This window comes from Dama dama, chromosome 5, assembly GCF_033118175.1.
Source record: "Dama dama isolate Ldn47 chromosome 5, ASM3311817v1, whole genome shotgun sequence".
Taxonomy (NCBI): domain Eukaryota; kingdom Metazoa; phylum Chordata; class Mammalia; order Artiodactyla; family Cervidae; genus Dama; species Dama dama.
Window position 1 is genome coordinate 101,852,884 of NC_083685.1, and position 136,150 is coordinate 101,989,033.

General features: G+C 45.4%; 1 protein-coding gene and 1 long non-coding RNA gene across 3 annotated transcripts; both read left to right on the plus strand.

The window, feature by feature from the left end:
- Nucleotides 1–12,110: 12,110 nt before the first annotated feature.
- Nucleotides 12,111–120,303, plus strand: LOC133057242 (protoheme IX farnesyltransferase, mitochondrial). 2 transcript variants are annotated; one of them, XM_061143519.1, is made up of 8 exons: nucleotides 12,111–12,236; nucleotides 16,946–17,079; nucleotides 18,828–19,149; nucleotides 35,159–35,283; nucleotides 92,864–92,934; nucleotides 106,472–106,704; nucleotides 107,969–108,059; nucleotides 118,449–120,303. In XM_061143519.1, exons 1-8 carry the CDS (start codon nucleotides 12,194–12,196, stop codon nucleotides 118,939–118,941), a joined length of 1,512 nt encoding a protein of 503 aa, XP_060999502.1. In that variant the 5' UTR covers nucleotides 12,111–12,193; the 3' UTR covers nucleotides 118,942–120,303. The 2 variants fall into 2 exon arrangements, with proteins under 2 accessions (XP_060999502.1, XP_060999503.1); XM_061143520.1 differs by lacking the exon at nucleotides 107,969–108,059 and having other exon boundaries at nucleotides 12,114–12,236.
- A 6,812-nt stretch (nucleotides 120,304–127,115) lies between these two features.
- On the plus strand, nucleotides 127,116–132,262 carry LOC133055995 (uncharacterized). The gene is made up of 3 exons (XR_009692718.1): nucleotides 127,116–127,233; nucleotides 129,075–129,166; nucleotides 129,556–132,262. It is a non-coding gene; the product is annotated as an uncharacterized LOC133055995 (long non-coding RNA).
- Nucleotides 132,263–136,150: the final 3,888 nt, after the last annotated feature.

Below are 136,150 nucleotides of genomic sequence, written 5' to 3' on the forward strand. Positions count from 1 at the left end.
GTACACTGTTACGTTCTTAGTTTTGATGAATGTATCACCGTTATTTAAGATGCAATTGGTAGTGTATGAGCTATAGAAAAGCAATCTTTGTCGCTTTATAACACATTTTTATTTTTTTCTAGACATTAAAATACACTAGATAAGACTAAAATTAAAAGTAAAACATTCAAGAAATTGGTTGCTGTGTGACAGACATGCAGTGCGTTTTTCTCCAATAAAAATGGTTAGTTAGTGTTAGTTGCTCAGTTATGTCTGACTCTTTGCGACCCCATGGACTGTAGCCCACCAGGCTCCTTTATCCATGAAATTATCCAGGCAAGACTACTGGAGCAGGTAGCCATTCCCTTCTCCAGGTGATCTTCCCAATCCAGGGATCAAACCCTGGTCTCCTGCACTGCAGGCAGATTCTTTACCGTCAGAGCTACCAAGGAAGCTCAAAAATGCAGAATGTTTATTGCCTGTGGGATCTGATACCAGCTATGCTGAAGAAATTCAGGGGATTCATTGGGCTAGTTGAAGATAAATATGATGTCCTGTGCTGGGCTATCTGCTCCTTGTCTCTTCAAGGGCATGAGGAGAAAATTCAAGTATGTCCCTGGAGACACTGTTACTCATAACCCACTTTCTGCACGGCAGTTTATTTACCCGCAGTGTTTTGAGCCAGAACTAGAGTTCTGGGGAAGTCAAGCGGCAGGGTGGGCTTCCATGTGGCCCTCGTGGTGAAGAACCTGCCTGCCACTGCAGGAGAGAAAAGAGACGCAGGTTCCATCCCTGGGTCGGGAACATCCCCTGGAGGAGGAAATGGCAACTCACTCCAGCATTCTTGCCTGGGAAATCCCATGGACAGAGGAGCCTGGCGGGCCACAGTTCCTGGAGTTGCAAAGAGTCGGACACGACCAGCAACTAAACAGCAGCAGCAAGGGGCAGGGCGTGGAGGTTCCAAGGAAGCCCATCCAGAGAGGTCAGAGGCCTTCCGTGCGCGCTGTGAGTTCTTGTCCTGGAGTTCTAGAACTCACTGAACTTTTTCTTTAAGTCACTATGAAAAAAGGGCAGTGAATCCTCAATTGGCTAAGCTACCCCAATCTTGGTAGAATAGAAGCTTGGATTAGGAGATAAGTGGTTATGAAAAAAAAAAAAAAGGCGTAAAATACACCAAAGAAAGATAACATTTCTTGCTTGCCTGTCTCTGTGGCTTGAGAGACACACCTGCTATACTTTCTGCTGTGTACCGTTACTTACTTTTGAGACAGATTTCTAACACCATGAAAGCTTGTTATTGTTATTTGGTCGCTCAGTCATGTCTGACTCTTGTGGCCCTGTGGACTATAGCTCACCAGGTTCCTCTGTCCATGGGAATTCCTAGGCAAGGATACGGGAGTGGGTTGCCACTTCCTTCTTCAGGGGATCTTCCTGACTCTGGGATCCAATCCGCATCTCCTGCACTGGTCGGTGGATTCTTTACCACTGGGCCACCTGCGAAATCCTTTAAGTCAGCAGTAAGTGCATATTTCCGTTTTTCTTAACTTGGCAAATGAAGTGCTTTATTAAAAAAGAAAGGTGGAGGTTTTGGTTTGTCTTTTGTTTTTTTTTTAATGGCAGAATTCTCAACAACAACCTTGAAGGAGTTCTTAAGCAAATTCAAGCTTTCCTGACACTCAATAATGGATATATACCGAAGTCGTATATTTTGGACAAAGTTTTCTAACAATATAAATATTTCATAATTTCTTGATAAAATAATAATCAGTATTAAATACAATTTTTCTGTGAATTTTTAAAACACCTTAAGGTACCTAAGTTCAGTGTGTTCATCTTCTTGTTTTTAAGGAACAAATTAGTTTCAGTTCAAATGGAATAGGACAAAATTAAAACAAAACAGGACATTTGACCCATTTTACAAGCAAAAGCCCAGTAAATAAATGCAGGCATGGTAAATAAAGGTGTCCAGCTACCTTCTCTATAAAGCAATGGTTGGAAGCAATGAATCAAAAAATTTGTTTAATACAGTAGTTTTCCTATTTGGTTCTTTTTCTAAACTCTCTTCAGCTCCATCATTTGCACCAAATTTGCCCTAGTTATAATTTGAAGGGGACAGTCATGGAAAAGTTCTGAGAAGTTATTTCCTAAGACACATTTTTTTTTCTAGTATGGATTTTCTCCTTCTGTTTTCTGTGCTTAAAAACCTCTGGGGACATCTCTGGTGGGCCAGTGGCTAAGACTCTGTTCTCCCAGTGCAGGGGGCCCGGGTTCAATTCCTGGTCAGGGAATCAGAGCCCACATGTGCCAACTAAAGGATACTGCATGCCACAACTAAGACCCAGTGCAGCCAAATAAATACATAAATAAATAAAAGTAAATACTTCTCAAAAAGCCTCTGGTATGCAAAAGAACCTTTCTGATTTACAAGTAAAAAACAAGGAAAAATACACATCATTAAAATTTCTCTTTCACAAAGATGTACATCTTGTAGATGCACAGATTCAAACATATACCCTGGAATCTAAAGTATCCAACTCAGATAATAGCATAATCTATTTTAAATCAGAAATGTTTTGCTTTTGCTTTCTTAGTTCTCCCACCCTGCACTCAGGAATATGAGTAACGACCTCAGCAAATGGGCAACGGTTATTTATCAGCCTGTTTGACAATTCTGATGTTACGGAGGACTTTCTCTGCTTTAGGTTATCTCTTTCTTTGCTCTAGATAGAAGAGAAACAGTAATAAAATGACAACTGAGGACCTCCTAGACACAGAGAATGGTGCTTGGTACTTTAACTGGACCACGTATTTAATGTATTTAGTTGCTTTGTAAGTTGTGTACTGTTCCCATTTCACAGATGAAGATCAGAAAGGTTAAGTGGCCTAAGACCGACCAGGCAGGAAACTGTCATGGTCAAGCCTGCTTCAGGTCAGGTCTGTCTGGCTCCCTCATCTTTCGCTTTATTCTCTCTCACCCCGCAATTCGCAGTTCTGTAGCTTCTAACTTGAACTCCACAGCTGCAGTCATTGTGGTGTCTAGTAGTTGGGATGGGAGAGTGGTGGGATTAGAAAGAGAATAAGATTGGCTGTGCGCTGATGGTTGCTGAAGCAGTTACACCTGCCCCTGTTTGGGTAGGGTCAGATCGCTCTGCTTTTCATATATTTGAAAATTTTCATAATAAACTGAGGTGTATAGGAATGTTCATGTTCTATAAAGACATTCAATGGATATAAATGGCTCATCCCTGGGTCGGGAAGATCCCCTGGAGGAGGAAATGGCAACCCACTCCAGTATTCTTGCCTGGAAAATTCCACGCACAGAGGACCTTGGTGGGCTTCAGTCCATGGAGTCGCAAGAGTCAGACACGACTGAACAACTAAACAACAACAACAAAAGCAAAAGCAGGACAGATGTAAGTCCTCAAGGTACAAAGCAGGAGTCTGGAGACCTTCATGTCTCCAACGAGGATCATGTAAGCACAACACTCAGCCCCACTCAGCGTCTCAGCTCCTCTCCGTTTGCTCAAGCCCAGCCAAACCCAAACAGGGATCACCAGCGGAGAGAACTGCAAATGTTTGCAAACTGTGAGCAAATTAGGAGAAAGCCCTCGATTTAGCTGTGAATGATGGCATGCAGATATAAATAAACATTGTTCCCAGCACAGATTCTGTCAACACCTCAGCGCCCTGGACGGACTCCTCCAGAGGTAAAAGAGAGAGTGTTCCTCAGCTCTGCCGAGCTCCAAAAACCACCTGAGGGGGCACACGCTGTACTTGGCTGAGCTTGTCTGCAGACTTCAGCCCTTGGAATAAAAAGCTACCACAAAGTATGTGGCCAGCTCTGAAATATGTGTGTGTTTTCAGGCAGCCATGAGGGCAGAACAGGCATTCATTTTTGATCCACACGTCAGAGTCTACCAGTGGCCACTCCGGGAGTCTCACTATTTTTTTTCCCTCCACCTTCTCCATTTTTTCAGTGATACATATTTAATGGACACGAATTTGAGCAAACTCTGGGAGATAGTGAAGGACAGGGGAGCCTGTCGTGCTGCAGTCCATGGGGCCTCTAAGAGTCAGACACATGGCTGAGCAACTGAACAACAAAACAAACACTTGTTGCAGAATATATGTATTTTTTAAATACAGAGAATTAAAAAGAAGATTTTAGATTGCCTTAATTATATGTATTTTTTAAATACAGGGAATTAAAAAAGAAGATTTTAGATTGTCTTAATTCTACGAGCCAGAGATGACTGCTGCTCATTTTGAACAAGTGTTTCTAGAAATTCTAGGGCATATATAAACTCCCTGAAATTAAAACAGGAACATACTGTAGGTAGCTTGCTTTATTCATTCAGATATAGCCTATGAATATTTTAGTGCCTATAAACAAACTTTACAACCGTATTTACAATCTCTGTGCACATGGACTTAAAACAACTTATTCAGTCAAGACATGTTGGTTATTTACCAAGAATTATTACTGGAACTTTTCAAACTTTTGCTCCTGAAACTGAGATTGGATGATGATTTTAATAAATAATTATTTCTACAAATGTATTATTACTTCCTCAGGATAAATTCCTAGAAGTAGACTACCCAGTAGGAACTTATTGAGACATTTAACAAACTATCCTCCAGAGAGAGTGCAGTCGTCAGTATTCCTGGAGATTGATTCCAGAACCTCTCTTTTCTAAAGTCAATGGATGCTCAAGTCCCTTATATAATATGGTGTAGTATTTCCATAGGACCTATGCACATCCTCCTGTACACTTTAAATCATTTCTAGATTACCTAAAATGTGTAATACAAGGTAAGGGCTTTTCAGATGGCTCCGTGGGTAAAGAGCCCTCCTGCCGATGCAGGAGACATGAAGAGACCCAGGTTCAATCTCTGGGTTAGGAAGACCCTCTGGAGAAGGGCATGGCAACCCACTCCAGTATTCTTGCCTGGGAAATCCCATGGACAGAGGAGCCTGGAGGGCTACAGTCCATAGAGTAACAAAGAGTCAGACACGACTGAGCGACCGACACTTATTTACTTGGCTGCCCCGGGGTCTCAGTTGTGGCACACAGGATCTTCCGTCTTCATTGCGGCATGCAGGACCTTTAGTTGCAGCCTGCGTATGGGATCTAGTTCCCTGACCCGGGATCTAACCCAGGCCCCCCCACCCCCGACCCCGCATGGCGAGTGTGGAGTCTTAGCCACTGGACCACCAGGGAAGTTCCAGGAAATCATGCTTTGATTTATCACCAGATTACTTTGTACCAGCTAGGAGGTCCACTTGCCTGAAGGTGAGGAAGGGAACACAGACGGGGTGGGATCGTCACCGCGGTGCCTGGAAGCCTCCATATCTGACTGTCATTCCAGTTCATACTCAGCGAGGGTCTTGGGCAACACTCCAGGGCAGTATTTCCCGACTCAGACCCATTTCCTCAGTTTGAAGCCAGCTTCACGGCTGGCCTTCTTTCCTTAGAGCAGGAGCTCATTCCAAGTGTAAATGCGACTGAACCCTTGAAGCAGCCTCTCTGTCTGTACCTGATATGCTGGCTTCCAGGTTCTGTTTGTCCTGGCTCCCGGCCCCTCTGGCTGTTGGCTTGGGGAGGGAGGTCCTGGTAGAATTTTGCTTGGCGGCTCCTCCTTTCTCCATGCGTGAGTTTCGCCCTTCACGTGCTATGAATCGCAGATTGATGGGCTCTTTTCTCACCTGGACTCGAATTTGCAGAAATGATAGCCAAATGGGCAGACCCTCAATTTGAAAGGCAGATGTGTTCTTTTACAGAGGATTGGGGAGGGAGAAGTCATTAAATGGGCGAATGCAGATCATTATTTTAAACCAGTGATCCTTTCATGGCTGTTTTCACAAGAGCTTGAAAAAGATTGAGTGGAAATCCAGATGTCAGCCGAGGGAACCAGCTATCTCCTCCTCGCTGCTCTCTGTATGTGGAAGGGAGTAGCACTGCGAAGATTTACTTTCCCACTGCAATTTTCCTTAGGAGATGGAAATGATTATGGTCAGTTTCAAACCATATTTTCCCCCCAGTGGCAAGAATCCTGAGCACTAGCCAGAACCCACTTTCACTTGTCCTTCTTTATGTTCGCTCCCGTGATGTCCTGGTTCTCAAACACCCATTCGTGGGTGAGATCTTATCTTCAGAAATAAGTTCTTCACTCCTCTGGGGTAAAATATATTAAATACAAATATTTTTTTCATAAAGCTAAACTATTCCATTGAAGTAGCTATCAGATTATACCCTTTTTAATATTTTTGGCATTAAAATGGTCAATTTTTTATGAAGCCATTATGTGGACACGAGATGGTAGTTTGATTTGTTATAAATGCCTTTATAAAGTTAAAAGCTGGCAATCCCTATGTTGGTTTCTAAATTATTTTTGAGATTTTTTTCCTAGTCTATATAATCCCAAACCCTCTGAACCACTGGAATGTATCTTCAAATAGTTTTTCAACACGTGGAATATTTTCTGAGCCCTAGAATTTCTTGAAAATGCCTGCTTGGCCCACTGGAAGACAAATTGCTGGGTATAAGGGTCTTAGCTCATAACATTTCCCCCCTCAAAATGCTGTGTGGAGTCACTTGGCATCTAACTGTTACAGAGGAAGTGTCTGAGACTTGCCTGAAGCTTTGTGCTCTTGTAAATAAATTGTTACTAAATGGTTGCAAGAATTTTCTCCCCACTTATCCCTTCTCCTCCTGCTTGAGGCAAAATGTTCCGAGTAGCCTCCTCCAGACCTCCTCCAGACGGGATATGTGGTGGCTGGTGGCCACAGGGCTAGATTCTGCCATCACCCAAGTTCAAATCTAGCCCTGCACCCATTGTATCCTTAAGTGTTATGGGTTGAACTATGTCCCCCAGAAAGATATGCTGAAGTCCTGTACCCCACGACCTAGGAGCGTCACCTTCTTTGGAAATAGGATCTTTGCAAATATAATCAAATCGGGATGAGGTCATTAGGGTGGGCCCTCATCCAATTAGACTCATGTCCTTATAAGAGGGAAATGTGGACAGAGACCCACACAGAGCCAAGAATGCCTTGTGAAGACAGACACACGGAAGGAAGATCACCAGGTGAAGACAGAGGCAGGAAGGATGCTCCAGAGAGGCTTCAGTTGGAGCATGGCCCTGCTGACACCTTGATTTCAGACTTTCAGCCTTCATAACTGGGGGATGGTACACAACTGCTGTATTAACCACCAGTTTGTGGTACTTTGTCATGGTAGTCCTAGTACCAACAGATTTCTCAGACTGTGAGCTCCAATGTATAAATGTGCATAATCCTGTGTTAGCTGCAAGATTGTTGCAAAAAAGGTAAAATGTTATTAGATGAGACAAGGTATGTAAATTCTGGGACACGGGAAGAACCTAAGAGGGGTTGTCTGTGGTGTTATCATCTTCATCATCACTACAACCACCACCCTGACCAGCATCACCACCACCCTCCTTGAGGGCCCTTTCTCCTGAGAAGTCTTGCTTTCTCTTTCTGTACTCCTGACATTTTTATACAAAGCTTATGTGATTTTTAAAATAACAATAAAGTCATTTTGCTTAACTGTGGATGTACAGGCCCACCCTCAAAGGTTTTTGATTCAGCAGGTCTCTGGAATGAGCTTTATTTGAAGGTGTCCAGACATGAACTGTCATTAAGTTTGGAAAGCGCAACAGAATTGATGTGGTGGACCCGGTATTGGTATTCCTGTTCTATAAACACAGAAACTGAGGTCAGAGGAAATTGAACCCGAGTCAGAAAATGCAAAATCGAATAATTTTGGGGGGCTAGACTTCAATAACTTCACTTGTTTGATGAAATGTGAAACTCAACTAGTAGGGAAAAGGCCAGATAATGACTCTATAATACATAAAATATGGGAGACAGCCCAGAATTAGGATTAAGAACACATGCCTTGGAAATCAGGCAGGTTTAAGTTCTAGTTGTGGTACATACTTTCTAGCTATGTGAACTTGGAAAAATTATTTCTTTTAAAATCTTTTAAGATCTCAAGCTCATCTTCTGAAAATGAGATGACACAGATCTGGGTTCCTGTGAAAGGTAAATGTCATGTTGAGGACGGTAATACGGAGTAAGTGCTAAAGAAATGGTGTACTTTTGCAAACATGCATCAATACTTCAGAAAAATCAACATCTTCATCTTTTGCTATTGTTTTAAAGGTACAAATGTAGGGGGAAAGAAGGTCCATAGATGAGAACTAGTAACCAACTTTAGAAAAGATGTAATTGTTTATGTTTTCCTAGTAGCTTGCTAATTTTTTTTTTTTCCTGAGAATAACCTTTCTGGGATCCTTCTTATTTATATTTTAGCGAATGTCCTTGTACCTTGTTATTCTCCAGTTTAACATCAACAGGTCACTTACCAGAACATGTGAGAACAGTTTTTAAGAGCTCCTGGTAGCTAACAAAAACCTACGTGTTTATGGATGCTCTTTATGCGTTAGGATTTTCCCAACCAGTAGTGCCTAACAGGATTTGTTCCCTGCGACACTTGGAATATCTTACCATTTTCTTCACCAGGCTTCAAGATTCTGAGCAGGAGGAAACCCGGAAAGGAATGCTTTCCTGATGTGGACATTCTGACATCAGCAAAGGAACTGGGCACACATTCAACAGCCAAGAAACAAGACAGGAAGCCAGTCTGCACAAAATTGCCTCTTTTATTTGCGTGTCATTTAAACCACTGAGGACTGACATCCTAGGGGAAACAGCCACCCTACTGAGTCTGTGATACTTTTCTGAGACGTGATATGTGTCTCAGCCATCTGGAACAATCTAGGCTGTTTCTCCACATCATCTTCCTCACCAAGCTCTGGGGCAGGACCCTTGGCTCCCGGGTCCCACTCGTGACTATATCATCTGGGATGCAATGAACGGGAAACCCAGGAAGCGACTTGAGCAGAACAGTCCACTTGCAGCAAAGTCTGCAGACTCAAGCTCCAGTGGTGCCCGAGCAATTTCATCCAGAACCTGGGCTCTCTCTTTTCCCACCCCGCCTCCCTCAGCAGCTTGTTTCATCACTTCACAACTGCGAGGCTGCCTCAGTGCAGGGAATCTCACTTTCAGCCCTGCTTCCTGGGGAGGAAAGGCAGGGGGAAGGCCCAGAGCCCTGCCCCACGCACGCCCAGCTTCATCGGTAAGAGATTATTCCCAGCCACCCTGCCCGAGAGAGAGCTTTCTCTTTCTCTCTCTGGGACCAGAACTGGGTCACAGGGCCTCCCTGGCGGTCAGAAACTCAAGGCAAGTATGACTGAGATTTTCTGGCGGACTGGAGGGAGGCACTCGTGACTTATCTCCTGGGCTGCCCGTACTGCTTCCCTGAAACTCAGAGTCTGCTGATTAAAGAGGTGGACGGCCACAGCAGGGAACGGAGTTAACTCTAGTGCATTCCCCTGCTGCTGTTTCCTTTTCCTGCATTCCTGAACTTCTCTTTTCCACTTCTGATATCCCCAAGCTCCTGGATAGAATCAGCCCTGGGGTGGAGAGCTGGAAAAGGTCACAGCTGAGGGGTAATGTCTGACTGGAGTGACCTTGCACCAGGATCCCTACTGGTCACCTTGGAGGAATTAAATGAAACGAGGAGCCAATCTAGGTTATTCGAACTTGGAGGAGGTGGATTTGTATAGACTTCCCAGGTGGCTCAGCAGTAAAGAACCCGCCTGCCAATGCAGGAGACATGGGTTATCCCTAGGAAGGGAAGATGCCCTAGAGAAGGAAATGGCAACCTACTCCAGAATCCTCGCCTGGGAAATCTCATGGACACAGGAGCCTGCATGGGGTCACAAGTCCAACACAACTTAGCGACTAAGTAGCAACAACCGGTACACCAGGAACAGATGTTCACCTCAGAACTCACAGAGCTTCTCTGTCCTGGCTCCAAACTTACCCTGATCCTGGGCCTGTGGTGCTATCATTGGGAGTCTGCAAACCAAAGTAGCAGGCTCGCCATGCCCACTGCTCTGCTCTGCCAAGAAGGGAGTGATGCCTGAGGATGGAGGGGAGGGGCTCCCGGGCTCCTTCCTTCCTCCCACATGCGGCTTCAGGGAGTCTCCCTCTGCTGCTCCTTCACCCCATTAGCCGTGGCAGAAGCCACATGCAGCTTTCCTACCACCTGAAGTTCCTGAATTGAGACCAGAGCACTGGTAGAACAGCAGTTCCTCTTGGTTTCTATACTGTGATAATCCGGAACTCGTTCCCGTCCCCCAGGCACAGAGGCTGGAGCGCTTCCGGAAGATACTACCTGGGTGACACTTAAAGAGTTCTTTTTTTGCCCTTTCTATGACCTGGGTAACAACTCTGTATGTGTTCAACTCTACGTTAAATTATACTGGTACGATTTCCATCTCTGACCTGACCTGACTCAGGGGCATTGCCGTGAAGCCACGGGCAAAGAAAAGGTCCTGAAATATCCTCGGTTCCCAACACTAGAGCTGCCTACTGTGGCAACAGTCAACTTTACTAAGCCTCCAGAGAGGGCAGGTGAAGCCACTGCTTATCATCACATTGAGGCCCTGAACACACACACAAACCCACACACCCACACCCACACCCCACCCCCCCCAGGAGCCCTGAGGCCGTGAGCAGTGCCTCCCCCGGCCTCCTACAGGGAGCCCAGCTCCCGAAGGACCTGAGCATCCACCTTTTCCCGGGGCCGCTTTCTAAGCAGGAGGCCTCCCTCAAACAAGAAGCAAACAAGGCCTGTCTTGTCACCACCTATTCTATTGGTGAGTTAGTATGTCTTCATTTCTCCATTTAGGAGTGGAATGGCTGAGTCATGTGACAGTCCCTTAACTTTCTGCAAACCTGCCAGACTGTTTGCAAAGACAGCTCCACCATTTTCCATTCCCATCCGTGGCATACTGGGCTTCCAGTTTCCCCGCGCTCTCACTTTGGTGTTATCTCTTATCTGTACTTTTGACTGGAGCCACCTCAGGGAGCATGAAGTGATATCTAAAGGAGATTTTACATCATATTTCTCTTACTGCTAATGATGTACACCATCTTCTCGTGTACTTACTGGCCACTTGTGTATTTTCTTTGGAAAAACTCTATTCATATCCTTAGGCTTTGATATCTCTTTTGCTTCTAGAAAGATAGCTCTGTGTCCACTGAGTGTATCCTGCATTTTAGGTTAGGATTTTGTCTACAGAAAGCTAGGTCTTTATCTATTGTAGTAAGCTCATCAAGGCTTTGAAAGAGTTCCGGCCACCTACAACCTTATCAATGAAGACAGAGAAACTACCCTCCTAGAACCAAGTTACCTATTTCTCGCTCCTCTTTCAGAAACTGAATCTCTTTTCTTCGGTGCACTGTTACTTGCAGAAATCCAACTCCAAAACCAGACGAAGCGAGAGCTGCTGACCACTGCCTTCCTAACCAGGGCACAGATGCTAACTTAGTTCTTAGCCGTGGTAGGCTTCCGGCTGGCTACCTACTACAGAGACAACATTTAATTCTCTCAACCATCCTAAATAATATATACTATTAGGATCTGCGTCGTGCAGCGACAAAGCCGAGGTTCAGGGAACTTGGGCCATTTGTTTAACAGTCAGAAGGCCAGAAGGTGCAGCCAGGGATATAGAGGTCACTCCAGGGCCCGAAATCTTAAACTCTGCACGCACCTTCCTTATCCCGAGACGCTGAGACGATTCCTCGGGGTGGCTCGGGGCCCACGAGCCCGAGTTCATCGTTTCCCGTTTTAACGGCGACTATGGTAACGCTGTAACTGACGGCGCGGGAAGGTGGAGGCACCGTCCCCAGAACCATTTCCTGCTGGCAGTCCAGAAGGACCAGGAGGTAACTGCAAGCGGCCCGCGAGCAGCCCCCGGCCGGCCCAGCCCAGCACTAGGCCTCTCGGGTCCCGCCAGGGATGCCGGCCTCGGGGCAGGAGGCGGGGGCTCGCCGTCGCGCGCCGCCTTTCCTCGGAAGCCTCTGTCACCCCCGGGTACCTCGCGTCCCCACGAAAGCACCTCAGATCGCGGCCCCTCTGCCCACGGCGCTCCCCTCTGCTCTGCAGTCTCCCCAACCCCAGCCGCAGCTCTCCGCTTCCGCCTCGTGCCCGCCGGAAGTGACGAACCGGACGCGTCACTCTTCCCACAGTGGGGCGGGGAAAGAAGATGGCGGCGCCCAGCAGCCGGTGAGGAGAGAGGACACGGGGCTCCCAGGGGGCGGCTGGATTTTTGCGTGATGGCCGCATCCCCGCATACTCTCTCCTCACGCCTCCTGACAGGTACTGCACCCCACCTCGGGCACGGGTTTGGGGGAATTCTCTTCTCGTTGCCACGTGCTACACCGTGGTTCCGCCTGTCTGCAACCTTGGGAGCCCTTGGTGAGGTCGGCTGGGGCATCGGTGAGGGAAGTGACCTTCGGGGCGGCCTGAAGTGAAGGGGCCTCGGAGCTAGGGCCTAGTCTTGCATGGGGGTTCCGGTGGTCCGCACACCGCGTCCATCTCCTAGTCCCCGGAGGTGGGTAGGGGACGCGATGTCTGGTGCTTCTTTCAGTTTTCAGAGGCTGGAGGCTCAGGACAGAGGAACCTGGGGGCTCCCCGAGCCTCTCGGCTTCTCAAGGCCTTAGGTTCTAGCGATGTGTAAGTTACTCGTACGGTGCACTTGTGAGGACCTGGCAAGTGCTTTGCTTCCCCGCCCCCACTCCCCCCCCAACCCGGAAGCCTTGTTCCAATATAAAGGGTCATGATGACAATAATAAAAACGGCGATCACCTCGGACTGCGGGCCATAACCATCCCCCGCCCCCCAGGCTTTTGTCTTTCTACCATTAGCGTGGTCCCTGATATAATCCCACCAGGCCAAGGACCTGTCACAATTACATGTTTAATGTAGATGTGATTTCTTGCCTTTTGCCTGGGTCTCAGCTCAAATGTTTCCTGTTAAGAGAGAGTCCTGAACACACTATCTAGGTAGAACCCCGCCCCTCTCTTATCACATCACCCCGTTTCCTTCATCATGGTTAGAACAGCCTTTGATTGCTTACATATAACCGATTTACCATGTGTTTCTCCCAACTGCAAGATTGAATCTTGTAAAGGCTGGGACGGCTTCTCTCTGGTTCATCTCTGTGTCCCCAGTGCCTGAAACAATACCCTGTGTGCATTGTTGGTGCTGAGTAATTATTTATGAATGAATGAAATTTGTCCTGATGGAGACATTAAAGTGGAGGTTGGGCATTCTTTTGTCCCCAGTAGTTTAGGGTGATAACTGATGTGTGAGAAATGTGTCACTGGTTGTCCATATTCCAGATGGACTCCCTTTGGAAATCCCAGAAACTTTTTTTATTGGCTGAGCCACGGGACTTATGGGGTCTTAGTTGCCCAACCAGGGATCAAACTGAGGCCCATGGCAGTAAAAGAATGGAGTCCTAAACACTGGACCTTCAGGGATTCCCATCTGGCAATGTTGATCACAATTACTCTGAAATTCCTTTCTCTTCTTTTCTCCTAATATTGTTATTCTGTGTGTCTCTTTTGACTGTGTGATCTCAGGGTATAGCAACTGTATTATCTGGAATTGAGTTTACTCGTCTATAAACTGGGGCTGTTCAGCTAGATGCTCTCAAAGGTCTCTTCTGGTTCAAAGGTCGCGAGGAGGGTGAGAAGTGGGAGTGTGTATAGATGATGAAAACAAGATTGGCCAAGATTTGAGCATTGTTGAACCTGGGGGATCAGTAATGGGGGCTCATTGAATTCTTCTGCTGTTGCATATGATTGGAATTTTCTACAATGAAACATTTTATTTGAAAGGTCTGTGGTTCTTTTTGAATTTGTTACCTTCTCCCATCCCTCACTGTGAATGTACTATTCTGACCCTAGACGTCAGTCTCAGACCTTCTCCCATCCCTGACTGTGAGTGTTCGATACTGACCTTAGATAGTCATTCTCAGAGAGCTCATCCATTCTTAGTGCTGGAATTATCTCCTCTGTAGGGAGGTTTTTTCCCAGCATGCATTGCTCAAGCTGGGTGCTTTTCTGCTTTCATTTCTGTATTTTCAGCTTCCTATAGGATAGATCTACCTCACTACTCAGAATTCCCCAGTTCAGGAAGTGGGCTGCTTATGGTTCAAATGGCTTGTTGCTCGATCTGTCTTTTTGATGCTGGTGTGGGAGGAATTAATAGACAGCTTGGCTTCCTTGAAGCTATGAACCAAAAGATCACCAAAAGATCTGCTATTAAGTGGTCTGTGCAGCCTGCTATGATACACTTGGAAGATTACTCTAAGCGCTTGGTATGGAAGCTGCACGGTGGGAAGCGGGCAGAAAGGTACACTGGGACTGTATCAGGTGTCTACATGCCCTCCTGGGTTTGGTCATGCCCGACTGTTCTTCCAAAGCTTAGCAGTGTTTTATAGCCATTGAAAACTTTCAGAACCTTTCTGTCTCATATCCGCGCACTTCATTTTTAAAGCCCTACAATCTTGGCTCAGTGTTGATGGTGGATAGTGGATGTGATCGTTTGTGTCCAGATTTTTAATGCATTTGTTATAAGCCATGTATCTTCAAACCTATATTTCTTGACACGTGGCCAAAATGTCTTTAAATTTCTGGACACTGATTGTTTTGACTAAATGAAGTGTTTTCATCATATAAAAATGCTGTTTCCAAGCTGGTTTTGTTTCCATAAAGTCTAATTTTTAATCCACACAATCTCTAGAGAGATTTTCCAAGATGGTTCTTTTCCTCCCAGGAGCATACATTTCTCATTGGACCAGTGGAATTCACAACTGGTTTTGAAATTAAGGCATAGAATGATAAAACTTGGTGTATTCTTGTCATAATCTTTTAATATTGAAATCCTTTTATCCCAAAGAACAATGTCAAGGCAAGAAAGGAAAAATATATACCATCAAAAAAAAGATAGACTATCAGAGGACTAAATTCAAAGGAAATTTCAATCAGTGGACTGATTTCAACACTACTGTTCTTTCTTATACATGTATACAGACACCACGTATTCACGGATGTGGAAAATAAGCATGTCGTATTTACCTGAGTGCTGAGGATATGATTTCAGTGAAGAGGGGACTTATCTCCAGTCTAAGATAATTGCCATGGTTACCATAGGGTGGTGATAGCTCTCCTAACCCCCTGTCCAGGTGAGCGATGTGGGCGACCCAGTCATCAGCCCTCATCTCATTCTTATATGGAAGACAGTCTGCTTGCTGTTGTAGCAGAGGTCAGGACAGAGTCCCCGCTTTCAATGAACTAAAAAAAAAAAAAAAAAATGATGTAGAAACAGTCTGCATTAAGAAGTGCTACAAAAAAAGAGTATAAAATGATAGAGTGCTTGAAAGAAACTTTGACATTTGACAGGCAGAGTGGAAATAGGACGGTGCAAGCAAGGAGATGCATAGACAAAGATGAACAAACTGAAATCGTGGGGGCGGGGCAGTGAGTCACATGTACGTGTTTGGGCAAATGATGTGTATTCTGGGCTTCAGAAAGAAACCCTCTGGTTCTGTGGGACTGGGATTGGAGAGGAAAGAAGTTAACCAAAGTCAGGACGAGTGGTTTGTATCCCAGAACTCTACAGTATCCAAGTGTGAGATGATAAGGGTCTGTATCTCTCAGCGGCAGGGAAAGAAGTGGACAGATTTGACCAGTGTTTCCGAGTTGACTGGAGCTGATGGTTATTAGATGATGAAGGAAGAGTTCAAGGTGGTCTTGGAATCTCAAGTAGGCGATGGTTTTATCTGCAGTAGAGGACAGAGTAGAGATAAGGGTGGGACTAAAGTGTTCTGAGAGACATATTACAAGCCATCCACGTGGAGATCCTCAGCAGATGGAAACAGGCATAGCAACTCTAGAAATGGCTTGAAGATTAAAAATTACCCTAGGGTTTCAGGACTGGAGAAGTGATGGGTGGCTGAGAACCAGGACTCCTTAGGGTCACGGAAGTCACAGGAGAAAAGACTTAAAAGAAGGGATGATGGGGGGGGTGGCTGTCTGTGCTGTGTTCCTGTTGGAGGCTTTCCCAGGATGGGGCTTTACACAGAAGCATTGGGTTTGTTGATATTTGAGAGAAGGTTTAGAGATGAAGGACTAAAAGCCACGTTTGGATACACTGAAAATAGCTTCTTCCTAACCAGCTTTGATAGAGTCATACTTTAGTGAGAGCAGTTTCCTCTGTCTTTTAGTTGACTTACCCAATATGGCCAAAATATTAATCTGAAATTTATCTTCCAGTTTACTCTTATTACCTGGAGGAGGAAATGGCAACCCACTCCAGTATTCTTGCCTGGAGAATCCCATGGACGGAGAAGCCTGGTGGGTTACAGTCCATGGGGTCGCAAAGAGTCGGACATGGCTGAGCGACACTTCACTCAGTTTACTCACTCACTTTACTTATTGAGAAAAATTGGGCTTCTCATTTTATCCTCTTTAGAAAGTGACCAAGCTGATTGTTTTACATTTTATTCTCTAAGAGATTGATGGTTTGGTCATTTCAACGTTTGATGTAATAAAAGCATAATTATCCTGAGGGCTTCCCTGCTGGCTCAGACAGTGAAGAATCTGCCTGCAATGCAGGAGAGCTAGGTTTAATCCCTGGGTCAGAAAGATTCCCTAGAGGAGAGAATGGCTACCCACTCCAGTATTCTTGCCTGGAGAATCCCTTGGACAGAGGAGCTTGGCAAGCTACAGTTCATGGTGTCGCAAAGAGTTGGACATGACTGAGTGACTAACAGTGAAAGCACTTTTAATGATCCTGAGATGAACAAGTTCCCTAACTCTGCTGGAGAATTATACTCGGACAGTGAGCAGGGCCAATTGATAACCGTTCATTCATGAGTCTGGATCAGATCATTTCCGAGTTCTGACCCATCGCACATGCACTGCCCACCATGTTGCTGGCTCTGCTTCTGGGTAGGTCCACACATCGCTTGGTGAGACGTAATGGCTGTTTTAATTTTTTTCTTCTTTCTTTGATAGGCTGGGGAGGAGGATGCATCTGGTATCTAGAAAGAAGAGCCGCGCGGGAGTCCCCTCGGAGGTTCCTGCATCTTCTCAGGAACGTCAATCAGCAGTGGGTCACATTTCAACACTTTAACTTCCTCCGGCGCATGGTAGGTTCGGAAGACCATGCTCACTGGGCTCTCTGCCTTCACTTTCCCTGTACGAGGGGATTTCAGAAATTCCTGTTGTCAGAAGAGCTACAACAAGTACTCTATGAAAAAGACTTTTATTTCCTGCCCTCTTAAGTTTTTCCACAACGTTAATCCCTTGTTTTGATTATGCTTAACTGAAACCAGAATAACTGGTGTCTTGAGTTTTAAAGTATGATCTCGACCTTATTGATTAAGTCTGGAGAAAGATGGAAAGCTGCCGGCATGTTTTGAGTAGGCCACAGTTAGGAAAAGCTGAACTGTTATAATTCATCTTTTTATATTCTTTAAAGTTCTGTGAATACATCAGTAATACAGAAATAATTGCTTCAAGAGTAGGACCTCCCTGTTATCTTACATCAGCAGTGAGAGTCAAACATGCACTTCTGAACAAATTCAAACAAATTGAGTCCTTGTGATTTTCTGGGCATTTTACAGTGGGCATTCATAATATAGCTCAATCTGTTTGTAGACCTTGGACCAGGTTGACTCCATGTTGTCATCAGCATGGTAACTTACATTTGCCGCTTTCTCAGATCATAAAGTATTGTAAAATGAAGAAACCACAGCTAAAAACTCATAATTTCAGTGCATGAAAGAATAGCAAATTCATAATCTGAAGCCCTATTTGACATTTCTTTTATCTTTTTTTTTTTAACCTTACAATGTCCATTTTAGCTTTTAAAATCTTTTAACTTAATAAAACTCATTTTGATGAGAGATTTTAGTTTCCAATAATAATCAGACTTGTAAAGTTGGGGCTGGAGGATAATGGATATTTAGAAGACAAACTCAAATACATAGGATGCTTTTTTTTTTTTTATGTAAACAGAACTCTGAATTCATTCCTGAGTTTGTAACTCCTTCCTCAGACAAGTGTATGTAATTTCAAGCCTTCGCAATGTAATTGGAAAAAGTCACTTAGCTAGTTATCAGGAAAGGACTTTAGTCCTAGGAGCATCTGTAACTAACTAGTTTTCTATTCTTGGCTCTGTCAGATTGTTTCCAAGCCTTGGTTTCCTCATTTGAAAATTAAAGCACAAGATACTAGTAACGATCTGTCTTCTTTCACAGTTTTTGAGAGGGCTGAATGAGATGTGTCTCCTATAAACTCTAACAGTATATATTGTTTAAAACTGTAAAGTGCCTCATGGATGTTAGCCACAGTTACTCCTTTTTGCTAGTAAATAACAGAGGTTTTCTGAGTCTTCAGCCCAATTCTGTCCACACACCCACTGCCCTGATGGTCCTGAGCCCTGAGTTGTGGCCCCCTTGGAGCCTCTCTCTGCACTGCTCGCTGGGCAACAAGGAAAGTCAGCAGGTTGACTTGGGCTTTTGAGTCTAGAAAATGTTTGCACTGTATTTGGAATTTTAAACCTGCAACTTCTGAGTCTATGTTGGGGCAAACCCTGGGGGAGATGAATAAGAAATCAATTTATCTTTCTTTCAGGGAACTTAAACCCCTAGGAAGTTTTCTAAGTCATGGAATCTGAAAACCAGTTAATTGTCCTCTCCATATCTTAGTAGAGTGACCCCCACGTAACATACTCTAGTACGAGTTATTTCAGCAAGTATTTATAAAGGTGTAGGAAAATCTTTCTAAGTACTGTAGAAGTCGGACTGATGTAAAGTGTTACTGAACAACCACTTAAGAGCATTTTGGGTCGCAGTTTCATAAGTTATGTGTACTTTTTTTTTTTTTAATTCAGTATGTCACACAACTAAACAGAAGCCTCAAGCAGCAAATAAAACCGAAGCCAGAACCAGCAGAATCTCCTTTCCTTGAAAAAACTTCCTTGGATGAGGCCAAAGCCGAAATATGCGAGATGAGACCTCTTGTACCCCCCAGCCTGCCTCTATCCAGAAAGCCAAGTGAAAAAGCGTTGATAGGACTAGAACCCGCCTCAGTAACTGAGGGCTCTGTAGCTCTGGGGAGAGAGACGAAAGAGGAGAAGCAGTGGAAAGAGATGAAACTGCATGCGGATGATCTGCCAGGAATCCTGGCCCGGCTGTCCAAAATCAAACTCACAGGTACTTGGGGATTTCTTTTGGTCTCGTCAGTCTTACTTGAAATTCTTCTTTTAGTTAAACAAACTACTAATTTTATTACTGCCCCCAAAGGAATATTTTAAACTGTGGGTCCTCTTTTAGTATTTTTTCCTCTCTTCAACTTAATTGGGATTTGAAATCAAATTTTTGGAATTTTGTTTATGCAGAATTGTAAATAGTATTACCCTGAATATATTGTGGGCTTCCTTGGTGGCTCAGTGGTAGAGAATATGCCTGCCAGTGCAGGAAACCTGGGTTCGATCCCTGGATGCAGTGGATCCCCTGGAGAAGGGAATGGCAACCCGCTCCCAGCATTCTTGCCTGGAGAATTCCTGCGGACAGAGGAGCCTGATGAGCTACAGTTCATGGGGTCGCAAAAAAGTCAGACACAACTGGGAGACTAAACAACAACAAAACATTGTCCTAAAAAGAGTCTCTCTTTTACTTGCAGTTAAACGGAATGTCTGTCCTGTTTGTTTCCTTGTGTTTTGTGTGTTTACACCTGCTGTCCTGTAAAGACACAGTAAGAGAATGCATCCCGATTCAGTTCTGAAACCAAGAAGGGCCGCATTGCTGGGCTTGATGGGCTGTGAACCCTCAGGCACTGGGACCCCCAGCTCACTGCTGTGGTTGCTTTTCATAGGGCCTCTGGGATTGTCCCACATACCCAGGGATGTAGATTGCTTCTCTGCAAAGAGGTTTGGTACCGAATGTTTTTGCCGAAGCCTAGCAGACTGCACCAAATTTTATTGTATCTGCTTGGGTATTAACCCATGAGTCACATCGTTTGGTTGTTACAGCCACCCTGGGAGTCTGGCCGAGCTTTATTGTCACCTCATCTCATAGCTCAGCCTCAAAATGGCTTATTCTGTGCTAATCCTGTTAGAAGGCATGTTCTGGCCCACCCTGCAGACTGAACGCCTGGTCTCTCCTTTCCTTCTTGGGTAAGAATGGTGGTGGTTCAATCGCTCAGTCGTCTCTGACTCTGCGACCCCATGGACTACAGCCCACCAGGCTCCTCTGTCCATGGGAGTTCCCAGGCAGGAATACTGGAGTGGGTTGCCATTTCCCTTCTCCAGGGGCTCTTCCTGATCCAGGGATCAAACCTGCGTCTCCTGCATTACAGGTGATTCTTTATCGCCAGAGCCACCAGAGAAGCCCTTGGATGAGAATAAGGTGGAGAATACAGGTGGGGAATGGGTGCCTAATATAGTAAAACTACGTTATTCTTCGAGGACAGAAAGTGGTCAGTAATGTTACTCAGGCAGAATTGGGAAAGGAACAGATGAGACAGAACATTTCCGGAGTAGAGAAAATCAGGGAGAAAGTAGTGCTTGTTTGTTTTTCAAGAGAGTTGAGCCTGAAATTCAGGGTAGAAGGAGGTAAAGAGATGACTTCTTTCCTCAGCCACCAAGCTCACTTTAAGTCTTTTTAGGGGGATGACAAATAGACACAGGAATTTGACAAAGTTGCTGAGGAATCACAGTAAGACTTGCACAGTGTAACTAACAGTGAGCCTTATCGCAGGTGCTGTCTCTGTCTCACGATGGCTGAGCAGTCATCACATTCCTGCAGAAGTTATCTTGTGTCACTTACACAAGCAGTGTGCAAACCATGTGTTGACATGTTAAGAATGACCCCAGATAGGATCGTAAGGATGTCACCCCCAAGATGAGACTGCTCTGTCTGCAGGTGTTGGAAGCGAGTTCCCCCAGCAGCAGGACCATCTTTCTCTGTGTGCACTGTAGTATCTCCCTCCCGCCCAGCACATTACTTCTCTTATCACCCCACTTTTGTCAGTAATACCAGCATTCTTCACTTCCCACAGACAGGAAACCCTGGAGTCAGGCTTAATTCTTTGCTCTCCATTGAGAGCATCATCTCCAGTCTCACCTCCTCTGTTAGCCCTGCGAGGTTCCGCACCCCCTCTCCGCAGGCTGAGGTCCAGAACCCCTGAGGCATTTGGTCCTAACTACCCTCTCTGTCCCATCTTCCTGCTGTACTGACTTTTCTCATCTACTCATAACCCACTCAAGAGTACCTTCCCTTCACGGTGCCTCCTGCCTGGACTCTGTGCGAGTTTAAGGGAACGTGGTAACCTGGAATGATTAAGCTCCTCCCCAGAAAAAGGCTTTTTCCCTTTCCCCTGTCTCCCATTCCCACCCCTGTCCTAGCAGCTGGGCAGGCCCCTCCTCCCCACTGTGCTCTGTCCTCGTGCCTCCTTGGGGACCAGTCTGCCCCATATCCAGTCAGGTCCTTTCAAGGGTTTTCCTTAGTCCTGCCCTGGCCTGCTCTTGGCAGTCAATAAAGAACATCAGCATTTCATCCATCATATGCATGAAAATATTTCTGTCACATTTTGCTTTTCCTGTTTATGATGTTTGCTTGGTGATGCTTTGTTCTGTTTTATTTTGCCCCATTGGAATTTTTAACTTTCATGTATTAAGCCTCACTAGTTTTTTTAATGCTTAGAAATATTTTCACCACCCTGAGGTTATAGAAGCCTTCACTTGTGTTTTTTTCAGGCACTTCTGCATTTTTACTATATTCTTTTAAGATTTGGGGACCATGTCAAAGGTATTTCACTCTAAGGTGTAGGGGTGATTGAGAAAACTGGTGATAGCACTGTTGATTGAGGCTTGCCTCTTTTTGTAAAAAAAGTTTTATTGGAACATAGCCACAGCTGTTGGCTCTGTGCTTGTGGCACACTACCTCGGCAGACTTGAGTCATTGCCTCAGAAAAGTCATGGCCTGGAAAGTGAGTGTAGTGACCTCTGGGCCAGAGTCCCTGCTCTCAAGTCATTGCTCTTATTAGTTCAGTGACCTTGAGCAAGTTCCATACATCTGTGCCTTAGTTTACCCATCTGTAAAGTGGGATTAGTAATGATAACTTACTTCCTAGGGCTGTACTGAGTGTTAAATGGAATGACATCTGGAAACTGCATAGAATCGACCATTTTAAAACCTATACACGCATTTCTTAAATAAAAAATAAATTCATCACCCGGGTGATGTAACTTGCAGGCCCTTGAGTTTGCTGCTCTGCCCTTGGAGAACTTCCAGCCCTCTGCTTGGAAGACTGGATGGATGGTTGTGTTGAGACTTAAGAATGTCAATACTGAAGGGAGAAGAACCAGGTGTGAGGGGAGCGCAGCACTGGACACACGGAATTGGAGTTGCCCAGGGAGCGCTAGCTGTGAAGGATGGGACCCCCAGGCGGGAAGAGCCTGGGGTCTTCAGCACAGGGTTGACCTGAAGCCATGGCGGTGGGCAGGTCAGGTGTGAAGTGGCCAGAGCAGAAAGCCAAGGACAAGACTTTGGGGCCAGTCTGCTTTTAAGGACTGGGCAGAGTGTGTAATGGGGCCTGCAAGGGAATATGTGGTCAGAGGAAGGGAAACAGGAGAGGGCTTCATCATGGAAAGGGCCCATAAAGGAAGTGATCAACACTTAGATGCTAGAGGTCTCCTAAGAAGCCTGGCCATGGAGTTGTTTTATCTGGCAGTTAGGAAGTCAGCATTGACAGGCTGCTAAATCAGGAACTAATTATCTGTGTTTCTTCTTCTTAGAGTTTCAAATGAGGTACTTTTAAATATTTAATTTAAAATGACGTCTTAAAGTTTGTTTTCATAATGCTTAGTTCTTTAAGGGTGTACGGGAAAGGGTGCCAGTTGGTTTAGGATCAATTTGGGGGGCTAGCGGGGGAGCATCTTCCTTCCTTTCGTGTCAGCTGTTATATTGCTTTTTCTGTTCTGTACCTTTAGAGTGTTGTGAATCCAAGCAGGGCTTCATCCTTAGAACATGGTCTGAAATCTCCAGCCATGACTCAATTGCTCTTTTAGCGGCGGTTGTGCTGCATGTAGGGTGTGTGTTGACTCATCAGTCTGCTGAGAAGCACGCATGGCATCTCATGTGTGTGTTCCCATGGTGCTTCCTGGACACCATCCCCAGGGGTCAGATCCCGGAGCCCAGGGACGGGACCCAGAGCTCTGCACCTTGGCACAGGTGCAGATGATCGCATGCAGGTGGTCCTGGGCCACCCTTCGGGAAAGTGAGGGAGGCGCCACGCTGGCAGAGGGCCGGCCCAGACCCCTGTGGTCTGGCGGGAGTGGGGGGCTCGCCGCCTCCTTCCCGTGAGAGCCTGAGCAACCCTGGCCGGGATTGGCATGGGGCAGCTGCGGGGGGTGGGGGGGTGAGCGGGGGTGGGGTCTGGACCACACAGGAGAGGTGTGCAGGGGTGAGATGCACACGTGGGTCGGGGAGCAGCCTCCCCTGCAGCCACAGATGGAAAAGTCCCGGCAGTAAACGTCTCTCGTATCATTTTATATATTCCCTGCCCCCGGTTTCTTGGATGAGCTAATTGAATTCAAGTCATTTCCTTCTGCTTATTCCATTTAAAGAGGCAACACCCTTCGAGTGACCCCAACTCTCTTATTTGACCTCTTACTGCCCTGTTTATTTTATGACTTGAATTCATACATGTCTTGGAGTCAGCAGGATTTTTTTTTTTTTTTTTTTTAAAGAAAATCCCTGATGTTTATCAATTGGTTTCTTTTGGACTCTTTACATCTTGGGCAATTCATTTATAGCTCTTGATAGCCAAGGCAGACATACCTGGGAGGCAGCGATCACTTTGCTAGAACCTGTCTTTCTTCCTTTGCCTCGCTGTAACACACCGAGGATAATAAGCTGTAGACTAAGGAAGAGCCACGTGGTGACCGTGTGTCCTGTTCATTTGTAGGACAGCAGAGTAGCAGCAGGATGGGGCTTTTGCGTTTATACCAGGATCTGGGCCAAAGTCTGCAGGAGCTAATGCCGTTTAAAGATTTGTTTTTTTCCTATGAAAGGAAGTAAGACTGAGTTTATAAAGAAGTTATAGTGTGTCTCCCTTGAGTTTCTCTTGCCAGCTGAGCTATTTACAATATGTTTTTGGAGTTTGTTGCAAGGACCACACTGGGGTGAAGAAATTTTATTTGGATTAGGATCATAAGACACTTTGGTGACTCAACCAAGTTAACACTTAATATGGGTCAATAAAAAGCAGAAATTTTTTCCTGAATAATGTCTGTGCTGAAAAGCTGCAGCACGTTTTTTTCTGAAACCAGAACATTAAAATAGTTTGTTTATTGAAGCCAATAGATTAGGCTGTTGACAGAACTGATGTGAACTGTAGCCTGCCAGTTTTTGGACTTCTTTCTCCAGAACCTAGAATGCTGCTTTTTATTAAAAGGAAAAAAAATAAAAACCCCAAGAATAAAGGATGCAGTTTTATTTTAGGTTGCTTATAGTTTTTAAAGGTCAATGTACTGTAATTATCAGCTCTCAGATACCGCATAAAGGATTTTTCGTATTTTCCTAAAATTATTGTATTATAGTTTCTTAAATTTTAATACATATTTTTAAATAATTACCTTAATATTTGTATGCTTGATAAATGTTAAGGCAGCATTTTCATTACCGAGCTTTACTTTTAGAACAAATAGAAAATACAGAGAAGCCAAAATGGGAAGGATGGGACTCTCCTTATAATTCTAAATATAATCATCCAAGTGATACCTGTTTTGATGATTTTGGTGTATTCTAAAATGTTTTTCTGGGGCTTCCCTGGTGGCTCAGGAGACCTGGGTTCGACCCCTGGGTTGGAAAGGTCTCCTGGAGAAGGGAATGGCTACCCACTCCAGTATTCTTGCATGGAGAATCAATCCCATGGACAGAGGAACCTGGCGGGCTACAGTCCATGGGTTTCGCAGAGTCGGATACAACTGAACGACTAACACGCACACACAGAATGTTTTTCTATACATGCCATTCAAATACTTTTGCTTTTTAAACGAAAATAAGATCATAATGTAAATGTTTTCTACAGTTAAAAAAAAAATCCTAATTCTGTGAATATCTTTTTGTGCCACTGTTTTTGGTGGCCTTTCCTTTTAATCAGTGGTGTTTTGTGAAAATACAAAAGCGCATGGTAACACCCCTCCCTGTGTGACGTGGCATCCCCGGGTGCCTCTTTTGTGTTTTCAGCTCGAGGACGGAGACTGTCAGTCTGTTACTGGTAAAACATTCCTGTGGCCTGAAGGAGATGCAGGGGGAGCTACCAGCAAGGGAACTGCTGCTCTAAAGCGGTTTTTCCAGTGTGGTTTTGAAACCACCGTGCCAGCGCCCTGCTTCCCAAGTCTGGTTTCTCTCATGGCCTGCCTCCACTCTCAGCACACAGGGTGTCTGCGCTCAGTGTTTTCTCCAGCGCCCCTGCCAGGCGTACCCGCTGTGGGGGGCCGTGTGGGTGGGGGCCTGCCCGTCGGGTTGAGGTCCTCCGGGTCATCTCCGCCTCGTCTCGGTGAGAACGACATCAAGGAAGGCTCTGCATCCTCTCTGTTCTGGCCCCAGCACAGTCCTGCTGTTGGATAAAGTGGGTCCCGGTCACCACGGTTCATCCTGGCCTCTGCTCCTCACTCCTCACCGTCCACAGCAGCCAGAAAGACAGCGTCCCCTCAGATAGCCTTTATTCCCCTCCCAGGCAGCGTTAGTGGTAAAGGACCCACCTATCAATGCAAGAGGCATAAGAGACTCAGGTTCAATCCCTGGGTCGGGAAGATCCCCTGGCAAAGGGCACGGCAACCCACTCCAGTGTCCTTGCCTGGAGAATCCCATGCACAGAGGAGCCCGCTGGCCTACAGCCCATAGGGTCACAAAGAGTCGGACACAGCTGAAGCAACTCAGCACGCACACACATCCATTTTCTCACCACTTGGTCATTTTCTGCTATTCAAATAGTGAAAGGCACAAGTCATCCCTCAGCATCTGTCTTCAGTTTCATCTCATCTGCACTGTATTTAACAAACATTTCTTGAGGGTTTTAGTATCCACTCTTTACCTAATTTATTGCTGATGTAGGGTTTTTCTCTTAATTTTCATTTTTATTCCATCATTTCAGTTGGTTTCTGGTGGGAGTGGGCCATGTAGATGCTTCAGCCAGTGTTCCAAGTTAGATGAAAACTATTTTTATCTGGGCTATTCTGTTTTCTGATGATGTCATTGCTTTAAATGCAGTTTGAGATTGATTCTTTCCCAGCTGAGCTACCAGAGAAAGAGCCCAAGATTAATTGGATTGATTTTAAGTATAGGATGGGTGGTAGATGCTAGAGGAATGTAGAGCTAAATTTCATGAGGATGATAATCATTCTCAAAAATGCATTGACAACTTTTATGAAGAGAAGGAGAAAAAGCTATGAGTTGAGAATGGGCTCAGCTGCATGTAATTGAAAACTTGAAGAACAGTGACTTAAGCCGATGAAGGGTTTATATACTCTCTTGTATCAAGGAGTCTGAGATTAGGAGTTGAGAGCTAGTGCTTAGGGATTTTGTTAACATGGTTGGCCCCTGCTCTTTGCTCTGTTATTAGCTTTTGTCCTCAGGACCACAAGGTGGCTGCCACTCCCCCGTAATCATGTATTCCAGGCAGAAAGAATGAAGAAAGGGGATGATGTGGAAAGGCAGAAACCTCCTTAACAAGACTTGGCCTTTTTAGGGAATTCGCTGGTGGTCCAGTGGCTAGGATTCTGTGCTTTCACTGCCAAGGGTGCGGGTTCAATCCCTGTTCCAGGAATTAAGATCGAGCAAGCCAGGGCAGGCTTTTCACTTGAGAGGGGAAGGTTCTGATAGGAGTATCTCTTTACATTTCACTGCCCAGGGCTGTACAGCAAGCATGGTTTCTCCAGCTAAAAGGGATGGGGTAAAAAATACCTCTGTCATTTATAAAAAACCAGAGCATCTAAGTTCAGCCTGGTCAAAGCTGCCTGTAGCCAGCTTCCCTATGTCCTCACAGCGCCCACCAGGCCGTCTTTTTATGCAGCACATCCCCTCCCAGGAAGAGGATGTGGGCTGCCCGGCTTTCCACCCCCAGTTTTCCAAAGACAGTAGAACCGCACCTCTAGATCTGCTGTGGGACCACACCACACACGCGCTTCCCGTGCCGCTTGTTTAAATAAAGCTGCTTTGCTGCCTCGACATATACTTTCCCAGGGGTGGTTGTGGGTGTGGGCCTGTCTGTCGGCAGTCTTCCCCTGCCGTCTTGATCATCAGGTACATGTTTGAGACTCCTCCTGTGTGCTGGGGAATTGTCTGCCCTGGACTGTGCCATGGAGGAAGACCAGCTGGCCCAAGACTGCACTGAGGAGTTCAGGTTGATGGCGAAACTTCACCAGAGCAAAGAAGCGAGCCAGGCGGCCCCTCTCTCCCTCCTTTGTTACACTTAGAAGTCACTGAGGACCTGGCATCCTGTTAAGGCATCTTCTTTGCCCCAGATTCCATTATCAGCCTGGAGAACTCCACTCCTTTTAGTGGTTCTGAATCGCCACGTGTGGTCCGAGCTTCTTGGAGTGCTTGTTAAAATGCAGATTCCTGTGCCTCGTCTCCATAAACTCTCTCACACTAGGTCTGCGGGGGCCTAGGAATCTGTATTTTAGCGAAGGGCCCTGGTTGGCATGGTCCCCAGAACCTACTCTGAGAAACTGTTATCCAGAGAACTCACTCAACACCCTCTCCACCACCTCGGCTTCATTTTCGGCAAACCACCTTGCTCCCCATTTCAAACAAAAATAGAGATTTGGTTTTTATCAAGTGGGAACTCTTGGTTTATCTGGATTCTCACAGGTCATTGCCTTTTCTCGTCTCTGCCTGTCTCTTCTCCCTGCCCCAGCTCCTGTCAGCGGCCAGCCGCATCTCTGTGGACCCGGGGAGTTCTCTTAGGTTCTGCACGCATGCAGGCCTCCCCTCTCCCTGGCGGCTGTGTTAGCTGCATCTCTGGAGGGGACCGGACGATGGCTCCCCAGCCCTGCAGGTGCCTGATTATCATTCTGGGGTGTCCTCTAGGGCTTAGTTTCTAGTTCAAAGTGAAATATGGTAGCATATTCTCACTTATTAAGGTTAAGGAATAAGAAACTCACAGAAGTGAATTTAAAGAATGCTGCCAGGTTATCTCTTTAAGTGCTAAAAAGTTTTCGCATAGTAGCATTATTTTTTTTTATATCTTAAGCAGGGGATGGTAAATTTGGAAGTTAAGAATGAAAAGAGGAGTGCTAACATAGCAGTGTTTTGTTAAAACACAAGGCATGTTTTTTTATCTGTATTCACATGGGTGGTGCTCTCTTCAGAGGAGGTGGGCAGGCCATCTGGTGCTCCCTCACCCCGTGGCCCTGTGTCACTGTTTCTTCTGCCTCTAGCACTCACACCTAACCCTCCTCCCCATTCCCAGGCCAGCTCCTCCTCATCCTTCATCTTCACCTTTGACCTCAGTTTGAGCAGGTGTCTAGGTCGGGAGCCTTATCTGTCACAGCGTCCAAAAGTTCACCCTCTGACATGTTTTTGCACTGTGTTGTTGTGCCTGTTGGCTTGTCTGAATCTCCACCAGCCTGTGGGCACCACGAGGCAGGGACCACATCCATCTCCTTGGCTTGTTTCTTTCCCAGGGCCTCACTCCTGCCATGCACATAATAGATGCTCAAAAAATAGAAGCTTATGGGGGAAAAAAGCTGTAATGAACTCTCTTGCGAAAATTTGTAGAATTTAAAACAGCTTAGCTTTTTAAGTACATATAATCATTTTCCTGTGATGTAATAATTGAATACTTTGTTGTTCAGTCGCTAAGTTGTATCCAACTCTCTGCAACCCCATGAACCATGGCATGCCAGGGTCCTCTGTCCTCCACCATCTCCCAGAGTTAGCTCAAATTCATGTCCACTGAGTTGGTGATGCCATCCAACCATCTCATCCTCTCGTCTCCCCCTTCCCCTCCTGCCCTCAATCTTTCCCAGCATCAGGGTCTTTTCCAATGAGTCGGCTCTTCCCTTCAGGTGGCCAACGTATTGGAGCTTCGGCTTCAGCATCAGTCCTTCCAATGAATATTTAGTGGCAGCTGTAAAGTATTGTACCTGCAACAGGTGACCTTGGGCCACTGTGTTTCATATTTCTGTCTGCTTTTCACGTCACCTTCACCTGTTGTCATTGATATGAAACTGAGAAAAATCTTCATTATTTTAGTAAAAACTGCTCCACTAACTCTTTCTTCTTGCCAAACTGATTTTTCAAAAGGACTGTTTTTACTTTTTAAAAGTTTAATAAGCATCAGTTTTATGGAAACTTTTTTTAGTTAATTGCAAAGATCATGAAGTGTTGGTTATTGAATATACTGAGAAGAAATGTTTTTTTGTTGAAAAGGAAAACTAAAAATAGGATGACAAAGTAGAAAAGCTTCGATGGTTCAAGGAAAAACTGTGATTGAAAGAACAATCTTAGGTTCTCACTCAGTGTTGCCTAATTAACTTGGATGCAAACAGCTTTTCTGGATGTGTTTTTTTATATAGACCCGATAGCTATTTCATTTCCTTCTTCTGAATGCCGTGGATGCAAACCAAGTGCTCCCTGGCAAATTTCCTGGGGACTGAACTTAGTGCTTCATTTTGCTAATAGTGATGCTCAGTAAATTTGAAGTTAGGAGTTTCAGTGTGGTTCTGGATTTTTAAGACCACCTCTGGTCACTGAGTATGAAAAAAATAAAGAGGAAAACTGGAAGGCCCTGCAAGTTCCTAGTTTTGCAGCTGTGTTATTAAAATCTCCATTAGAAGTCTTTATCTTTTAACCCGACGTGGTCACAGTTTGTAGTCAGTTACTCTCTGATTGATTGTGTTTAATGTAGCTGAGGAAGAAAGTACCCTGTCTCTCATCAGTTGACTTTTCATCTGAACGGAACAATAAGCATAAGAATTACCACCTTCCTCCATACGTCTGTGGGTAACAGAATTGTCAGAAGGTTCACGGAACGCAGCCAAGCCGTGAAGCCTACGAGACTCACTTAAATTAGAAATTGAGTCATTTGAAGCTTATGGTGTTAACAGAAATGAAAAGAGAGGAAGAAGTCATAAGTACAGCTATCAAGTAAAAAATACATGTTCGTTTGAAAATCAGAAAAGACCTAACTCCCGCCTTTTAATTAAGTTGTATAGTTTTGAACTTTGAGATCCGTTAACGAAAACATTCCATTGCTTGGAGCCACCGGTGAACAAAGCCACACACAAATTCATTAACTGTCTGTTCTCTGGCTGCTTTGTACATAAAAGAGATTTGAAGAGAATACACCTCAGGTCTGTAGGATTTGGGTTATAATATTGCATAGTCCCTGCTCTCAAGGATAATGAGATATAATAGATCACAAGGATAATTTGAAATCTATAGAGAATCTCAAGCTCTCATTTAGTCAGCGGTTTCCATCTTTCAAGCAGATCTTTTATCAGAGTTGATAATTATCTGAATTGATTTATTGGAGTTTTGTTTTTCACTCTAATTCTTTTTGGGGCCAGAGCTGAAAAATAGCGAGGCAGTGAAAGAGAGACATGAAGCAGAATGTAGATGACCAGTTTTTTAAGATCATCTTTATAGTTATTTTTAATAGATGATATCAGAAAAGAGATAAAGTTCTTTTTAATGGATGATCTCAGAAGGTGCATGAGCACCTTCATTATGCTTGTGCTCAGAGACCAGCAGTTGTCAAAGTATTGAGCCTTTATCAAAAAAAAAAAAAAGAAAAATCATTCTTGATTAAGCCACTGCTTCAAGAAACCCTCTTGTGTACTGGAAAAGGGAAAACCTTTCAGCGGTTGCTTGCTGCTCTGGAAGCAGACCGTGAGCTAGAGCTGGGGCACCAGGACCCACAGAGCCGCCGTCTGCAGGGACAGAGCCCCCTAGGTGCAGAAGCAGGGGCATGTGCCCAGTGGGTGGGGCGAGGGGAACTTCTCCCCTCAGTGTGGGCTCCCTGCTCGGGGACTTGTGGCCATTCCCCTTAGGATCTCTGCTGTAGGAGCATCATGGCTCATGTGCAAGGATGTCCTGAAAGCACAGCTGGCCTGCTGGTGGTGATGTGATCAGCTGGGTGGTGTGTATGTGTGTTTGCTCAGGTGGCTCAGTGGTAAAGAACCCGCCTGCCAGTGCAGGAGAAGCAGGTTCGATCCCTGGCTCGGGAAGATCTCCTGGAGAAGAGAATAGCAACCCACTCCAGTATTGCCTGGAGAATGCCATGGACAGAGGAGCCTGGCAGGCTACAGTCCATAGGGTCACAAAGTGTTGGACACGACTGACCGGCTGAGCACAGCTGGTCTTCACTTCCTTCAGTGGAATTTTATTCTGAACATGTCTTTCTTTGCAGGACTTGTTACAGTATAACCCATATAGCAGAGAGCCATATATCATGTGTAACTCACATAATCCTTGGTCAAGCCGAGGGTTGAGTTCACCGCCCTTGGCTGGCTCTCCTGGATCTCCACATATAAAATCGGACATGCTACCCACCAGTGCTTGCCTTGCTGCTTATTTTAGAGCAGGCCTCTCCAAAGTTTGTTAGTCCTGTATTTTATAAGTAAAAAAATTTTAAGTGCATGTGCATATATTTATAAAGTATTTATGCTATTGTATATAAATGCCATATGTAACAAAAATGTATAGTTACTTGTAAATAAAATTCATGTGCTCTCACCCCAATGTATTGTATTCATTTTATGATGTGCAAAATATGTGTTTTTGAAGAAAGAGTTAAAAAGTGAACTATAAATGAAAGTTCTCATGTTTTCTTCCCATAACCCTGAAGTATCCACACCCTGCTTTGAAGTGCAGTGTTTCTGGAGTTTAAATAAATGTAAAAGCACTTTGGCATTGCAGAGTGCTTCCCAAATGTATGTTTTGTTTTTGTCATCATCATAGTTAGTCCACAGTTATTAAGGACTGAGCTGTGGTCCCTCCCCTGGATGTTGTAAAACTGGGGCACGTGGAGCTTGTGTGAAGTGTTTTGTTGCTTGTCGAAGTTCCTTAAGGCACTGCTTTGAAACACTAAGTCTAAGCATGGTGGCTGGAAAAATAGATCATCTCGAACCACATTTTACCAGTTACCAAGAGCACCACTTTTTAGGCCCCGAGGATTTGCCAGGCACTGGCCTGAGTGCTCTTGTTGTGGTAGAAACTAGTGCGTCTCTGAAAGGTGTCACTCGGTGTGGACAGGAGCGTGGAGGTCCCATGCGGCTGGTCCCTGTGGATGCTGTGCCTGGAGAGACAGGGGCTGGGGGTGGTGGCCTTTGCATGCCTGAAGGTTGTGCAGTGTTGCTCCAGAGATAGGAGTTACACCCAGAGCTGGGTGTGTCTTGACTTGGTCTGGAACAGAGGGACAGAGAGACTTGAGACCCGTCCCACAGGAGGCTTCCCCTGGTGAAGCGTCCATCCCTCCATCAGGACAGAGATTAGGCTAGCTGACCCCAAGTTCCCTTTGACCTTTTGCGGTCCTTTTGTTCTCTGAGTTCCTGAATTGTTTGGCTCCTTTTGTTTAGCTGTGATCACTTAGGTTTATTCCCTGTTGAAGGCCTGTGCCTCCAGCTGATTTGCTCTACCTCCATCTGCACCGTTAGGCCCTTGTCCCTTCCCTGGGGCCCTGCAGGCCTCTCCCTGGTCCCTGAGTGATCTTCCCTCCACTCCAACCCGTCCTCTGTGTCCTCAAGTCTCGTCTTCCTCAAATGCCACCCTCCTTACAGTATTATTAGTTTTCTCTTACTGCAGAACAGGTGAGCCCAAGCTTTGCAGGTTAATACAGCGCAAAGCTATTATTTCATAGTTTCTGAAGGTCAGAAGTCCAGGCACGACCTGGCAGGTTCCTGCTTAGGGCGCCTCCAGGCTGAAGTCACTGTGTGGGTCGGGGCCTTGCTTGTCATGTGGGGCGCAGGGCCACTTCTGGGCCCACGGTTGTTGGCAGAGTCCATCTCTGTGCGTCTCTGGGACTGAGGTCCCTGGACTGCTCTGCTCCTGGGGGCCGCCTGGGCTTCTCTACCACATGGCCCCCAGGCTGCCCACTTCAAGAAGGTTTGCTTTCTTCTGGGCCAGCCAGGGCGTGCCTGCTTGTGACTGTGTGAAATTTAAAAAAAATTTTTTTTAATTATAGAGAACATAAGAGCTTCTCCCAGAGAAGGCAGGCAGAACAGAGACCATATCTGGAGGCTCCTCGTCAGTGATGCTGGCCAGTGGGAGGAGGCGGTGCGGCCAGTCTTAATGTCGGAGCCGGTGTCGGTTCCGAGCAGAGTAGAGGGCAGGGCTGCCCTGTGCTGGGCGTCCGGGCTGCCTTCTCACCCCGCATCTCCCCAGGTGCCTGCGGGGTCTGTGTGGGGTAGACACCCACCCACGAGCAGGGTTGCTGTGGGGGAGTTCATCGGAGTAGGGGTATCCATCTTCCTTGGGTCTCCGGAGTGCCCCCTTGGGACTACAGGACAGCACTCCTGGGCCTCTACTGGATGGGTCAAGCTTCATCGGCCACATTGATTTTCTGTTTATTTGTGAAGGGACAGAATACAAGATTACCAAATAAAATATAATTTCCAGTGTTATTAATGAAAGACTATATTACATTCACTTTTAATGAGATCCTGGTGTTGCAAAATGATTCCATATAATGAATCCCCCGGAAATCAATGAAAAGTTTAATTACTGTCATGGCAGTGCTGTGCGAGAATATTGCTTCGGTCAATTTTACAATTTATCAATTTTCTTTCCCTTTTTCTTTCTTTAATTGCTTTGATGAAGTGAAAATACATTCTTTGTTAGCTTTTGATCTTTTTTGGAAATGTGTTACAAAATTCAGATTTCTTCCTCTCTAGTAATAATGGCCCCTATCATTTTTTAATCTATGTTGCTATTTACAATTTGTATATTTTTAAATGAAGCAGTATTTCCATTTTGTAGATTTAATCATTGTTAAGTCTTACTAAAGCATTGTCCTTTTCTCTCTGTCACTTTTTTTGCAAACTACTTACTATCTCTTCTCAGCTCAAGAGTTGACCCATTAGTCAAGAATTCAATGTTCTGTGTTTATTGCTCATCACCCAGTCAAGCTCTGGGGGCAAATAAAAAGAAAAACCATTGGTTTTGTGCAACTACATACCCTTTTTGATTTCAAAAAAAGTGAATTTTCTTCTTAAAGTATTTTTGGTTTGACATTTCACTGATTATAGTACTGTCTTTTCCACCATGATGGTAATTGATTTTTTAAACCTATTTACAAAGCAGAATGCAGAATGTCAACCTGGAGTTTTGGAAAGATCTAAGGTTATTTTTTATATTGGTAACTCTAGATTTTGCTGACGGTATACTGAGAAAGTCATCCCTTCTGTGTGTCTGGTTCCCCATGGCGCTGCCCTCGTTCCCCGTGGATTGATATTTGAGCCTCTCAGATGGTCCCTCTGTGTATTGTAAGTCAGGGTGCCCACTGCTACCCGTTAAACAGCCAGTGATAGATGGCTTCTCGACCAGATGAGTGCAGACTCCTCAACTTGCCATTCTGCAGTCTGACAGCCACCACCCTGCCTCCTCGGCCCCCAGTGGTGCAGTGGGATCCCCAAAAGAGGCAGCAAGCTAGACAGTCAGGGCGCCTGCCTCCATGGAGCTTATATTCCAGGTGGAAGCCAGAGAGTGACAAGCGCAAGAAAGGAAGCGCAAGGGCACTGTCAGCCTAGAGGGCTTCCTGCTCATGAGATGATGGGGCAGTTCTCCCTAAGACATGATCTCTAAGACAGGACCTGGAAGATGAGGAGGATCCAGCCATGGGAAGAGGCAGAGGGAATAAAAAGTACAAGGATCTCGAGGCAGAATAGAGCCTAACCTGCTCAGCATGAGGCCTCACGTCCAGCACGGTACTGATTGTGGACTAGGTTCTCGGTGAGTGAGTGTTGAATGAATAAGTGACTGACTGGATCTGAAACACCCGTCTTAGTTTTTACTCTTGAGTGTAATGGCATTTTTCTGTAATAGAGTTTTTATCATCGGAGTGGTGTTCTGTAAAGCTTAATTTTCCAATGAAAGGTCGGCCTGCAGGCTGCGCTGTTGCCGTGGGGATTGGTCGGCCTGGAGGCGGGCCTGCGAGGCCGGGACCCCCGCCCTGCCTGGTGACAACCCCTCCTCTGTTTCTGTCTTGCAGCCCTGGTCGTCAGCACCACCTCGGCCGGCTTCGCCCTGGCTCCAGCGCCTTTCGACTGGTCCTGCTTCCTGCTTACGTTTGTTGGAACAGGCCTGGCTTCCTGCGCTGCCAACTCCATCAATCAGGTCAGTGTAGCACCTTTCAGCCGGCTCAGGCTATTGTCTCTTCTCCTGAGATTGTCATATTGTGGCATTTAAAAAGAAAAAGAACCCTCCCAAATCACACCCATAGCTGGGAAGGTCCTGTGAGCCTGGAACACTGTGTATCCTGCAAGGTCTGGCCCAGAACCAGTCTGTCTTTTCCTTTTCGGGTGAAAGGTTTTCAGGTATATTCAGAAGCGAGAGCAATAGAGTATCTTTCTCAAGTGACCAGGGTTTGGGGTTGGAACGTGTTTTAGAGGGACTTCCCTGACAGTCCAGGGGTTAGGACTCTGTGCTCCCAGTTCACAGGGTGCAGGTTCGATCCCTGATTGGGGAACTAAGATCCCGCTTGCCACATGGCACAGCTGAAAGAATAAACTAATTAATTCAATTCAATTAAAATACTTTATTTTTTAAAAAGCGCTTCAGAGCTGTCAGACTCTCCTCTTTCCCACTTCAGGCACATTCCCCCAAGCTTACATTATGATGTGTTGTTCTTCCTTTGGTCTGACTCGTTTGCATTTTAAAACCTCCGCTATGCAAAAGAGTGTATTTTAAACAAGCCACATCCACCTTTAAAAAAAAATTCTTTAATTCAGTCCTCCGTAAACTTGGCCTGTGGAATCAGAATATAATATATCAAAAAATTAATTAGCACATTATTTTTAATGCTTCTTCCCCTCCCTATTGTTTTAAATGTCAAAATAATTCTCTAAAATGCCTCCCCTCCCCTGCCCCGCCCCCTCCCCAGCCTGGTCACTGCAGTGTGTGCCCCAGCCTTGTGGCTTTCTCATAAGATATTGTGGTGGAAAAGTCTTGGCTAAAATGTAAAGAAAGTCATTCTCCTCACCAGAACACCCAAGAGGAATTGGCACGGTTTTAAAACAGGAATTGAAGTTACCAGCAGGAAAACAGCTTGGCCAAGTGGATGCATGGGCTGGTAGTCTGCAGAGCAGGAGCCTTTTCATTCGGGAATACCTAGAATCAGTGTGCTTTTATCATGTGTTATCAGCTGCTTGGAGAGGGGTCAATCCATTTCAAATAAACTTAATTTTCTGTTCCGATTTTACGTCAAAACAGCGCTACAGGAGGTTCAAGCAACCCTACCCCCTCCCCCGCCCCGCCCCTCCTGTAAACCACAAGCCTTCTCTTCCTGTTGCACCCTCCCATGTTCCCCAGCCAAGAGATTGATGATGGTTTCACAATGAACACGTTTTTAATGACGATTTGAATAAAAAGCAGTATGAGCAAATTGGGTTTATGTGACTATTTGTGGGTCTATTTTTCAAAATATTTTTTAAATTATCACTTGTATGTATGCAGTAGTTATAAATCCGGGTCATAAGATTAAGCCAGGGAAGCATTCTGGTTTTCAGGCTCGTTTTGAAAAATTGAAGAGCTGTGTTTATCCTTGATAATATCAATTGCTATCTCCTGTTCCACTTACATAGATTTTAAATAGAGGCTTCGAACAAAAGTGTGGAGACTCAGAAAATAGCCACACAAGCTCATAAACATCAGCTGGTTCCTAGATATTATAAAAGATGACGCAGTGGGGGACTTCCCTGGCAGTCCAGTGGTTAGGACTTTGCCTTCCAAGACGGGGGTACGAGTTCGATCCCTAGTCAGGGAGCTAACATCCCACATGCCTTGGGGCCCAAAAACCAAAACATAAAACAGATGTAATAGAGTCAATAAACACTTTAAAAATGATCTACATCATCCAAAAAAAAAAAAAAAAGATCTACATCAAAAAGTCTTTTAAAAAAAATACAGACTGGCCTTGAGTTGGAGCTGCCTGTCCCCCCTACCCCCCCCACCACAAAAAGGAATAAAAAGGTAGTCAAAGATTCATGATGGAGTAAAACCATTCAGTTGTAGCAAAGAAATATCTGGAGGAAATAAAGTAGAATGATTTACGTTAGGCAGAAGTTTATTATGGAAGCTGAACATAAACCAGGGTTTTAGAAATGTTTTAAGTTAAAATGCATTTAGATGGCCATGTTATTTCACAGTTGGTAGGAAGTGTGTTTTCTCCAGGGGCTGAGTTGGGTTCTGTAGGTTTTAAACTGCTGGGGAAGCCACAGCCTCCATGGGGGGATTCTTTCTGTGATGACAAATGCCAAGAGCCTTGTCCTGCCTCCTCCTCAGGCTAGTGTCCTAGCCCAGCCTGCCTCTCACACATACAACTGTCCTGCTCTTCTTCTAGAACTTTCTCATACCCCCCACAGGCCTCAGCAGTGTTGAGCATGGCATCCACCCTCAGTCAGGGCTGTTGGGCCCACAAATACTTTCCTCATCCTCTCGTGTTGATACATATTGCTTCTCTCCACTTGTCTTGGGCTCTGATTTCATTCAGAAGCCTTGTAATACTTAAAAAAATCACACTGATTTCCATCGTCAGATTTCATCCTTATTACAGTGTCAGTTAGCTTCTCGGATGATGGTATTTTCTAGATAACGTTGGGAATATTTTAATTCTAGTGTTGTTAAGCAGTCTTATAAAATTAAAATAAAAGAATGCGAAGACATTTTCATCAATGCTTTTCTTTAGCATCAAAAGCATAATGCCACAGGATTTGCATGAGCTTTTGAAAGCAGGCAGAGAAAGAAACAGTTGAAAAGGAAGAACTTCCTGCTTTTTTAAAGGAGCTGGCATCCCACTAAAAAAATGCAGAAGTGTGGTTGGTGTGCAGGACCAGTCTCCAGCTTCTGATAGAGTTCTGTGGGGAGAAAATGTCCCCTGTCACATTTATAGAGGGATTCAAGTAACATTTCATGTTTCTTTAAATACTTCTCATTGCTGTTATTCATTTAGTTCTGAGTGTTTCTTCTTTATACCCTACTTCTGTGATCTCTCTGTGTAAAAGTAGGAAGCATAAAGCTTTGGAAAGCAGTTCTTAACCTTTCTTTTAAGGAGGGAAATTGAGATTTAGCTTCTGATTTATGAAGTCCTGACTAATGCATAAAGAGATACATGTATATGTAAGAAACCACTAACATGAAAATGTAAAAAGCAATTACACCCATGTTTTGTAAACCATACACATGCTTCATTTAAAGCCATAGGGCAGCTTGAGAGTGGGAGTGCCTTCCAGGGATGAAAACAATCCATAAAATTCAGCGACTGGAAAATAAAATGTTATAGATGGCCTTGACTGATCTAATCTTGAAAAAACAGAGGCCAAAAGGAAAAAACTGAGTGAGCTCAAGTAGAATGGATTAACAAATTGAAAGATAAAAATTATCAAGAAAATTATCATCACAACCATTTTGATTGCTTGACATGACAGATACTGTTTTAATAAGCTGTCAGTGGGATCATAATTGCACTCACACGCTAGTAAAGTAATGCTCAAAATTCTCCAAGCCAGGCTTCAGCAATACGTGAACCGTGAACTTCCAGATGTTCAAGCTGGTTTTAGAAAAGGCAGAGGAACCAGAGATCAAATTGCCAACATCTGCTAGATCATCGAAAAAGCAAGAGAGTTTCAGAAAAACACCTATTTCTGCTTTATGGACTATGCCAAAGCCTTTGACTGTGTGGATCACAATAAACTGTGGAAAATTCTTAAAGAGGTGGGAATACCAGACCACCTGACCTGCTTCTTGAGAAATCTGTATGCAGGTCAGGAAGCAACAGTTACAGCTGGACATGGAACAACAGACTGGTTCCAAATAGGGAAAGGAGTACATCAAGGCTGTATATTGTCACCCAGCTTATTTAACTTATATGCAGAGTACATCATGAGAAACACTGGGCTGGAGGAAGCACAAGCTGGAATCAAGATTGCCCGGAGAAATATCAATAACCTCAGATATGCAGGTGACACCACCCTTATGGCAGAAAGTGAAGAAGAACTAAAGATCCTCTTGATGAAAGTGAAAGAGGAGAGTGAAAAAGTTGGCTTAAAGCTCAACATTCAGAACACTAAGATCATGGCATCTGCTCCCACCACTTCATGGCAAATAGACGGGGAAACAGTGGCTGACTTTATTTTTCTGGGCTCCAAAATCATTGCAGATGGTGACTGCAGCCGTGAAATTAAAAGACACTTACTCCTTGGAAGGAAAGTTATGACCAACCTAGACAGCATATTAAAAAGCAGAGACATTACTTTGCCAACAAAGATCTGTCTACTCAAAGCTATGGTTTTTCCAGTAATCAGGTATGGAGGTGAGAGTTGGACTATAAAGAAAGCTGAGCACCAATGAATTGATGCTTTTGAACTGTGGTGTTGGAGAGACTTTTGAGAGTCCCTTGGACTGCAAGGAGATCCAACCAGTCCATCCTAAAGGAAATCAGTCCTGGGTGTTCATTGAAAGGACTGATGTTGAAGCTGAAACTTCAGTACCTTGGCCACCTGATGCGAAGAGCTGACTCATCTGAAAAGACCCTGATGCTGGGAAAGATTGAAGGCAGGAGGAGAAGGGGACAACAGAAGATGAGACAGCTGGATGGCATCACTGACTCAGTGGACATGAGTTTGGGTAAGCTCCGGGTGTTGGTGATAGACAGGGAGGCCTGGCATGCTGCGGTCCATGGGGTCGCAAAGAGTCGGCCACGACTAAGCGACTGAACTGAACTGAAGTGGGATTATTTTACTTATGTTACACATACATGAATTTTTTAATAAAGATCAAGAGTGTATGTCAATAAGTACATATATACAGGTTGAATTTTAATAATGACGTACTGTTTCATTTCACGGCTGTGCCACAACTTTCTGAGCCAATTCTCTACCGTTTTAACTTTTTGCTCCTACAAGTAATGCCACACACACCTTTGTTGTTAGAGGACAAAATACTAGAAGTAAAATTGCTGGGAGGAAGGCTACCAGCCAAAGCATGTGTGAAAATGGTTTAACTCTGAAATGTATTATTTTAGCAGAATAATTAATTTCTAACATTCATGCAGTGCTTTAGCGTTTACAGAGTGTATTTACACGAATTATTATTTAAACCTTACAACCCTGTGGGATAGGTGGCATTATTTCCATTTCTATTGTTAAACATTTTGTTTTACCATCGAATTAATATTTTTTAAAAGCAACATTGAAAAAATTATTGTGCCATTATATCCCAGTAAAAAAGTTGAATCATTGTAAGTAAAAATGTTAAATAAATACCATTGCTTTATGAATGTGAAAAATAAGTCACAGGAAGGAAGGAACTATTATGCAAATTAAGCATTTATTGCAGAATCTGTAAGAAACTATAAATAAGCAAAAATGACATTTTAAATTTTGTGTTTCACTTGTGCTTGGCACTGTTCTGTGTTAGAGTCACAGTAGAGAAAAGGCAACAAGCCCTGCCCTCGTGGCCTGTAGCCCAGCACCAAAGAGATCCACTGCTTAACATTTTGATTTATGTTATTGCTGTATAGGCCTTTTTCACACACATACCTTCAGGCATATATTAATATCTCACAGAAATGGTTTATGTAATATGCATAGTTTCTATATATTTTTTCCTTTAAGTAGTATATCACGAACGTCTTTCCATGTCAGCATTTGCCTCATAGCATGATTTTATGAGTCTTCTGTAGATGTACCATGATTTGTTTAATCAGTTTCTCCTTGTCTGACATTTTAGGGATTTTCAGTTTTTGCCCAGATAAATAATCCTGAACTGAAATTCTTGTAGCTGAATCTTTGAACCCCGTCCTTCACTATTTCTTTAGATAGATTGCTGAAACTGTGTGATTTAACTAAAAGAAAGTTAAAAATTAAAACGATGTGCGTTTTAAGTGCAGCTAAATTTCTTCCTGAAGGTCTTGTTTTGTTTGCTTTAATCTGCTTATACTTCCATTTGGTGCCATGGGACTGCTCATCACTGACACTAAAATCTATGCTGGTTTACAGGTGTCTTTAGATGGTGCCCTTTTAATTCAAAGTGTTCTGATTACTCAGGAGGTAGAGTTGGGTTTTTTTGGTCGGGAGACTTTTTAAATGCTTATTTGCTATTTCTGTTTGTCAGTGTTCGCCCATTTTGCTGTTGGACATGTGCCTTTGTTCAAGAGGTCTTGCTGTCTGTAGACTGGATTAACTTTTGTCCTGTAGGGTTTGAATATGTTCTGCAGTTCTGGGGTTTTTTTTTTTTTTTGAAGTGCAGATGTTTCACATGTTAACTCAGTCAGATCTTATAATTTTTAATAGAGGAATTCTGAGTCTCGGCACTCCTGACGGTTGGGCTGGAAAACGGTCCTCGGCATCGGGGGGTGTTTCCCAGTGTCCCTATCTAACAGGGTGCTGTTGGCACCGACCCCCACTAGTGTGACAAATGAAAATGTCTTCAGACTTTGCCAAGTGTTCCTTGGGAACCACAGTCCCTCTGATGAGAACCGCCACTTGATTATTTTTTCCTTCTGATTTTACTTGAGATGCCGGCTATGGTTTCGGCCTCGGGCAGTCTGGCTCACATTTCCTCTGGAGTCAGTGCCCACTGATGGCCAGGTTGACCACGCGGCCTGGTTCGTGCTGCTGTTCCTCGTGTCGTAACTCTTCATGCCCCTTTTGACTCTCAAGTGTTCCAATTCAGACAGGAAATCACCAGTCTCTCTATTCATAGCCCACCCACACTTCACCTCTTTCACTAAATAAGTGAAAGTGAAAGTCGCTCAGTCATGTCTGACTCTGCGACCCCATGTGCATGGAATTCTCCAGGCCAGAATACTGGAGTGGGTAGCCTTTCCCTTTTTCAGGGGATCTTCCCAACCCAGGGATTGAACCCAGGTCTCCCGCATTGCAGGCGAATTCTTTACCAGCTGAGCCACAAGGGAAGCCCTTCACTACAAATGAGCTGTGCTGAAAGCATCTTCGTCTCAAAAGATCGGGGCTCAGGCACTGGTTTTTCTCCTCTCAAGCGCACCAACTAGACCCAGACCGCCTGGCTTGCCTCATGTTCACCCTCTCTGTAGGCTCCTGTTGTGGTGCTGGGTGTGAGCACCTTCAAATCAGACAAAGAGTATTTCCCTCCGTTACTACTCTGCCATCAGTAAACTGTTCAAGAAGTTTGATGAATTCTTTAGTTCTTACAGTGTCCCTGGCAGAGATTGATTACTACAGTTGTCACTTGCTTGCGGGGTGCATTAGTTCTCAGTTGTGTCTGACTCTTTGCGACCCCATGGACTGTGTAGCCCACCCTGCTCCTCTGTCCATAAGATTTCCAGGCAAGAATACTGGAGTGGGGAGCCATTCCCTTCTCCAGGGGATCTTCCCGACCCAGGGATGGAACCCAGAGTACCTGGCTCTATCGATGGGCAATCTGGTGATTAGAAATGTCTTCCTCCTACTGAGCGGAGGTTGGCCTCCTCCTGCCTTCAACCTGCGGGTCATCTTCTCCTGTCTGTGAAAGCGCAGTGTCCCTTCGTCCATGTGACCGTGCTCCTAGTCACTTTCCAGCTGTGGTTACAGGCGCTTGTGTTGTTGAGGGGGGACGCTTAACTCCAGTAAGTAGGAGTCCCTGATCTTGAGCAACCATCCCCTCTTCCCACAGCAGAGAGTGGGCCAACAGGGTGAAATTGCCCAGGAAGTCATATTGGAAAAAAGGAATATTTACGGGGGAAGTGAAGGGAAGTAGCAGGAAATTTCCATCAAAACAATAGTCACAGCTGATACTTATTTCACCCTTGTCAGATGCCAAGTCATGTTCTAAGCATTTCACTTGTATTAGCTAGGGTTTGTTTAAATCTAGGTTTATAGGATTTCAGAAACTGACTCTTTTGAAAGATCAAATGGATGACAAATGAATGCATAACCTAGACTTAGCTCTAAGAAGAACTATTGATGTTCTCTGAGACATTATTTTGGAGAAAATTACAAGAAAGGCCCAAAATGTAAGTCAAGTTTCAGATCTGAGGGGTAGGTTATAATTAGAAAGGTAAAGGCGATAAGGCTCTGTTATCTTTGGGGTCTGGTGTATCTGTGGATGTTGAAGAATTTTTATAAAAGGAAATGAAAGAGATCAAGAGGTGTGAATGAAATGGGGTCAAGAAGAGACGTGTTTTTTGTTTGATACTGACAATACTTGAGAGACTTTTCACGGCTGAAATAAGGTAAAAAGGAAGAGCTTTGGATAAAGAGCTCTGAATTATAGGGTGGGCAGGGCAGAAGAAAATCCACAGGCTTTTAAACTGCAAGAGGGGAGACAGATAAAGATTTTCCTGTTTTCCCAGCGAATACGAGATTAATATCTAAAGCGTCTCTCTCCATTTTCGCTTTCTCTGATGTTTTTTTTGTTTTGACTCTGCAGTCCGCCTTAAGCAATAGGAACTGACTTTCATCTTCCATGGTGGACAGAAGTGGTTAGGGAACCCGGTGTTGTATCCTGGGCGAGTCTGACTGATGTCAGTGAGCACCGGCGATGTGATTTATAGAACATCATGTGTATAAGAAACATCAATATACGAGAAATGTATTTTTCTCCCAAATGTTGTGACTCATTGGACTTTGATGTTTTAACTGGTAGGCAACTTGCATTCCCTCCAAGACCTCTGAAATCCACAACTTGTGGCTCATTCAGACAACCCGGATTAGCTACTGCACTAGGTTGGGTCTGCAGGGTCTCTGAGTAGCACATGGGAGTCTCCAGCTAAATGTGTTTTTCATAGAAGGCAAATGATGAGCATTACTGAGCAATATCAGAAAGAAAATGCATGTTCAATGCCGAGTCTCTTTTCCTGCATTTATATATATGAAACCCCAAATAGTTCCTAAATTACATTTGATTCTCTGCTCCAGAATGATCCAGCCGAGTTGAGTGAGTTTGGCACTGGAATTCATAACCTAAATACCTCCAGGTGAAGCTCTGCCTGCAGATGCAGAGACGACAGTAGTCTGAACACACGTGCATCAATGGTGTTTGTGATTTATGTGCCGCATTAACTGGCCGTGCAGTGGCACCATCCCATTGTGTTGTAGAAGAATGAAGTGACGCTTAGCTGTGTCGTTGATCACACACCTGAACCTGGTGGGGTTGAGAGCAGAATTTGTGGATGTGACCCCCAGCTCGCTGCTTCCTCCTCTCACTTGGAATGTTTTAGTCTCAGCACCACTCAGATGAGGGCCGTTACCACTGAACAAGTCACCTTTGTTCAGGTGACTGCTGGCATTCTCACCGTGGAGCCCCAAGGCGAGGGGACCTTCATGGGCTGGTGACATCTCCATCTCTAGTGGGATAGGAGGATTTGAGGCACTTATCTCTGTGAAAGCCAAGTGCTCCGTTAATGTTAGTTGTTGTGATTATTGTTAATATAAAAGTTTGGCCTGTTTTGGGCCCATTTTGAGAATCTGGTTACCATCCATTTGTCTCCAGTTAGGGTCATAGTATAGAGAATGGCAAGGAGACATGTTTGTTTTCCTCAGTGCCCTGAGAGCCATGGGTTAGCCTTGCAAACTATAATGTGTATGTGTGTGTGTGAGAATATGTGTATTTATTTATTCCTAATGTGTAATACCTGCCCACAGTGTTTGAACATGTGGTGACTTAGGCTCAGCAGGTGTCATCCGTGCTCTGCCATTTCAGAGGCCTGTGGAGTTGTGTTGCCAGTTCCAATAAATCTAAAAAGTATTGGTGAAAAATATTGGGTTTCCCTGGTGGCTCAGATGGTGAAGAATCTGCCTGCAATTCAGGAGACCTGTCTTCGATCCCTGGGTCAGGAAGATCCCCTGGAGAATGGAATGGCAACCCACTCCAGTATTCTTACCTGGAAAATTCCATGGACAGAGCAATCTGGTGGGGTACAGTCCATTAGGTTACAAAGGGCCAGACATGACTGAGCGACTAACACTTGTACTATTGGTGAAAAAAGGTTGATAAATCAAAAAAGCAGATATTTGAGACTGTCATGGAGATTGCAGAAGTGAGGCTAATCTGGGTTTCTGGAGCTGGGCTTCATGGCTACATCTCTGAGTCGTGGGTCATGCTTGACTGTGATTTGGGAGATAAAAACCTGCTTCCTCCCTGGCTGGCTCCATCTCACCAGCCGGCAGGGGTCAAGTTGAGTTTCTTCCCAAATTATCTTTCTTTCCCCCAAATCTTCAGTTATGTTTTGCCTTTCCTAGTAGCTTGTTCTGAATCCTGTCACCTTTTCTGTTCTCTGCTCTGAACCACAGACCCCCCTCCCCCTGACCCTGCTGTTTTCTAGGTTAGATGGACTCTTCATTGATGACACTGATGTCGAACCTGACCATGTAGACTGACCCTGGGAGACCATCTCATACTCTCTTTGCCTTAGTCACTGCTTTTAAGTTTAACACATGAAAAAAAGTGAATGTTTTAGTATTTGTACTTTAGAATTGGAGTCTTTTGATGGTTCTGAATTCTGTACCAAACTCCCAGACTCTTGAAGAGGAATCAGGGTGTTGGCAGTGGACAGTGGAACAGGTCTGTGAGACTTGTGCTCTTGAAAATAGACCGACTTCTGAGAATCCTTTGTCTCCTGGTATTTCTAACCAGTAAAGGAGCTCCATACTGCTTTAGGCAAGCTATCAGACCTTTTAAATGTGTGTGTAAGTGATTAAAGTAAATCCTAAAATTCACATTGCCACGACCACCCAGCCCTGTCTTATCGATTTTCTAAGAAGTTTTAGAAAATACTGTTTGGCAAGAAGGGGAAATTGCTTACCTGTGTGATTAATCTTAAGGAAAACCTCGCGCTGGCGTTTCCTTTAGATGCTATGCCAGATTTCTCCCGGAAGCAGCAATCACAAGGGGGAACAAAGACATTTTGAAGGATCTGAGTGATAGAACGTAAAGATAGGATGAAACAAAAGAGAAAATTTAGTAGTTAATAAGATTTATGTATACTTGTAACATAGAGTATCTTTGTACCTTAAAATATACTGTGTAACCTTATAGTGCTAAGATAATATGCTTTTATTCCAATGAGATTCCTTTAGTCCTGGAGGATGTTTACCTGTTAGCTCATAAAAAAGGAAATTAACGCTGAAATGAAAGTCTAGTGTAACATCCTAATATCTTCATTAATGTATCTGAGTAAAAATTATGTTAGTCTGGTGTTGCTTTTAGCAAAACTATGGCTGATGATCTAGAAAATTGCAGTTGTTCATATTACTGTTATTAGGTGAACTAATAAGAAGGATTAAACAGTGCTGTGTATAATTACCTTAAACAGCTTTCTGAAGATATGTGAATAAAGATTTCTCTTCCAAAGTTAATGCTGTCAACTCCTAATTTAAAATAATGGGGATTAACCAAAACATCGGGTGTTAAGAATATAAAACTATCTTAAATCCAGATTATCAATTCTTATAAAAAATATTCAGGGGTTTGGTAAATTAGGGTATTAGTAAGGGACACTTGTATTAGTAAGGGACTGAGCATGGGTTCTACCCCTACCCCCTTGCTTTTCACTTACTCTTGAATAAATGACTGAATGGCAAAATAGCTTATTTAAATAAGCATGTGGTTAACCTGGAACAATTAGACAGGCCTTCAATTCAAAGTCTGACATGTTTTCACAGAAGAAGAAAAACAGTTCCTAAGTTTTTTAGCAGAGAGATGTTTAGCCATCCTGGCTTAAGTACAGTCAGCTTGTATTAAAAAATGACCCTTCCCCTAAGTGCTCGGTGAACATTTAGGCTTCAAGACTTTGCTTTAATGCCTTTGAAAGTCAGGAATATGCGACTGAACTAGTTTTCACTTGCACAGAATTTTGTTTATTCTGCTTGGTTCAAGTCAGAATTATCAAGGGGGGGTAGGCTGTTGAAATCCCCTTGATGTTCCCCTGCCTGGTGGAAAAAAGTTCTTTAGGTAGTAGGAAATGCTCATTCAGTGTGGCCATCTCTTCTTAAAAGTTATTTTCAGGAAGGATCCTCCCACGTGTATCGACTGCCTTCACGAGTGATCAAAAAGCAGCCCCCAGTGTGGCAGAGGAAGGCAGTTGTATAAATTAGTGCAGTGAAACAATACAGCACACTAGCTCTACACAGGGCTAGAATTCGGGCCGTGCTGTAGGTGTTCAAGGGAGGGGTCGAGAACGGTCATTTCAGCCTCTGGAGGTCAGGAGAGCCTCCTGGAGAAGGGGCCAGAGCCTCTGAAGGTCAGGTGGGCACTTACTCGGTAGATGCTATGAGGGGAGACCTTTCTAGGCAGCGAGAAGGTCACGAGTGAAGACCCAGAGACGTGAAACATCAGCCAGACGATGCGTGTCCATCACAGCACAGCAGAAGCCTGAGACATGGGATGGGGAGGATGCTGTGAGGTTCCACTGCAGGACTTTGGAGGGGGGGTCGTCAAGCACCCAGACTCCCCTGTAGGTGCTGGGCAACCACTGGTGGGTGGTCATAAAGCCATCACACCCGTGCTGGCTCTCAAGCTCTTGAGAGGGTAGAGAAGAAAGTACTAGCTTTGACCCCCGGACGCTGTGTGGTCCGGTCCCTCTCCAGCCCCCACCTCCTTCCACCGCAGGGATCGCAGCTCAAATGCCAGCTACACGGCAGACGCCCCCTGGGCGCCGGTGTCCTGTGCTGGGCTGACAGGAAGGTCGATTCTCTCTCGGAGTCTACGTGGAAAAGCGAAAGATGGCAATAGATATTTTAACAAGGAAACACCACCAGGCAGAGGGGAGGACCGCGGTGAACGGAGGGCCAGGCGGTGCAGTGGCAGTGGGCCCCACCCGTTCCCTGACCCCTGACTTGCCTCACGCCCGCAGCGTCCCTTCACGGGTGCTCTTCACGGTTTGTAAGGATGCGTCTGATTGATTGATTGTAAGCTCAGTGAGGGCAGGGCCCTCGTCTGTTTATCTGGTGCAAGAGAGGTGCTCAGAGAGGCCAGTAGGCTGAGGGCAGAGCCCAGGCTCGCTGCCCAGGCTGGTGTGCCAGCTCTGTGTTTGCCTGTGACTTGGGCACCTAACCTTCTCAACAGAGGAGGCTGCTGAGAAAGTTGGACCACATATTTGGTTCTTAGAAAAGGGCCTGCTACTTAGAAAGTAGGCAATTGATGTTAATTATTATTACTTTTTACTGGGCTCCGATGGTGGTTTAGGTGGTAAAGAAGCCACCTACAGCGCGGGAGACCTGGGTTTGATCCCTGGGTTGGGAAGATCCCCTGGAGAAGGGAATGGTTACCCACTCTACTATTCTTATTAATAGGAATTTATTGAATGAGGAAAGGAGGTAGGCAGATTTTCTTTCTATAAAAAATTGATTTAGCCATTCTGTGAAGCAAAGCTTGAGGACAAACCCATTCAGACAGGAAGCAGAGACCATGAGAGCCTGAAAGGGCGCCATTAGGAGAGATATCAAGTTAGGGGAGTTGATCCTTAATTCAGTGTCCTAGTGCCGAAAAGAAAAAAGTAAAAATGTAGTTGCTCAGTCATGTTTTTCCTCAGGTGGCCAAAATATTGGAGTTTCAGCTTCAGCATCAGTCCTTTCCTTCCATTGGATATTCAGGGTTGATGTCCTTTAGGATTGACTGGTTTGATCTTGCTGTCCAAGGGACTCTCAAGCGTCTTCTCTAGCATCACAATTCAAAAGCATCAATTCTTCAGCGCTCAGCCTTCTTTATGGGCCAACTCTCACATCTGTACATGACCACTGGAAAAAATAAATACTGGGTAGAGGTGGAGAAGGAAATGGCAACCCACTCCAGTGTTCTTGCCTGGAGAATCCCGGGGATCGGGGAGCCTGGTGGGCTGCCGTCTATTGGGTCGCACAGAGTTGGACACGACTAAAGCGACTTAGCAGCAGCAGCAGCAGCAGAGGTGGAATGGTGGATAGAGTGCCATCTAGTGAGGTGGGGAACACAGAAGAAGGAGCAGGTCTTGTCAAAGAAATGATCGTTCAGTTTGGGCTTTTTTTTGGGGGGGGGGGGTTGCATATTTTGGGTAGAGATGGGTAGAGGCAGCAGGAGACAGAAGGAGAATATGGAGCTCATACCGCGGAAGCTGGCGGTTGGCATCAGACGAGAGTGAAGGAGTTGGGGTAGGGGAGAGCAGCCTGGACTTGAGGACAGTGGAGGGGCTGCAGTCTGTGGGCTGGGAGTGGTGTGAACATCCAGAGTGTTTTCTGTGAAGGAAACATAAATGTCTTGGGCAAACAGAAGGAAGTTCTGTCAGAGACAGGTGATGGATCAACTCAGAGTAAAACCCCAGGTACCCTCTAAGAGTTGCCCTCCTCTCCCTGGCAGCATTGCTCACCCTGCTCCAGCCACGCAGCTTTTTGCCACCATCCCCTGCCCCTCAGGAAGTCTCCTGCCCAGGAGTCCTGCAGGTTCCCGAACCCACCACCTCCTCACAGGTGTCCAGGCTTTGTTCCAGCTTCTGCTTCGGTAAGGGGCATGCCTGCCCTCCGCACTCCTCTCCCCTCCTGTGATGAGTCCTTTGGCTCCTTGTCTGTTTCCCCCACTTGTAATGTCGGCACCACAGGATCAGAGCCTTGGTTTTTTATCCTAAAAATTGGCTGACACATCGTAGGAGCTCAGCATGTGAATAAGTCGGTGATGAATGTTGTTTGCTGTTTGGCGAGAGAACTGATGTCAAAAAATGACACAGAGACTTTCCTGGTGGTCCAATGGCTAAGACTCCACACTCCCAATGCAGGGTCCCAGGTTCCATCGCTCGCTGGTCCGGGAACTAAGATCCTGCATACTGCAGCAAGATCGAAGACCCTATGTGCCGCAACTAAGACCCAGAGCAGCCAAATTAAAAACAAAACAAAACAAAAACATTTTTTAAATGACACGGATAAACGTAAATTTACAACTGGGGTGAGCGGTTAAGGCGTTCAGGACACACAGAGGAAGGCGATCAGGGGTGATGCTGGAAGCCTGTGCTTGCCCTCAGCACTCACCTGTGTCTTCTTGTGGATGGCATCTGGGCCTGAGGAGGGACTTCCCTGGGCACAGATCTGGCTGGGCAACCCCCTTCCCGATAGGCTGCCTAGTTCCTAGGACTCTTAACAGTGTTTGTAGGAAGCAGTCTTACTGGAAAGTGAGTAGAGATGTGCCTCAGAGATGAGGGATTTTTTCTTAAAGCTGTTCTGTGATTGCAGGGAACCCATCTCAGTTACCCTCAGCAATTTTTTCCATTTTCAGAGTCAGATGCTTTGGACTCTTCTCCTCCCACATTTTACTCCCCGTCAGGCTGCCTGGTGGCCTTGATGAGCTGGAAGGCGAGTGCCTGGATGAGGGAGCAGCTGCTACGTTTGGCCCGAATCAGAGCAGAACCCATGCAGCTAGAACCTCCGTTTTTTTTCAGTAGACACTTGGGTTTTCTGGGAAATTTCCTGAGCTTTCAATGTGAAATGTTGGCTCAATTTTTTTTTTTTTTTTTTTTAATTCCATGTAGACCAGACAAAACCTGCCAGTGGATTGAATTTTCCCTGAACATTCAAGGAAATTCTTTGGTCACCCCCAAGTCTGGCCTTTGAAATAGGACATAACAATTTATATATTATCATTTATCAACTCTTTTTTTTTTTTAAGAAGAAGAAAAAAAATCTGCCTTCTGAAAATAGAATTCTTCACAGCTAAATGGTGGCATGTACTTTTCTCCCCTTATTTTCATCATGCCAAGAAAAGTGAAGGATAAAATATCTCAGTAGGTTAGATAAAATGAAGCCACTGAATCTTTTGTTGTTGTTTAGTCACTAAATCATGTTCGATTCTTTTGAGACCCAATGAACTGTTTGTAGCCTGCCAGGCTCCTCTGCCCATGGGATATCCCCACTGCAGTGGGTTGCCATTTCCTTCTCCAGGGGATCTTCTTGACCCAGGGATCAAACCCATTGGCTGGCAGATTCTTTATCGCTGAGCCACCACTGAATCTTAGCTTGGAGATGAAGTGCCTGGCTTTCTTGAACACCTGTGTCTTCTCAAACTGTACCATAGAAGAGCTCATTATTTTTAATTTAAAAAAAGGGAGTGTGGTACTGCTTTAGCATCCAGAAGGTAGAGTGGAGGAAGGTCAGCTGAAAATTGCTTCAAGAAACAGTTTGAAATTTTTCAAATTGGAAATTTCAAATGTGTTTACAATTATTTCTCCACCAATGGTGGTGGTGGCATTATGTTTCAGAAAGTGCCATTAATTGTAAGAGAGTGCCACACAGCATTCTATGAAATTTAAGTCCGTTGAGCACCAGCACCTTCAAAGACAATAAAAATTCCAGCCTACATTTATCTATCCCCCTGTGAGAAGTTACTACAATGGATATTGTATCATTCCATGTGAAATTCTTTACCTTAATCGTCTCTCATTTATTTGCAGTTGTCTGAGGTCAATTTTCCATTTTGCAGTTGTCAAACAGCTGTCAAATTAAAAGACCAGATACTGTGTTAATTTACATTTCGTGCCGTTCCATATTAGAACGTTTCTTGGCTTAAATATTTAAATAGTGATCCACATGTCTTAATCAGCCTTTCCATGATTAGCCCATTTTTTTTTCCCCACAAATGTCCACCTGCAGATGAAGTATGATACTCTAAGTATCTTTATTCTCTTCTAAGCGTAGTTTTAAACAATTTGCATGAACTTTTAACAAAATCACTTGAATTAGCCAGTTAATTACTCTGTTCCTTTCACAAGAAGAGAAAATCAAATCAATATAAACATGTCATTCTTACTTGCTTTGTCATGCCTGTTTGCCTCCTTACTTTTATCACTTCTGTCAAATTGAAATCTAAACAGTCATCAAACGTAGAATTCTGGATTTGCTTTCTGAATGTCTGCATAGGAGAGTGTAAGAGTAAAGAACGCAGCATTCATTAGTAGTTCATTGATCAAAGACTTGTCTCTGGATGTGCCATTGATGTTTTTACTACAAAGTGTCTGAGGCTGCCAGCAAATGACATTGACGCTGTCATTCTCTGTGAAAGAGGTGTTAAAAGGTAAAATGGGGTGTCTTCAATATTTTAAGTTTATTTGAGCAAAAATTCATGCAAGTTGGGCGACATCAAACCAGAAGTGGTTAGTGATGCTAACCACTAAGCAAGAACGGAGGAGAGACTTTGCACAGACAGAAGCCAGTAAAACCAGGAAATGGTCTGATTGGCTGTGGCTGCAGGGATCACCTAATTTGGGAACCTGGCTGGCTGTTTGTGATTGGCTGTTCTTAGATATTGAATCCTTCACCTTGAGACATTTACAGGCTTAGGTTCTGTTTTGGGCATGCATGCTGCTGAGATATTGGAGATAGCTCAGTCTAATGGGCTCCTTGTTTATTGACTTCAAAAGAGATCCACTCTAGATGTTTGAGGAGTACGTCAAGAGTTAAGTAGTTTGATGGAAGAATCACAGTCATAAACATATATAATTCTTAGTGACTTGCTAGAAAACACCTTAAATGGTTTTTCTTAAGCCATTATGTGGTAGCACAAAAATATTCCCATATTATCAATATAATTAACCTTTTACACTAAAATCACTTTTTCCAATCTCTTGTTTCATCATTTTTTATTTTTCCCCAATCTCTTGTTTGTTTTCTTTTCAGTCATTTTACTTTTAATGGAAGATAATTGCTTTACAATTTTGTGTTGGTTTCCGCCACACATCACCATGACTCAGCCATAGGTGTACATATGACCCCTCCCTCTGAGCCTTCCTCCCTCCTCCCACCCCTTCCCACGCCTCTGGATTGTCACAGAGCCCCGGTGTGTGTTCCCTGAGTCATAGAGCAGATTTCCACCGGTAAGATCATTTTAATCAGTATTCACTTAGCCCATGTTTTCCATAAACTTTTGTGTTAGGACTTCATTTAACCTCTTCTGGGTTTTGATGCCTTCTACTCTCATCTTATAATTCCTCCTTGCTTTCTGTGACACCATTTTTTAGGTTACATGTTATGTTTTACACATCCGAATGTTCCCTAGCCTTTGAGCCCCCTTTTTGGCTGTAAGGACATTTTTTATTCATCTTAATCCCTGGCGCCCGGCAGTCACTGAAGGCTGTTGAATGAGAAAATGAGCTGGCAAATGATCAGGTAGCTCAGTGGTCAAAGGGGCCTAAGTCAACATTGTTGCCCTGGGTATTTGTTATTCTAACCTCATGGCAGCTGTTAGTTAAAAAAAATCACATTTTACAAGGTAGAGAAGAGTATAATCCTATTGTTTGTACAGATTGTCTCAGAAACTTATTAGTCATCTTTGAAAGGGTTAGCATTAAGATTGTGATAAAACAAGTTATATTAAAATTGAGTAATACTGCAGGGGCAGATAGAATCAAGCTTAAGTTAATGATGATGTAAAAGTTATTTCTAATAGCACAGTAGGTTTTCTCACACAACACTAAAGAGAGTGTTTATTCCTTTCATCTTTGTCATTTGAAGGCTTTTAAAATTATTCTTCACCAGTTGATATTACAAAATGATTTGGAGGTAATGAATTACGTGTTCTCTGTGCTTAGAGCAAGTAGCTATTAGTGAAAACCTAGTCCACTGATGCATTTCCTCATAGAAACTTCGTGGGGACTTCCCTGGCTGTCCAGTGGTGAAGAATCCACCTTGCAATGCAGAAGACTTCACAGCAAATGTTCTGGGTAGTTGAAGGCATCCAGTTCACTCTTAGCCTTGAATACACACGGGGGTTCTATCCTGGTCTGGGGGACTAAGTCCCCACATGCCGTGGGGCAGCTCAGCACACACGCCACAACTAGAGAAATCCATGCATTGCAACAGAGACCCAGTGCAGCCAAAAAAGAAAGAAAAAAACTTCATTACCAGAGGGAAAAATTAGATTAAAAAATATAGAAGCCCAGACTCTTCACATATCCTGCTGCCCGGTCAGCAGTTCCGCTTGGATTTCTGTGAGATGCCAACAGAAAGGCAACTTCTAAAACCCAGCTTCTGGTTTTTCTCCAGAAACCTGCTCTGACTTCCCATCTCAGCTGCTGTCAGTCCAATTGATGGTTGCTCAGGCTGGAGACGGAAGTCATCCACGGTCCCTGGTTTTCTCTCAGACCCCAGGTTCTGTCCATCAGGACATTATGCTGATTATGCACACACACACACACACACACACACACACACACACACACACAGCTGTAGAAGTTGAGGAGTGGCTGAGGTATGACTTGGCCTTGGTTATGCATAACCTCTCACTGGGGTTTGCTGCTTGTCCAGCCTGTTGTCAGCACAACATTCCGGTGCTCAGTAATGTCTGACTCTTTGTGACCCCATGGACTGTAGCCCGCCAGGCTCCTCTGTCCATGGGATTCTGCAGGCAAGAATACTGGAATGGGTTGCCATTTCCTACTCCAGGGGATGTTCCCAACCCAGGGATCGAACCCGAGGCTCCTGCGGTTCCTGCATTACAGTCAGATTCTTTACTGCTGAGCCACCTGGGAAGCCCCTGACGTCCCAGGGTGACCTAAAACCCAAGTAAGATCAGCCATCCTCTGCTCCAAGCTTGCCAGGGGCCACCCCCACCCCACCAGGCCGTGATGAGCATCCCACCTCCTGCCCCCAAGTCCAGTTTCTTCACATCAACCAACACACTTTTCTCAACTTACTTATCTTGAAAAAAATGAATGTGAAAGTCGCTCAGTTGTGTCTGACTCTTTGCGACCCCATGGACTGTATAATCCATGGAATTCTCCAGGCCAGAATACTAGAGTGGGTAGCCTTTCCCTTCTCTAGGGGATCTTCCCAACCCAAGGATCGAACCAGGGTCTCCTGCATTGCAGGCAGATTCTTTACCAACTGAGCTATCAGGGAAGCATCTTAGGGCTTAAGAAAAGGAAACCAGTCTTACGTTTGTAATGTGTTAATTACAAGTATTTATTAGTCATTGTACTTTCTCATTTGTCAATGGCCAAGGTTGTCCTGTCATGTCTTTTGTCTATTTCAGCATGAAGACATTTTCTTTTCAAATGACATGTAAAGGCCTTTGGCATGTGTAATGATTTGTTGCAGATATTTTTCCAGAACTGTCCTTGACATTGCCCTTTATTTACATTTATTTGTTATTTTGGAGTATAGGGAAGCCTTACATTTTTAAATATTCAAATCTGTCATTTTGTGATGGTGTCTCCCTTGGGAAGGCTAACTAGAAGGGCCTTCTATCTTAAAAAAAAAAAAAGGTTATGAGGTGGTGATTTAACTTAATATGGTTTTAAATTGTTAGCTTGTCCTTCCAGGGATCACTTTGAACTGCCAGTCTTAAAATAGCTACCATTTTATTTTATTTGGATTTCTTTCTATTTCACTAATCCGTTCCTTCTTTTGTTTCCAAAACCACACCCTTTAAAGAAGCTTATCTTTGTAATGTATTTTGATATCTGTGGGGTCAGGGGCAACTCTCTTGCAGGGCAATTCTTTTTTCAAGACTTTCTTTGGGTGCTTCTCGTCAGTTTATTATTTCAGATGAAGTTGAGAATCATTGTTTTGAAGTATTTTTAAGAAATGGAGTTTTCATTAGAACTGCATTATTTGTGGAAAAGGCATCTTTGCAGTATTCAGTCTTCATATCCAAAAGCGTATCCCAGTTCCTAAGACTGTTTGCTAATCTGCCTACAGTGCAGGAAACCCAGGTTTGATCTTGGGGTCGGGAAGATTCCCTGGAGGAGGGCATGGCAACCCACTCCAATATTCTTGTCTGGAGAATCCCGTGGACAGAGGAGCCTGGTGGGCTACAGTCCATGGGGTCACAAAGAGTCGGACACAGCTTAGCAACTAAGGGCAGGAAGGTATGGATATAACATGAAACAGCATTAGCTAGACCAGCCAACGTGCAGATGGATCCCAGCTCCAGAAAGTTTAAGATATAGGGGAGAAAAGCACATAGAAGAATCAAAAGAATACACAGGGTTGTTTTTTTTTCTTTTCCTGTTTGCTTACACTTTATATTCTTAGTAAATGTAATTTCTAAACTTTAGAACTTTTCCCTTTTTTTAACGTTCATTCCTAAGTTTTCTCGGTCAGTTCTTAGATTTTCAGTTTCTTTAAAATCAAGTCCCAGAACTTCCCTGGTGGTCCAGTGGCTAAGACTCTGTGCTCCCAATGCAGGGGGACCAGGTTCAGTCCCTGGTTAGGGAACTAGATCCCACATGCCACAACTAAGACCCAGTACAGTCAAATAATCAAGCCCCATTTTTTCCATTTTTCTCTCTACATCTACCTGTACTCAAGCAGCTTTTTTCCCCATTCAAGTATGTTGTCGTGTCTTCTTTTACGTATGAGAGTAAAAAGCAAACGGTGTCCAAAGGTTACTTTTGTTATTACTGGTAGGATTTTTTTTCGAACATACATTCTACCACCTCTCAGTACTGTTTCCACCATTCGAGTGGGCAGGTTCCAGCAGCCCCACTGGTATTTCCCCTGTTTATTCCGCACTCAGCTAACAGAGGTCTCTGCAGCCCAGATCTGCCCTGCTGTGGGCTGTGCAGGGTTCCACTTGAAACTGCAGGTGTAGTGATTTGCCACCGTGGGTTGTCTCCCCTTCTCACCAACTCTGCTGTTTGGGGCTCTTCATCTGCCCCCAGGTGGTATCTCCGGGTCCCACTTCCCATATTTTATGTAAGTTTGTCGTTCATACCTTTATGGAAGCAACTGGTTCACGTGTTTGACTTGTTTTCAGCTCTTTTGTCTTGTGTATATTGATGTCGGTCGCTGGTAAAATGCAGATGGTAATAATGGCATCTGCCTGTATCATGTGCTGGCATTGGAGACGAACAAATGGAACATTATGTCTGCTCTTGCAGCCTAGTGGGACATAGGTATGCCTGTGCGTGCATGCTAAGTCGCTTCAGTCATGTCTGACTCTTTGTGACCCCATGGACTATAGCCCTCCAGGCTCCTCTTTCCAGGGATTCCCCAGGCAAGAATACTGGAGTGAGTTGCCATGCCCTCCTCCAGGGGATTTTCCTGACCCAGGGATCAGACCTGCATCTCCTGCTCTGGCAGGTGGATTCTTTACCACTAGCGCCACCTCGGAAGCCCAGGAAGTAGATACACACAGGTAACTTGGGTTGAAGGTAGAAAATAAATAAGAGAAATAAAGTTGCATAGGATGTCTCAGAAGAAAGATGGTCTCAGGCTTCTAGAGGTTTAGCTTGGTAGAGTGTGCAGGATTTGAGGCTGAGGAGAGGATGGATCCAATTGGAAGAAGTAAGCTGAGCCCAGGCATCACACAGACGTGACTGGGCCATACGAAGTAGGGGGGCCTCTGACGGCAGGAGACAGAAGGGGAGTCGCTGGTCGCAGACCGGAGCCAGGCCATCAAGTGTCACAGTCTTCAGTTGGGTCTGCTTCAGTAGCAGAGTCACAGACTGGGAAGAGCCTTGAGGCGAGTAGCCAGTTAGGGTATTGTCACCATGGCCCCAGTGACTTAGGAAACAGGAACCTCCGAGGTGATGGTGATAATACGGACGAGGAAATGGATTTGAGGGAAAAACGGGCCTTCGTTCTGAGAAATTAGTTCACACCGAGCTTTGTGCTAGCATGCAAATGCATCTGCTGGCCTGGGTGGCAGCCACCGCGCTGTGACCAGAGTCCCTTTCCTCCAGGGACACGTGGGGCTGAGAACCTTCAGCGAACTCTGGCAGCCTCCAACATGAAGTCGCCGTCATCCCAAGGAGCCCATCGGTAGCTGCCATCTGTGATGTCTCCAAGTCCTTGCTCCCCCACTTTTCATAGTTTGTCGTAGTTTTATCATAGTTTCTTTGCTTAACATTTTAAAAATGATGTTTAATACAGTTTTTAAGACTGTGATGAGAGGAAACATTTTTCCTGGACTTTTTTATGGTGAGGAAACGATCAACAATGCCTTTTCATAAAATTGGGGAAAAAAGTTTTTTCTTCTAAGAGACGCCAAACTTTCTCTTTGAGTCTCTTTAAGTAGTTAATCCCCTAACTTCTGCTTTCATGGAAATTTTGAAAATGTTAAAATTAGGCTGTGCTAATTTTAGGCACATTTGGTTGCCTGAAGATCATTTCTTATGCATTCTTACTCTCATTTGACGCTCCAGTGTGGTGGTTGGGGGACCACGAACTTGTTAGTTGCTGATTTGATGAGAGTGGGTCACATCAGTGGGAAATGAACCTGGTTGGCTGGCATCCTTCATTTTGGATGATTTTTCTTTCTGTAGATGTTTTTTATTGGCACGTGTCCAATTTGACGAGGGAGCAGTGAGGGAGATGGTAGGAGGCCTGCTTCTCTAAGGGGGATTGTGCCTGTGGGTATCCATGAACTATTATGAAAGCTCACCTCCCTCTAAGAACCTTGCCATTATCAGAGCTGTAAATATGGGGCTAACATTTAACTGCTGGATGCTGCCCCTTTTCACATTCCACACAATTCTGTCTGTTCGGGTGTGTTCCCAGTAATCTGCTTTCATCTTCCATCTGAGCTGCTTCTGATGTTTAGTCGCTCAGTCCTGTCCAACTCTTCGAGATCCCACAGACTGTAGCCACTAGACTCCTCTGTCCATGGGATTTCACAGGCATGAATTCTGGAGGGGGTTGCCATTTCCTTCTCCAGGAGGTCTTCTTGACTTCATGGATTGAACCTGTGTCTCCTGCATCGCAGGAGGATTCTTTACCACTGAGCCACCTGGGAAGCCCCTATCTAATCTGTTACTAGATTGATTTTGAGGGTTGGTTCCTGTCCCCACTGGAGAAGTTTGAATGCCATATGCCTCAGGCCAAGGGTCACCCTGACTCTGCCCCTGTGCCCGCCCAGGTGTACCTCCACCCCTAAGTTCTTGTGACTCCTTCTTCCTTGTCAAGTAGGTTATGCTTTAAATAAATATATATTCAGATATATAATTTAAATATGTATATTTTTTTGCTCTGCTTGTGGCCTGCCAGGCCTCCAGGTAACTCACTGCTTCCTCCGACTTCAGCTTGTTGCTTCACAAATAACCATGATCATAATGATGCTAATAATAGCATCACTTTAGGTCGCCAAGCACTTTATGTCCATCATCTGATTTTATCTTCATAGCAACCCTGTAAGCCAAGCCTTGTTTTCACCACTAGGCAGTTGAGAAAATGGATACTCAGGAACTTCCCTGGTGGTCTGGTAGTTAAGAATCTGCCCTTCAATGCAGAGGACTCGGGTTCAATTCCAAGTTAAAGTAGAAAATTTAAAAAAAGAGCAGATGCTCGGAGAAGTTAAGTGATTTGCCCCAGATCACTTGGCCAAATGACAGAACTGGAAGTCCTTCCAGTTTTGACTGAGTTCAGAGCCCTCTCTCGACCCTGACTCACCCACCAGATTTCCAGACTTAGCTTTGACCAAACCTCAACACCTGGGACACCTGGTCCCGGAGTCTTGCCGCCCCTTCACCAGCAGTGGTCTCTGGATCTGCCCTGCTCCTCTGGGATTTCTATGTGAGGACCAGAAGCCTTGCCCCATCTGTCTGCTTTCCACTCTCTTCCTGTAGTCGGAGGTCTTCTAGGCTCAGGGCTGACTGCAATCTTGGTTGGTGTCAGTGACTATCACCATGCTCTGAGGAAGAAAGATGCCCTTGGCCGACTGAAGGAAGTCCTGCCAAGTGACCAGGGTGGCTGAGACTCAGCCTCTCAATCATCACAAAAACCAAGTGCTGGATGGTCTACTGACCAGCATACCATTGATTCAGTAAACCATGTTGAATTAAGTATGCATCTGCCAGAAACCAGCTAAATCCTCCCCGAACCCTAAGAAGTTGAGCTAATGTTTCCAGTACTTGCCTTTGGGGGAGCTGCCCTTAGGCAGCCTTCCTGCTGCGAGAAGGTCTTGAGTGCAGAAGCCAAGCCCATCCAGCCTCTGGAGAGGATGTGGATGGAGAGAGGGCCACGGGCGAGCACTGCCTGGCTCTTCGGGGGGCCCCTCACTGTGCACAGAGCTGTCTCCTGAGCCCGTCTTTGGTCTCCCCCACACACCACCAGGTGCAGGGAAGGGGGCTGAGCAGGAGCACAGCTTGGGATCCTGAGACTCAGAGTTGAACTCATCGTGCCGGGGGCACCAGAGCCCAAACTTGGCCTTCTAGTTTCCCCCGTCACAGCACCTGTCCACCTGTTCACAGTGCATGCAGTGAACATGTGGTCTGGGGAGGCGACGGTTTCAGAGCTTGTCTCTAAGCTGCAGACTCAAAATCCTTCATCATGAATCTGAATTTCCCCAATCGTAACTCTCTTCTCAGCAGCCTCAACACAATAATTTTCTTAAGACTGTTGGAATCTAGAAATGGACTCACATAGGTCATATTATTGATGCACAAGCTGTGAAAATGAAAGCTTTTCTCAGAACTCAGGCCTTTTTTCCTGGAGCGGATAAAGTAGCCCGGAAAAGGATGGAGACATACGAAACTAATTTGTCTGATTAAAAAGAAAAATTTTATACCAATCATAAAACTAGGAAGGCAGTTTATAAGGAAAGGCATTCAATAGAGAATGTGAATGTTATTTCTGTGGTCTATTTGGTATGACATGCTAATGCAAATCGTGTATCCCAAAGAAACTGTGAAGTTGAGGAAGAAATCCACTCTCCTCCAAGTTAGGCAATGTGAGACAGTGGGAGCAGGGCGTGCTATGCAGAGAGCAGCGTTCTCATGCTCACGGGGGTGAGGAGGGGCACCAGCCTGCGAACAGCAGGTACCTGCAGTGTGTGTGCAGAGCCCTTTAAGGATCTCTCATCAGTCTGTTTTTAAGTCAAATCATACGACGTGCAGACGTGGACCATTGGCCCTTCCTTGTCAAGTGCTTTTCCCTCTTCTCCTCTTTTCTCGTTGCCCACGTCAGTGGTACCCAGCTGTGAAACCCGACTTGCCTTGTGTTACTGAAAAGCAGATCCAGTGTTTACAGCGGTTACAGTTGATTGCATGGGGTTGGTTTCACATCTCTCTCTCTCATGCTGCTGCCACAGTGGGTCTCTAAAGAATAAATCCGGTTTTCTGCTATAAATAGGTCAGTTGTTGCATCAAATACTGCAGAGTGACCACTCTGTTAGACTTGGACAGCTCCATGTTAGCTGTAGAAAGAGCTGCTTCATCTCTTGAACTTGGCATAGACTTTGTGAATTGGGGGCAGCCCCTTTAGAGAGGCTGGTATTTAGTGTTTATTACACATCAGTCCCACTCCATCAAGGATGGAGCAGTGGGGGAAAGTTTCAGTGAAGTGCGCCTTCTTCTAAGAATCCAGCAATAGTTCTCCCCCCGTGATTTCCATGAACGGAGGATTACCATGAATTGATCTAGAGTTGACTATTTTTTTCTCACTTCGCTCAGAACATGAGCTTGGAGGTGTTGCTGCCTGGCCCGCTGGCCTTTGTTGGTGGCCGTTGGTCCCTGTGGTCCATGTCACACGTGTAATTTGTTAATGGGCCTCTTGATACTTAGGATGGTGATTCATCTCGTGGCACCCGTGGTTAGATGATTACTTGTGGGCATTACATGCAGAGGGGATGTGTCTGTCAGGGCCCGGGGCCGGGCACCCTGCCTGCTGCGGGTGCCCCTCGGCTCCCCTGCCCACCTCTCTCTGCACTGTCCAAAGTGGAATCTCCACTCTTACTCTTAGTAGCCCTCTGAGGGTTGGGTTTTCATTCTGTGCATGTGGCAAACACCAGGGATTTTTTGTTGTTGTTGTTTAATGTTGAATCAGAACCAGTGTATAAGTTATACGTGAAACAAGTGTTCCCCAATTTTAGAAATGTTCCTTTTCATGTAGAATTGTTTCAGTCTCATTCTTTCGCCTACTGCGTTATCAGTTTTCACTTTGGTTTGAAACCCAATAGAAAATGGCCAGTAAAAGCAGGTGACAAATTGATTTATGAGACGCTGGTTGGGTTTCTTCCCCCCTGAAATGTGAACAATGAAACGTGAACTTCATCTTTAAATGTATTTACACAGGTTGTCACTGATGAATGCACGTTGGTAAAATAGCTCCAGGAATGTTTTTATCCTGTCACCTCCAGTTGAAACGTTTCACGGGGGCCATAGTTTTCAACACACACTGAAAATAGCAGGTTCTGCTCTTGCAGCTGATGGAAGGTGACAGCGTGCCCTTCTGGTACCACGTTGTCATCTTATTAATAAAAATGTAATAAGGTTCCTGAAACCGTCGAGAGTGGGCTTTTAGGTGCTTATTGGTGATTCTCACAGCGTTCAAGCCATTCTTTGCCAAATTAGCCTTGGACCGAGGTTCATTGAAAGAAAAACATTTGGGCTATTGAAAAATAAAGTTTTACTTCCATACCAAAAACCACATTGTAAAATTTAAAACGTGTTCAGAGGCCAGCGTCCAGAGCCAGACGATGAAACGCAGCTCTTTGGGGAGGAAAACAAACTGGAGCGGGGATTACAAAGGGAAATGCCTGGACTTTGAAGAGCTGAAGCAGGCCTCGGGAGCCGAGGGCTGTGCGCCTCCACGTCCATTGTCCGGCCCCTGAGAAGACTTCACAGCGAATGTTCTGGGTAGTCGAAGGCATCCAATTCACTCTCAGCCTTGCAAATACACGTCAGCCCTTAAGTCGGGTAGACAGCAGCACTAATCATATTAAGCACAGTGTCTGAACTCAGGGCGAATGCATAATTAACACATTGTTTTAGGAGACCCGATGTGTGAGTCGAGGGCAGGCCTCCACTCACAGGCCCGCGGGTGAGGAGGGGCCGTTCCCGGGGCCGGCCCTACCACCACGGCCAGCGCCGGGCGCTAAATCTATTTTGTTACACCTCTAATATGAGCCAAAGCCATCAGACAGCCTCCATTAAAGTGTTCACCACGGAGAGCCCTCTCTGGGATAGTAAATGCTAATTCAGTGTCAATTAGAAAAATGCTCCCAACAAAACACCAAGATTAATAAGGGGGTACTTGTGTTGATTCATCACTGGGTTTTTTTTTTTTTTTTTTTTCCCGCCCCTCATTCTTTATAAGGATGCATCTTTCATTACTTTCTATTTATTATTTTAAATATGTTTAGCTTGAAGGCACTTTACCATTTTATCTTTCTTTTAAAACGTAGCCAAATGTTTACTTCTCCATCAATATCCATTTAAACTTAAGCCATTTGGGTCTCACTAATTTAAATTCCTTTAGTGGGCCCATTGAATAAAAGGTTCAGTGTATAAACTCTTGAATTAGGCATTCAAACACACTTTTAGAAGTTTTTGATTTCTATAATCCTCTTCCCCGTTTTGAAGATGTGTAGTGTATATTTTTAAAAAAATAAATCCAGCTTTAATAAACATCCTGTTACCACAACTAATTAACTGAAAGTAAATCTTTTTCTCTTTGCAACTTTCAGGCTTTATACAGATGTGTTTAAATGTTAATAGGGCATTCTATACTTTTATTGGTATACATTTTTTAAGCCATTTAACCGAGCCAAGTGTGTTTAATGGTGACAGTGGTTACAGTTCTGTTTTTGTTTTTTTTTTATGAAAATCATCTTTATTGAGCTCACTATTATGAGAGTGTTTGTAGGGGGCTGGGGGTTGTTGGATGGGACGTGCAGTAGGGTATAATTCAGTGAGGTGAACTTGATAATATTCCTTTGGTAACTTAGTGTTTAATTCTCTCACGCTCTTGCAGTATTAAAATCTATATATTTTTTGCTCCCTGTGATGTTTGATTAGTTAATGTTTAAAATTGCAAGGAAATATTTAAGTATTATTCAGTATGGGCATTAACTAAATATGCTAAATCATATTGGTTTGGTTTCTAACTTGTTTTTAACTTTAGAAGAACTAGATTGTTAATAACTGTAATTCATCTTTCCTTAAATGATAGAATCCTATGTCTGGTGCAGAGGACTGAAAGTCCCAGGCTTTGTATTTAAATCTTTGAAATATAATCTTGAAAGAAAATAGTTTAATTTGACCAAGACTACGGTATAAGTTTTGAATTAACTTCAGTTCTTTTAAAGAGAGTTCATTTTAAAGTAGATTATGGAGCAATGTATGAATTTAAGCTATTTGCTTTGTACTATTAAATCAACTTCTCTACTGTAGGTATATGTTTTTGTGAGTTTAATGTTTTGAGTAACTTACTTTCTGAAGACTGTTCTTCCTGTATCTACTTTCCTGGTAGTAAAGTTATACCATTGAGACATTCGAATGGGATCGGCTACAACTCTGCCATAATAAGCATATTTCAGCTATTTGTTATTCTTCCCTCAGTTTTCTGATGTTTTTACATACTGATGGTGAAGAGGGAGAGAGAAGATATATTCTAATGTAAAGCCTTAACATTTATAAATGAAAATAAGCCAGACTCACTTTAAATACTGTCTCCCTAGAGGAAGTTTTAAGATTATTGAAGAAAAGTTCAAATGCGGTAAATAACATTGTACTTCTTATATTCAGATAGGTCCAGACTAAGAACTAGTTATTTGAGCTAGTGAGTTCTATTAAATAAAAATGTTATGTGTGTGAGTGTGCTTCACTGAGAATTTATGCATTTTGCCCTATGTTTAAATTATTAATATTCTGTACTTAAAGAGTATTTTTTTTTTTTCTTGCACACTTAGGTATTGTTCTATTAATTAGATGCTACTGAGAAGTTACTCTTTTGCCCTCAGGTACCAAAACAGTCTGGTAACAGGGCCACATCAAAGTTAGCACCACCTTCAGAAGTATTTTTAATTTGTTCAAAAGTTGCATTTTTAATAGTAATTCAAATCTTTGTGTGAGTGTGTGGTTTTTAAATTATAGCATGGAACCTTAAAGCCCTAGCCAGTACCTCAAATTTGTTGCAGATGCTGTATATAAATCTGATTTACCTTTTTTTTTTTTTAAAGTGTAAACATTTTCTGTTTAATTTTACTCTTTTTGATACCTCTCATAGTTTAATAAGCAATTTCACTTAACTGAATTTTTAATTAAAAAAAGATATGAAAAATTACCATATGCTTATGAGTAGGTTTTAAAACACAAAAGGGTTATAAATTAGTGTTGTTTCATCTACATTTTAATGCTATAGTTTTGAGCATTGGCATTTTCAGCTGTAATCTTTTTTTCCTTTAGTTTGTCATGTACTTATAAGATAAAATGCTCATTTGACAAAAAGCTTTTCCTGCAGTCATTAATAAAAAACACTAAGTGTCAGCTATCTTTGTTTCAGCTGTGACTTGATTATTATTCATGCTTATTATACTTCTTATACTGTTTTATATTTCTGGACAGAAATAACTTCACAAATATTCTTTTGGTGAGAATAAACCATCAAAATTGAGTGACTTACGATACAAATTATGAATTCTCCAAATAGGGTGTGCCTATTTGGGGATTCTCTAATTTTTCTTTTTTTTTTTTTTTTGCATGCGTGAATTCTTGTAAAAATGCTTTCACCTCAAATATTTAGATAATTAAATAAAAAGGTTCTTGGAGGAGGCGGGCAGGGTGCGTTGAGAGGGGTCAGTTCAGTACATTACGGATGGATTTATGATTGTACAGCTGGACTGAGTTAGGGCAGGAGTGCAGAACCCAAACAAGAGTGTTCAGCTTTAAGAAGAGTGTATCCCAAGGTGCATTTCTAAAATCTCTATTTCTACATTTATTTTCTTTTAAGCACCCGTTTTGCATTAGTAAAAATAAATCTTTTTCTGTAGATTTAAGATACAGCCAGGCACATCAGTCTTCAGTTTTAGTTTGCACAAATGAAATTTCTTCCCTTTGATGAAATAGTACTTTGTTTTTCTGCATCATTGTATAAATAATGTAACCTTTCCTTAGCCGATGAACCCCTTGCCACGAAGAACTATTTATTCAAGTTCCCAGTTTCTCCTACCTGAATCCCGTTGTTTGATTTCTAGTTATACACATACTGTCTGAATCAGCTTAAAACTTCCTGTGGTATTTGCATCCTTTATAATCTTGGCCAGGATCTTACTCTTTGTGGTTATGTAGGAGAGCTATTTTTATTTTAGGCTTATCTGGGTAAACCAGCTTCTTTCAGCCTGCTATATTTTTGTTTGCCTTTACCCTGTTTCTTCCAGGCCCTTTGAGAAAACCACTCGTAATCACCTCAATCATTTTCTTCATTGTGCTGTAAGCCACGTGCCCCTTTAGCAAAAGAGGTGAAGATGCAGGCTATTGGTGCTCAACAAAAACAAACTTCCTTACGTGAAAAGCACATCTGCAGGAAAGTCCACTTTTGCAGAACTGTTTTAGCAAGAGGTCAGGATGACTCTGGGTGAAATAGAGCCAAATAGGATCAGTGGCTTTGTTTTTATTTATTAAAAAATAAAGATGCCTCCTGCTCCTTTTTCAGCCTGAGGATCGACTTGTATAGGAAATCCTGTAGTCGCATATTGAGAAGCCCACATAAATTAGCCTGTGATACTCCTTAGTCCCAGGTGTGCACACCTGTGAGCCTGGCATCTTCTCGCATCTCCTCTTCTCCTGGGGGAGTGGAGCGGACATACTGAGGTCAGCCCTTGCCACTCAGGTGTTCCAACAGAAGTCAAGGAAGTAAAATCCTCTGGACATAAGTGGAGAGTTTTTACTCCTCTGTTAAATTGCACTGAAGAAATAAGTATCCTGTGAATGAATGTGTTGTACCTCCCTCAGAATAATTCCTCCCTCCTGGGGAAACAGGCTCCCCAGGTGGCTCAGTGGTAAGGAACCCACCTGCCAATGCAGGCGACTCAGGTTCAATCCCTGGGTCGGGAAGAGCCCCTGGAGAAGGAAATGGCAACCCAAGTATTCTTGCCTGGAGAATCCCATGGACAGAGGAGCCTGGTGGGCTGCAGTCCGTGGGGTCACAGAGAGTCGGACACAACTGAGCGACTAACACTTTCACTTTTACTTTTCTGGGAAAACATGGTTCCCATAATTGTAAAATGTTATTACAAGTCAAGACACTATTATATTCTTGTTATTGAGTAATTTTACCTCTTTTAAGATAAAATCTCAGTAATGCTCATCAGTGATTGGAAGATTTGAAGCCCAATCACTGCCTCTGCAATGAGCACCTTGTTTTTAATAGACAAAAGCCCATGTAATCATATACTGGTGAAGGTCACAAGTTTGGGAGCAGAACAGGCCTAGAATCAAAGGCCAGCTCCACTTAATAAGGGTGTTGATATGTCTCTACCCATGAAACCCCTGTTTTCTCACATAGAAACTGAGGCCTTTAATGTCTACGCTGTAGAATTTTTCTCTAAGAATTATGTGAGGTCTGTTGGTTTTAGAACTTCCTCCTTGGTCGTCGTCCTCATCATCGCACTTGTTTTCTTGGCCATCGTCTCTGTGGTCCTCACTGTCTCAGCCATCTCCCATCTTAAAATTTTAAACATCTTCCTCACAGTTAAGTACACCTTCTCTCAGCTTAATCCAATAAATAGAAGCCAAAGGGTGCAAGTTTTAGGCACAGATTTTCCTTTAAAGTTTCTCTGGGGATTTCCCTGGGTGGGATGGTGGACCCTGTGCTTGGGGAACTAAAATCGCATACCACACGCTGCGGTCAAAAAAAAAAAAAAAGTTTCTCTGATCACTAGGAAAGTACCTATGCTTTCCATACACATGCACACACACTCACTTGGTAAATATGCGAGAAGACTCAATAAATATTTAAGTACCTTTAGTAGTAAAAACCTAATACTACTGTTGAGACAAAAACAGCAGTATAACCAAAGTCAAATACGAGAAGGTAGAAAACCACACTTGGTAACAGCTCAGATATTTTATTTGTCAGCTGATGTACAAAAGTTAGGGTTTATATCACAGAAGACCATTTTGGGGGCATCAGACATGTATAACGTGCACAGACGTCCTTGGTGGTCCAGTGGTTAAGACTCTGAGCTCCCAATGCAGGGGGCACGGGTTCGATCCCCGGTCAGGGAACTCTGATCCTGCATGCCTCTTGGTGCAGCCAATAGAAAAATCTGTATAATGTATAAGAAGGGACAGCAAGGTGTCAAAGGCCATGTGTGAAATTAGAAGAATGAGTTCTCAGGACCCATTGGTTACCATAGAGCCAAACGGTCCACTTTAAACGTAGGGATAAAAACCTTGTGTGCAAGGCCACTAGTTGGCAGACACTGGCTGTTAACCTATGGTTTGGTAAATAAGGCAGCCTCTCCCCAACCCATCCCCACCAACCCAGGACTCCCTGGACCTGAAACCTGAGAGTCGGGGGGGGGGCGGGCAGCATCCCTTTGGATTGGCCCCAGGCTCATGAAATGGGCCCCAGGTCCATGCTGTATTGGTGGTTAGATATTTTGAATTGCCCCCACAATGTATCACTGACATGTTGTGGTTGAAAACTTGGCATCCACAAGTCTTTATAGCAAAAAGGACCTGCGTTTTATGCAGTTAAATCTTAGCCCAAGAGAAAATCTAGAAGCAACCAAGCAGGATATGACACACAGACACGAAAAATGGCACAGACCTACCGTCTTCATTTTGCCTAAGGTTTGTAAAAACGTGTGTGTGCAAAAGCACTTCCAAGTGAGATAATGTACGTGAAAACATTATGTAAGCTGTGAAACGCCACTTAAAGGTAATTTATTAATACATCTTTGAGGCTGAAAAATTTCACACGTTCCGTGAGAATAGGTTGATTCAAACTAAAAAAACTGTTGAATGCCGAGTTTAGGGTGAGGATAAATAAGCACATAGCATAGGCCAGGCGAAGATGCTGTAACTACACACTTCCTTAGCTAACCCTGCAGCAGCTTGGAGTGCCAGGTATGGTCCTGTTACAGAGCCCAGGAGACAATTTGAGGAGACACAGAAAGCCCTGTCTTAGCTTGTTTCCTCTCTGTTCCCCGGCTGATTTCTTACACCCAGAGGAACTTCTCTGTCTCTGACTTTCCTCCTTTCTTGGGCCTCTTTGTTGTGGTTTAGTCGTTCAGTCGAGTCTGACTCTTTGTGACCCAATGGGCTGTAGCCTGCCATGCTCCTCTGTCCATGGGATTCTCCAGGCAAGAATCCTGGAGTGGGCTGCCATTTCCTTCTCCAAGGGATCTTCCCAACACAGGAGTCGAGCCCGAGTCTCCCGCATTAGCAGCCGGGTTCTTTACCGCTGAGCCACCTGGAAAGCCCCCTTAAGAACCTAGGGAGACGTTAAAACTGCCTCCATGTCTGGCGGGACCCCTTAGCAAAAAATCAAGGGAGTAGGAGAGGGAAGCTCCAATTCACAGCTTGTTTTCCTCAGGGAAACTTAAGTCTCTACCCCTGGGAAGGGGCTCTCTTCTGGACCCAGCTTTTCCCAGGGAGTTAAGGTCGCTGAATGTGACCAGGTGATCACATTGTACCATCAGATATGCTGGATGGAGCCAGGGGCACAGATGGCATTCCATTTCAAATACTCGAATGGCAGTAATTCAGAAAGCAGTGATATTAAAAAAATTATGAAACAGGTTTTTCCCTGAGAATGATTATACAGCATTGTCATCATGTGACAGCAGTAAATGCACAGAGGTGTTTAGACAGACTTGGTGCGGTGAAGAACGCTGCTTTGTAAGTTGCAGTGCTGACGTTCATCAGCGGGGAGAGTGATTACAAAGGAGACTCTGAAACCAAAGTCAGTAGCTTGTTGACAGAGTCCCTTTCATTCAGAGGGTTTTCTAGCCAAAAAAAATTTGGGGGATTAAATGATAAAATGAATAACCAATGAGTTGTTTATGACTTCCTTCTAACTAGACATTTCCTTAAGGATCTGTACATCTTCATCTCTTGTATATATGTTTAAAATGCTTAAGCCTGCTTTTGTCTGGGTTTCCTTTTCCATAATATTCCTCCATCCTGCGGTAGAATTTAAACACGAACAAAATGCCACATCATTCTTTATCCAAACATAATGAAATCATTGCAGATGAGATGAGGAGATAAAGTAATTGGATTAGAAATGGGTGGTTTAAGTTTACACCATTTTATTATATCAGGAATTTTTGATATTTGAGACGTAGATTTCCACAGCTGCGCGATCACTTGTGCCTAAGACACTTGTATGAAACCAACCAGGTTCTGTGCTTTTGTTATTTTAAATTCCGAGGGAGGATAAGTGTAGATGGTCAGACTATTCACCTGAGAAAGTTTTATCTGAAGTTAAAGCAACTGATGTATCAGTTTTAAACAACGTGGAGGTATGATCCTTTATACTTGATTCCCTGCTTTCTCTTACTTTGGATTTATAAGCAATTTAATGAATGGTCGTCGTGGTATATGAGCATAATAGTTTTGTTTTTCTTTTTTAATTTTCCATCCATAATGTTCTCCTGATCTTAAAAAATAAATTTTATGTATTGTTTTCCATCTTACAATTATTTTGGCCTATTGTAGGATAGTTTTTTGATAAAGTGTTGCCATTTTCGCTTAATTTAACCTCTAACCTATTAAGTCACTTGAGAAGGAAAAAAAATTTTTGTTGCCATAAGAAACTATATCAGAGAATAATCCTGGTTATTTTTACTTATTCTCTGCTTATGTTGATGCTAAATCATAGCATAAGAAATCTTTAGATAATAGGTAAAAATTATGCACTGTTACTATAGACATTTAATAATCTAATGTTGAAAGAATTGTGTCATTAGAACTTTTTAATCATTCTTATTTTGAGCTTAGTTCATTTTAGATTTAGTTCCTAAACAAAGTAGTACAATTCAGTCAACTGGAGATTTTGTTGAACTTTTTTTTAAGCTGGAAATAAATATAAATTTACTTAATTCTTCATAATACTATTTTTTATGTATCTTCGTAATATTCTTAATTGAAAAACTAAAAAAGATTATCTAAATTTTGTAAATATGATTACAATGAATAAATTATTATGGGAAGAAAAGATATGTTAAAAATAATCCTCAAATATAGTTTTATTTGTACTTTTAGCTACCATCTTATATTAAACAGAGACTAAAAAATGGAAGGAGAGAGGACTGTGGAGTCTAACCTAGCAAATCCCTTGTTTTAGATAAAGAGAAAAGAAATTCCATCTTGTTCTTGATTTTGATAATTAAAAAAATGTAACTTAAAATTTTTGTGTGTGGTGAAGATAATCAGGCAAAGTGGAAAAAAAAAAAAGAAATAGCAGTGAAGCAAATACAAAGGACAAACAGAAAGACTAATAAATTCTCATGTTTTCTCTTTCCTTTTATGTAATCTCCTCTCAGCCTCTTGCAGGCTAGTTGATCAGACTTCAGTACCAACCATGGGAAAAGCCAGTTTTCTTTTTTTTAATTTATTTATTTTTAATTGGGGGATAATTACTTTACAATATTATGTACTTTTTAAGTTAAAAATGTGTAGTGTGGTAACTCCTGTAGCTTCCCCCTCTGTTGAGGGGATGTGTGGTGCTTGTTAAATTCTTTCCAGAGGAACCAGGTGAAGCTTGGGTGAATGTGAATTTGAAAAACTATCCTAGAATTTCCCAGGAACTTATTAAAAATAAACCATTTATTCACTAGGTTTCTTAATTAGAAATGGTAGAATAAAACTTTAAAACTTTGTATTTTAGTAACTAGACTTTGTATCCATCTAGTTGGATCAGGCTACAGGTTACTTTTGTACTTTCCATGAAAATAAAAAATCAAAGATGGCATAACTAGTTTGTTGAATGTATTTTTTAAAATAACTGGAAGTATTTTAGAAATGCCTATTTAGAACTAAATAAGTGAATTGTTAATGAATTACTTCTGTGACATACATTAAAGGAAGTTTTGAGGGAACCTCTGGTTATCCATTAATCTGTATTATTGCAGCTACAGTTAAAATTGTACTAATTTGTACTAACTAGATTTGTGAGAGCCTCAATTATGGAATATTTCTGAAGAAATCCAATATTATTTTTCAAATTAAATCAGAATAGTAAAGTGCTTGAAGAGCTTCCTTTAATTAGGAGTCATCTTTGAGTATGGGTACTGTGTCTTTGTATGCCCTTATCACAGCTAATGATTCATTGAATTAATAAAAATGGTCTGTAATTTTACTTGATGTGTAATACAGAGTACTTGACAAAATATTAATATATTTGAAGACACTTAAACAGTTGGTATCAAGTATTTTAAATGCCTGTTGTCACTACCAACACCAAATATTATTTAAAATGGTATTCTATAGAATGAAAGATTTTTCTACATGAATGTCAGTTTCACCCTGATTCCAGGATGGATGATGGGAATGACTAATTAAGTAAAGTTTAAATTCATGAAACTTTCATCATAGTTGAAATCAAGGAAGGAAACATCCTTTTTTAAAAAAAATTGTCTGTAATTCAGATTTTCCATTAATTCTAATAAAATCTTAATTCATGAAGTTTTGGTCTACGTTGTGTTTGGAGGGCATAAGTGAGGCTCTGTGTTACCACATAGAAATATTTTCTTTTTGTAAAACATGATGTAGATACTGAATGACTAACTTTTACAGAGAGGAACCTTGGTGTTCACCACGGTTCTCTGAGTCAGTGTTAAATTGTAAATATTAACAATAATTTTTCATTTACTTGTAATTAAAAGGCTTCGTGATACAGACTACATAATGTCTTCAAATTCAACAGATGTTAATGTCTGAAGGGAAAAGCAATGATTCTTCACAATCCATTCCATCTAGATCTTTAAAGAGTATAGTTTTTCACATTTCATCCAGTCGTCGCTGACACTTTTGACCTTCTGGAATATTATTGATGATATGCTTACATGCTTGTTAACGAATTCTTAAAGAAAACCGAGATAAAAATACAAAGTTACAGTCTCTGTTTGCTTTAGTAAACAACTTGTGTGTTAGAAACTGTCTGTTTTCTGGAAAAAATTAACTGGGTCTTAGAATTACCTTAGTGGTTACTCATATTGGGAGATGAAAAGCATCACATTTGTCAGATAGGGTTTCAGAGCACAGAATGACTCTGTAGGAAGCCTAATTTTGCTTTGTATGTGGGACACAGATGTTTTCACCTTTAAAAAGGGATTGCAAGCACATAAAAAAGAAATTAAACCTGCTCCCAAGGAATATGTGTGGTGTAGCACAGTTTCGGAGAGAATTTTGAAAATCAACTGGCTTAATAAGGGCTGAAAAACCCAGCAATGCCACTTAACTTCAGAGGCAGAAAGTACAGCTTTCAAAGTGATAGTTCTTGGCTAAATTAAATGCCCTTGGAGGTTGGTTGGTTTGTTTGTTTTTAAATTAAACTCTTTACCTTGAAGTCATCATAGACTCACATGCAGTTGTGAGAAATGATACAGAGAGATCTCATATACACTCCACCGGGTTCCCCTCCATAGTGGTGTCTTGTAAAACCATTACAACATCAGAGTCAGGATACCCACTCTCCTTTGTTTTCAGAATGCTTTTTGGTGCACACAGCCAAATTATAGCACTATTTTTTCCTTTCATTCTGAATAAAGAGCAGCTGTGCATAGCTATGCATATAAAAATTATCTTTAAAATATATATATGATGAGATGTCTGTTTCTACGTTGTGGGCACAAAGATCCATACCGTAAAGCCGTTCATTTGTTAAGAGGTGACTCTTATAGATAAGTTTACGTGAAATGCTCCTTTTTTCCCTGCAGTTTAGTTCATTGGTTCTGTTGACACATTGTATTTTGGTTTTTCTTTTTTTTGTTTAAATCAGAGGAACATGCAGATTATATTAAGTTGAAATCTTTGAATAATTTTGGCAACTAACCGTTACTGTAATGATAAAAGTTGCTTTGGAGCTCATGCAGCTATTTCGTTGGGAACAAAAACATATTGGCATGTGGCAAGCACACCACTGGTTTTAGACACTAGATTAGTAATTTTCAGGTTTTATGGATATAAAGAATCACCTGCAGAGCTGACGGAGCAGGCAGACTCCTGTGCCCACTCCTAGATATTCTTCTGTTTTAGAAGGTCAGGGTGGGGCCTAGCGCTCTGCGTTTGTAATTAAGCATCGCAGAGGATTCCCACGGCCCCTGAACTGCACTTTGAAAAAATGCTGTATTAGACATGAAGGCTCTCTAGCGTTATATTGTAGAAGCAATAGAATATTTATACTTTTCTCTAAATGTATATAAAGAACATCATCTTCATTTTTCAGAGTTCTGTCCAAATTTGGAATTACTGTTTCTCATCATCTTACTACTTAACCTATTGGAATTTTTAGATTTCTTATAAAGCTGAGATTTAATTGACATGTAACATTATATTAGTTTCATGTGTACAATATAAGGATTTGATATTTATATATATTACAAAATGATGGCCCTACAGTTTTAGATTTGTTTTCCTTGTGAAGAGAATTTTTAAGATCTATTCTCTTAGCAACTGTTAAATTTACAATACAGTCTTATTATAGTCACTTTGTTGTACATCAGATCCCCAGGATTTATTTCTTTACTGGATGTTTGTACCTTTTGACCACCTTCACCCATTTCAGCCACATTGAAATTTTTAGATTTCAGGACTGCAAGTCAGTCACACCTCTGATTGAAATCTTTTTAAACTTAGAAATGTTTGGCATTTGCACAGTAAACAAAAGAGGTTGGAATAGAGATTGAGAACTACCTTAAAAGCTCTGCCTTTGATAATTGCATTCAATCAAGTATATAAAATATAATACTTAATCAAGTAGTTTGGTTGGTTGGTTTTTTTTTTTTTTTTTTCTTTCCCTTCTAGTCTTTTTTGTGTGTTTTTAAGTAAGGACAGAAAATTAAAAGTAGTAAGTTAAGGGTTAGAGATGAGGATAAAGAAGAAGAAAACGCTGGTGTTAAACAAAAAAGGAAAACAAAGGTGATATATTTTTAAAAGCTGAGGAATCAGAGCAATCTATAAAGGCAGGCACCCTCAGTTACTGCAAACAATGTCAGAAATAAATAGTTTTGAAAGCTCAGAAATAGAAATTTTAGAAACATTTCCATCAAAATTTGACTTTAATTTTACAAACATTTGGCTATTCAAAATAGAAAATTACTCTGTTAATCTAGAAAATTAATTTGTGTGCAGCAGTTTCTTTTTCAGATATGACAGAAAAATGAGGTGTGACTTACTCACTTGACCTTTGAGTAATAAGCGTCCTTTCAAGGAAAGACTGGGTAATTACGTAGACATCTTTCTAGACGTTTCTCTCGCTGTTAACCCAAATGTCTAGATTTGCTTTCATGCATTACCAATCTGCTTCACCCTCTTTTTTGCAGTTGTCTTGGCTGCAGCTGTATACTGATATTTTCAGAAAATGTCTCACCGTAAAGCCCAGCTGAATCTTTGGTTGTTCGACTGCTGTACTTACTTGTTTTCTTGATATGTGCATGTCAAAACTTAGAGTGAATCTCCTCCTTCAAAACACAGACTTTGCCAGGGTGTTCTTTTTTTTGTAATTATCTTATTTATGAGGTTAGCAGAACAAGATGTCTACCTTGACTCACAATGTTAGGAATTAATTTAGGAATTAATTATAGTGAAAGAAGACAGAGAAAAACATGCATGACTGTAGCCTGTTCATACAGATATTTGCAGGTACTGATGGCTTCATTTTCACAATCAGTGCTTTATTAATCAGTGCCTTTTTATAAAGTTGTAAAGTTTAGTTTATATCCTATGTTGAAATTTTTTTAAAATCAGTGAGAAGCCACATGTGGTGATAAACAACTAAATAGGTAAATATGCTTTTGTTTTGTTTTTCTCTTTTTTTAAGAATTGTTTGACATAATGTTAGTGAGAACACTGGAAGACAGGCCCTCTCAGTGCTGTGAAGAATGTAAATTGGGACAGTCTTTCTGGAGGGAAATTTTGGTAGTTTAAAATTGTTAAAAATGTATATTCTCTTCAACCAAGAAAGTCCATTTCTAGAAATGTTTTAAAGTAAATTATCAAGATACCTGCAAATATGATATGTATTAAAATCTGTTGGACATGATTTTAGCATACAAAATGGACTCAGTTAAATTATGTTTTATCCATATAATGGTGTACTATGAATATCATAGATGTCAACATCTCCAAATAACACTTAATGACATGGGAAGTTTGTGAGTATTATAAAACAAATATTGGATTCTTAGAGTGAACACAATACATATATGTCTGAGTGGCAGATCCGAAAGTATTTATAGCTTCTAACCTAGTAATTTTCCTTCTGGAAATGAATATATACAAAGCAAAAGTAAACAATTAACACTTCTTTTAAAACGTTGAGCAAAGATAAGGAGAATAAAAATAACTCTCCCTGCAAGAGTTACCATATATTTAATGTTTTAATACAGACAATCTTAAGGATAGTGTTAAGAGTGTGATTAGGAGTCTGATGCATGCTTATCTATAGACTATGAGAGCTTTCTAAAGCAAATCACTTTAAAATAAATGAGTGAATGCAGGAAAAACTAAATAGTATTAACGTAGACTGGAAAGGCCATGCTCTGGGTATCCGAGGACAGGGGGATTTAAGTCCTGACATTCTGGGCAGTGGGGCGGAATGGGGATTTTTCAGTCGGATATTGGGAAATCACCACTATTTTCATCTGAGGAGTGCAGTTTATGTCTAGATTCATCAGCATGTTCTTAAATAAACTGCTCATATTTCTGGGTTTGTTTTTTTTTTTCACTCCATGCAGACCTACAGTTTTGTGATTTTTATCAGAGCTCTTTAATTCCGAGACATTCAAAACATTTTTTTTAACATATTTCTGCAATCTAGCAATTGTACTACTTTATTGTTTAGCCGCTAAGTCATGTCCCACTCTTTTGTGACTCCATGAGCTGTCCGTGGGATTTTCCAGGCAAGAATACTGGAGTGAGTTGCCGTTTTCTTCTCTAGGGGATCTTCCCGACCCAGGAATTGAACCCACGGCTCCTGCCAAATCTCCTGCATCACAGGCGGTTTCTTTACTCTTGAGCCACCAGGGAAGCCCTTTACTACATTAAAATAAACTAAATCACAATTCTCTAATTTCAGTTCTTTCAAGTATTTCATACAGTGATGACCATTAAAGGGACACACATGAATAAAATTTCCTTTCAGTTCCGTTCAGTCGCTCAGTCATGTCTAACTCTTTGCAACCCCATAGGCTGCAGCATGCCAGGCCTCCCTGTCCATCACCAACTCCTGGAATTTGCTCAAACTCATGTCCATTGAGTCGGTGATACCATCCAACCGTCTCATCCTTTGTCATCCCCTCCTTCTCCTGACTTCAATCTTTCCCAGTATTAGGGTCTTTTCAGATGAGTCAGTTCTTCGCATAAGGTGGCCAAAGTGTTGGAGTTTCAGCTTCAGCATCAGTCCTTCCAATGAATATTCAGGACTGATTTCCTTTAGGATGGACTGGTTGGATCTCCTTGAAGTCCAAGGTACTGTCAAGAGTCTTCTCCAATACCTCAGTTCAAAAGCATCAATTCATTGGTGCTCAGCTTTCTTTATAGTCCAACTCTCACATCCATACATGACTACTAGAAAAACCATAGTTTTGACTAGACAGACCTTTGTTGGCAAAGTAATGTCTCTGCTTTTTAATATGCTGTCTAGGTTGGTCATAACTTTCCTTCCAAGGAGTAAGTGTCTTTTAATTTCACGGCTGCAGTCACCATCTGCAGTGATTTTGGAGCCCCCCAAAATAAAATCTCTCACTGTTTTCTTGTCTATTTGCCATGAAGTGATAGGACCAGATGCCATGATCTTAGTGTTCTGAATGTTGAGCTTTAAGCCAACTTTTTCACTCTCCTCTTTCACTTTCATCAAGAGGCTCTTTAGTTCTTCTTCACTTTCTGCCATAAGGGTGGTGTCATCTGCATATCTGAGGTTATTGATATTTCTCCCGGCAATCTTGATTCCAGCTTGTGCTTCCTCCAGCCCAGGGTTTCTCATGATGTACTCTGCATTTAAGTTAAATAAGCAGGGTGACAGTATACAGCCTTGATGTACTCCTTTCCCTATTTGGAACCAGTCTGTTTTTCCATGTCCAGTTCTAACTGTTGCTTCCTGACCTGCATACAGATTTCTCAAGAAGTAGGTCAGGTGGTCTGGTATTCCCATCTCTAAGAATTTTTCATAGTTTGTGATGATCCACACAGTCAAAGGCTTTGGCATAGTCAATAAAGCAGAAATAGATGTTTTTCTGGAACTCTCTTGCTTTTTTGAAGATCCAATGGATGTTGACAATTTGATCTCTGATTCCTCTGCCTTTTCTAAAACCAGTTTGAACATCTGGAAGTTCACCGTTCACATACTCTTGAAGCCTGGCTTGGAGAATTTTGAGCATTACTTTAGAAAGGAGTATATATCAGTTTATAGCTCTTGTCTAATCTTTTTGAACACATATACACAGGCATTATACTATATATGGCATGTCATAATTTTATTTTTTCTCTTAATACCAAATCATAAACTTCCCATGTTACTAAATATTATTCACTTTTAAAAGGTTTTTATCAATTTTGTATGTTACTGTTTTATCAATTTTGTATGTTGGCTGTTTTATAAATAAAGCAAAATTTGCATGAACTAAGCCCACATTGTTGGATATTGGAATTGTGTCCAATAATTTATAACTGATTCCACTGCAAGTGAGCATATCTTTGGTTCTTTTTGAAAAGAATAAGATCATTTGAAACGTATTCTCCAGATTATTCTGTTATACTCCTAACGATAACTGCCATATTGATGGCAAGAAATGTTACTTTAGGTTCTTATTTCTTACTTGTGAAGGGTTAGCCCGACCATTCTTCAGCAGTAGCTGGACAAGTAAACATAGACTTTTAGGAAGAATTTTTTAGAGCATAATTGCTTTACAGTGTTGTGTTAGTTTTTGCTATACAGCTGAGTGAATCAGCTATATGCATAAATGTATCTCCTCTCTTTGGATTTCCTTCCCACTTAGATCACTGCAGAATATTCGGTAGAGTTCCCTGGGCTATACAGTATGTTCTCACTAGTTACCTATTTAATGCGTAGTATCGAGAGTGTAAATATTTAATGCATAGATATCGATAGTATCAATCCCAGTCTCTCAATCCATCCCACCTCCCCCCTTCCCCCTTGGTATCCCTACATTTGTTCTCTATGTCTGGATCTCTGTTTCTGCTTTGCACATAAGTTCATTTGTTCTATTTTTCTTGATGCACTTATAAGTGATATTATACAATATTTTCAACGTAGACTTTTGCTAAAAGTTCTCAGGAATCTTGTACCCCAGTCCTGGTGGGCCAAATTTTGGACATACCGGTCTTGAGACTCAGAGTCTCTCCTCCCCTTGAACCTGATTTCGGCAGTTATCATCTGCATTTCTGTGAATCTTACCGTGCTGCCTCTTATTGAATTATAAATTAAGGATCTTAGGGTTGGATGGTATCACCAACTCAATGGACATGAGTTTGAGCAAACTCTGGGAGATGGTGAAGGACAGGGAAGCCTGGCATGCTTCAGTTCTTGGAGTCACAAAGAGTCAGACACAACTTAGCGTTTGATCTGGAGCCAGGGTCTCTGTCTCACAGCACCTTAGAACCTCCTCATCCCCGGGGTGTCTCATGCTCACGCCTCTGGTGCCGGATGGCATGTAGGACCATGATTGAGCACAGGGACTCAGCTTGCCCGGTTTCAAATCCAAGCCTTACAACCTTCGTTAATTCCTTGTCTGGGCCTCAGTTACCTCATCTTTCAAAGGAACACAATGATAATACTTACCTAACAGAGGTAAGGCTTGGGATTTCCCTGGCGGTTCAGTGATTAAGACTTCACCTTCCACTGCAGGGGGTATGTGTTCGATTAATCAAGACTTCAAAAACAATCCATGATTTTTAAAAAAATATTTAAAAAAGAAGATGGGGAGGATGGGGGATGGGATAAGTCAATGCACAAACCGCTGAGCCCAGGCGTGAAAATAGTAAACCCGCTGTGAGTGACAGCCACTAATGGGACGTTATTCCTGATTCGTTCAGAGTAAGTCAGTGCATTGCTTTAGCCTTATCAGTGTTAAGAAGGCACTCTCCCATTGCTGTTCAGTGTTTGCTTGTCCGTTACATTCATTTGGTTATGAAACCTACTCTAGGTTTTCACCTGCCTCAGGTTGTGACTGGTTATTATGAGAAGTTAACATTTGAATGAACCCTCACAAGATTAGCCAGGACCTGTCAATTATTTCTTTCATAACAAATTTTAAGAATGTTTCAAATGGAATTACCTATCTATTTTTGTTGTATCTAAACAAGACAGTGGTTTTTTTTGAAAGTAAAATAAATTACATAGTGATTACAGGCTTAGATACTTTGTTCCTCAGCATCACAGCTCAAAGTGGGAAACTGCAGGTGTGCACACACGAGGCTTTCTGTTGACACCTAGAAGAATCCCTCTATCGCCTCTAATATTTAGTATTGGAAAGGGTTTCGGCTTGTAGTCCTAGCTTGCTGGTCTTAGTGTCTGTAAATTCTTGAGCAAATTAGAGTATGCTATAAAAGTAAAAATTAAAAATTCTGAGAAATATGACCTTAGCAAGCTACAGCCATGAATAAACAAATAAAGCTATGGAAAATATAATTTAAAGGAGAGTTCTTAAAAGTGAAGAAAGCTTTTCTAAAAGGAGCTTCTTCTCGAAGTTTGTTTGACCTGCCATGTTTATAAAGACTTTCTCCCTCAAACTAACCTTCAAAAGCATTTATGATGAAACTTCTACGTATCTAATATGTTTTGGAAAACCTAAAAGATTCAATGTGGTTGGGAAAATGTAACATGACATTTAATTTTTAAAAAATATTCCCAGACCATCTGCAAATCTTTTTAAATGTAGCCACATGTATCTGTATAGTTTATTCTCTGTGCTTATTATTTTTCTCATTATTATAATAAAAACAAAATTTGGAAAACAGATCAAAAACCCATAGACCCAGCATTTCTGGACAAATTATAAACTGCATTGTTAGTGTTTGAAGCATTTTTCTGGACTATTAGAGTCTTAATTATCATTTTTAATGACTGCCTGATAGTCCATAAAGTTGTCTTACCACATTTTAACCATTTCTTTAGTTCTCTTCCAGTATTTATCTGTTAGAAGCAACTGCAGCAGACACTTAACTTTTTAAAAATATTTATTTATTATTTACTTATTTTGGCTGCATCGGGTCCTAGTTGTGACATTTTATGTTGCAGCTCTCGGGCTTAGTTACCCCGTGGCATCTGGGATCTTAGTTCTCTGAACAGGGATTGAACCAGTGTCCCCCCTGCATTGGGAGGTGGATTCTTAACCATTGGACCACTAGGAACCATTTAAATTTTCATCATGTAGTTTTCTCCTCTACTTCTAGATCATTTCCTTAATATGTTGTTTCAGAAGTGGAATTTATTTAAAAATGAACTAAACTCATTCAGTTTCGAGTTCCTTTACTGCCCTTCATAAGAATGTTTTCTTTTTCTTTTGTAAGTGATATTGAAATAATATATTCTTATTTTCATGTTCCTGTTTGTTTTTGTTTTAATTTCAAGCATTTTATATTCTTAATAGTAATTTCATTGACATGTTATGAAGCAATACAAGATTTAGATTATTCAGTATTATGTAATATGTGTGGCCATTAACCTTCAGCCAGCCTGTTCATTTAATTGCAATATTACATCTGATCTCTTGGTTGCATAGCTTTCAAAATCTTGATTTGTGATGGTAATTTTCTTTAAAAAAATAAACTTCTAATAGAATTTATTTTAATCTTTAAAAATTAAAAATGTTTGTCAGTATGATAAATAAAATGATGTCTCAAATATATTTAATTATAAGAGCTATCATTTTGAAAAATATATTAATATAAACTAGATTCTGCTTTATATCTGTTCCTCATACATTCTTTCAAGAATTCATATGCAGATAGTGTCTAGGAGCTTTAAGCCTAATTATAAGTCATAGTGCTGATTTATCTGTTAAAGATCAATTGACAAAATCCCAACCCTTTCTTCCAAGAATGACTTGTCTTGTTAATTTGTATTATCCCTGTAAAGACTTCCTTTTAAAGAATGAGAAGTGTGTTAGTCACGTCTCATTGAGGAATAAAAGTCACTGTCAACTGATAAACTAAAATAAATGTCTTAATGGTTAGGTAATTTGGCAGACTGTTTTTTATAAAGACACTTATTATCTAACATTGATTTTTTATCATTACAGATTTAATTATAAAGGGTTTGTTTACTTTCCCATTTGTTGTGGATTTTGAGGGGGTGGTCGTCGTTGTTGTTACTTACTATTAATATTTTATCCTGGCTCATAAATGTAGGATTTCAGTATTTCACAGGCGAGAAGCAGTACCTGATATGGAAGATTTTTTGAAATATAGAATTGTGGTCCATTTGGTATTTCTAAAGTAAAATCTCTGATTGACTGTGCATTCAAAGAAGTACTTACGTGTTTTCTGTGTACAGTGTGACCCCAGGTACTGGTTAGCATTTGCCTGGTGCCAACACCTCGTCATTTGCTCTTGTACCCATCGCCACATGGAGGCTTCCTTCTGCTACTGTCCCGCATCCCAACGTTAAAGGGGGACGGACACCCATCTCTTAGAAAACCTGCCCTCCCACATACTGTGCCAAGTCCCTTCAGTCATGTCTGACTCTGCAACTCTGTGGATGGTAGCCCACCAGGCTTCTCTATCCATGGGATTTCCCAGGCAAGAATACTGGAGTGGGTTGCCATGCCCTCCTCCAGGGGATCTTCCAGACCCAGGGATGGAACCCGTCTCTGTTACATCTCCTGCAATGGGAGGCAGGTTCTTTACCGCTAGGCAGGTTCTTTACCACTTTACCACTAGGAAGCCCTCCCACGAGAGTGTATTTAAAAAGAAACTGGAAAGAAGAAAGGTGGTCATTAAAGTCAAAACCTTTTCTTAATGAGTGTTTCATTAAGACATTAATGCTCTTAGAAAACTAGATTGCCACGTCACACAGATAGTTGTGCAAACATAGAGAAGCATGTATATTCCCGATCTTGTAAGAATTGCCTCTGAGGCAGTAATACAAACAGAAAATACATAGACATGTCATCAGTTACAGTTCTTTCAGTATTGGAATTTGATGGCCGATAAGTGGCTTCTCCATTCATCTAAGATGCATAATCATACTAATAAATTCACAGGTACTGGTCAACTACTGTAATTCATGGGCATTTTTTAATGTTTGCCTGCTTTCTGGGATTACATTAGTATTTAACAGAAAAGTTAGGCATATTTAAGTTCTCTGTATGCTGTGTTTAATTAAGTTAAAACTTTTAAAAAGTTTTCATTGAAAAACTCAAAATGAACCTCAGAACTCTATTCTACATTTTCTTCCTAGAAACTCTTGAGTAATCTGGAATTTTTATTCACATATCTTAGAAAAGGAAACATGTATTCCTAGTCTGCTTTTAACAGGAGGGCTGAAGGTATTCTGTGTACAGATGGAAAGCTTTTCTCCTGTGGATCGACCACTGTGTTTTTTCGGGGTCATTCTGTAAGGTGGTCGGTGCACGTGTTCTGCTCTCAGAAAATGGAAACCATGTTGCGTCACTAGCATTTGTTCAGCTTCTCAGGAAAGAAGTTATATATACTTCAACTTTTGAGGGTCCTGGGAAGTTACCCAATATCCCATCCTTGTGCATGACAGGTGTCTTGCCCTACCAAAAGGATTTTCAGCCGTTTCCTGTCTTTCAGCAAAGGAACCATAGGCCCAAGTCCATGCTGAGATATATATTCTGAATATATCAGACACAGAATTGAGGCATGTCCAGTCATCAGACTGAAAGAAAAGCAGTGGGAATAGAGAAGAGAAAAGATTGTGAAAAGCTGTCTAAAGTGTTCCACTTAGTGACAACTTATACATATAACACCTGTATTCCCTTCTTAAGGCTTTGAAAATGCCTCAGTATATTTTATGTGCTATTTTATTTTCTGATACAGGTATTTTATCTCTATTACTATTTTGATGTAATAGTCATTGTTTTTATTCACCATTTCAGTTTTTTTTCTCTTTCACTTAATTTCCTAAAGAAGCACAGTTTGTAATACACCTGCTTTCAACAAAGACTTCCAAAGCTTATTTAAAAATAATTTTAACTAATTGGCAGGAGACTATTTGAGAATTATCCGGGAAAATGGGCAGCAGAGAAATCTTATTAAAGTTGAAATGCAACTGTAATTGTACCCCCACTGTAGAATCTCAGTGACAGAAGGAAACAGGGTCATTCAAGAGAGTTTCAAGTCACTTTGCTTAAGATAATATAGTAAGTAAGGCAGTTGCTTACTCACAAGCATCTCCCTTTGCACCCTCTAGGATCTGAAGTTCAAAAAAATAAACCGTTATCTTAGAAGAAATGTGTTAATCTTCTAACACGTTATTGAACATTTACAGAAAGCACATGAAACTTTTTTTTTTTTTTAAGGTATACATTCTCTGATAAGCAAAATGAATGAGACCTATTTTTTCCCCATTCCCCTGGCCTCCTCCTCTCCGCACCCCCACCCGCCTTGGGTGTCTGGAGTAATGCGATGATTAAGCCAACAGGTGCCCGGGTGTTGGCGCAGGCTGGCTCCAGGCCACATCCAGTCGGTTGAGATTCTGAGTCACTCCAGGTTTCGGCGTATCGCTGTGTCCTCACTGGAGAAGGGATCACCCAGTTGAAATACATACTGCAACCCCTCAGGGATTAAGTATATTTCCTCCGCTTTATAGTTCAGAATTTTACAGTTTCTTTGTTTGGAGCGTCTCAGATGGCTTAATGATTTCTCTGGCTCCCACCCCTCGACCCCGCTGGGACCAGATGTTATTACGGCAGCATCTGAGCCTTTGCAGATTGGCCAGTTTTATTGTTCAACTTGTAATACCACCTTTTATTATCGAGTATCATCATTCTTCTGCTGTGGATTCCTCTATAGACAAAGGTGATTTTACTTATTTCTTGCCTTTTAAAATGTTCATCTTCTATGCTCTGGGTGGCATTTAAACTCTGTTTAGTGTTTTAGGGGACTATTTCAGAGGTCAGACTGTTGTCATATTATCAGCATTAATGGTTTCAGTGAACATGCCTGTTTTTTTAATAGTTGTGGAGGAATCTGCAAGAATTTCTTAACTTGCTAGTCTTGTGTCCTCATTAGATTAGTATGAAGATTAGGATGAAGTATCACTAGTTGAGGAAAGGTTTTTTTTTTTAATCTGTGAAGTCCAAGTTCAAAGGTGGGCTTCAAGAAAATATTTGCGATTTAGTCTGTTCACATTAGTCTCCTTTAGTGGACATTCATGCATTTATTTATTTATTGTTCTTCAAAGCTGGGCATCAGAATTAACTGTTTTAAAAATGGTTTCTGCAAAGATAGGATTATAGTCTTTGACAGCTGTTAGAATAGAAATTCCTTGGAGCTTATTGGGAGATTTCTGGAAGGTTCTTAACCTTGCCACGGACGCGTCCTGCTACTAATCATGCTGGGGCTAAGATGAGGGCCCCAGACTTCACGTCGTGTTAGAGACCATTTCTTTTAATTTCCAAATGCTCACCTTGTGCTCACATCAGCTGATGATGTCAGGAGATATGCAGGGTTGGAGGAAATGAAGCACGTTGAGGTATGGATAGGAACAATGCAGCTAAAAGACGCAGACCGGATGTGCTGTAGGGAAAGGGCTGACACGTGGATAGGTGTTCTGGGAGGTGGGAGGGAATGGGATCGCCCGCCCAGGTGGAGGGAAGGCGGAGGTTGCATGTGGGTTGAGAACGCATCCTGCCAAGTCGCTTCACTCGTGTCCGACTCTATTCAACCCTCTGGACTGCAGCCAGCGCGTCTCCTGTGTCCATGGGGAGGGTTAAGAGCGAACCAGACTAAAAACCAACTCTGTGGAGAGGAGCAGAGCCAGTGGGCTAGAGAGGTCAAAGGGGATGGCCCGGGAGTGAGTGTTACAAGCCCCTTTGATGCTGGTGACTGTGAACTTGTAGTGATCCTTATGGTCCTGTGGGTGGTTGTTGGGCAGAGCTCCCCCGCTGAGGTCCACACAGAACACCAGAACGAAGGGCAGACCCCTGCCCCAAGTCCTGAGCTGATGACGGATGGCGACAACGATGGGCCCCTGCAGAGAAGCGTGGGAGACTGTGGAAGAACTGACAGCAAACCGAGGACCCAACAAGAGGTTCAGGCCCTGAGAGCAGAGCATGTCAGGGGAAGAGAAGAGAAGGGTGAGGGAGGTAAAGGGGCCGGAGCGTCTGTGAAGGGCTTTCCGTGCCACGTGCGAGTGCTGGACTTGACTCCCTGGTTAGCAGGGAGCCATGGAGAGTTCTGTGCTGGGAACTAGAACGATCAGGTCTGTACCTGAAAAGATGGTGTTGACTATTGTGTGAGAAGTTGATGGGAGGTGGGGGGGAGGGTAGTGGTCAGTACTGCAGACAGGAAGTGTTGGGAGGCGATGTAATCTTGGCCAAATGATAAAATAGTTGCCTGAATGAAAGAAGTGACACAGAGGATGGGGAAATGGGGGTCCCTGGGAAATATTTAGGATCCACTTTTCACCGTGTGGTTCTTTCTGGGGGGAACAGGGTCCTAATTGGCTAAGGCTCCACTAATATGAGCTTTATACTGGATACATTTGGTAATTCTTTATTGGTTAATCTAAAGAGAGTCTGTTCAAGTTTTGTATTTGTCTCATGTAGGTAAAAACTTTTATTATTCTTTCTCCCCCTAGGAAGAAAATATATGGTCTTTATAGACAGCTGTAAGATACAAAAAGAGTAGTCACCCCCTCCATCCTCTCCACCCAGTTGTAAATATTTCAGTGTACTTTCCTCCCATCTTTTTTTTTTTTTTCAGAAAGCAGTGTTATAAATTGAGAGCCCTCTGGTAGGGGAAAGGGTTGACCTGGAACACCATTTCTGAAGCTCCTCAAAACCAGTGTGACTTTTTGAGTTTTCTTTTACTCACAGGATGTGGTCATTTAGGGTTCTAATAGGTGTTATGTGACCTTTTGGGGTGAAGCCTTAAAACACAGCTTAATGAGTGATGACTTGAGTAGCAGACTTGGAGGAGAACTTTGCCCCAGTCACCATGTGTGAACGCACGCAGCTAATTTCAGATACCTCATGGGGAAGAATCAATGGCAACAGTGAGTCCCACTTAGTCTGTTGGTTCTTGGTGTGGCAGTGGGACACTGGTACCAACCAGCGAGCCAGGCTGAGTGCATATCTTAACTGACTTGTGGGCTGCAAGCAGTAGTTATGTGAGACCCTGCTGGATAAGGTGCCCCTCCCAGGACTTTAACTTATTTATTTAACATCCCTTTTAACTTGGTCTGAGACATTATCTTGGACCTGGGAGGCTTTGGGCCGTTGACACTTGTTGACAGCTTTCAGAAGATGGATGGAAAAACAAACCCTGACAAGGTTCATGCGTTTGTTTTCCTTTTGGGTCTTTAGAAGAATGTCGCCCCCGTTATTTCACATAGAGAAAGAAAAAAGTTGCACCTCGTTATCAAAGTTAATATTTCCCTAGCCTGACTTAAGGACAGCTCTAGAATATGTCTACGTTTTGCATAACGTATAATTAATCAGAGTGGGAATAGGAAATTCATCACATGGACCGAGTTCTATTTCTCCCCACTTTTGGTGCCTGTTTCATTTTAGCTCACAAAAATTCAGTAGTATCTTAAGTATGTAATTATCTGTTAGAAGGGTTAATAGGTATATTTTATATCAGAGCATCATCTCTTTGGAGTAATAATAATTATCTACTAATGCAAGGAGATCAAACCAGTCCATCCTAAAGGAGATCAGTCCTGGGTGTTCATTGGAAGGACTGATGCTGAAGCTGAAACTCCAATACTTTAGCCACCTCATGCGAAGAGTTGACTCATTGGAAAAGACCCTGATGCTGGGAAGGATTGGGGGCAGGAGGAGAAGGGGACGACAGAGGATGAGATGGCTGGATGGCATCACTGACTCGATGGACATGAGTTTGAGTAAACTCCAGGAGTTGGTGATGGACAGGGAGACCTGGCGTGCTGCGATTCATGGGGTCACAAAGAGTCAGACATGACTGAGTGACTGAACTGAACTAATGTAAAAAGCATGGTTATAATAGAAAAGTGAGGATCTCATGTTTGTTGTTGTTTAATCACTCAGTCGTGTCCGACTCTTTGCGACCTCATAGACGGTAGCCTGCCAGCCAGGCTTCTCTGACCATGGGATTTCCCAAGCAAGATTACTGGAGCTGGTTGCCATCTTCTCCAGGGGATCTTCCCGACCCAGAGATCAAAACCTCATCTCCTGCACTGCAGGCAGATTCTTTACCACTGAGCTAACCAGACAAGCCCATGTTAGGCATCTAATAAATATTTATCTATCGGTATAATAGTGACTCGTATCTACATGTGGCTATGAGGAAGAAAAAATGATCCATTTACCACTCTATTAAACAGATAGAACTATTGATTCACAGATTCTGAGACAAGATTAATATAAATTATTTATTACATTTCTATTGATTAATGCTTCTCAGTCTTAAACTAGGATGAATGTGGGCAAGTTATTTTACAGGTATGATGTGTGAAATGAAATGATTTGGGGCTGTTAGCTTCACAGTGAGTTAGAGATAATTCCACTGCATCTGTCTGTCTGCCGTCTTCCTGTTTTCTTCTGGGGATAGAATTTGCCTTGGAGAAGGCAATCCGCGTCATTTGAGCGGGGTACTGTGTCTTTGTGTCTCTCCACCTGCTCCCTCCCTGTGGTCACATCACCCCCTCGTCCCTGGAATTCATGGCCATGGTGGTTCTGGACTTCTGTTTTGGAGCTGTCAGGAAATGAACTTTTCTGCTGAGGTCACTAGGAGCTTGAGCTTCTAGGGCTGCCAGGGCCATTTTGCTTCCTGGAAGACCTCTGCATGCCAGAGCACCCGGAGGAGACTCGAGAGATAGAGCCAGAATCACGGCAGTACATGTGGCGCCAGACTCAAATTCCTAAAGCAGGCACAGCCCCATTGCAGGACATAAAGGCCCGATTTTCTCTGAGCTGGTTTCGGTTGTGTTTCTGCCATTTGCAACCCCAAGAGTCTGCCTCGTAGAACAGCTCCTGGGATAGTGGAGGGCAGGAAATGGGGAAAGAGCATCTGAGAGATGGGAAAGTGGATGGTGGGGTTGGGACCCTGGGTAAGAGGGGAGATTTTCGATGAAAGGAGTTCCAAAAGGTTGATGGGTTTTTATAAGGGAAAGAGACTGGGACAAAAACTTATTTTGGAAATGAACATAAGCAGAAAAGAAGTTGTTTGCTGAGGAAAAAGCACATATCATACCCTCCTGGACAATGCAACTGCTCTCATGTTTGACGTCCTTACAGTCCTCTGTTGGGACGTTGGAATTAAAGGGATAGACCCATATTGGGTTGGCTTAAGCTAGAGATCCCCTGGAGGAGAGCTTGGCAACCCACTCCAGTATTCTTGCCTGGGAAAGCCCATGGGCAGAGGAGCCTGGCGGGCTGTAGTCCATAGAGTCACAAAGAGTCGGACAGGAATGAGCGACTTAGCATGCATGCACACAAGGCTAGAAAAGGTGGAGATGGAGCCTTGGAGGTAATAGATCCAAGGTGTCAATGTGGGACCTCTCCTCCATTTCCATTTATCCTGCTCCATGGCCACAGGCAACCCAGGAGGAGGGAGGACATACTTTCCTGGGCTTTTGGTTTGTTAAATCCCCAAGCAGAGACTGTTTGAATGAGATACCCACTCAGTAAACCAGCTACTGTGTCCAGGTATGGGGTGAAGCACGGGGTGACATGGCCATTTGAGACCTGATGACCGGAGCCTTCACAGGAGGGGCCTGAGATGGTGGGCCTGGGCTGAGCGGTTGTCCACGTGCATTCCCTGAAGCAGCGAACCACTGCCGGCGTATTCAAAGCAAGGAGGATGCATAAAAAAGCCAGTGAACAGTATGTTCTAAGGGCTGGTAAGACTGCATTGATATTTTATTTTCAACATCAGTTGTAGGAGTTTTACTTCTCTGGCTCCAAGTAGTTGGAGCCAACTGAAATGATAATTACATTATGAAAAGATGATAAAGCACAGGGGGAACAAAATGTGAGTAGATGAAGCCAGCTCTATGTTCTAAAATGCTTAAATGTCTCACCTGAAGATACACTGCTTTATGTTCTGGGAACATGGCTTTGAAGCTAGACCAAAGCCGTGAAGCTAACTAAAAGGCATTACAGAAAATGCATGAAAAGCAGCATAATGAGCTCTGATCCCGTGGTGCTGGGAGGACTTGTCGATCCCTCCCTGAAAGGACCCGAAGGTCTTGGTTAGCTGCTCTTGCTACCCAGATGTTGCTTGTCCTGATACATTTCAGCATCCGTGAGAGTCAGAAGCTGGTGCCAAGTTGTGGCATCCTGGGGTTCAGTTGCTGCGTTCTAGACCTCAGTTCCCATCTCTGGATGGCTGACTTGCCAGGAACATAGAAACAATAACATCTCTTTTTCATCCAGAAGAAATAATTCAGTAGAATTCCTGAACTGAGTGTGTGTGTGGGTGCGTGCGCACAGACACTCGAGAACTGCCAAGAAAGTTATTTACACAAGAGTTTCTGTGTTATATTGGATAACACCTTACCCACATTTAAATAACATGATTTGTAATTGGAATCCTCATTAGTCCTGTGAAATCAAATTAATAGGTCATGAAGGAAAGATTATTAGAAATACTTACAGAATGTGTTTGAATACTGAGGGAGGGAGGGAAGGTGAGTAGACGGGACGTGTGTAACTTGAACTCCTTCAGTAGGGAATATAGACTCTCACAGGCAAAGAATTTTTTAACACTTATAAATCATTTCAAAGTGTAACTCACTCTACAAATAGATTTATTTTCAGGGATGGTTTATTTACTATGTCATTTATTGAGTGCCTATTTGTATAGCTCTCTTTGACATTAAGGATGATAAATTCATGTCTTAGGAAGCCTGTCATTGAGATCGTAGATAAGGTGGACATATTGAACAGTTTTGTTGTGTTGTTGTTTAGTCGCTCAGTTGTGTCCGACTCTTTGCGACCCCATGGGCTGTAGCCCACCAGGCTCCTCTGTCCATGGGATTCCCCCGGCAAGAATACTGGATTGGGTAGCCATTCCCTTCTCCAAGGGGATCTTCCCAACCCAGGGATCAAACCCACAACTCCTGCATGGCAGGTAGATTCTTTGCCACTGACCCACCATTAACTGCTTTTTTAAACAGTGGCCCTGTTGAAAGTTGTAGAGAAGAGGTCTGTATCAGTTAAGGTTTGATCAGGATGCGAGAACCACTGTGAGCAATATGAGGGTCTACCATAGAGGTTAGGCCTGGTGCAGATCCCTGGTAAGGATGCCATGGGCTGGTGCAACCCTGGGTGTGATGCAGGCCTTGTGTCTGGTGCTGGGCCTGAGGAAGGCAGAAAAGAGCAGGCAGGAGTGACCCAGAAGCCGCAGGAGGATCCTAAATGTAGGAGAGCAAACTGGACCACCGTGTCCGTTACCCGCTGCTTTCACACCTGCACCTTTGATGATGCAGATGGCCTCCAGGAGAGCGGCGCGCTTGGCCATGGAGCAGCACACAGACGTGGCCCGAGGTCACGAGACATGGACGAGCTCGGGCATGGGCTGCAGCCCGGGGAGGTGCAGCAGGAGCCGGGGCAGCTGCGGGCCCAGTGTCCCTCAGGGCCAGCAGTGCAAGCCGACAGGTCCCAGCTACTGTGTGTAGCCACAGTCATGCCTGACCTCACGCCAATTTTGCAGGTGTAAACATGGCCGCTCCTGCATCCCCAACTTCCAGGTGTTTCTGCAGGTGCCCCAGAGCCAGAGCTGGGAGGAGGGGGCGTCTGGGCAGCCTCGCTCCCGGGGAGCTGAACAGACACGGCAGTGACCCTCAGGGCTCGCGCTGGTCGGCCTGGCGCTCGGCACGGCCTTCAGTCGTTTTTCCAGATAAGGTGGTGGCAAAAAATTACATTAGTGAACAGGATGAAATTCTCCCCCTTACAACCAACAAGTCACTGACGGACTCCTTGAAAGAGGAGGCAAAGCCCCTTTATTCCTCTCTAGGGCATGTTCATTTCTCTTCCAGCTGAGTCACAATATCCCTTGGTTCTCTGTCACTGTCATCCTGTAGCACAAGAGTAAATACTATTAACATATATTCAGTGGTAGGAAATGGGGGGCTTCCCTGGTGGCCCAGTGGTAAAGAATCCGCCTGCCAAGCAGGAGACACAGGTTCGATCCCTGGGTCGGGAAGATCCCCTGGAGAAGGGAGTGGCAACCGACTCTAGTATTAATAGGCAAAACGTGGAAACAACCCCAGTATTCAGCACATGAATGGATGTACAGCTGAGTCATGGTCTCCCTAGCCTTTGTAACTTCAATACTGAAATGTGAGAGTAAATGCTATTGACATTTATTCAGTGGTAGGAGAATGGGAGATGATTAAATGCTCCTATATAGCCCCGTCTGACTTCTTATTAATATTTCCTGGCCTTCGACTCCAGCAGCCCGTTTTCCCAGGTCAGCTGATTCTTGGTTGATTCAGTCTTCAGGATACGTGAAAGATTCTGAAATCGTGTATGGCACTAATGCTCTAAACCTGAAACAGAGGCTTTGAAGAACGCAACCATGTACCTAACCTATGGTTTTCAAAGTATTGCATGTTCCCGACAGAGAATTTTTCTCTCAAGAGTACCAAGAGTATTTGCAGTATCAAAATTAAAACAAAATTTGCTGTGGAAAAAAACTGTAGAACTAAAGCAGAAAGAAAATAACTATTTCATGCTGTATTTAATTTTTTTTTCAATCTTTTTGCAGTTTTTTGAGGTTCCGTTTGATTCAAACATGAACAGGACGAAGAACAGACCTCTGGTTCGTGGACAGATCAGGTAAAATCTTGAATGTGTGTCTCTTCCATGTTACAAATCGTTCCATTGAGCGTCTGTCCCAGATCATTTCCCTGTATTTTTTAAAAGTATGTATTTACGTGGCTGCATCAGGTCTTGGTTGTATCCTGTGGGACCTTTCGTTGCAGTGGTCTGACTCTAACGGTGGCATGTGGGCTTAGTGAGTGCACAGCGTGTGGGACCTTAGGTCCCCACCAGGGATGGGACCCTGGTTCCCTGCATTGCAAGGCAGATTCTTCACCACTGGACCACCAGGGAAGTCCCCTTTTCGCTGTATTTTGCCTTGAGTAATAAAGAGAGAAGAGCACTGCCGTGCCCCACCCCCGACCCCGACCCCCGCCCCTGGTCTCATTAGCACAGCCAGAGTCCACGCCTGTGTCATCAGCGTGAAGACTGAAGGGCGTCCACCCCCTCGCCCCCGACATAGAACCGTCTCAGTTCTCCACCTCTCGCCTCTGCAGAGTTGTCTTGGAGGCAGATGCTCTGAGGGCCCAGCCCTGTAAATACAGACTTTTCTTTTGTTCCCTCTTAATTTAACTCAGCCACCCTCAAACTTCAGTGGACCTAGTCATCGTTTCCCAGAACTGTACATACATAAGCCTGCGTGTCCTTTATGGTGACTTCAGGGGATCATGAAGGATGACTCTGAGCGGAATCCACTTCCACGTTAGGGCTGACCTGCATGGGCTAAGTGTTCTGCAGCTCACAGCGTCTTGAGAAAGTCATCCTGGGGCTTTGTTCGCCAGACTTCGTGCTCACGCCTTGCTTTTTACTGAGCTACTGTTTGTCTCTGACACTTCAGATATTGGAAAAGCTGACACTGAATACATACTTGATACATAAGGCATATTGAGATAACTGGCTAGTTTTGAAGTAGTTACAGTAAAAGCACACCCTTTACATCTTAGGCCACAAAAAATTTCTCTAACATTTTTGAGAATCAAAGGGAAAAAAAATCTTTACAGCTAAAATTCCATTTCATGGCCATAAACATCCATGACATTGCATTATTCTTTGCTTCGTTTTCCCAAGGAGAATACAGAGGACAACTCTTTTAACTATCTGTTGGTTACCTAAATAAAATGCCAGTTCTGCGTGTCTAAAATTTTTAAGGTTAAAAAAAAAAGCGTTAACTATTTGGGAAAAGACTGCTTCTTCTGTCTTTAGCAGAGGGAAGAGGCATTTTTATATTAAGATGACATGTGCGAATCCCTCCTCACTCTCGCAGGGCCGGTTGTGAGTTCCTCTGGTGGTCTCGTCTGGAGAGCAGTAATTGCAGGTGACTGGTTCAGTTTCCTGTGGAAACACTTGACCCCGAGGCCCTCTGCTTTTTACTCTGGCTCCAGGCCTCTGTGGCAGAATTATCTATCAGAGTCTTTAATGGCTCGGGGGCCACCTGATGAACTTGAGTACAGTGTCCTCCACATCACTGAGGAAGCATTCCTGAGGCCCGAGGCTGGACTGGAGTCTTGGTGCATTTGGTAGAGAGCTTGGCATCTGCGTCTGAGGACATCTGGAGAGAGGAGCTCCAGGGTCAGGATGGCGCTCATCCCCCCAGGATCAGCTCCTCCCCGCAGACCTGACCTCTGTTAACTGGGGCCCACACCCCCGCATCTGTGCCCCTGAGGCTGAGCGTCAGCATGGCCGAGGCTATGCCCAGGGGACCAGGGCTCTGGAGCCTGGATGACGCCGGGGGAAGGGGGGTAATGTGGGGGGAGCGGAACTTGTCCAGGGCAAAATCAAGACGGAGTTTGACACTCCGAGCCGCCTGTCTTTCTGTTGTTTTACATCCTCATGAGTATCATCCTTCCTTCCTGCTGCTTACCTGTCACACACGTGTCCAGTGTCCCTGAACACCTTCCATGTGATGAAGCTCTGTGTTTTGCTTGCAGCGCTGCTCCTAACCGGATAAAGTGGACTCCGTGGTTTTTGAGTGACAGAGGGGAGGGGTCGGAGGATGAGGCGTGGTCCAGAGTAAATGTCCTCGGATGCTCTTCCTCAGACAGCCCTTGTTTCTTCCGGGAGGATGGGACCAGGTGTTGTCCACTGCAGGTTATCACTGCCAGAATCTGATACCTGTTTTTGGCAGCTGGCAACCCCGTTTCTGCCTTCTGATCCCCAAGCTCAGGGTCTGGAGAGCAGCTTGCAGAGTGAGGGTCCTCGGCTCAGCCTCCCTGGGCCTCCAAGCGCCTCTGCCAGCCCCACTGCCCCACTGGTTCCTTCCCCTCTGCCTTTATATCTGGATGAGCAGTCCTTCTGTCACAGAGAAGAGCCTGTTCAGTCAGCTGCTCCATCTGGTTTTTCTTCTCTTCTCCTCTTTTTACTGCTGGTCTTCTAGAAGGCGTGGTCCCCTCATCCCTTCCACCCCTGTGTCCAGGCTACTGTTTACTTCCACCTCGTTCCTCTCTGCGTGTTGGGTCTTCAAACCCCAACCATGCATGCTAAGTCGCTTTAGTTGTGTCTGACTCTGCGCGACCCTATAGACTGTAGCCCACCAGGCTCCTCTGTCCATGGGATTCTCCTGGCAGGAATACTGGAGTGGGTTGCCATGCCCTCCTCCAGGGGATCTTCCTGACCCAGGGGTCAAACCCTCGTCTTCTATGTCTCCTGCATTGGCAGGCAGGTTCCTTACCACTAGTGCCACCTGGGAAGCCCCTTCAAACCCTGTTTCCACTTAAATTGACTCATCATCAAACTGGGAACCTTGGCCTTGACCCCCAGGCCTGCCGGCCAAGTCCTCTGTGTCAGGTCCAAGGCCCGGTGAGAGAAGGTTTGCTGGCCAAGCCCTGGTCCAGTGCCCAGGGCTGAGGGCAAGGTGTGGGAGACAGTTAAGCATGGGTGGGGGGTTGTGGGGGGATAGCACCCAGGCCACTCCTACATGGCTGCTTTTTCCAGCAGCCTGCTTTTTCCATCAGGGCCCTTGGCCCTGATTCTGCTTGATTGCCTTCCAACTGGGGTCCACTCCCCAATTCAGAAAATGCTCTGCACGTCCCAGTCCTTCTCTGATTCATAGTCAGAGCCTCGGGCAGACGTTCTGAGGGGTGATGTTACAGGTGCATGCCTCCTGGACCCGGCCGCTCTTCTGTAGGTGCGTCTCCTGCTTCTAGTTGGGGTTTTCTGTCTTCTCTTCACCCTCCTGTTAGTTTTCAGGCAGAACAGAGATATACATCTTTCTCTTACTTGAAGTCCTGCAGACTCATATTTCTAAGATATATATATATAGCTTGTGTATTTTTTTTTCTAAGTAATAACCTTTTTTTCCTGGTCTCGCCTAACTAAAATTAATCTTAAGGATGTCAAGACCAAATGTTTCTCTATATTTTAGAATTAAATAATTCCCTTGTTTAATTCAATTCATTAAGAATGTATTGATTACCTAGAATGGAACCGGCACTGTCAGTTTTATTGTTAAATCGTGCTCAAAAGGCATCGAATCTGGGTGGAGAAATTATGCCAAATGCATAAAATGCTTAGCAGATGAGATGGGGCAGCCCATAAACATGGATCGAGGGAAATGGAATGAATTGGTACAAACGAGAAGTTCTCTGAGAGGTCAGAAAGGGAAGACTCAGATAAAGACCAGCTGGGCAGTGAAAGCTCCCTGAAGAAATCAGACATGGGCTGGGCCTTCTCGGTTATTTTCATTCCGTCTCCTTTGAATTATCCATTTTCCAGCTCCCTCATGTTAACAGGGAAAGAATACATGTCAGAGTTACTTTTCCCAACTTAATGGATCCAATGAGAGTGATCCAGAACTTGTAAGCTTTAGGTGCGGGCTGTGAGCAGAGAGATGGAGTGATAAGAGCAGAGAGGAAGGTTATTCTTCGAGGGGATAAATTAAAACACTCGGAATTAGGGGCAGCCCATACCTGGTTGTGAAATGAGTGATGAAGATTGAGTTTTCGAAGTGAAATGAATGGATTGTTTAGTTGGCATTATTAACTTAAAGAACGAGGTTTAGCCAAAGTATTATAGGGATTTACAGGAGACATTTTTCACATTTACTGAAGGTTTTACCAGTAAGCACTTAAGCAAATGTAAACATTTAGCGGGCTGCAGGGGACCTGGGAATGTTATTCATCCCCCTGTCACGCTGGTCTAGTAGACACGTACCGGCCCGGGTGAAGCTCTGCAGGGTCCGGGTGGTTATGATTAGTCTCTCGGTGTGTATATACTGCAAATGTAATAAGAGCATAAACATTTTATAAGTGTAGAAATTTCTTTTTCTTTAGTGTTCACCAGTCATTAAAAGTGGCAGAAAGAACAGATTTGGTCTCAACTTTAAGAACAGCAGTGCTAATGTCCAGAACTTTGTCCTTAAAATAAAATCATTCCATCTTGCCGAACCATAGTAGGAAGAACAGGCAGAAGAAAGTCTGTTTTCATATCATCATTCAGAGTCATCACAGTGGGTGAATGAGAGGGACACGAGTGTCTCCTCAACGTTAATCTCTCTCTCTCTTTCACTCATTGTCATAAGAAGGAAGAAGGCATTCATGACTTTTTGGAAGCATCGTGAGTTGTGAATATTTGTTGACAGCAGTCCTGGGCATGGGAGACCCTTTGGCCCCCAGGCCCCTGTTTACAACCAGAAAATACCTACAATATTCTAAGAACCATGAATATAAAGGGTTAACTATCACATCACAGTTACACAACCAATCCCTTGCAGTCACGTGAGAAATACGTCATAGGAGCAAACACCTTTATTAATGACCTGGAGTCATTTGGTCTAACCTCCTGTCACTTCACTTCCTCTTTTTTCAAATGTCCTGTGCTAAGTCACTTCAGTTGTGTCTAACTCTTTGCAGCCCCAGGCACTGTAGCTGCCGGGCTCCTCTGTCCATGGGATTCTCCAGGCAAGAATACTGGAGTGGGTTGCCATTTCCTTTCAAATGAGACGATGTAAAACGATTTGCCATCATCAAATGCTGCTCCCCTTGGGAGCAGTCATCTTAAGGTCGCATTCTCTGTCTTGCCTGATTTGTAAGGGTTTGTTTCAGCCAACATTTTGGGCCCCAGCCTTAGACACAGGGCATATAAAGATGAATGGTACAATGTCCATCAATGGATGAATGGATAAAGGTGTGGTACGTATGTACGATGGAATACTACTCAGCCATAAAAAGAAGTGAAATGGGGCCGTTTGTAGAGACGTGGGTGGTCCTAGAGTCTGTCATACAGAATAAAGAGAGTCAGAAAGAGAAAAACAAGCATCATACATTAACCTATGTATTTATACAGAAGCTAGGGAAATGGTACTGATGAACCTATCTGCAGGGCAGGAAGAGAGACACGGGCATAGAGAAAGGGCTGTGGACACAGTGGGGGAAGGAGAGGAGGGTACGAAGAAGGTAATAGCATTGACATATATACAGTACCACGTGTGAAATAGATGGCTAGCCGGAAGCTACCGTATAGCACAGGGAGCTGAGCTCGGCGCTCTGTGATGATCTGGAGGGGTGGGGCAGGGGGAGGGATGGGGAGGAGGCGCAAGAGGGAGGGGATATGTGTGTACAAACAGCTGATTCACACTTGTTCAGCAGAAGCTAACATAGCATTGTAAAGCAAGTACACTCCAATTAAAAAAGAATGTGCAGTTTGCACCAAGGTTCTGGAATTCTTAAGGATAAGATTCCTAGTTTTCATTTCTGTCCATGAAAACCAGGTTTCCAGGGTAGTGGTCCAATCTCACACCCATGAGAGGAGGGACCACCTTCTGAATTCCTCTGTCACCCCCAGGTCCCTGGAAGATCCGGGAATCCCTGTCTCACCCGTTCACCTGCCTTTATGATCTTTCCCTTCGTAAATTCGTTTCAGCAATATCCACTTACAGAGATATTAATTCCTCGGTTCTCAATGAAACCCATCACAGCTAATGTGGTAGATTTGTAAGAGCACCTCTTTTCAAAACAGTTATTTGTGGAGACTTCCCCAAAAAAACTCAGGTCAAAGCTCAAATGTGGGATTTATTCAGGAAATTAAAGTTAAATTGGCTTGGTTTGATTACACTTTTGAGTTTTCTTTTGTTTTTGAAGAAAGGGAATTTTATTTTATAATTTAAAAATCATTTATTCTGGAAAAATGACCAAGCAGTATGAGATTAGTTTTTGTGTAAACCAATTATCTGCAGAGCTGCTTAGAATATAACACCTTCTTGATTTCGTATAACATTTCATAGACCTCTCTGACACATTACTTAAACAGAAAGGCCACATTTCTCCAGTAACTCATTTAAAAGTCAGGCAATTTAAATTGTGTTTAAGTGGAATGAGTAGGTATCAAATTAAAGCTTGTGTATTCTCATTTGTTCCTAATTTCTATAGAAAATTACACTTTGATAGAGCTACTAAAGGTTGGTGTTTAGTAAACAAAGAAGTACTAGATTTTATGGGAAGAATAAATAATTCATAGAAACGTGTTAGCAAATTTCCCCCCACTTGGATCTATTAGTTTCTTTTCCCTGGTAGCCTTGGGCAGGAAACGCCCGAGTAGAAAGACCTCACACTGGTGCTCAGTAGAAAGGTCTCTCCATTTAAAATGTAATTCAGTTTTGGATGTGAGTTTGGAAATGAACCATCATTCCACCCTCAGCATGAGCCATGAATCTATTTGCATGAATGAGTAAATGGATATGAAAGAATTTTTTTTTTTAGTTCAAGAAAATTGCTGGTCCTTTTCCCACCTCTGTTCCCCATCCATCAAGTAATGCTGTTTTCCTTATTTGTACTTTTGTTTTTCCTGTTTTATTGACAATTAGAAATGTTTGCAACGTCATCATGTCCATTCACCTGCTTTTATGATCTCTCCTTCTAAATTTGTTTCAGCAGTATCCACTCACAGACATATTAATTCCTCGGTTCTCAATGAAAGCCATTACAGCTACTGTGGTAGATTTGTAAGAGCACATTTTAAAAAAATGTTTTTCATGTGATCAACCTAGTTTTTCCTGGCTTTGATTTATATTTTTGTGATTTGCTATAATAAAATAAAATTCTTGATTTAAAGTTATAATCGGAGATAGAAATATTCTTTGGTTATAATTGTTATCTTTAGAAACATGTTTCACTCCGTCATACCTTTATAATTTATAATTAAGAATTGACATTCTCGAGGCCCTCTTTCTCTGGGGTCACCCCCCAGCCCAGGGAAACCCAAGGAAGCTTCTTTATTAACCTTTCTTCCAGTCTTAGGTCTCGAAATCAGGCCTCAGAGTAGCACTTGAAGTGGAGATGAACTGCTAATGAAATTAAATGATGAGTGGAGCAAAAAAGAGTGATAAAAATGTAAACAAAAATTTTGAATGAAGAATAAGTGATAAAAGGAGAAATAACAGGGCAGAGGGTGTCCTTCTCCAGGTTCAGGGTACTTACCAGAACCCATAGGAATGGGGAGAGGAGGTGGGTCTTTTGGTCAAGGGCTGAGCAGTATGATTAAGAGAAAGAGTATGATAAATAACTGACCTAAAATAACAAGAAATTGGTGTTTTACAAAATTTCTCTTCAAGTCTTTGAGATTTAGCTCTGAGCATATTTTATGAGAGTAAGGCAGAAAACCATAGTTGTGTGTAACCAAGATGAGACATGATCGTACTTTTTTAATCTTTCTCTATATCAAAAACAGATGTCTTTATTAAAACAGCTAAACTTAAGCAACTTTAGTATCACCATGATATTTAAAGATTTCATGGTAAATCAGAATTTTTAAAAAATAACCCAGACACCCCACTTGATTTATTTTCTCTTTATTCTTGCTCCTCCTCTTCCTGTTTCCAGTCTCAAAAAGAGCCCTTTGCTTCTTTCACTAATGTAAACAAAGACTCTAACCAAAACTCTCACTTTTCTTTTATTTAACTCTTTTATTCTGCCTTATTTCAAACAAGGCTTCCTTTAACTTGTAAGGTATATAAAACGTAACAAAATTGTCCAGGAAAAAAAAAAGTCAAAGAAAAAGAAGCCTTGAAAGAGACAGCCCTGGTGTCAGTCTACCCAAGACCACTGGGCGGAAGCGGGGCCCACTCCCTGCCACCCTCCTCCTCTCCACGTGGGTTTGGGGGCGTCCAACCAGTCCACCCTAAAGGAGATCAGTCCTGGGTGTTCATTGGAAGGACTGATGCTGAAGCTGAAACTCCAGTACTTTGGCCACCTCATACGAAGAGTTGATTCATTGGAAAAGACCCTGATGCTGGGAGGGATTGGGGGCAGGAGGAGAAGGGGACGACGGGGGATGAGATGGCTGGATGGCATCACCGACTCAATGGGCATGAGTTTGAGTAAACTCCGGGAGTTGGTGATGGACAGGGAGACCTGGCGTGCTGCAATTCATGGGGTCGCAAAGAGTCAGACGCGACTGAACTGAACTGAACTGAACTAGAGGGTAGATTACAGGCTGTTGTTTGTTGTTGTTTAGTCAATCAGTTGTGTCCGACTCTGCAACCCCATAGCCCGCCAGGCTCTCTGTCCATGGGATTCTCCAGGTAAGAATACCAGAGTGGGTTGCCATGCCCTCCTCCAGGGGATCTTCCTGACCCAGGAATCAAACCCGAGTCTCCTGCATTTTAGGCAGATTCTTTACCATCTGAGCCATCGGAAGCCCTCTCTCAAGTGAGTGTGTGATAAAAATTGTATAGTGGGGTGATGGCAAGTCACTTTCCTCAAAAAAAGCACCTAACGTGGACTTCTTCTGAGAGGGAAGTGAATGGTGTCCCCCCTGGCAGGCAGAGGGCTCCTTCTCAGAAGCAGGTCAGACCCTTTTCTTCCTCAATTTAAGCAGCAGAAAGGACTTCTGCCCAGAGGCCTCCCCATGGCCTCCACAACCTATGCTCTCTGACCCCTCCCACCCCTGAAACACACTTCCCCACCCTTGGCCTGCCCCCCATCTGTCCATCCAGGCTTGGCTTAAAAGTCCCTGAACCTCCTGTGTCCACCCCAAACCCCTGCTACCCCAGAACTGGGTTCCTGCTCCCTGGCGGCTTGCTCCCCACTCGGTTGTCCTGCCTATCTTACTGTCTCCCACCCCAGGATAATCACCCCCAGGATGAAGACCATGTCTGTCTTGCACAGTGTATTACATCCCAAGTCTGTCCCTTTTTATGAAAATAATTTGTGCCTCCCAGTCATTTCCATCTCAGGGGACGCAGTAGGAAGTTAGGCTACGTATGCAGTGGTGTGAACTAAAGGAACTGTGAGTCCACAGGAGGCTGCTCCGAGCCAAAGGCCACCAGCCTAAAGACCCCAGCAGACCCCAGCAGTGATCAGTAAGTGACATTAGACCAGTGTCCCCCACTTACTGGTTAGAGGGGAACCCCCAGGGTACATGAATGAGCCCATAAGGAAATCTGAGTACAGGTCCTGGTTCTGAATCTGTTTTTATCTGTAAAATGGGGATAAGACTGTCTCAGCGAACTTGTTTGAGTTTGTTGTTTTGTTTTGTTTTGAATCTCACACCCAGTGTTGATACAGATCCTGGGAATAGACTTTCTCATACACCGCTGGGAGGGAGGTAAAGAGTATAAACTCTCGAGTACAGGCTGGGGTACAAGTCAAAACCCCTAAAAATGAGCACGTCATCTGCCCCAGTGACCTGGGAACCTAGTCTCAGAATTTATCATAATCAGAGCTGTAAACACTGACCTGTCTGTAACATATTCATCCCAACATTATTTCTAATTAAAACAATGGAAAAATACTAAGTGGACATACTGATTGAATTTATCACGGCCTGCCCACCAAATAGGCCATGTAGCTATTAAGGATAATTGCAGGAGGATTCTTTACCAGCTGAGCCACAGGAGAAGCCCAAGAATACTGGAGTGGTTAGCCTATCCCTTCTCCAGTGGATCTTCCTGACCCTACATTGCAGGTCTCCTACACTGCAGGTGGATTCTTTACCATCTGAGCTATCAGGGAAGCCCCATTAATAATAATGATGTACAGTAATTCTTAATGGCATAGGGAAATTATTAAGACATATTGAAAATAGAATAATAAAGCCACAGTTCACTGTGTTCTCAGTTGTTTTTAAAGTAGACATATCATTGGGAAAAAAAGCTAGAAAGATACAAACCAACATGTTTCTTTGAATAGCTAATTTAGAATATTTTGTGTGATTTTCTAAATTTAGTTCTAAATGTTCTGAAGTGAATGTATGTTACTTTTATAACATGGTTTTTACCGCCCCCCCCCCTTTCTCAAATGTAGGGTGAGAATACATACTTTTTATTTGATTTTTTTAAAGTTTTAATTGGAGTATAGTTGGTCTGTAATGTTGTGTTAGTGTCAGGTTTATTGCAAAGTGAATCAGTTATGCATATACATATACTCACTCTTTTTTGAGGTTCTCTTCCCATAGAGGCCGTTACAGAGCCCTGAGTAGGATTCCCTGTGCTGCTCAGTAGGTTCTTATTGGTTACCCAGCTTACATACAGTAGTGTGAACATGTCAGTCCCGGTCTCCCCGTTTATCCCTCTCCCTCCACCCCCTTGTGACCCTAAGTTTGTTTTCTACCTCTGTACTCTATTTCTGTTTTGTAAATAAGTTTGTCTATATCTTTTTTTTTTTTTAGATTCCACATGTACGTGGTATCGTATGGTATTTGTCTTTCTCTGTCTGACTTACCTCACTTAGTACAATAATCTCTAAGTCCATCGATGTTGCTGCAAGTGGTATTGTTTTATTCTCCTTTATGGCTGAGTAATATTCCATTGTGTTTGTGTGTGTGTGTGTGTGTGTGTGTATAAAGCATCTTCTTTATCCACCTCTCTGTTGATAAACATATATGCTTATGAAAAGTAAACCACAGGAAAATAAACTTCACAGAATTAGCCACTGGAGCACCTTGGCCCACAACATGAGCCAACCCCGGCTCCTTGGGCCAGCAGGAAGTGGGTCCCCCAAGGATCCAGGTGCTGAGAATGGTCATGGCTTCCTGGGTAAATATCCTCATTCTTGTTTAGGTGTCTTGTCAGCCTCCCCAGTTTTCATCTGTGCCCCTGAGCACAGATTTAAACACAAGCTTGAACCTCATGATTCTCTGTGATTCTGACAAGGGTCAGAAACTAAACTTCTGGGTAAAATCACCTATCCCAATCAATTAAATTCAAATGTGCTTTTGTGAAAGGTCTTTTCACAACACTGCTGCTGCTGCTGAGTCGCCTCAGTCGTGTCCGACTCTGTGCGACCCCATAGACGGCAGCCCACCAGGCTCCCCCGTCCCTGGGATTCTCCAGGCAAGAACACTGGAGTGGGTTTTCATAACACTAATACCTTTGAATTGATGGGCTTCCAGAGCCCTTGAAGAAGGAGTGAACAGTCTGTTTTTTTTTTTTTACACAAGGTCCAACTCAGGAAAAATAAAAATGTTTATGAGCCACATTTTTCTCCCACCCAAAATAAAACTAGCTTTTTAGAGTGTCATAGAGGAAAAAAATATCTTTCTTATAAGCTATAAACTACCTGATTGAAAGAAGAGCAGATATAATGCTTGCCCTGCTTTTCAGCCATCTCGGGTCTTCTTTCTAGAGCAGTGTGAGAAGTGACCCCAGGCAGCCCCCTCCCCTTGCCTCTGGAAGACTGTGTTTCCTGCCCGACAGGAACACTCGGGAGTCCAGCTCCATGGTGTTAGGACCAGAGGGTGTGCAGCAGGAGAGGGAGGGACCAGCAGGTACAACAGCGGGCACAGTCGCTCTGTGGGCAGGCTGGGGCTCGGAGAGGATGGCTGGAACCTTGGGGGAAGGTAAACAAGGCCACTGAGGTAAGGATGCAGGCGCGCAGTAGCCGTGGAGGCAGAAGGGAAAAGCCGGACCAGGGAGGGGATTACACAAGAGCAAAACTGGAGAGTCTACCTTGAAAAGTGAGAGAGAAAATGGGGGGAAGAAGTTGAGATGAGGGCATCTGTCACTCTTATAGGAGAGCGAAAGCTGTCTCTTGAAGGGCCGGAGTCTGAGAAGGCAGGAGAGGAGCTGCCACCATCACTCTGAGGGTCAGGAAGGGATGAGCCCTGGAGGAGCCCCAGCTCTGGGTCTTTGGGTGGGAGGGATGGAGGGGGGACAGGGCAGCTCGAGCGGCCCCTAGGGGGCATCACAAATGCGAGATGCGAAGGAGGTTGGGGGAAGGGGATGGCAATTCCCTCAGGTTGAACATGCACCAAGTCTCGGGTGTGGTTAGAGGGTCTCCATCACTGTTGCCAGGACAACAGCATACCCCTCGGGTGTTCTCTCTTTCCATCAAGGCTCCCATTTCATTGAGTTCCACTTGCAGGCCCAAGCAGTCGTAGCCTGGGAGAGAGGGGTCAGTGCTGCTCCCCAGATTGGCATGGGAGCCAGGACTCTGCAAGGGTCCTACCTCCTTCACATGTCAGCACCTCGGCACCCCTGGTCTCCGGCAGGTGGGCTCTGCTGCCCTCCTGACCCACCCCCAGCTCGTCTTGTTCCTTGACAGGCAGGCGGGCAGTGTCCCAGGCATAGGCCATGCCTGCAGGGGGCAGACGGCCGCCCTCGCCCTGATGGCCTCGCCAAAACCAGAGACCCTCAGAGCTGCGCACTGGTGACTCCTGGGTCCCCGTGGGCACATGCTGGGGCCAGGAGTGAACTGTGGCTTCTCCTCGGGGAAGCAGGCTCGAGCACCTGCTTAGATTGCTTCTGGAAGAATGAGGACAGGCAGGTACTGGTGGACCCAGTTCATCCAGGCTCCCATAAAGCCTTTCACAAGATGCCACACAAAGTCCACTTCAGAAAGCAGACTCTGATGAGGACCAGGCTTGCGGTCATCTTTACGCTGTAGACGTTTATTTGACGTACAGCCTTGTGCCACCTCTTTTGAAAGTCCCGTGTCCATAAACTGCGCTCCGGCCCAGGAAGTGCTGTCACTGCAGACAGTCTCCTCGCTTCATGGAGCTGGTGCCATGTCAAGCCTGTAATTTATTACACAGAGGTGCACTCAGACACGCTAGTCTTACCCATTATTGCTAACTGGGTGGTGTTTTTAAACAAAGGATAAATAAATGGGGAGAACTCTGCCAGAAGTAAGATGCTGGTTGTGCCCAGATCTTAAATTCTGGGCTCCGAGGGGTTCATCCGTAGCAACCACTTGCTTCCCACCAGCTGCGCAGCCTAACCGTGTGCAGAACAGGCACGTATCGGGCGGCCCTCCGCTCAGCCCGGGGAGGAGGGGGCCGTCGTCACTCCTGCTCAGATGAGTGTGGCGGGGTCAGGACAATCCCCGGCCAGGGAGGGGTGGGGCAGGGCCTCCCTTCAAACTCAGGGTTCGCAGGCCTCCACCCTCCTCACTTTGTGAGCCCCAATTGGCAAATACAGGAGGAGCAGCCGCACTCTGGCAGGCAAGTCCCTCCTCATGTTAAATGACATCCAGAGGATGTCCTGAGCCCAGGCGGAGGCCAGGCCAGCGCTGCCCCCAGCCCACTCTCCACCCCGGGCCCGATCGCCCCTGCTCGGCTCTGACCCGCACACTGGCTGCCCGGAGCTGACCCCTGACAGCGCTGTGTTCTCTGCTCTCTCTTCCAGCCCGCTGCTCGCCGTATCCTTCGCCACATGCTGTGCGGTTCCCGGAGTCGCCCTGCTGACCTGGGGCGTGAACCCGCTCACGGGCGCCCTGGGCCTCTTCAACATTTTCCTATACACCTGCTGCTACACCCCGCTCAAGAGGGTCAGCATCGCCAACACGTGGGTGGGGGCGGTCGTGGGGGCCATCCCCCCCGTCATGGGCTGGACCGCGGCCACGGGCAGCCTGGATGCTGGTGAGTGTTTCAGCCTCTTTCTCCACAGGCCCAGGGCGTGGGTGCCCCCCGCGCCAGCTTCCACGGGCGGCCACCGTGAGTCAGAGCCCGCTTCCTTCCCTGGGCTGCGGTACTTGGTGGTAGACATTTTATTCTGTGCTAGTGCTTTGCCAGGGGCTTCCCCGGTGGCTCAGTGGTAAAGAATCCACCTGCCAATGCAGGAGACACGGGTTTGCTCCCTGAATCTGGAGGAGGAAATAACAGCCCACTCCAGTATTTTTGCCTGGAGAATCCCATGGACAGAGGAGCCTGGTGGGCTACAGTCCATGGGGTCGCAAAGAGTCGGAGAGGACGTAGCAGCTGAACAACAGCGGTCCTTTGGCAAGAGCACAAATGTGGCCGTGGGAAGCACTGAATGTGGAGCTGCAGGGCGACCGTGCGGCCTGGCCGCTGGGTGAGCAGACGCTCTCTGCATAGGCAACGGCTGGGAGGGAACAGGACGACACGTAGAAAGAGAAGGAAGTGCCTGAAAGTCAGGAGCCAAGTGAGGCCTGTCTGCGGAGGGTCGGCCCACATCCCGAGGAGGTGTTGGGGCTGGGCCCCTGCCTGCCTGGCTCAGCAGACGCAGCCCCGTCAGCAGGTTCCTGCCTCCCCCAGAACCAGGTCATTTCCCCCTCTTCAGAGAGGACAGACTATTTTCATTAGTTTCTAATTTATTTTTATGTGATTTGCTTAAATTGTTCATGCTGTCTACAATAAAACCATTGAAACGCTCCTCCAGGTTTTTGGCTGGGATGTCACTCACGGCTAAATTTGTGGGGTGAAAATAGGTCCTTCTTACCATCTGTAAGGGAAGTTTCACAGTCTAATTAGTCAAGTAATTAGTGTTCCTGACCGACACTTAGGAAGGAAGTGGTGAGGTTTCTTGCCGTCTGTGTAAGTACATATTTTTCAAATGAGCGATCAGAAGGCCGGTGACCAGAAACCGTTGCCCCAGAAGCCACATCCCTGAGACTTTCATAAAAGCCCTTACACTCCATCCTGGCGAGCTCACAAAGGCCAGGACACCTTCACTGGATGGTCTCTTAGAGAGGCTTTAATATCCTGTAATGGCGGAGTCTCACGAATCTGCAGATATAATATCCTAACATGTACTTGCCGGTCTGTTCTGTGACGAACCTGAAACCAGAGTCCCTTGCGAGTGGGAGGCAACAGTGGCCCTGGGGGAGGGGGCCTGGGTTTGGAACCCAGGCGCCCCCTTCCTCACTTAGCTTTTGCCCTTCAGAACAGAACCTCACCTCCTCAGGCGTCCATCTCCTCGCCTCCCACATGAGGCTGTCACGGCCCGTCTCTCCCGGAGCTGTTGTGAAGACTCAGTGAGTTGTTGTTAAGTCTTCCTCATTCATAGAGTTGGTGTATTAGTGCAGATGAAGGAAGGTCATGAGATTTCATTCATCTGCAGACTCTGAGCAATTCTTAGTTGTGACTTGGCTGTGGCTTTGCAGATAGGGAGATGTCTACTGGCTTAGTAGGGAAGAGCGCTGGGGTCCATTGTTGTTGTTCAGTCGCTAAGTCATGTCCGACTCTTTGCAACCCCATACCATCTCATCCTGTTGCCCCCTTCTTGTGCCCTCAATCTTTCCCAGCATCAGGGTCTTTTCCAGTGAGTCGTCTCTTCACATCAAGTGACCAAAGTATTGGAAACTTCGGCTTCAGCATCAATCCTTCCAATGGATATTCAGGGTTGATTTCCTTTAGGATTGACTGGTTTGATCTCCTTGCTGTCTGAAGAGTTTTCTCCAGCGCCACAGTTCAAAAGCGTCAGTTCTTTAGCGCTCAGCCTTCTTTATGGTCCAGCTGTCACATCTGTACATGACTACTGGAAAAACCAGGTCACTAACAGGATCCGATAGTGACCTCTGTCTTGGGTGAGGGAAGAGGGAGGGGAAAGCACAGGTCTGGCATCCTTGGATTGGATGACATGTGAGCTTCTCCCCCCATTTTCAATTGTAAACTTTTAAGTGCACATCTGGGCACCTCCTGGTCAGATTCCTGCTGCTCGGCTCTGCCTGCAGCCCCAACCTTGACCAAACTAGCCTCTCCCACCCCTCCCCTCCAAGCCTTTCCAGTGATGCCCAGACATTTGAAAGCAAGCAAGTGGCTTCCCGGCTCTGCCTCCCCCACGTACTCCGTTCCCACCTGGGTCCTGCTGCCCCAACACGTGGACGCCTACGCCAGGCCACCCGCCCATCTGGTGGACATAGCCCCAGGTCCTATTCAGTTTCCTCAAACCTGGCACAAGGATCAAGGCACCCCAGACTGCCTTTTCTGTCTAGGGAATCCCAGCCAGGGCCAGGGTCAGGACCAAGTGTGACAGCCCCAGGGGCAGGTCACCTTCGGAGGGATGCGATGGCAGTCAGTCTGGGGCCGTGGAGAACTCGGCCAGCTCTTCGTGCAGGGTCCAAGGACCCAGGTTCCCACTGAAGGATGGCGGCCCCATCATCGTCCCAGCAGTTTCCTGTGAGGAGCTTGGGCCTCGTGACATGTTGGCTTGAGCCGCGTCCCTGGAGGCCAGAGAGCAAGTGCTCCTCAGGTCCTCCCACTTAGGACGCATGTCCAGGCAGAGCCCTTGTTCAGCCACAGTCTGGGTCTGGCTTAACAGCTAGAGTCATATTTAAAATATTTTTTTTTCCCTTGAATTTGAGTTATAGTTGTTTCTGCAATCCAGATCTCATCATTTGTGTACAGACTCATTCACACAGAGCAGCTCAGGCCAGGCTGTGCTTTGTTTAGACCACAGCCCAAGAATGAACGTTCAATCCTAAGCAACAAGCCTTCAACTGCCTGGACTGACCCTGGTGTAGTGCAGAGCAGCCTGACAGGCTGTGTAACCACACACGCAAGGTCCTTCTGTGGCCTTTGAGACTGACTTCTGTTACATCCCTTCGCTGTAAATCTCTAAAATGCACTGAGGGGAACACAGCAGTGGCATGGTTTACTGCCCCCAGAATCCTAATCCACCACAGATCAAATCATACACCTAAAGCGCCGTCGGGCTTTCCCAGATGGCTCAGTGGTAAAGAACCCACCTGCCAATGCAAGAGACATGGGTGTGACCCCTGGGTCAGGACGATCCCCTGAAGGAAATGGCAACCCACTCCAGTATTCTTGCCTGGGAAAGCCCATGAACAGAGGAGCCTGGAGGGCTACAGTCCATGGGGTCACAAAGAGTCAGACAACTTGGTGACTAAAACAACAAAAAGCCTCGTCAGGTTTATACAAAAAGAGTAATACTACTTCACGTCATGCTGCAGATTGCTTCAAGAGTTTCAAAATATTGATTTGATAGGCAGAGCCAACTCAAGCTAAGCCATAAATCTTTGAATGAATTGGATAAATGAAATAATGAATCAGTGAATAAGTACCTTCCATTTTAGAGATGGAAAAATTAACATATTCCGAAGTCAGCCACCAGATATCAATCGACACGTATCTCTGAGCATCAGCTGTGAGAACAGGAGGACATGGCACACAAACAATAAGGCAGAATCTGAGAGAATACAGTCGAAAGATTTGTACTCCTGGGACTTCAGGGACTAAGTTGGCTAGCATTTTTTATAGTTTTGTCATCTTCTAGAACTGCATTTTCTAACACGGAAGTCACCAGCTAGAGTCCAAAACGATGGTTCTCAAACTTCAGTGCATATCAGTGTCCCTGGATGGAGGGCTTGTTAAAACTCAGGTTCCTGGGCCCTGCCCCCAGAGCTTTGCTTCAGTAGGTCTGGGATGGGGCCTGGGAACCTGCATTTCTAACAAGTTCCCACGTGATGCTCATGCCTCTGATCCAGGGACCACATTTGAGAACAGCCAGTCTGAACAGACAGAACCAGAGAGCATTTTCACTGCTAGAATGCCCTGGGAACACTAAGAGATTTGGACCGAGGGCATGGCAGATGGTCCTGTCACTGATGCGGTATCAGGGTCATTTCTGTTATCCACCGAGGTGGTCATATCTCTTCTGGGTTCTTATCTTAGGGGTCGTGTTTGTTTGAAGGAGCCCTTCTGAGGGGAAAAAAAATCCTCCTGTGGTATCTCCAACCCTTCTTGTCTTTAAACCTCCGAAGACTGATCACCGTGGAGCAGCCGTGAGGACAGAAGTGTTCAGAAATCTCTGCTGAACTTGCTGCCGGGGGGCGTGGGGAGCGGGGGCGGCGTTTGCGGAGAGGGGCTAGGTGGTGACAGAGAACCCTCTGCTGGGCTCACCCCTGCTGAACCGTCCCCCAACTGGCTCCCTGCGGGGCCCCGAGAGATGCAGGCACCGAAGCCCAGTCCAGTTCCCACGGACTCCTCCTGTCTCAGCATCTTCAGGGACAGGCAGGCAGGCGATCACTGAGCAGAGAGCTTTAGCGGGGCCTCTGGGTTCCCTTTAACTGGCCCCCCAAGGCTGTCCACGAAGACTTTGGAGCCAAGTGACTTCTGAGATAAGTCACGGCCCGTTTACTTGAAGAGGGGAAGTGCTTTCCAAGAAGAAGAGAGCGCGTGCACGGGGGCCGGGAGGCATGAGTGCCTGCATGGGAACGTCATCCGTGCCCTCCCCACTCCGGCTCACCTGCCCCAGCTGGTCAGCTAGGACTTCACACTCCAGCCCCGGCACTCTATAGACACTGCCCCTGACCAGGCAGACCTATGCTAAAGCCCTTTCTTGGGGCTCGGTGGACAGTGATCACAAGTGAGGGGCTGCAGCTGGGGGCCATGTGCAATGAGGATCCCCGAGCCTCACCTTGAAGGTCCTGCCTCGAAGGAAACTGGCCACCCCGTTGGGAGGAAAGATACCAGATTAAGTAGCTGCAGAAAACTGAGTGCTTCGCAGACGGCTGACGGAGTAAAGAAATCCCATGTTTGGAATTACCCTTCCCCCTTCTTAGCATCTGGATCTTTCTGTGGTTTTGTGGTGGCCATGGGGCGATCAAGACCTCAGGGCCCCAAGCGCTGAAGGGCTTTCTGTCTGGCCTCCAGTGAAGATATGAGATAAGCGTGAGGACAGCCCGGGGCTCTGGCTTCTTTTCCCCATGATGGCATCGTTGCTGTCTGGTTTGTTTTATCACACGTGAGAGAGAACTTCTCCCGGTGGTGGCCTCGATGCCCCAGTGGTGAGGGTGCCCGTGCTGACCCGCCCCTTGGGAATCCAGCCCAGGGAGGAAGCGGTGATTGTGAAGCAGGACTGAGGGGCCAGGTGGAGGGTGAAGACAAACAGATTAATGGGTGGAAATTGTAAAAGCTAAACAAACGGTAGGTGTTCTTGGTGTCCGCTGTTTTGCAGCTGCACAAAGAACGGTAAACAGGTGGCTCTTCTCTCCCAGGGGAATTTTGGTTTTAGGGGGCCAGCCCCGGCCAGGGCTCAGCCTGAAAACACTCTTTTGTGTCAATAAAGGTGACCATGACAAGGGGTTTTTCCTGTGTCCATTCCCCTCTGAGACCCTTCCTCCCACCTGCCCAATGACTTTGCTGCTTTGTTTTTTTTTTTTTTTTTGGCTTCACTGCTGTTAGCAGAAAATATTAAAAATGCTTACCACCTAAAACTCAGGAAGATTGAGTAAGAGGACCGGCCCCTAGCACAGCCAGCTCGCTGTCCGAGGTGTGGAAGTGCTTGCTGTGACTCTGCAGGCAGTGGCCAGCGAGGAGAGTGGTGACTTGCGGGCCGTAGGGAGGGTCGGGGGGTGGGGACCGTGGGTAAGGGCCCGACAGCAGACACTCTGGCTCTGGAGCCACACGCATTAGCCTCTCGACAGTGTTTACCTCCGGAGACTGTCTATTTATCTCAGGGGCTTCAGGCTAAAGTCCCTGCCCTCCCCTCCTCCTCCATACCAAAGCCACCTCTCCTTCCCATTGCCCCCCCATGTCTTAAAAAGGCTCAGATTCTGTTTTGTCATTTCCCTAAGTCTGCGTAAGTCCCAGGTCTTGGGAGTTTATGGGATGGGTCTGGTGACTGGCTCGTAGAGGCTTGTGACTCGCCTTTGGTCTGTAATTCCGATGTTGTGTGGTCGACATTAATTATGTCAGCCAACTTTCAGGTACAAATGAGGACTCAGGAACAAGCTCTTATCAGGAAGTGACACTCGACAGATGGATGGTTCTAGAAACAAAAAGAGAATGAGGATTTTTAGCCTCTGCTGGTAAACTACAAAATGTTAGATACTGTCTCACCTTATTTACCTCCTTCATTCCAGGGTGAGAAGGTAGGACAGAATTCATTCACTCATTCATTCCACAGATATTTATTGAGGGCTTAACCCAATATTGAGGCGTTTAACCCAAACACTTTTGAAGATTCTCTTTAAAATGCTGCCTCGCTTCGAAATCAGACTAGAAAACGAGTAAGCTCCTTTCGTGTGAGATTTTTCTATACCTGGCCTTAGAGCACGAGATTTATTAAGATAGATGACATTTCTAAAGACAGGGTGAACAGGGAACACTACGGGAATATCAGCAAACCAAACAATACTTAGAGCTCTGTTCTCTTCAAAGCCGAAAGAACAAACTCCTAAGCAGGAAGGGATGAGAAACACACCGCGAGCTGGAGGTCAGCAGTGTAACTGGTGACCGTTGGGTACACAGCGTCCGGCCTTGTCATCCCTGGGTCACATAGCTGGTCAGGATCACAGGAGCTGGGCCTCGGTGGACGCCGCCCGGCCTGGAGTACAGAGTCAGTTCTGTTCAGCAAACAGATTCGTGTTTGTGTGATAAAGGGACAGACCTTCGAGTGTGAGCTGAGGCGTGGGGAGCAGGTGAGGAAACCCCAGGGACCGGGAAGGGAGGAGGGAAGCCCTGACTTCCTGGGACTCAGGGCTCTGTGCTGCCTCTGCTTTCGACTTCACTTCAAACAAAACTTCAAGGGGCTGCTTGTGGATGGCGGGCGGGGACCATGACGGGGTGGGGGGAAAGGATGAGCATCTCCCCTTCCTTGCCTTGCCTGTCTATCCCTCTCCGTCCCTTCCAGACAACCTTCAAGGGCAGGCGGCCCTTCCGACCCCGTTTCCTATTTCCAGGGGACTTTTCACCTTCCCTGTGTCGCCGTGCACCTTCTGCGGCGTCCTGGATGCTCGTCACACGGGAGAGGCTGATTGGTCTCCCCGGGCGCCTTCGTGTTCACCCTCGGAAACAAGGCTTTGAAATCGCTGGCCGTGAAGCTTCAGGCTTGGCCAAGCCCACCCCTCAGCCAGCCCCCAGTTTACATGAGCTCATCACCCCGAAGCTCCCAAGGGGTGGGGGCCGTGTGGAGAGGGAGCCCATTGTCCAGGGAGGGAGGACCCCGAGCCCAGCACAGGCTGGGGCCGCGTCTCTTCCTCCTTTTCAAGACCCTGCGTGGACAGCGGCTGGCAGCGAGTGGCTGGGGTCGGAATGGGAAGGGCTGAATGTGAGCCCACCGGGCAGCAGAGAGAGCGAGCGAGCTGAAATCACTGAAGTCCATTCCGAAGGGATTAGTTTCTGGAAGAGTTCTGACAGAGCTGGAGCTCTAGCTTGGAGCGTCTCATCTCCCCTGTGTCGGGAACTCGGCGGGGATCACCTTGACTCGGTTTCCCCAAAACGACGGGAGTGCCTCATGCTACGGGCCCGAGCGCAGGGTGGGGCTCTCCGCTCGTCAGGGCGGTGTGGAGGTGGCTGAGAGAGGCTTTGAGAGTACTTTCCAGGAGTGGCTGGGAAGACTCTGGCTGGCCTTGCTCACCTAGGTGCCCCCCTAATCAGGGAGGGGCCGGGAGTTAGGAGTTCTCCTCACGTCCATGCACACAGCATAGTCGGCGAGCTCCCGTGTTCTCTGTGTGTGCGGAGGGAAGGAAGGAAGGCCCCCGACCCCCGGACCTTCTCCGGAATTGCCTGCAAACAGGATCGTGGAGTCGTCCATCCTCACCTATCCTCTGGAAAGTCATAGGCACAGTTGCGGCAACCATCACAGACTGCCGTGTTCTGCATATTCATCGACCCACAGATATTTGATTAAAAGAAAGGAAGCAGGCTTGCCTTCTGGATGCGATTAAACCCAGTAGATATGAAGATTCTGCAGCGAGGCAGGAAAATGAGGACATGCATCGAAAAGAAGGACACACATGGCTTGTGTGAACGGACTGAAACTCAAAGAGACCATCTTCAGATCTCAGGTCACATATCACCTCTTCCAGGAAGCCCTCCCTGACCTCCCCAGGGCCGACTGAGGTCTTGCTCCTGTGAGCTGTCCTCAAGCCCTGCACCGAAGGTGACGTCCCCCGGGCTGTGCCTCATGTGTTGTCTCTGTCCTTGGGCAGACTCTAGCAGAAAGAGGGCCTCGAGGGCAGACCAAGCCTACCCTATAGTGGGTGTACAGTCAATATCTGTTGTCACAGAACACAGGCCCAATACAAACTGACTGCTCTGTGGGGGCAAGGGTGAGCAGAGGCCTTCGAGTCAGGAAACTGAGGGCTTTATGTTTCCCCCACAAGGAAGGTGGGTTCCCCCAAGGCCCCCGGACTAATTCCAGGCTTCCTGTGCTTGCCCGCCTTATCTCGATGGAGACAGTCATTTGTTTCACATCTTTCATAGGAGCTGAGGCCGCTGCAGTCGGTGGAGGAGAACTGTGCGGGGGTGGGGACGTGTGATTACAATCCATTAAGGCTAAGCTGTGATTTCTAAAGCTCTTTTCATTTGTGACAGGAGCCAAACACCCCTACCCCAATTTTCTCCCCCCAGAGGAAGCAGCGTGCTACTCTTAGGAAAATGATTTTTTTTTAATTATGTTATTTTAAGGAGAAGCATAACTGAAAATGTGTATTGAGCAAAACAGAACACTCCGGCTGGCACACAAAAAAAAAGGGCTTTCGAAAAAGACAAGCGAGACTCCACGTGGGAGCCTAATGTTTCCACCGTTTCCAGCCTGGTTTCCCAGCTGCACTGGCTCTTTCTCGGCCATTTCAAGAGCAGCACAGCTCCTGAGCCCTGGCTTACCTGTCCCCTCCCCCAGCTCTACATGATTGCGATGCCGGTCCCCAGGGGACACAACTTGGTCCTGTTGGTCCCCTTGGGCTGGTGCGGTGCTCAGAGCCTCCCAGTGGCCAGTGCCCTAAGAACCAGTCACACTGCCTCCTCCGTGCTGGTCCCTCTGACATCCGGAGACGGCTCTAGTTTGTCATCAGACCACGAGGGAGAAGCGGGCCTTCTGTCGCCCTGTTTTCCACTTCACTTGTACCTGGGTGGTCCACCCTTGCCTTCTGTCTCGGCTAATTCCCTGAGGGTGCTCACTGTCAAAAAGAATATCGTCTGTGTGGTTGTAGGAGGACAAACTTTTTTTTAAGGCACCAGCACTCTTATCTTAATAAACAGACAAGTCTTCCTTGTCCAACAAGCCTTCCTCTCCTCCCAAGTGTGGCCAACATTCTGATGACCACCAGGCACGCGTGGGTGCTAAGTCTCTTTAGTTGTGTCTGACTCTTTGCGACCCCAGGGACTGTAACCCACCAGGCTCCTCTGTCCGTGAGATTCTCCAGGCAAGAATACTGGAGTGGGTTGCCCTGCCCTCCTCCAGGGGATCTTCCCAACCCGGTGATTGAACCCACATCTCTTATGTCTCCTGCATTGGCAGGCAGGTTCTTTGCCACTAGTGCCCCCTGGGAAGCCCGACCACCAGGCAGAGTACCCTGCCACCAGTGTCAGTCGCTGTGTGGCAACAACTTTGTAGGAGAAGGTGCCAGGGGTGCAGAAGAGCCTCAGGCAAGTTGATTAATCCTTCTTATCTGTGAGGTGAGGGCAGCCCTGCCCATAGGAAGTGCCAGGAGCATGAGAGCCCGGATGTTTCCTCTCCACGGGGCCTGTGGACGAGCTGCCACGTCTTCACGGGACAGATGTCTGATGGGCAAACTTAAGACAGCCTCCAAGAGAACCTCCACGTCTCCACCAAGAACTGTGCGTGTTCCCTGCCTGCAGGAAAGGCATCAGTGTCTGCCCCCGTCACCTGTCCCTGGTGACCCCTGCACTGGGGGCTCTGCCCTCACACGCTGTCTACACACACACACACACACACACACACACACACACACACAGCCTGACCGCAGCCTTCACCTCGCCCCAGACACACACACACACACACACACACACACACACACACACACACACAGCCTGACCGCAGCCTTCACCTCGCCCCAGACACACACACACACACACACACACACACACACACACACACACACACACACACACACACACACACACACACACACACACAGCCTGACCGCAGCCTTCACCTCGCCCCAGACACACTGGGCCACTCTGCGCGGGACAGTGGAGCTGGTCGCGGCTTTCCGTCACCTTTGGGAATCTCTTCCCTGAGCAGTCACTCCCAGGTCACGCATCCTGTCGCCCTGTTTGATTCTCTGAGTCGCAGCCATCAGGGTCACTGCATTGCACACTCCCTACCCGCTGGACTCCTTGCTGGCCGCTGCCTCTCTGGCATCCAGGGTCGTCCCCAGTGGGTGCCAGGCCATCCTTTCTTTGCCAGCAGATTCAACAAATAGAAGCTGCTGCCTTTACAGTGTTCACATTGGAGAGTGTTCGCATGAACTAAGATGTATATGTGCTAGTTAAGATAGAGTCAGAATGGACGGGGGGACTTGACAGCCTGCCCAGACCATGCTGGCCTCTTAGTAGGCACTCGGGGAACACATCCTGTGTTCGGAGAGGAGGAATGAACCTGAACTGTCTTCCCAGGAGTGGCTGCAGCCCCCTCTGGAGACGCGGCCCCAGTGCAGCAGGGGAACCAGGGTGAAAATCAGACAGGCTCCTGCCGAGTTACTCCTTCACCTCTTGTTAGAGAACTTAGCATTGTCTGATTTGTTTGCTTCATGAGGATTATGTGTTATTTTAGTCGCAAGTGTCCAACTTTTGTGACTCCGTGCACTGTAGTCCACCAGGCACTTCTGTCCATGGGATTTCCCAGTCAAGAATCCTGGAGTGGGTTGCCATTTCCTTCTCCAGGAGATCTTCTCAACCCAGGGATTGAACCCGGGTCTCCCAAATTGCAGGCAGATTCTGAGCTACCTGAGAGCCATCATGAGTATGATAAAATCTGCCTAAAATAGGTGTTCAGTAACTGGTAGCCTTCACCCCAGGGTGTTTTAGGGAAGACCCAGCTCCAGAGAAGAGATGCTCAGGTATTCATCTGTCCTAAAAAACTGCAGATGACAGGCAGGTGACTGCCCAGCGGTGAGGACCGTGTACCCCTGCGCCCCGTCTGTGGTGCCCACCCCCGCATCTCCCGGGCTGCCCACGGCACTCCGGTTCTGTTGGTGGTGCCCAGCAGGGAGCTGCCAGGAGGGTCCTTCCACCCCTCATCCAAGCCCCTCACTCGCAGGCCAGCTGGGGGAAGCAGAGCACAGCCCAGTGTTCTCACCGGGACAGTGCTGCCCTTGAATGTGTCCTTCCTTGTCGTGGTGTGGGCACGTGGGGGGTGGGGGGTTCGAGCAGGAGCCGCAGGTGCTCAGCCCCGTGGGAACCCAGGTGCCCAGCCTCCGGCCCCAGCGGTGAGGACGTGGGATGCAGGAGAGGATTCAGCGCCCCAGCCCGTCTCCTCCATCTCCATCTCGGCCTCTGAGCAGAGGACCTGGATGAGGCTGGGGATGCGGTGGGAGCGGGTGCAGCGCTCAGGCTGGGCCGCCGCCGTTGTGGGTGCGGAAGGGATGCTTGTGTAAACCTCTGACGACAGCCTGTCTTGCTTCCCCGTCTCCCCCGCCTCCCCCTCCATGCAGGGGCCTGTCTTCTGGGAGGAATTCTCTACTCCTGGCAGTTCCCTCACTTCAACGCGCTGAGCTGGGGTCTCCGCGAGGACTACTCCCGGGGCGGCTACTGCATGATGTCCGTCACCCACCCAGCCCTGTGCCGGCGCGTCGCCCTGCGCCACTGCCTGGCATTGCTCGCCATGTGCGCTGCCGCGCCCGCCCTGGACGTCACCACCTGGACCTTCCCAGTCATCGCCCTGCCCATCAACCTGTACATCTCCTACCTCGGCTTCCGGTTCTACCGGGACGCGGACCGGAAGAGCTCCCGGAAGCTGTTCTTCTGCAGCCTCTGGCACCTGCCGCTGCTCCTACTGCTGATGCTCACCTGCAAGCGGCGGGTCGGGGAGGAGGGCGCGGACGCGCCGCGGAGCTGACGGCCGCCCACTCTGGGAAAAGCAGAAGACGTCCAGGGAGACGCGCAGGGTTTTCGGGTTTTTTTTTTTTTTTTCCACTCTGCTGTTAGGCGAGAAATATTTTGGTTATTCCAAAGCACCAGGAGCAAAATAGCTGCGTTTGAAACGAGGCTGTAAAATAATTTGGTGCTTAGTGACCACTGGACAACTTTTTTCATGGTGATATCCAGAATGTTCCCCAAATGAGAATCGGGGTGGCTCTGTAGATTGACACAAGGAGAGGATGGGTTTTTTGTTTATTTGCTTGTTTTCCTTTGAGGGTTGTTACAGAGGCCTTCCTCCGACCACCACTTGGTTCGTCTTCTCCCTCAGGTCGAAGTGCAGGTTCACCTTGCTTCTCGGAGCTCCCCACCTGCCGGCTGGGGAGGCCAGACAAGGTACTCACTCGCACGCTGATATCTGTGGTTCCGTGGCCTCTGGTCCCTCACAGGCTGCGTCAGAGTAAATGCAGCTGCCGGCCGCAGCCCCCCTTCTGTGAATGAGCCGGGCCCAGCTCCCTCTGCCCCACACATTCTCAGCCTCATGCCCCCTCAAATGCTAATAGAACGCCAAGTACTGGCTGCTGCCCACCTTCTCAGGGAGGATTCAAACGGTTGCCTGGGAATCTCAGACTGGCCCTTGTCCCCATCCTGTTAGGTAGCAGCATTTCAGAAACTGCAGGGAACCGAGGGCATCTTTGACATCCACTGTACCACACAGGTGGTGTCAGAGCCGTTCTTTCTAGAAGGGGCATACTAGACTTAAAGCCAGAAGCCCCTCCAGCTCTGACCCACCTCTCCTTCTTCAACCACTGCTGCAGGCATCATCTGGGCCCAGGGCCCAGTAAGAAGGGAAGTCAAGGGGCTGAGCTGGGCCAGCCAGCCCTCACAGCTTTCCTTGTTCCTTCGGTGAAAAACACATTTCCACCCTGCTATCTTCAGGACTCAGAAATTAGCCTCCACACAGCCAGCGGCTTGCAGAGCCAGAAGCAAGAGCCAGACCTCTGGTGGGGATGCTTCTACCCTCCCCCTCCCAGGGGGTGCATAGGTCCCTGCAGGCAGGGGTGGCCTCTGACACCAGTGGTTCCCCCAGCCCCCCAGATCTGCCTCATTATCCAGTTACCTGACGTCCCATTTGCCCTAAGGCCTTGAAGCTTAACAGGATGTTTTAGTTACTCTGTCTCTGGGGCACTGCTGCCCTGGGAGGAATTTATTTGGGAGTTTAAGCCACATTCAAACAACCCTGGCAACATGTCCCTTCTCTGAAAACTGCCCAAAGCGATTGGAGGTAGCATCTGATTTTTGACTGCACTTACTCGGCTGTGTTCAGGTCGCGCTTCGGGAACTGACAAAGTCACGTCTGGCTGGCGGTCCCCAACCCGCAGATCTGTAAGGCGCGTGGGTTCTCTCTGCTGCAATAAACCTGCACCGCGAGCCGCAGTGTGTGTGGCGTCATTCCACTCCATCTGCGGCTCCTGGCAGAACGGGTGACACTTGCCTGGCTGTTACGAGCAGCTATGGGACCAGCAGGCGCGGGGGTGGAAAGGAGCAGCTGGCGTAACTGAGGGAAGCCCCCCCGCCCCCCACTCTCTGCTCAGAGTCACCCAGTCTCCCTTCCATCGCCCTGGAAGTGGGCCTGGGGGCCTCCCTGACCTCCTGACCTGTTGTTCTCCTGCTCAGAATATACAGTTCCTGCTGCATGGTCTGCACAACGAACAGGGCCCCTGCCCCTGGGCGCTCAGACCCCAGGACGAGAGAGAACCTTCCACGCGAACCCCTCACCTCCCCGCCCTCGTCACTCTCACACCTCCCTAGGGCCACCCTCCGAGGACCACCTTCCCAAACCCTGTCCCCTGGTCCTCACGGGAATGTGGAATTCATGCTCCCAAGAGCCCAGACCACTGCTCGCTCATCCAGGCCTCTGGACATCCTGGGGCTTCACCTGCAGAGCCAGGGGTACTGGCCCTGACCGCTGACCGCTGACCGCCAGCTCTTGCCAGGCAGATGAAGCCCTGGAACCCGAGCATCCTCCCGGCAGGTCTCTGGGTAAGCCTGCCGTCCATGCTGGGGCGGCACGACCACATGCAGAGGGTCTCCTGAGACTCAAGGCTAAAGACAGGAAGGTCTGAGTTTGCTCACCCCAGCGTCTCCCTGCCCGTGTCGGGAGCCCAGCCTGGGACGCACGGTCTGGACGTGAGTGTCACTCAGCCGTAAGGCCATCAGGCCCCCGGGCTGCAAGGGTAGAGGGGCCACGCAGGCAGGAGCAGGAGCCTGAGCTTCCACACAGGATTGCACTTGAACTTGGGTAATTTCATAATACAGCAAACTAATGACAAGGAAAAGGGTCGTTCCAATTCCCTATTTAGCTTTTTAAAAAACACGACTCAACACAATATTCCTTCTGACTCGGAAAATTGTACCAGCTTCCTTTTAGTAAAAATACTGTATCCATTATGAATGAAACCTAATTTTACCCAAGGTCCCTCTCGGTGGGCCCACAGTGAGGCTGCCTGTTCCCACAGTTGGTTTGTCTTTTCAAACAGAAAAATGGGATGCGTCTTGCCCAATACAAGTATCTTCACTGCACTTTAAATACATTTTGAGTGCCCCAGGCCCTGATGCTGGAGGAGAAATACAAGGCTGTTGGAGACTGCTTTGCTCTGAGGATCTATGGAGTTGAATTTCCCTCTGACAGTTTATTCTTCTGTCAGTCCATCCTCATCTGCTGGTGTGTTTTGCTAAGAAAATAGCTTGGGACTCAGGGCTTCCCAGGTAGCGCAGTGGTAAGAAATCAGCCTGTAATGCAGGAGAGATAAGAGTTACAGGTTCCATCCCTGGGTTGGGAAAATCCCCTGGAGGTAGGAAATATTCTCCAATACTCTCCCCTGGGAAATCCCATAGACAGAGGAGCTGGTGGGCTGCAGTCCATGGGGTCGCAAAGAGTCAGGCATAACTGAGCATGCATGCACACACAGCACTCCTGTGCCCCATGCAATGCCAGGACCTGAGCAGAGCTTGTTCTGTTTGCTGACTCCAGTGTGATGGGAGACTCACACCTCTGAGTTTAGTTAGAGCTGGAGACTTTGTCCTCTGACACCCACCCACCCCTTCTGGACACACTCAGTAGGACCCTTGTAACTGCCCGCAGGAGGAACTCAGGGGAGAAAGGGTTTGGGGAAATGCCCACTTGACCTTTCTAACAACGTGCTCAGAGCCCAAGAGAATGCACTTGACTTAAGAAGTAGGTCAGAGTGCGGCTGCCTTGGTGTTTTTTGTGCCATGATTGGCCAGCTAGTGATCCCCCACAATACACCTCATCTGTCAAGGGCACACTTTCTCCATCCGTCTTGTAGGATCGATGGTGACAACCAACAGGCAGCTAAATGCAAAGCAAGTGGAAGACAAACAGGGTCCAGCGATTGCCTTCAGCTTTGCCACACATGCTTTTGGTCTTCTCCCATCAACTGTCAAACATTTTAAATAAGTTTATAAACTGCCTAGAGGAAAAGTTAAGTGGGAGCAGTATACTTTTGCTTCTTTTTTTTTTTTTTTTTGGCCTCGCTCCTTGCAGGATCTTAGTTACCCAACCGGGAATCCAACTCGCCCCTTTGCAGTAGAAGTGCAGAGTCCTAACCATTGAACCATGAGGGAAGGCCCTACTTGCTTCTTTTTTGTTGAAAACCCATGCATAATTGACCTCATGCTGGACAGATTACAATTTCCAACCAAATGTAAGAGGTAAAGAGGTGTTCTGGATCAAAGAACCTCCGATACTTGCTTCCTAGTTCAGGTTCCGTCACTGTTGCTGATTCCCACTGTGCCCATTACAGGACATCTAGGAGGCCCAGCGTCCAGCCACAGGTTGAGCCCCCTGTAAACATTCTTCATGTCTGACCTCCCCTCACTTCCTCCACTGCCCCCCTCATGGCCTTGTAATTTCTCTCTCCCTTGTCCCCACCGCTGAGTCGTCCACGTAGCAGCCGTTGTGATCCTGCCAAGGTTCTGGGCAGATCACAACACGGCCCCTCTTCTCCATCCCCCGAGGGCTTCTCTTCACTCCATGAATAAAATGCAGAATCTCTACAGGGCCTGTGAGGCCCTCCATGATCTGGCCCTGCTCCCCGCTCTGATCTTAGAACCATCTCCCCCCTGCCACCCCCGCCCCCACATCCCCCACACCATCCTGCCCATTTCTCCACAATTCTCAAATGCCAGAAGCCTCTCGTTCCCTCTTCCTGGGCTCCTCTCCCACCCCTCCCTCTGGATCACCCCCTAGCCTCACTGAAATGGCTGTAAGACCCTCTGTATCCATCTCTGTATTTATCTCATGACTAGTTCATTATCTGTCTCTGTAGAGCATAAGCCCTGTGGAGGCAGGGCCGTCATCTCCGCAGCACTTTCTCCAGTATCAAGTGATTCTCGGCCCAGACTACATGCTCAGGAAGTGCTTGCTTTTCTTTTTCGTGTTATAAGCACATTATTTGTTTTCTCTTAAATGTTTTTTTTGTATTGGGGTATAGGTGGTTGACAATGTTGTGATAGTTTCAGGTGGATAGCAAAAGGATCTAGCCATGTATCCATTCTCCCCCAAACTCCCCTGCCATCCAGGCTGCCACATAACATTAAGCGGAGTTCCCTGTGCTATATAGTAGGTCCCTGTTGGTTCTTTATTTTAAATATAGCAGAGTGTACATGTCCATCCCAAGCCCCCTAACTATCCTTTCCCCCATCCTTCCCCCCTGCTGGCAACCATAAGCTCATTCTCTAAGTCTGTGAGTCTCCTTCTGTTTGTAAGTTCATTTGTATAATTTCTTTTTCGATTCCACATATAAACAATGTCATAATGATACTTCTCCTTCTCTGTCCAACTTATTTCCCTCAGTATGATAATCTCTAGGTTCGTCCATGTTCCTGCAGACGGCATTATTTCATTCTCTTTAATGGCTGAGTAATATTCCATTATGTCTATGAACACTTCTTCTTTATTCAAGGAAGTGCTTTTTGAGTGAATAACCCCTTCTTGGCTACAAGAGGCCCCTGTAGTCAGTCTGTTAGCCCAGAATCAAGACAGAACTGATTTGGAAAGCCATTTATAACAGGTGAGAGAAGATAGCTTGTAAACCGCCCTCACCCCACTGTCGGGGCGGTCCCTGTTCCCACCCCCACCCCGCACGGGACAGTCTGGGGCTGCACTAACCAGAGGCCCTCCCCCGCCTCCAGGCCACCACCCACAGCGTCTCTCCTTTCTGAGATCTGCCTTCTCTAACTGCAGACCACCCCCCACCCAGTGCCATTCCTGCGGTGTCTCCTGGAGCATCTGTCAGCATGTAGCCGGCAGGTGTCACTCACCTGTCCGCTCATGGTTTCCCTGCCTCCCCTCCCCACGACCATCAGATCCCAAGCTCAGTGAGGAAAACATGTCAGCTTCTCATGGCTGGGTCCACCGGCACCTGGAATGGAAGGGACTCAGCAGCGACCACAGGGTGGTGCCTCTTCAGGGAACAAAGGAACCAGCGGGTGGCTTTAGGGAAGGGGCCGGAGCTGGAGGAACACTTGTCTCTGCTCCACTGGGACCAACACGGGGTGGGGGCGTGGGGTACAGGCCCTGCGGGACTGAGTCCAGGGCAGATACAGCCCTCGCTGTTTGGGGAAGAAAATGGCCAGAGTCCAAGCAAGATGAGTCACTATCATTCCTTCCTTAAGTTACTCAGTCTTTGTTTTCCAAAGGGCAGTATATGTTCACTCTTTCCTGTATCTTCAGGGCTGTCTTGGCCCAGCGACTTAGCAGCAAGGTGTTCTTAGTCAAGTTGGCTTCTTGGCCACAATTTCTCTCTCTCTCTCTCTTTGCTTTTTCAGACACATTCACAGAGAATCTAGTGTCTGGCTCCATCTTCTCCCTTCATCATCACCCACTTCCAGCAGGTGAGAGCCAACACGTGCATCCAGGTCAGCTTAAAGAAACGAGACCCCCAACCTGGCTCATGAGTTGGAGGTGCTGCCTAGGAAGTGGAAAACGAAAGAAGGAGGACCCCAAGTGCAAGATAGCCGGTCGGCTAGACTGGGGGGTGAAGATGGCGCGTCAGGGTCTCAGTAGAAGCCTCAGCAGATGGCTGGCTCTACCCACAGCTCCTCTCTCTAAAGCCAAGTCCAGAACAGAGCCGCAGAGGCTGTTCAGGGCGGGGCTGGGGGGTGGGGGAAGCGGGGGTCGAGACAGGAAACTCTGAAAGGGGCAGAGAGGAGTGCCTGGCAGAGTAACCCCATCCCAAACATCTAAAGAAGGGCCAGGTGACAAGACAAACAATTCCCAGAGCATTAGCCAGGCGAACACAAACAAGCCCCCCACCCCAGCTTCAACAAACAGACAAATACAAATCAAACAAAGCATCCTCGAGGGAAGAAGCCTGCCCTTCTCGTCCACTGAGCAAGTGACCGTCCAGGTTCTATGAGCTGGGCCTGGTGTGGGACAAAGGGGCAAACCCAGCCTCCAGACCCCAGGAGCTTACGCTCTGAAGAGTTCTGGACCAAGGGGGGTTGGGGATTGTGGCAGAAGCGGGAAGTAGACAGACAGGCCATTCCTGCTTCTGCCCTGTAGTCCTCAGGTTCTAGGTTCTTTGGCCAAATAACTAATTGGCCATAAGGCAACTCTGCTAGAAAAATAAAAGAGGGACTTTATAAAGGACACAATGAGAAATGAATAACAAAATTAGACTATTGCAAAATCAAAATACCTGAAAACATTTAAAAGATCCGTAGGGAATTCCCTGGCAGCTCAGTGGCTAGTTTTCAGCATTTTCACAGCCCAGGGGCCTGGGTTCAATCCCTGATTGGGGAACTAAGATCCCAAAAGCTGTGTGACATGGCTAAAATTTTTAAAAATAAATAAAAAATTTTAAATTAAAAAAAGTAAAAGATATATAGATTCATGGCAATACTATGCAAATAACTTAATTTCCTTTGTGGACTGGATCTCAGTGCTAATCTTCCAAGTCTTTCATTCATAGTATTAGCCTTTTTTTTCCTTATCTTGTTTGTGGATTCATCTCATTTGGCTTCATGCTGCTTATTTTTCACTAAAATTTCTTCTTGCAGTAAGAGACATGTCAGTTTCCAGACCCAAGTTTGCACCAAGCTCCGTCTCATGCTGTGAGCCCCTCTCCTGCTCGGTCACGGGGTCAGGTGGCCTCTGTACAGACGTTCCAAGTCCTACAGGAAACCAGGGTCCGGCCCCCACCTTCAAGATCCTCAGCCTCTCTCCCCTCCAGTGTGGCGAGCTTCAAGATAAGAAACCAACTCAGGACAAAGTACTGTGATGCTTTGTGCTTTAGAAAAAAGGCTCAGGCCTTGGAGTGACAGGTAGGTGGGAGGATGGAGGAGGGGGAGACCCCAAGGGGGTCTGGGCAGAAGAGTGCAGGGCACAGAAGGAGGTCCACACCTTGGGGGCGGGGCGGGGAGGGTGACTGCAGAGGGAAGATCCGGGCTGTTCCCAGGCCAGGGAAGCAGGGTGGTGCCACTCCCCAAGAGGGCCCCCCCCTTCCCCAGCTCATGCCCTCTTCCTGTCTATAGTCACTGCTGGGTCTACCTTCTGTGGGAACCACCCCCACCCCCACCTCACCCTGTCCTCCAGCCCCGATCCACACGTAATCCAGCCTCCCTGAAACAGTCCTTCCCTGGTGGCTTAGATGGTAAAGAATCTGCCTGCAATGCAGGAGACCCTAGTTCGACCCCCGGGTCAGGAAGACGCCCTGGAGGAGGGCACAGCAACCCACTCCAGTATTCTTGCCTGGAGAATTCCATGGACAGAGGAGCCTGGTGGGCTACAGTCAGTGGAGTCGCAGAGAGTTGGACACGACTTAGCAACGAACACTCACTTTTCACTGATCCCCCAAGCATAATAGGATGGCCTAGGATCCTAAGCCTCTGCCCAAAAGTTTCCAGAGCAGGAATTACTTCCCCACACTCCTCCCTTCCCTCCCTCTCCCCACCTGCTGAGTCCCTGCAATCTGAATGATCCAGTGACCTATCCACCCAGAGGACTTGAGCTCACTTTGCAAATAGTGGAACTGTTTGCCCTAAAACCTACCTAAATCAAGGCAGAGACTCATTCAGGCCTCTCAGACTGAATTTGGCATTTGTTCACATCCAGATGTAGATAATCTATACAGAAATGGGAGAAGAATTTACAGCTAATGTCATAGCAGAGTGTGTCCTCATTAGTTAACCTTTAACCTACCTTCCTGTACCAATTTAGATTCATAATTACCAGTGACAGGAAACTCAACTGAAACTGGCTTACAAGAAGTGATGTTTTGGCTCCTGTAATTGAAAGATACAGAAACAGCTGACTTCAGGCACGGTTCGATCCAGGTGACAGAATGTTCTCTCCACTTGTCATTGGCCCCACTCATAGCAGGCTCTCTCCCCTTAAAAAGGAGACACCCCCTGGACACTCATTCATTCCTTTATTCACAAGTATCTGTCTATTGCGTACCTTGGGCCAGGTGCTGGGGGCGCCACAGTGAACAAAGCAAACCTCCCTGCCTTCTGCCTGCCACACCTCGAGAAGAAACCAGAAGCCCTGGTAACTGTGCTCCCCTCTGCGGTGGGCTGCCGGGTGACTAGTGACAGCTTCTTGTTCTAGACTAGAGAGAAAGGAAGTCTTGACATTGAGATGCTGGCCCCGATTAGCCTGACTTAGGGTTTGGGCTTATTCCTGATCTGATCAGCCTAGTTCACGTCCATCAGCCCATGTGCAGGACACAACTGTTCCCGCCCATCATGAAGTTTTGAGGAACCTGCTAAGAAGGGGATGGGCAAAGGGGAATTGCTTTGCAGTTTGGTCCTCAGAGAGGCCTTGGGGTCCCGAAGGTGAGGAAATGGACCCCAGGAGAGGCCCAGCAAAGGCAGTGCCCAGCGACTGCAGATCGTTAGATGCCCAGCACCACGAAGGCAAGCCTGATCATATACCACCTGTGGTCCCCAGCTCATCGTAAGGAAAAACCTCGTTATATACAGGCATGGGTGAAGGTCTGTTTATTCCAAGGCCATTAACAAGGTGAAAACCCAGCGCGTCTCACTACCTGCTCTTTACAGCAAGTCAGCCACACCCGCGGGACTTCCCAGGCCTGTATCCTCTTCAGAGAGGCGGAGCCGTCCTTAAAGCTAAGTCAGTTCCCGTCAAGACTGTTTGCATCAGCACCTTTCAACTTCAGCTGCTTTCTTCTTCAAGTAAAGTGCTTCTTGGAAGACACTTCCACATTCTAAGGAAATTGTTTAGGGAACACTTTGGATGGAAAAGTCAGGAACAAGCCAGGAGGGTCCGTCTTCGAGCCGCTCTGACCCTGAGCTTCTGTGAGCATCAGGTTCCCCTGTGCTCAGCTCCTGCCCAGACACTCGGGAGAGGAAAGCATCTGCTGAGAGCCCAGCTCCCCAACCCCGGGCTGTGGTCCCCTCCGTTGGAATTGTCCCCGCTCCCTCAGCTAGAAAGGGACACTGGGCATTCTCCGTGAGGCATTTTAATGCTAATTTATTGAGTCCAAAAAGAGGAGCCCAACAGACATGATCCACTGGGTGGGATGCCGTGCGTTTGTTAGGCAGTATGAGAGGTTCCTTGGCAGGATATTAAATATTACCCTGGCTATTCACAAGCACTTCATATTTCAAGAAGGGAAGGGAGGCTAAGGCTGCATCCCATAAATCAGCCTTTCAAACAGGCAGAAAGAGGCAAACATTTGATAAATCTATGTCATCATGCTCGGAGATCAAAGGCACTGACGTCTGCACTCGCGCACCCGGAGCTCCGGCAGCAGCTCCAACACTGAGGCTGGATGGCTGGGGAGGGAGGGCTTAGCTGGTTCTGATCTGTGATCAGCCAGGACTTGGGAGAGGAGGAGGGCCTCCTGCTTCAGACTCTCGGTTGGGACCGTGGTCCCTCTGCTCCCCGAGCCCATTACCCTGTGGGATAAACGAGACCAGGGATAGACCCGCAGCCGCCAGCACTGACAAGGTGAAAACATATTGGCTGCTGGGCACAGCAGGAGGCCAGGTGGCCAGCCCCCTCTAAGGAGGGTCCCATCCAGCCCAGGGCTCCCTGGGTCTCAGGCTACACTCGCCCCACCCCACGCCGGGCCCCCATCCCCTCCCGTTTAGTGCCTCCCCCACAGCCCGGTCCCTTTTCTTACTCTTGCATCCCCTTTGCTTCTCCCCAGCTTCTATTTGACACAAAGGTACTATTGGGAGCCCCACGGAATGAATGAGCTCCAGAAGCTCTGACGCTGGCGCCCATCTGGACAAAGGGATGGTAAGTACAGACAGGTGGATAACTTCCTTCAAACACTGCAGCTTAGAATTGATGGGAGATGCTGAGCCACTTGGCTGGGCTTCACCAAGACCCATAGGCCTGTGCCCACTCTCCGGTGTATCAACTATCGCCCAAGATCTAGATTTAGAAGCTGGCCACTAGGATTGTCCCACCTCATTACTTGAGACCTAAAATGATCCCTTCAATGATTATAATCCCCGATTCACAGATGAACAGGCTGGAAGCTTGGCTTTAGCTCCAGGAGAGTTTTAAGGAAGCAGGAAGGGCCCGTGGCTTCTTGCCGGCCTTGAAGTGCCCACAGGTGTTCCTAAGCTGCTAGACTGTGAGCAGGCTCAGCAGACACGGACAGAAATCTTCTTTCTTTGCAGGACACAGATGACAGCTCCCGTGGATGCATTCTAGGTCTTAGAACAAAGCTCATCCTCAGCTCGACTGACGTGTGTGTGTGCTAAGTCACCCAGTCATGTCCCACTCTTTGTGACCCCATGGACTGTAGCCTGCCAGGCTCCTCTGTCCAAGGTATTCTCCAGGCAAGAATACTAGAGTGGGTAGCCATTCCCTTCTCCAAGGGATCTTCCAGAGCCAGGGAATGAACCCAGGAGATTTTTTTTTTTTTTTTAAATACCATTAGTGCCGTATGGGAAGCCCCAGGTTTCTGGTTTCTCCACCTTTAGGCAATTCTTGAGGATGTTTAGGGCTTGGAGGGTGAGGACTGGAAGGGGAATTCACTGTAGAGGAAGTGGGACCCTCTTCCTCTGGGTCTGGAGAGGAGGGTGAACCAGAGGGTAAAGAAGCAGATGGTGTGATGGTCAGCTTCGCATGTGTGTATGTGTGTTTAGCTGAATTGAAGCACAGCTGATTCACACTGTTGTCTTAGTTCCGGGTGTATAGCAAAGTGATTCAGTTATGCATATGTATTATTGTTCAGATTCTTTTCCCTTACAGACTATACAAGATATTGCACCTAGCTCCTTGTGCTACAAAGGAGCTGCTTGTTGTTTACCTGTGTTATAAGTAGTAGTGTATGTCTGTTAATCCCAAACTCCTACTTTATCCCCCCACCCCACGAGACCCCTGCCCCATGTGGTGGTTAATTTTATGTGTCAACTTGGCTGGGCTGCATGGGGCCAGAAATCTGTCTGCTTAGAGGTCATTCTGGGTGTGTCTGTGCAGATGTTTCTGGATGAGAAGGACATTTGGATCAGTGGACTGAGTTCAGCCGCTCACCCCCACCCCCAGTCTGGGTGGTCCCCTCCAGTCCGTGGAAGGCGGGAATAGGACACAGAGGTGGGGAGGGAGAGTGGCCCTCTGTGCCCTGTCCTTCACCTGGAGCATCCCCGGACTTTAGACCCTGTCGTCGGCTGTCCTGCATCGACCAGCTCTGCAGGTCTTAGGACTGATTCTCCATAACTGTGGGAGCCAATTCCTTACCAACCAGCCAATCCATCAGTCCTATTGGTTCTGCTCCTCCAGAGAACCTAGGCTAAGCCAGGTGGGTTTTAGCAGAGCAAACGTGTAAGGAGGATATCCTTGCCTGTCACTGACTCAAGCTTTCTCTTCCTCACTCGTCTGCGCTTCTCTAATGTAGAGGAGGCTGCCAGTTTATTTTATTTTATTTTATTTAAATAATATTTATTTGGCTATGCTGGGTCTTAGTTGTGGCCTGTGGAATCTAGTTCCCCGACCAGGGATCGAACCCTGGCCCACTGCACTGGCAATGCGGAGTCTCAGCCACTGGACCACCAGGGAAGTCCCCATCCTGTTTACTAACCTTTGTCACCTCACTAAGAAGGGATCCTAGCAGTTTAGAAAGTTTCAGTGAGATGAGCAGGGCTGTAGACACAAGGTTGTGAAGAGTTTTAATAGAGTCTTTACGTAATTGTCAAGGACTTGGCAGCTTCTGGGTTTCCTTTCAGGGGGCAGGTTTTATATCTTTATATCACACCTACATGTGACCAGAACTGCCCAGACGGAGGCTGCCGAGACTGAAAAATAAAACAAAAATATTTATTTGTCAATTTTTTAGACTCTTCCCAAAGCACCGTCTTTATTTATGGGCTTTGGGCAGCCAGCTCGATTTAGGAAGACTGATGATTACTCATAACACTTGGCACAGTGTCTTATGTCTAGAGCAGTAAGACTAATGTTTTTTGAGGCTCCCATAAGAGGTAACGCCATTGCCACCTAGAAAATGAACCCATGCCGCTACAACTCTGCAATTTCAGAGGGTCCATGCACCCCCCCTGGTCTCTAACACAGGGCATGCGTGCATTTGTGCCCACTCATGTCTGACTCTTTGCGAGCCCATGGACTATAGCCTACCAGGCTCCTCTGTCCATGGAATTCTCCGGGCAAGAATATTGGAATGGGTTGCCAACTTCCCCAGGGGATTTTCCCAACCCAGGGATGAAACCTGCATCTCCTGTACCTCTTGCATTGGCAAGCTGATATTTTCTCACTGAACCACCTGGGAAGCCCCCTAATACGCGGAGGTGGCTCTTAAGAGATTTTCCTTCACTCTTTCCAAGTGTCTTACTTATGCTGACACATGTTTCATCTCTGGCTGACGGCCTCGGAGATTTCCAAGACCATATATATCCATTCCGTCCACACACTGATGGAGAAACCGCTGAACGTGAATCTGGGTCTGCCCCTGGGCGCCGTGATGGCAGGGGTGTGTTCCCACCTCTCTGGGTTCCCATCTGTAAAGTGGGCACAATTCCTGTCATTTCAGAAGTTGTGGGAGGGGGAACCACGGAATAAAGAATTCATATGCTTTGTTCTGTACTGGGCTGCCCCGTGGAACTGTTTGACGAATGATTTCCCTGAATCGCCCAGTTGTTCTGGCCTCGGGCAGACACTGCCAGCGGCTCTGAAGTCGAGTGAGATTGGAAACAGTGCCGCAAAGCCTCCCTCCAAGTGTGGGCGCGTGTGTCTGCCCGGCAGGGCGTCTACCTGAGTCTCCTCCTCGTTTCCATCACCCGCTCCTGGCAGGCGTCTGGTCCTTTCTGTTTCTATTTTGGTGCTGAGTTCGCCTTCACACAACAGTGCCTCCTAAAGGGACCTCAGTCTTCCACGCACCCCACCTCCTCCTCAAATCTCTACTGTGCGTTTAGTACTTCATATTTCTGTTCTCGTCTTTCAAGGCTGAGCACGTGCAGTTCACAGTGTCCAGCGGCATCGCTACAGAACATGTTTACAGGGTGGAATCCTCGTCTCTCCACCCCCTGCTTCCCTTTCCTCTACACAAGCCCCCAAGTCCTCCAGGCCCCTTCCTCCTGCAGAAGCCAGGACTTGCGGCCAAACCAGCCTTGTGTATTCAGTCACTTCAGTCGTGTCCAACTCTTTGTGACCCTGTGACCGTAGCCCGCCGGGCTCTTCTGTCCACGGGAGTCTCCAGGAAAGAATACTGGAGCGGGTTGCCATGCCCTCCTTCAGGGGATCTTCCCAACCCAGGGATTGAAGCTGTATATCCTGCATTGCAGGCAGATTCTTTTCCACTAGTGCCACCTGGGAAACTAACCCTTACCTCCTCCCCACGTGTATGAGATTCCTAGGGCTGCTGTAACCAATGACCACAAACGGAGGGGCTTAAAAATGACAGAAATGTGTTCTCTCACAGTTCTGAAGGTCCAAAGTCTGAAGTCACTGAACTGAAATCGAGGTGTTGACAGGAGTAACCGCCCTCCACTGACTCTAGGGGAGGCTCCTTCCTCACCTCCTCCAGCCTCTACCTCTCCTTGGTGTATGGCTTATGACCATCACACTCGTCTCTGCCTCCTTGGTCACATTGCCGTCTCCCATATGTGTGTGTGTGTGTGTGAATCTCCCTGACCGCCAACCTCTCTCATAGAAAGACATGTACATCCTAAGCCAGAACCCACCCAGACAACCCAGGTCAGCCTCCCTGTCTCAACACCCTTACCTTAATCACACCTTTTGCTGTCTAAGATATTAGTCCCAGTTTCTGGGGGTTGGGGCCTGATATCTTTGGGGCACATTTTTCAATGTCATCACCAGCACCTAAAGCTCCAGCCATTCATTCATCTGCTCAGTTCTTGCCAGATAATCCCCGTCAACCTCCTTGGGTCATCTCAACCCTGTATTTATGTCTTTTCTTCTCTCCCCATCCTGCCACCATCTGCATGGACAACAGCCTCCATTCTTAATGAGCCAGTGACGCCCTTCAATCTCACAGCCCCCAGCCTCCACCCACTTTTCTTCCAACCTCACTTTCCACCTGGCGCTTGCACGCAGACCTGCTGCTTAGGTGTCCTGCCCGCTCCATGCAGGTCTGCAGGAGGAGCTGGGACACGCACTTGCTTACCTGCTGTCTCCTCAGCTGCCTCTTCCTTTCCCGGTCTTTGTGTGGACAGCCCCATGGGTGTATTTGTTCATATGTGGTTCCTAGAGCCACTGTCACAAATGACTACACACTTGGTGGCTTAAAGCAGTGAAATTTACTCACTCGCATCCTGGCACTCATGGCGTAGGTGGCCTCACTGGTTCTGGAGCCACTGGTGGAGGACAGGTCCCTGGCTCCTTTAGCTTCTGGGGCCACTAGGCTCCTGGCTGCAAATTCTAGACTCAGCCTCCAGCTTCATGTGGCCTTTTCTCTGTCCTCCTCTTTCCTCTGAGGACACTTGTCATCAGATGTAGGGTTCACCCTGATCCAGAATGATCTCAACTCAAGAGCTCAACTCTCAACTCAATGAACTCAACATGAAGGATCCTTACCTTCATGCCATCCGTAGAGACTCTTTATCCAAACAGAGCTGCATTCTCAAGTTGTGGGTGGGCATTCCTTCTGGGAGACTGCCACGCGGACCTCTGCACCTGTCCAACTTCAAATCTGCAAAATACAGCACACAGCAGTGCTGCAGCCAATGAAGAGCCAAGTGATGCAGGCTGGAAGACTAAGGAAGTCACTCCTAACTGATGAACCTTGACCAGTGTGGGGCAAGAGAAAGAAGAACCCCCCTCCAGTGGTAGACAAACCTCCATCCCATCCCGTGAACCTCTTTGCACTCTTCTGAAGATGGCTAGTGGGAAATAAATTAAATTAAAAATAAAGAAGTCAAAGGAGCCAGTCTGCCTGTCTCTTTCAGCTCTCCTCTAAGTCGCCACCCACAAAATACTGGCTCTCCTCTCCTTCCCCAGTCTCACTTCTCGTGACCACTTGTAAGAAGGACATCTGCATTTGCTATTTGGATTCTGTACATCTTATAGATTTTTTTTGGTCCCTCATTTCCTCCATTACTACCATCTTTACATTTAGTTGATTTTTTTGTAGTGAAACACTTCGATTTCCTTCTCACTTCCTTTTGAGTATCTTCTATAGATCTTTTCCTTTTTAAAAAAGGAAACTTTTTATGTTGTACTGGGGTATAGCCTATTAACAATGATGTGATAGTTTCAGGTGAATGGCAAAAGGACTCAGCCATACATACACATGTATCCATTCTCCCCCAAACTCCCCTCCCATCCAGGCTGCCATATAACATTGAGCAGAGTTCCATGTACCTATAGATCTTTTCTTGATGGTTACTATGACACATTTAAAGTCTCAAAGATATAACAATCTAATTGCAATTGCTATCAACTTAACTTCAGCAGCACATTCTCTGATCTCATACAATTCCTAATCCACCTTTTTAATGTTGCTATTGTTACAAAAGATTACGTCCGTACACTGTGTCCAGCATCATAGGATATTGATTTTTACATGTCTGTCTTTTAAAATATATAGAAAATAAAAATAATACTGGCTTTTCTATTGGCCCATGTATTTACTTTTATTGAAGATCTTTATTTATCCAACTTTAAGTGGCTCTCCAGCATCCTTTCATTTCAGCATGAGGGATTCCCTTTATCATTGCTTATAGAGCAAGCCTGAATTCACCAAAACAAACTTTCTCTGGACTTCCCCAATGGGATCTAATTGCTTGAATCATTGCTAGGTAGTATCTGTGTTTATACTCAGGAGTCCTTGAGGCCAGAGACAGATGGAAGGTCATGAAATGCTGCTTTCAAAGGTCATTAATTCCTCCCTGGATGGAGCCAAGGGCTCACCAAAGCCTCTTCCAGATCTTTGCTCCTACAGTGCCAGCTTGCAGTACAGGAATCATTCAGGCTTCCTCAGTTCCTTTAGGGAAGAACTGTTTGTCTCTGAGCCACCAGTTAGGAGGGCCAGGAAGTGGGGAGAGATTCCACGTCTATGGCTATCTATTTCCAAAACAATTCACCCTTAGTGTCCATGTTCTAAGCTAATCTGTCTTCTTCATTTGTATAATGAATAGAAACCTTTGTTATATCTATATTTAAAGCTATCAAGATGGTTATGCAGATTTGTGAGTTGTGTGAAGGCATGTACTGCATTTCTATGTATTTATTTTTGGAAAAGATTTATTTATTTATCTTTGGAAAAGACCCTGCCTCTGGGAAAGATTGAAGGCAGGAGGAGAAGGGGACAACAGAGGATGAGATGGTTGGATGGCATCACCGATTCAATGGAGATGAATCTGAGCAAACTCTGGGAGATAGTGGAGAGGCTAGGTGAACCTGGTGTGCTGCAGTCCACGGGGTCCAAAGAGTCGGACACGACTTATCAACTAAATGACAAATTTTTATTTTTACATTTTTTTGGCCTCACGATGCAGGATCTTAGTTACTTGATCAGGGATTGAAACCATGCCCTCTGCATTGGGAGCATGGAGTCTTAACCACAAGCCACCAGAGAAATCCAATGGACTGCATTTCTGTTACTAACACAGGGACTAGCCAAAGAGGTAGCTCAAGAAAATACAAATACATGAATGAATAAATGAATGAATCAAGCCTTTGAGCTAGTGGACGATCCAGAAACTCACTCACTTTAAAATGCAGGAGCTCTAAAGCAAACCACAGACTGACATTAAAAAGTATTTAAGTGGGCCATTAAGTAAGTTATTACTCTCATGCAAT

Coding starts and splice junctions, on each gene's coding strand:
- LOC133057242 (XM_061143519.1), top strand. CDS start 12,194: ATGGCCGCATCCCCGCATACTCTCTCCTCACGCCTCCTGACAG. Junction 17,080..18,827: donor TTAACTTCCTCCGGCGCATG/GTAGGTTCGGAA, acceptor TTTTTAATTCAG/TATGTCACACAACTAAACAG. Junction 92,935..106,471: donor CTGGTTCGTGGACAGATCAG/GTAAAATCTTGA, acceptor TCTCTCTTCCAG/CCCGCTGCTCGCCGTATCCT.